Consider the following 144,179-nt stretch of genomic DNA (forward strand, 5'->3'; position numbering starts at 1 on the left):
TGTATTTACTTAGTACATATCTGACATTAACGATTAAACATGTGTGCATTCTTTATAAATGCAAACCGAGTCGAGCCGACTCCGGAGTTGGCGGTATGCACCTTAAAGTTGTTTGCAATCCGCCAAAAAACCAAGAGAAGAAGAAGAAGAAGAAAAGAAGAAGAAGAAGAAGAAGAAGAAAAAGAAGCCGACTCCGAGCTGTCCGACTTCAGGCGAGCTTTTTAAGACCTCCCCCGGCTGCGATCGGCTATTCTCGTCTACTTTCGAGGCGAACCGCAGCTCGTCTCAAACAAGCCTGTGGCCGTTTCTCAATCGCGAGGATACTGGCTTGGTAGTCGCATACTTCCAAGTCACTTCCTTCAGAAACGAATTAAGTATACTTCCAAGCCACGGCTTCGGCAAACAAAGAAGAATGGAACAGGCTAACAAGTCTGCCACTCTCTCTAACAGTTTCAACATAAACTGTACCGAAAATAAAAACCTCACGATGTCTATCTAATTATGAATTTGCTTTACTTTCACGGAACACATTTTTGGTGATAACAAATGCAACAAAGTAACATATTTACCAACACATGTTCTACACCACTACATACTTACATTTAAATGTGTGCTGTGCTGCGTCGGTTCAGCCATTCTCCGCAAGGGTTTTTGAAATTGGTCCGTGCGCAAAACATTGTAGGGATTTGAAGGACGCGAAGTCTACCCATGTGTAGCCTCGAAATTACCCCCAAACCAAGGACGTAGCCTTGGTGGAATTCCAAGTATGCTGGAGATTGGAACAGTCCTTCGGCGGCACTCAATGACGTAGTATCCTTCAAATATTGGCTTGGAAGCCAGTTTCCTCGCGATTGAGAAACGGCCTGTCACTACCCGATCCGTCCACCTGCCCGATCTGTACTGCGCATGTGCGAGATGGTCCGCCATATTTGAGAACTCCGGACGGCAACCCAGGAAGGACACTTGACACAGTAGCTGTAACTGTCTTCACTCTCTGTTGTTTATTTTGTTCCACGTTGTATTTTTGGTTCCTACCTTTTATGTGCAACATTAATAGGGGCGGAACTAATCTGCGGTGTTTTGTGTTACACCTGTTTGTTTAATCGACGCACTTGATAGTCGCAACTGCAAAGCAACGCAGAATGTAAAGAAAATCTAAGGAAACTAAGGGAAAAATGCAGTTAAAGATATCAGCCCCTCTAGATGACTAGCAGCCTACGAGGTACGTTTTTGTACTGGTTGTTTGTCTAAATGTGTGTGGTTGAGCTGCAGGTTATATGTCTTGAGGGAAGCAGAAAGTTTGATATAGTGTATTTCTGGTATATTCATTTTAATGTCACCTAATATAGAATGTGTGTTAAACTTTGGATTTCTGCATTGAGTGACTTCTGCCTAGCAGATACCAAGAAGAGGCCCCTAGGGTCTCTCTGTTAATTATCAATAGTCCTTGCAATTAACAGGGGAATTCCCATAGACATTTTGCTTAGATATAATGCAGTTAAAGTCTTGTTCAATTAATGATTAATTTCCCGTAGACCCATAAAAGAGGCCTTGGGAATTAGGCCACACAGTTTGATTTGTTCCCATGGCCATGTGTGTGCGTGAAAGGGGATTGCTGCTCAAACTATAACTGTGTGTTTTATTTGATTTCTTTGTTTTTATTATTTCATGTGTGGGTACTGAATGGCTACAAACATTGTGGAGAAATTAGCTTAAACATGTTTAATTACTCTGTATGAATTAGAGGCAGCTTTTTCAGGACATAGAAGAGAGAGCAGAGGGACAGAAACACACACACACACGCACAAGAGATAACAGCTCAAGTCTCTGGAATGCTGCAATGAGACTTAATGTGCGTTAAAACCTGCTGCAAAGTACTACTATTTCACTGCTTGAGAGCAGAGGTAATGTTTTCCTAGTTATTAGTGATATTAAGGTAACTCACATATGATATTTGTATAATCCAACTATATCTTAAAAGATGCCAAAAGTATGTGAAACGAAATGTGCTTTAACAACTGAGGGGGGGAGGATAGGATAGAAACTCTAACAATAAAAACCAGATGGGGCTGTTTTGCTTCAAACTTAAGGGTCGCCTCTGGCTCGGGCTGATTGGGTATGACAGGCCATGTGTTGGTCTCTCCCAATGAGATGACCTCTGGGGGAAGCATCCACACACCTCCTCCTGTGTTTTTAGTATGAAAGCCTGTGTTTTCCTTTGGTTCGCTCTCTTTTTCCTCATGCTGTCCAAGGGGTAATACCTCCCCCAGCGAGAGGAACTGGAGCTGGAGTAATCCGGATTACTCCGTGATTGAGGTTGTATTTGTGTTACCATTAAGGCAGATTATTGTTTAACCCTTATCCTGGTGCTTTGACTTTTCCTTCTTTTAAAACAAACTCATAGAGGAACGCGCGGAGCAGAGGTTCTGCCCCAACAGTATGTATGCTATGCGCTAGCTTGTGCTACATGCTATTGTTAGCTTGTGCTACATGCTGTGTGGGATATGTGTGCCGTTTATTGTTTTATTTAGCAGCAATAACATTGATGACATGCATATATTCCATATTTATTTATTGTTTACCTTTTATATATTTTTTGTCTTACAACCCAGTTCTCACGGGTTGGAATAGGTCCCACAAGAATAAACCCCGTATTTAATCAAGACCTCCGCCTCGTGTCATTTACTGGAGGGAGCTACAGTAGCCTCATCCCAATACCCCTCCTCGACTCCTCTCTTCCCATCCTCCGGGACTTGACCCGGAAATCGATCAAGACACGCCATTTTGAAGGACGTCCCAATAGCTGAAATGCACACGGAGGAGTCGAGGAGGGGTGAGGGAGGAGGGGTGTGGGAGGAGACGAAAGGGAGGATATACGCGAGCAGACTACGCGGAAGTGTTTTCACTACTCGCGTATAAAAGCCCCGCCCCCACCTTCACAGCTGGTCGATTTCAACAGAGGAAAACCGACAACTGGAAGATGAGTGGAAAAGCGTCACATAAATGTATAAATGCTCACAGCTCCGTGGGGATTATTATGTGCAATTAATTTCTAAAAGGCTTTCACATTACTATAATTATATTTGTATTTAAATGTAGGCTACATTTTACACCAAAAAGGAACACAAAAGCAGGACCAACCATCATACATTGAATTCCTTGACTAACAAGAGAAAGATTCATTCATTTAAATAAATATTTAACAACAAATGGGCCGGTTCCAAAGGGTTATTCAGTTAATCCCGATGAGAGGGGATACAGCTGTGCACATGTCATCATTGACAGACGTCGTTTAAAAGTGACGTTTGAGTGAACGAGGACATCCCAATTAATACCTGAGGACTCCTCTGTCCTCGCGTCACCTCCTCGTGTCTCTCGCTCGCATCTTACGGAGGCGGAGCTAAGACGCAAGGAAGGGAAGCGAGTGAGGGAAAGAAGGAGTTGAGGAGGGCCATTGGGATGAGGCTAGTGGCTTTTGGCAAAGCTGAAAAATAAAACGAGAGAGAGATGAGTTATTGTTATTACAACGTGACTTCACTATTATTTAACAACTCTTTTTATGGGGTTCTTTTATTTGGTGTTAAGTACATTGTCAGAATAAATGCGAAATGGATTTAATGCCATACATTTTTGCATACATTCACAGTAAATATGTATTCAGTATGATAGCTGTCTAACAGAAGTTAAATTAATTTCTCACTTATTCTGACAATGTACTTAACCCCAAATAAAAGAACCCAATAAAAAGAGTTGTTAAATAATAGTGAAGCCACGTTGTAATAACAATAACTCATCTCTCTCGAGTTTCCTTTTTGAGCTTTGCTAAAACCCACTGTATCAAGTGTCCATCTTGGGTTGCCGTCCGGAGTTGTCCAATATGGCAGACCATCTCGCCCATGTGCAGTACCGATCGGGCAGGTTGATGGATCGGGTAGTGACAGTCACTGGTACAGCACAGCCATATGCCATACATTTTTGCATACATTCACAGTAAATATTTATTCAGTATGATAGCTGTCTAACAGAAGTTAAATCCATTTCTCACTTATTCTGACAATGTACTTAACCCCAAATAAAAGAACCCCATTACAAGAGTTGTTAAATAATAGTGAAGTCACGCTGTAATAACAATAACTCATCTCTCTCTCGTTTTATTTTTCAGCTTTGCCAAAAGCCACTGTGTCAAGTGTCCTTCCTGGGTTGCCGTCGTGAGTTCTCCAATATGGCGGACCATCTCGCACATGCGCAGTACCGATCGGGCAGGGGGACGGATCGGGTAGTGACAGTGGTGACAACATTGACAAAGCCTACCATGGCCCTTTCTCATTTCATCAAATCCCCCTCCTCGACTCCTCGACTCCTCGGTCCTCCGGTAGTGACCCGGAAATGAATTTCAGCGCGCCATGTTGAAGGACATCTAATTTCTCTAAATGCACTTCGAGGACCGAGGATCGAGCTTCTATGAGGCTCTCTGGAGGAGCTATAACCGAGGATACACTGATGGGTCCTCCACGGTCCTCCACGACTCCTTCGTGGATGCATTTCCGGGAACAGAGATGTTTCAAAGAGTCGTGACGCACGGCCGGACTTATCTCAGCCAATGACAGCTCTGCATCCATCCCCTGGATATTATTTTATTAACTGCTTTCATCGCGACGCGATGTTTACAGTGAGAACAGCTGTGAGGTCCGTGCAGAAAGCTGAGCAGTGTGAATATATCACTCAGTATAACAAGCCTACTCTCTTTATTTGCTTTAGTTTAGTAGATATCTCAAAGAGTCAATATTTTTCTAAAACCATTTAGTGCTTCACATAATAAAATACACAACGGCTGTAGCCTGATTATGCTTTAGGAGCTGTAGGTGCGTGTTGTACAGTGTGTAGGTGTGTGGTACAGTGTGTGCGTAGATGCAGCGGACAGACACGTCTCAGTTGGTTTGGTGTCCTCTGCTCTGCTTACTTGTAATATTTGTAAATACAACTTTTGGCCCATGAGAACTCTTTAGTTCTCATGAACTAAGTACAGATCGCGTTCACACCGGAATCAGTTCCTGGGGGAAGGATTAGGCAAATGAAGCCGCTGACGTCACTTCTTCTTCTTCTGCTTTGGGTTTACTGGCAGGCCGCAAACAACTTCACGCCATATACTGCCACCCGAAGTCCCCGGCCGGAAGTCCCCGGAGTTGGGGACTGGCGAGTAAATCGCCAGAACGCCGACACCTCCTCATCACTTCACCGCTCCCATGTTTTCTTTTGTGTTGCAATAAGTTAGTCTCTCTGTGTTTCTGCGCTGGGCTAATGCTAATAATGCTAATGCGAGGATAATAAAATGGCGGCTTCACAAAACCTTTTGGGAGTTTTACGGGGCATGGTTTGCATTCCGCCCAGCCAATCAGACATAGGAACCTTTTTCTCCCACGAAAGTCCCTCCTCTCTAGCAGGGACGGAAAAGGGGGTAAAAAAGGTTCTGATGAACTAGTTTTAGTTCCGGCTCTTTTTGGTGTGAACGCGACATTTCGGAACTATATCAGAACTAAAGTGGGAAAAGTACAGCGGTGAGGGGGGGGGATATATCCAGTCTCTGATAGTGTTACGTTATTATGAGAGTGCTCTGTTTGATTCTGAAATTGTAGGCCTATATATTTATATACATATATACATATATATATATATATGTGTGTGTGTAAGTGTGTGTGTGTGTCCGCATCTGTAGCCTGTTATTGTCTCATTATACCGCACTGTGAATTAATTAAAGTAAATATATAAGTCGTCATGAACACATCTGTCCAGACAGAGGGCTGCTGTGCCTCCTGTCATCATTAATGGACGTCTCTTTAAAGGCCCTGACACACCAAGCAGTCACCAGAGAACTCCCCGACGCTGATGCCGACTGTTGCGTCGGCGTGTTCTCCTGCCTCTTGGCCATGTGTCGCACTGGAACACACCGCAAAGGCTTTAGCCAAGCATGTACGAACTGCGCATGCGTGAATGGCAATAAATCTCCTTACCAGCAGGCGGCGGTAGTGTGTATTCGTCATTCAAAAGAGGCAACAACCGGAAGACAGAAGAAGAACAGACTACGTGATATAAACAAACAACAAATAGAGTGTGCGTTCCATTTTCGCTCTCGTCCATCGAAAACATGTTTCGTGCGGTACTGGAGCTCTTATTATACATCCATGTACTGGAGCTATCAGCCATTGGAGTGTTGCTTGTGAAAGGCATTCCCAAGCCACCGTTTTGCTTCTCATGCACTGATTCGCTAGCTGAACAGCCAATCAGAGTGATTTCTTTGTCTGACTGCCTGTGGCCGACTCACGGCCGATTCCGTCGGCCATGAAAGGCCAAATAAGGCATGTCACGGCCGACGGTGCGTGACACACCAAATTGAGTTTGGGCGACAGGGCACACTTCGTCGTCCGACTAACGAAAACGGCCGATTTCGGTCTGGTGTGTCAGGGCCTTAAAATGACCGCTCAGAGGAGAGGAGTTCTCATTTCTCTAACCGCCTGCTGCTTCCCCTCCTCTCTCCTCGGTTCCCCTCCTCGGCTCCTCCGCTCACATCTCCTGTGGGCGGGACTAAGTCTCGAGGATAGGAGTCAAGAGCCGCGTTCACACCGGAGTACTTTTCCCACTTTAGTTCCGATATAGTTCCCAAATGTCGCGTTCACACCAAAAAGAGCCGGAACTAAAATTAGTTCATGAGAACCTTTTTACCCCCTTTTCCGTCCCTGCTAGAGAGCAGGGACTCTCATGAGGCTCTCTTGTGAGAAAAGAGCTATATTTCTGATTGGCTGGGCGGATTGCAAACCACGCCCCGTAAAACTCAAAAAAAGTCTTGTGAAGCTACGATTTTATTATCCCCGCATTAGCATTATTAGCATTAGCATTAGCCCAGCGCAGAAACGCAGAGAGACTAATTTATGGCAACACAAAATAAAACATGGGAGCGGTGGAGATGAGGAGGTGTCGGCGTTCTAGCGATTTACCCGGAAAGCTTCAGTAGAAGCTGCTGGGAGTCCCAGCAGCTTCTACTGAAGCCATTCCCAAACTCCGGGGACTTCCGGCCGGGGATTTTGGGCGGCAGTATACTCCGTGAAGTTGTTTGCGGCCTGCCAGTAAACCCAAAGCAGAAGAACAAGAAGTGACGTCAGCGGCTTCATTTGCCTAATCCACCACCAGGGACTTATTCCGGTGTGAACGCGATCTGTACTTAGTTCATCAGAACTAAAGAGTTCTGATGAACTAAGTTCTCATGAGAAAAGTACTGCGGTGTGAAAGCGCCTAAGGAGGGGAGTCGAGGAGGGAAATTAGTGGAATGAGAAAGGGCCCTGGTCTTTGTCACTCCGACTCTCCAGTGGCAGCCATGATAAGTGCCGTTCCAATTCTCTAGTCTAGATGATAGGAAAGGAGGTTTCAAACTTCCTTTATAACCTCCTTTAGCTTAGGGTTAGATAACTGCAAACAAAAGGATATGTTAAAACAAAGAAAAAAGACTTATAGTTTACATGATTACACAAATGATTTGTTTGCAACTAATAGTTTTATTTTTGAAATTAAATTTATTTTCATTGACTGAGTTTGTTTTTCTCTTAAACCCTTAGTTTTGCTTGATTCTGAGAAAGTCTTGCTTTATCTTTATGAAACAAAACTAATCCCATACAACCATGGCTGTATTATCGAACAGGAAGGTGTCCTCTGAAGGCTCCGCGTGTTTCCGCTCCTCAGACAGTACACTTCCTCCCTCCAGTCACAACAAAGAGACGTCACCTACGTCACGTCTTGTTGACGTCTTGTTGATTTTGAGCGGAGGCATTATTTATTTATTAATTGACGCAAGGGCGCTAAATCTAAAATAAACCGTGAATAAAATGTGAAAATACATTAAATATTTTTGGTGAAGCAGCTGCACGCATGAAAGGTTCGATACTTGTTGACTTTACACAATAAACTCGTTACGTTAGCGTCAGATAGCGTTAAGTCGAACATTCTGGGGAAATGACTTGCTAACACTGCCGGTCGGGCTAGCTAAATTTTTTAGCAAGATAGCTAACGTTAGCACAAGGGTAGTCCCTACTCCTGGCGTTACCCTACTACTACCTTTGTCGTAATTTGTTATTTCAGTGCTATATTTATTGATGCGATGTCTGGTGTAAAATGCTAACTTTTAAAGTTTAATTTGATAGTATGGTAAGAAGTAAGCTAATATTAGCTGGCTATGTTAAGTAGCATCACACAGCTAACGGAAGGCTGCTTCGTAAGAACCAAGCTATGACCTGTAAGAACTCGCTTAGCCTTTTAGCCGGCTATGTTAGCATTTATTAAATAGTTTGGCTAATCTTAAACCATTAGCTGGGTTGCTTTCTTTCGAATCATACATAACTGTGTGGTTAACGTTACATTTTAGGATTATGGCGCCCCGTTTACAGTTGGAGAAAGCAGCTTGGCGTTGGGTGGAATCGGTGAAGCCAGAAGATATCAGGCAGGAGCATATCGAGCTAGCATATCGCGTCAGTCTCCTGGCCTGCAAGAGAGGAACCTGCAGGTAACGTTACGATATTAAAACATGTTTAACCGAAGAATGTCTGTTGTGCTAGCAATAGGCCAGGAAACAATACAGGTATTAGTTGTTTAATTACATTTTAAACTTGGAGGCCTAATGGCCAGATTCTCAGAACGATGCTAATGGTCATAATTTGTCTGATTTCCGTGCTTGTGGAGCCCTGTTAAGTTAGTATGAAAGGTCATGGGGATATTCATTTCGGCATACCACAAAATAGTACGAGTTAATCAACACGATGGTAAGCAGTGAGCACTAGTTTGTGCAGTTGAAATGTTACTCATTTGATCTTGATCTGTGCTCTCATTTGTTTATAAAAAAACTAACTTCAATGGACGTGTAGCTTTGATTACAGACAAAACTAAACTTCAAGATTTGAAGAAGTATTTTCCCAACTCATAAGAGTTAGTTACATCTCAGCAGAAATCAAAACGGTAAGGTGGATAACCCTGATTTGCTCTTTCAGGAGGAATTGCAAAGGGAATCCCAACTGTCTTGTGGGTATTGGTGAACAGGCGTGGCTTGGGGATATTGATGAAAATGCTTTCCACAATATCGATGACCCAAATTCAGAGCGTCGCGATAAGGTATTTATTTAATCAGCCACACATTTTGCAAAAGTTTTTCTGTGTTATTTTTTCAGATCCCTCATTTTTAGTCATGAGGTCCTGAGAAATGATCAAAAGGCCAGAGATGGAAGATATCTAAAGAAACAGTTGATTAATCTCTCTGTCTCTGCCCCCTTCCAGAACACATTTGTTGGCCTGACCAACCTGGGTGCAACATGTTACGTCAACACATTCCTGCAAGTGTGGTTCCACAACCTTGAGCTGCGTAGGAGCCTCTATCAGTGCCACAATGCCAGAGCCCAGGAACACAATATTGAGTCTGGTACGTTCACGTTTCTTGTGTATACTTTAAGTAGTGCATTCCCCTTCCAGTTATCAACACACAATGTCTACAAGCTGACACTTTTTACCTTTTTGTATATGATGAAAGCATTTCCTTTTTCAGATTACGAGCCTGAGTCTATATGTGAGCATCTGCAGTATCTGTTTGCACTGCTGCAGAACAGCAACAGGAAATACATCGACCCTTCAGGGCTGGTCAAAGCACTGGGCCTGGATACAGGACAGCAGCAGGTAAGTCCTTAGATGAAGCTGTCAGAAATGTTTGACAATGATTTAGAAATTCAGGACTGATTTCACAGTTTGTTGGAAGATGTTTATAGATATTTTGCCAGAGCTCAAAATGATGTCTTAAAATATGACCAACTGTCAAAAATCTGATTTCAGCTCTGCAACTTAACAATAAAAAAACGATTCATTTCAGTATTACACTGCAGAATGAACGCACATAATTGGATTTCTGGCATGTTTATTAGTTTTATTATTATTGTTTTCGGGGACTTTTCACAGTGCATTAAATCCAACCCCTCTCTTTTTAGGATGCCCAGGAGTTTTCAAAGCTTTTCTTGTCTGTATTGGAGGACACGCTGTCTAAGCAAAAGAACCCCAACCTGCAGAATGTCATCCAGCGGCAGTTCTGTGGACAGTTCTCCTACGTTACTGTGTAAGACCACTCAGCACTCTAATTTGACACATTTGTATTTGAGTAAAAATAGTGTTTGACATCAGAACTCATTACAATGTCACAACTTGTATTTCATTAACTGTGTGACATTCAACTAAAGGCCTGCGTTTGATTAATTATTGTTGGATTAGGTCATTTTATAAAGCACATTTTCAACAAAGAATTGAGAGAAGGAAGCCAGCAGGTCCCTTTTATAGTGCAAGATAAAATGATAACAGCTTATTGTGAAGGGGAGAGACCACACTTGCCACAGTCTGGAAGGATGTGTTTGCCGTCACCTTCCATATTCTTGCCAAGTCTTTTCACTGATGTCCCCACTGTATGACGATGACTTGTGTAGGTGTCATCATCTGTTGCAGATTCAAAACATGTGCTGGCTTTATATAAAACTCTCTTCTTGTTGCACTTCTCTTCTTTTTTTAAAGCATAAAAAACATCACTTTGGTAGCCTTAGAAATAGTTTACCCTCAGTTGTTAGTGAGGTAAAGAAGAAGGTGAAGAGAAGCATGGTCCGCGTCATTTCATCACCAACATCAACCAGCCTGTTCACACTGGATCTGATCTCCAGCAAATAAAACACTGATCATCTACTAAAAAGTATATATTATATCATATGATTGATACAATTATGATCAACAATAACATTTATCCCTGCTTGCCAATGCTTTTGACTCCCCCCACCCACAAATGATCACAGTCAAAATGTATATTATACACCTATTCCGCACATTTTTCAGTTAAGAGCAGTGACGGAGAGTGAACCTCCATGTCTGGTTTTGTTACACTTTTATCAGATGAGGTGCAAGTCAAAGGTTACATTCATTCAAACAGCCATTCATTAAACCTTGTCTGTTGTCGAGGCCTTGTTATTTTTACAGAGCAAGCTAGATACAAGTTATTTTATACCACTTATTCATAATGCTGGGTTTAATAAGGATAATTTTTTTATAAAAGTCATCATTTGGATTTGGACAATACTTATGAAAAAGGCATAGAGTTATTTTGTAGGTTGACTTTCTATTTATAAGAAGAATAGGATTGATTAGATATTGAGCCAAAAAAAAGTGAGTTGAGGACTGGCACCATATTGAATTGGACTCATTCAAATTGCATTATAAGAGTCATCGTTGGTGTTTTAAATTACAAATGAATTTGCCAAAACAAAAATACATTTTCTATCCTGTGCTGGGCCCTTTCTCATTTCTCTATTTCTCCCCTCCTCGACTCCTATCCTCGATACTTAGTCCCGCCCACAGGAGATGCGAGCGGAGGAGTCGAGGAGGGGAACCGAGGAGAGAGGAGGGGAAGCAGCAGGCGGTTAGAGAAATGAGCACTCCTCTCCTCTGAGTCGTCATTTTAAAGAGACGTCCATTAATGATGACAGAAGGCACAGCAGCCGTCTGTCTGATGGACAGATGTGTTCATGATGACTTATATATTTACTTTTAATTCATTCACAATGCGGTATAATGAGACAATAACAGGCTACAGATGCGGGGACACACACACACACACACATATATGTATATATTTATATAAATATATACAATTTCAGAATCAAACAGAGCACTCGGATAATAACGTAACACTATCAGAGACTGGATATATCCCCCTCCCCTCTCTGGTCGCTACAATGAGGAAAATAAATTACGGGCCAAAAGTTTTATTTACAAGTATTAAAAGTAAGCAGAGGACACCAGACCAACTGAGACCTGTATGTCCGCTGCATCTACGCACACACTGTACCACACACACCTACACACTGTACCACACACACCTACACCGCACACACGCACCTACAGCTCCTAAAACAGGCTACAGCCGTTGTGCATTTTATTATGTGAAGCACTAAATGGTTTTAGAAAAATATCGACTCTTTGTTTGTAGATATCTACTAAACTAAAGCAAATAAAGAGAGTAGGCCTGTTATACTGAGTGATATATTCACACTGCTCTGCTTTCTGCACGGACCTCCCAGCTGTTCTAACTGTAAACATCGCGTCGCGATGAAAGCAGTTAATAAAATAATATCCAGGGGATGCATGCAGAGCTGTCATTGGCTGAGATAAGTCTGGCCGTGCGTCACGACTCTTTGAAACATCTCTGTTCCCGGAAATGCATCCACGAAGGAGTCGTGGAGGACCGTGGAGGACCCATCAGTGTATCCTCGGTTATAGCTCCTCCAGAGAGCCTCCTCGACGCTCGATCCTCGGTCCTCGAAGTGCATTTAGAGAAATGAGATGTCCTTCAACATGGCACGCTGAAATTCATTTCCGGGTCACTACCGGAGGACCGAGGAGTCGAGGAGGGGGATTTGATGAAATGAGAAAGGGCCCTGGAATCTGTCCTTTTGTTTTTCAGCTGTAACGAGTGTGGGCGATCATCTGCTCTGCCGTCCCGATTCTACGAGCTGGAGCTGAACATCCAGGGCCATAAGAATCTCACAGAGTGTGTCACAGAGTTCCTGAAGGTAACTTTCATTCCTGACATTCAGACCTCTATGCCAACTTCATTGGACAACAATTCCTATGTTTGTATTCATTTCCCAGGAGATCCTTTGAATCCAAACAAAAGCAAATGTCTTACTCAGCATTCATTTAAGAATTTCATGTAGTTGAGAATGAGATACAAGATGAGTCGAAAGGCTTTCCCTAAGAATGTTTGGTCAGTCAAATGTAAAACACAGATTGTTTGCTGAGCCTCTACACTTTGCAGGAGGAGAAGCTGGATGGAGATAACCGCTACTTCTGTGAGAGCTGTCAGAGTAAACAGAATGCAACTCGAAGGATCAGACTGCACAGCATTCCTCCAACCCTCAACCTGCAGCTAATGCGCTTCGTCTTTGATAGGTGAGCCATTGTAGTTCTGATGAAGAAGCACTTGATCAATTCCTCACATGTTTGGGGAATTGTTGTTTTCCCTATGTTGTTAATCATTACAACATTCATAGGTCTGGAATACAAACAGGCAACCCTCTGTTTCTGTCAGTCAAGTACCCACAGACTGAGCTACTGCCTCCTCTCTACCGTCAGTGTATGTGTTGTACTGGTATGAGGGAAAAAGGTCAACTAAAGCATGTTGTCTTCCCTAGACTAACAGGCCACAAGAAGAAGCTCAACACCTTCATCAGTTTTCCTGAGCAGCTGGATATGGGGCCTTTCTTGGAAGGAAAAGAAGGTATTAGCATTACGACACACTCATTCTGCACTTTCCCTTAACAATCAATGCATACTGACGTGTCAGTTCTACAGAAGAAACAAAATATATTTATTTTATATTCAAAAGACTGAGACCACGTGCTTTGCATTAAAAGAAACAAGAGGGACATTTTCAATAGTCTACAGGGGGAAACATGTTCCACAATGTCAAAGCAGGGTGGCTCTATGTGGTGATGGATTGCCGTCACAATAATTTCACTGCTCTACTCAAATATACAGTATATCAGTATTTAAATTGCAATACTTGCTGACTACATTACATCTTCTCCCCAAGCAGCAGCAGCAGCAGCAGACATTTCTATGCCTCTTTGAAAATGAAGTGTGTTGATTTTTGTACGTCTTCGGACGGACTGTTTTTCCAGACCAGAAGTGTGTTTATGAACTGAGTGCGGTGCTGATCCATCGGGGCATCAGTGCCTACTCTGGCCACTACATCGCCCATGTGAAGGACGCCAGCACCGGTGACTGGTACAAGTTCAATGATGAGGAAATTGAGAAGATGGAAGGCAAGAAGCTGCAGCTTGGCATTGAGGAGGACATTGGTGAGTATTACTAAACACACACTGTATGGTTCTACCTTGGTGACATTCTTAGCTAGTGTAGGCTGTATTAGGTTCTAGCAGTCCTTCTATTATCCAGTGTAAGGTTGAATGTTGAATAACATTCCTTACTGTTAAAAAACATGTTGAAAACCAGGTGAAATAAAAAAGATGCAGCATGATGTTTACTTGTATAAAAGCACAGTCACTTGGGCTGGGTCAATTACATCTCTACATGTGTATACTGAATCAGCAATGTATATCTTTATTTTTAAGTTCAGTAGGTCAAAGCCACAGAGGTCAGATTCCCCTTTTTTAAAACATATCATATGACATCGTAAAGCTATGTTTTGATTAATAAAATGTATCAAAGGTTTACCTTAAAAAGTGCATATCCCGCATGCCCTGGTCACTATGATGGGGCTTGGGTAAAAACAAAAATCACAATGCTCTTACCTTTTTTACCCACCTGATGGTCAGGTCTGCATCTATTCACCTTCTCAAAGTTGTTGCTCTTCCTTTTGGGATTCTTTGTCCCCAGCTGAGACGGTGAAGTCCCAGACACGAAAGCCAAAGTGCAGCAAAGGCTACCACTGCTCCCGAAACGCCTACATGCTGGTGTATAAGGTCCAGGAGGAGGAGAAGTCTGATTCCTCCTGTACCAATGTTGAGGTGCCAGGTGAGAAGAAGAATGTTCACATTAGTTTGTTTATGAGCAACATCTACTTACTTCTTGACACAAACCAAGATGGCAGCCGGAAAAAGAAGCAGCAAGCATTTCTGGTCTGGTTTATTATTATGGTCCATGTGACTTGGTCTGATGGTTTCTTTACCTCTCAATTGCAGCCTTCCTTCAGAGGTTGGTGGACCAAGACAACCATAAATTTGAGGAGTGGTGCACTGAGATGGCGGAAATGAGAAAACAGAGCGTGGATAAGGGCAAGGCGAAGCATGAGGAGGTGAAGGAGCTCTACGAGCTTTTACCCGCAAAAGACGGTCGGTAAAAACATTCCCTAATCACCCACAGAAACAGAAACACACAAAAATGTACATGTTTGCTTTCAGTTAAGACAGGGTAATTAAGGGATGGGCTGAATAATGAATGTAGATTGCTTTACTTGTGCAACACTAACCTGTAACACTGCAAGTACCACCTAAGAATACCTTTATTCGTACAGGACATAACATAACACCCCGATGAACCAATAGGATTAGGAATGTTTGCCAAAAGCAAAAACTGTATCTTGGTTTTGTTTATTATATCTACATTTTCCAGTGTCAGAGTAACGAAAGAAGTCAGGTGTTGATAAAAAACTAGTAGTTATGTTACGATTTCAATATTTGTACATGTCTTTTTAAATATGGATATTTGAGGGATTGTTTACATCAAGACTGTTATCACAGAACAGCCTGGATTTATTCCATTACAACCAGAACTCCTGTGTCTCTTTATGTTTGAAGTGTTTCTTTGCTCGTCCCCCCTCAGGCGAGTTATATGAGTTCATCCCAATGGACTGGTTGAAGAAGTGGCTAGAGGACTCCACTGCAACAAGAGAGATCGACAACGCCAGCTTCCTTTGTTCTCACGGCAAACTGCACCCAGACAAGGTGGGAGACACCAAGAGGGTTTCCATGCAAGCAGCCCAGGTCCTCTACGAGCGCTACAGCGGAGGGCCCAGACTGGACGGTCAGTCAAACAGGCTGTGATCTTTTCTCAAATCATGAGAGTTTTAGTGCTCTCAAATTCAATAGTTACACAGAAGTAGGTATCAATAATCACTATTCTAAAACTATGAACAATTCTGAAATTCTTCAAACTAAATATGTTGGCATGGAATCAACTTTGCGCAGCTCTAAAAAACTTTATAGTAGTAGGAGGGTTGCTTAAGACTTAAAGAGTGAGCCTGAAGTATAGCACTTTGCATGTTTCCAAATGTTAAATACAACAGTAAGCTTGCACTTAAATGTATTCCTGTAAGCCATACACTACATCAGACTGAACCTGGTGAGCACTATTTAAGCTTATCCAGTTTTCTTCTTTTTTTTATTTATAACAAATACAAGTGATAAACGTTAGATGAATAGTTTTTGAAAGAACAGCCACAGCAAACTAAAGAGGTTAGCTGAGAAACAAGTTTGTTGATCTTGATTGATCGCAGACTTACCTGCATCACTGACGAATCATTAACATCACTAGTCGTCTCACGGAAGAAAAGCAGGGGTTGATTTTGCTTGCCGGTATTCCTGTGATGTTTAGTAAACACTTTGTTTTGAAAGCATATCATCCTAAAACCCCAATGTTTGTCTTCTACCTGTTCACGTATCCTAATGTGCGTATGTTCAGGTTCCTCCATGTGCAGAGACTGTGTTAGCCAGCGGTGCAGAGTGCTGCGCCTTAAGAACCAGCTCAATGAAGACTACAAGGAAATCACCAACCTGGTTAAACGCACGCTCAGGTAAACACACTCAAAGAAAGAGTTGTTGGTGCTGTGCAGTAAGTCAAGTTTAGATCAAAATGTATTTGAATTGTCATGAGCTTGAACTATAAACTCCAGCAGCAATATACCTTCCTCTGGCACACACACTTATTGTGCAAGCCAAAAGGAACACCATGTCAAAAATACTTTATTGTTATGTATTCCCTTTCTGAAAAGAGCTAAAGAGAGGTATTTCAGAACCAGTGCAGTTCCTTCATAAGATGGAACCCTCAATGAGCAATCCAGAATTGCATATCTAAATGAATGGTGTGTGTGTGGATGTGTGTCAGTGGTGAGGGCTACTGGACGGGCAAAGCCTCTCTGCGTAGCTGGAGGCAGTTGGCATTAGAGCAGCTGGACGAAGATGAGCAGGAAACCAAACACAGCAATGGCCAGACCAATGGACAGGGACCACACAGCAACAGCAAAGGTGAGAGACATGAATGCCAATTTGTTTCTGTCTTAAAATACAATTGGCCTTGGAAAGGTTTGTCAGAAAACATATAAATAACAGTAATGTATTGTTTGATTGTAGAGTTTGGCTCAGAGCTCTCAGAGGGCAACGAGGATGACATGAAGACTTTCAATGAAGACATTGTCTGCACTCACGGTACCAGCATCCAGAATGATCTTAATGAAATACTTTAACAATGACCTTCAATTCTGTTGTCTGTTACACATTGCTCCCCGGGCGCTGTACGATAGGTGCCCACTGCTCCTGGTACTAGGATGGGTTAAAAGCAGAGAACACATTTCCCTGTGTGCTCTGCATGTGTGACCATTAAAGAGGGCTTCATCCTCCAATTCTATATAACAACCTCCAATCGTTGGTTCCTAATTGTGTATTCCTGCTGTAGGGGGTCTGAGTATTTTGGAGACAGAACGGAAGCTGGTGTCCTCTGAAGTTTGGGCTAAGCTAAGGGAATACTTCCCCAAAGCCCCAGAATTCACCCAAAACCAAGAGCCTTGCCAGCTGTGCCTGGTGAGTGAACTGACGCTACACCCAGTGCTGAAGCACACTGATACCTCACCTGCATCCTTACACGTTTACTTTCTGAAAGTGTTTTCTCTAAGCCTAGCGGTTGCAGGTATAAAGATGGAACTTTATAGAACAACTGCTACACTATATGGACATTTCAGTCATCCATCTTTAATTATTCAGAGTAATGGTGTTTGTCAATTGCTGCTGTTGTATGTCCGTTGATCCAGTTATCAATCAGACAAAGTTTTGCAAGGGAGATGGCTTTGCTATATGTGTAACATCACTAAGATTAGTTTGACGTGTTTCATGTTGTCCTCACTATCAACAATATGGACCAGCATCAGAAAGTTAGGAGAAAACAAGCTGATAGATTTACATTTTGAAGTGTACCTTAGCTACGAAGGCCATGTGCGTAGGCTCTGTTAAAGAACTGTAACCTAAATGTTGAACTTAAAGCCCAAATAAAGACTGTAGATATTCATAAAAAAACACTGTTCTCTTCATCTTAAAATCAGGTCAAGCTGATTTGATATAGCACTTTTCATACACAAAGGTAACTCTAAGTGCTTCACATTTGGAAGCCAAATCCAAAATGTGGGTCTTGAGATTGCTCTTAAGAGTATGCAGGCTCCCTGCCAACCTCAGCTCTTCTGTGAGGCTGTTCCACAATCGTGCGCAATAATACAACGAAGCCTCACCGAAGGTCTTTGTTTTCGCTTTGAATATGATTAAAAGGATAAATAGCCAGGCTAGAGCTTTTTGAAGTATTTTCAAATCTTAAGAGAGTGAAACATTGGGTTAGTTGTAAAAACAAAGCTTTTCCTTCTTGTGTGTCCAGACTCTAGAGCAGGAAGAAAAGGACAACGAGGCGGTAAGTAAGATGATGGCCACGGAGCAGAAGAACCAGCTGCTCAACCTCTTCAATGAGAAGAACCGGCCAATCCTAAACAAGTGGCCTGAGGTAGACACACCGCCAAGCACCTCTTCACACAATACACTTATTGAAAAGAGGACACATGTCTATAAAGAATAGACCAATAGAGGCTCAATGGGCATGATATATTAGACTAAGGTCGCATTCACACCAGCCTTGTACAGTCCGGTTGAATCGGACCCTGGTTTAGGCGTTTAGCCGCTTGGTGCGGTTCATTTGAGTCGGTGTGAACACAATCCGAGACCTCTGAAGTGAACTAAACAACCGAACTCTGGTCCGCTAAAATAGGTGGTCTCGGAGCGCTTGCTAGTGAACTCTGGAGCGGTTAATCGCTGGTGTGAACGCAGTCCGCACCAAAACATAGGAAGCGCAGTATTTACGCGTCACAAGAACGCGGATGTCTTCAAAAATCTTTAGCGAAAGAGTCTTTCGCTAAAGATTTTTGAAGACATCCGCGGTTGTTTGGTTAAAGAGTGAAGCAGAATGAAGTGTTGAACAGTGTTGTGTAAAGTAAAAATTATCCGTCAGCTACATACAAGTCAGAACACCTGTCGTCGGTGAAACGCCCCTCCTTACTGCAGAACGTCTCTCATTATATGTGTTATAATGTTTTTTAACGGACGTTTTCTGATTATATAATCATATGCGCGGGCCGCTAGTGTCTGTGGATCTCCAGATTAACAGCAGCATGAGAATAACCTGCCAAAAGTGCCGATGCTCCATGGCGGAGGCTCCGGTAGAAATTGCCGGGATTTGCGTTTTTACCCTTAATGTCTGACCAATGGTTGAACAGCATTTCCGTGCACATGACTTGTGTTTAAAGTTTATAGTCTGTTTGAGTTTTGCCTGTGTGAACAGCAAACCGAACCTTCTGAAAAATGAAACAATGTAACAAACTGTGGTAGCGGACTATTAGGTGTGAATGCACCCTAAGTGTTAGAAATTGCATGTGTGTAACCCTCCTCCCCCTCAACAAATCCATCTCTGTACTGCACAGTGCCTTTTGTGGACAGGAGGGTTACACACATGCAATTTCTAACACTAAGACATATATTTATAGTGCAGCATGAATTGCCCTTTAATATCATCATGACAATTCAGCAAATGTTATGGTACACTGATTCAGGTGAATACAGCAACTGCTCTCTTGTCTGTCTCTCCAGGACACCGATGTACTTTACATAGTCCCGCTGTTTTTTGTGGAGGAATGGAGAAAATTCATAAGGTATGTTTGTTTCGGGAAATGAATCAAATACAATGAGTGCGTTTGTAATCACAACAAGAATGAATGACTATGCAATCAGGAACAGGTTCATCCTTCCATAACATGAGTTTCTAAAAACAGAAGTTTATGAGTTGTCTGTTTTTAGTAATGACTTGAACCAATTCATTCATTTATTTAGTTTGCATTTAGATTGTCCCTTTCACTTCTGATTTGGCCAGTCACTTATGTTGAAAATGTGTAATTGCAAGTTGAGTTTTGAAGTGGTTCTTTTTCTCTCCTCTGTGTGTGTGTTTTTGTAGGAGGCCCACTAAGTCCTCTCCAGTGTCTAATGTAGGCAACACTCTGCTGCTCTGTCCTCACGGAGGCTTCATGTTCACCTACGACTCCCTCATCAACGGAGATGCACAACAGTGAGTTCTGCTTATTCAACTTAAGAGAACTAGCTTTTCAACTTCCAACCAAACCAGATAACCCGTGTTTCCATGAGAATCATACCTCTGACAAAGACATAGAATACAACTGGAAGAAAAATTCAACTTCAGAGGTGGGGACGGTACTCATATATTGTACTTAAGTAGAAGTACCAGAGTGTAGGAATACTCTGTTGGAAGTCAAATCCCTGCAAACCAAATGTTACTCAAGTCAAAGTAGTCATTGTGCAGATTGGTCCATTCCAGAATAATATATGTGACCTGCTCTATCGAAATGAGTCGCATTGATCCGAAGACACATTTTGAGTTGTATACACTGCTGGAAAGAGGATATTCCTAGCTTTCTAATGATATCAGGATTGTTTTTGTACTCCAAATATTAAGAGAAATATGTCACATTATATAATGACTGTCACCGAGTCATCATTTTGAGAAAAAGGCCTTCAAAGTTTCCTCTTCTCTGGAATCCATCGATCTGATTGATTATTAGCAAATGATCAAAATACTACGGAGGGAAGATATTTTCGTTTGGATTACTGGTCTGGGAGAAGCTTGCAAGTGTGTGTGTGTGTGTGTATACTGTAAGTGTGTGTGTGTGTGTTTGTGTATTTTTGCGTTTGTGTGTATTGTGTTTGTTTCCCGGGGAAAACCCTCACGAGAAACACCGGCTGTTGTTATGCCTGCTGTGACGTTACATTACTCCGTTCTCCACTTGTAATTATGCCGTTACAAGCTTCAAAGTTGTATTTATCTTCTGAATTTGCCGAAACAAGTTTAATATTCTGAAAGCCAAGACTTTGTTTAATTGAAATCAGATGAAAACAAACTGTAACGGACCCTGCCGTGTTATTTATGATTACTCTACGCTTACATTCATAATGTCAGCCGGAAGGAGGGGGGGCGGCGCTGCGGAAGAGCAGATTGCCTGTCATCTTCCCTTTACAAGCTTAAAGAATGCATTTATCGTCTGAGTTTGGAAATAAAAGTTTCATATTCTGAAAGCCAAGACTTTGTTTGTTTAAAATCAAACAAAACACCCGAACCCCGAAAAAATAGTTTTTTACGCAAATCCACGTTTATTTTGAAATGAGCCGTTGCGACTTCCGACTGATTTGGATAGAGCGGGTCACATATATGATATGTTTTATAATGATTTATCATGATAGTGTTCTCAAAGCCGGCAAAGGTACAGCTAGTTTGAATGACTTTGTATACTGCAGGGTAACTTGTGGATTTATTCCAGGTGGAACTAAAGTCTGATTTAACACTTGATTATATTTCACATCATTCATCCACATCTGTGAAGTAACTAAAGGGATTAAATACATGTAGTGGAGTCAAAGTACACCATTTACCTCTGAACTGTATTGGAGTAGAAGTACAAAGTAGCAAACAATTTAAATACTCAATTAGTACTTCAAAATTTGACTTGATTACATTACTTGAGCAAATCTACTTAGTTACTTGACATCACTGCAGTCCATCAAGATGAACTTGTATTAATCCAGGTTTCACTTTGGTGTTATTTTATAGTTATACACATAAGCCCAAAATACACACACACACACACACACACACACACACATGCACTAATGAAGAGAGAGAGATCTCTGTGTTCCGACTCCAACCGGCGACCCTTGGATTCCCTAAAGGCTGAGCTACTGCCGCCCCGGCGCTCATACTGATAATAAGGGGTGTAGCATATAGTCATACACTTGAGTAACATCATTTCATATTTTGGGATGCTGTATTTATTGTGAAGCACTTAGCCTTTATTCAAATGTTTAAATGCAAAGGTTTTGGGTAGTCATAGGCTTAGATGGCACATTGTATTATTAGTATGATGCTGGATGTTACAGGGACTGTGATTAATGAATGGATATATTTGTATCTGTATAATTGTGAAGTGATGTATCAGCAACTGACTCTGCTGTGGTCTCATGTCGTGCTGTTTGTCCTGCACAGTGTAGCCCTGCTCTGGCCCAGCGAGTGGGAAGTGATCAGCCGGCTTTTCATTGTGGACCAGCCCATCTCCATCCACTGCTTCAAACAGACCACACCCAGTGGCGCCACCACCACGCAGTACACCACTCAGCCTGGTAAGGGTGCACAGTCAGGGGAAAGGCTTCTCCTCCCGTGTGCATGGCTCAGCTTTACAATGTTTATTCTAATGCTTTTCTGTTCACTTAGACTGATACTCCAAATGTATTATTAAATAGCAAACACTCATTGCCTGTGGGAAAAAGTGTGCTTGGTGAATACCTTTCTGCTTTAGTGGGAGTGTTGCTTTAAAGTGTTTGGCTCATGGTCCTTTATGTGTGTGATTGTTTGAGTTCAGATCTCTGTTGGGAGTGCAGAGAGAGCTTCCTGTTCCAGCAGCAGAGGGACCTCAGAGAGTATACCCAAGCAACCATCTACATCCGCAAAGTCATGGAGGACCAGAGGGTATGACAAAAGGACATTTTAGGACTCCCAAACAGTAACAATAGTTTTTTTTTACATAATGATTAGAATGTGATGCCCACCATATTAATATTTGTCCTCTGCATAGATAATAAAGGAGGGTGCTCCGGAGCTGACTGCCAGCAGCTCTGAGGCAGAGGAGGAGAAGGAGGAGAGGGAGGAGAGGGAGGAGAAGGAGGAGCCTCCAAAGGTGGATGGAGAGAAAGACTCAGACTTCAGCCAGGTGAGTCCATTACTCTGACTAGCAACAGTAGCAGTAGTAAAAGTATATATATTCCACATCAGAGCATTGATGTAGCTCCAAACAACTGTTTTCATTGTAAAGATATAGTGTGCTGAAGTCTCGGCTGAGTTTTGTTTACGCAGCTCACACAGCGCTCACTGCTGATAACACAGTCCTGAGTTGTTAACAGTAGCGTCTTGTCCTCCCTCTGGTTCCCCTCGTAGCTGGTAGTAAGCACTGTTAGCTGCTAGTCTCCGAATCAGCAGGCGCCATGTTGAAAGCCGTGTGGAGACTAACCCTCAATCCTAATCCTTATCTTTCAATGTGACAGCTGATTATAAATAAATAAACAAGAAATAACAATTTTCAGACAAGTGATCTATAAATCAAATGCTTGGCAAAAAGGGAAAACAAATCCAGTATACAATACAATATAATACAAAATGAAATGATTTTATTCTTCCCAAATGCAATAATTTGAATGCCAACCTGCCAGTCTGCACTCTGCTCTCTGACTGTTGCAAGCTGCTAGCTTGACAGCTGTGTGCTAACAATAGCCATGTCCACTGGTTACATTTACTATGACATGTGTTTGTTCATAATGAGGGGAGGGACGGGCTGTCAGTGTTGCCAACTCAGCTATTTTTTTCACTAAAATTAAGAGTGACCTGTGATCACAGGTACTTTCAGTTGAAAAGAGTTGGCAACATTGGGCTAGGTTTTTCAGTTGGACCATTACAAAAAATGTAACTAACTGTTGCTGGATTTTGACCTACCCAAGCTTTAAGCATTTGTTTGTGCTGGCAAAGATGAGAAATGAACACATGGTTACACCTAGCAGCTAGTAATCAGTACTTTCTTTCAGTCTCAAGATGGTGCAAAGCGGCTAAAGTTGGATGACGGCAGCTCAGCATCAGCAGCTACAGCCCCTGTGACCAAAATGACCAGACTAGGTGGAATTAGGAGGAGCACCCGGCACAGGAAACTCAGAGGAGAGAAAGCGCTGATTGTTTCCGCTAATCAGACACTTAAAGAGCTAAAAATACAGGTGAGGGCTCCACATGAGTGGATACAAGCCTGACGCATTCAGATGAATGTAGAATGAAATCTAGAGGGTGAATAGAGGGAAGTAGGTTCACATAAACCCATTCTGTCCTTCTACTCAGGTATTTGAAAGCGCTAACCAGAACAGTTTCTAAAAAGCATTTTGATTACTGTGCTCCACAGTAATCAATGAATGTTCTTTGTTCACAGAACTAACATTGCTGTGCTCCTCACCCTGTAGATTATGCATGCCTTCTCCGTGGCTCCGTTTGACCAGAACCTCTCCATCAATGGTGAAAGTCTGACGGACGACTCAGCAACTCTGGGTAGTCTGGGCGTCATCCCAGAGAGCATCATCTGTCTAAAGGTACCTCTTACTATAGAAATCCCAACCCCTACAGATCCTTTCCTTTGGTCCACAACATTCATTCATTGTTTCCTTTCAGGCTGATGAGCCAATAGCAGACTATGCTGCAATGGATGATGTCTATCAGGGTATGTCATTATCTTCTCCTAAAATATATGGCATTAATAAAAGATAATATATAATAATACTGTGTCTCATCTCTTTCCTTCACAGTGAGAATGCCTGAAGAGGGATTTAAAGGTAAACATGCTTTCTCTTCATTTGATATGTTTGTTTTCTTCTACGGTTTTCCCCTTGTTTGCCAATTGTGAACCCGGAAATGTTGATTACACCAAAGTGTTGTGTTAGAAATGTAGAGTATGGGTCCCTGTTACGTCCTCACTAGGGATGAGGAATTGCAACACACACCAGTTGGAAATGGTATAATTATAAGCTAATGACGTCAGGGCAACCTCACAGCTCATTTACATATAACACAGGTTAACACACTTAAAAGGACCAGGAAGCAGCAGCCGTAACACTCCCCCCCCTTAAGACACAAACCCACAGGTTTTGTGAACCTAAGCACACTAACAAAACTCCTAATAACACACATTAACATCACAAAACAAACCTACACTAACATCACAAACTCAACCTGGACAAAGCATCGGCCAACACATTCTCTGAGCCCTTTAATGACTGGTGTCTAATGTTGTAGTCCCGAACAATCAGAGCCCATTGCATGAGACGCTGATTGTGCTTGGACACGCTAGGGCAGAATATGGAGGGATTTTAACAGGTAAACACCACAATCTTAAAATGTTGTAGAGCTAAAACCAACACTAGGATCCGATAAACGAGCTGACACTCTCGGGTTACCGGGAGAGTCGAAAAGTCAGGAGGCTTGTCTGGGCCGGCGTGTGGCGCTGTTCTCACGACATCCTCACGAGGGGAAGCCACAATTTCTGGCTTCTCCTCGAACACAGCTTTATCTGAAGGCACCGGCACAATCACAGGATCAGACAATGGGACATCAGAAACACTTTTACTCGCCTGTACACGTGTATGGGTGATCAGGCCAAGACCTTTTGGCGGGGACATATTCTGCTGCTGTTCTTTACGCTTCAGAGCTGCACAGTTGGCGATGACATGTCCAGGTTTGAGACAGTAAAAGCACTCTCTCTCCTCTCTTGTTACATCATACACAGTTGATGGCTGAGTAAATGGTGCGGCTGACACACGGCGGGATCTCTCACAGACTGAAGAAAACACAGATTTATGAGTGAGCACATACTCATCAGCTAACACAGCAGCAGCCGATAGGGAATTTACTTTTTGTTCATTTAAGTAAACAACAATGTGCACAGGCAAACATTTCTTAAACTCCTCCAACATGATCAACTCCCTCAGAGAAGAATAATCAGTAGCATTACATGAGGCAATCCACTTAGCGAACAACATTCCATTTTTCCTGGCGAACTCGGCATGAGTTTGATCAGGACCCTTCCTATGGTGTCTAAACTTTTGCCGGTAAGCTTCAGAAACTAACTCATACACCCTGAGAATGGCAACCTTCACTGAGTCATACTGTAGGCTGTCATCCAACGTGAGAGCCGCAACTGCTTCCAGAGCTTTTCCATATAATTTGCACGTTACCATCAGAGCCCAAACTTCAGCCGGCCACCGCAACGCTGTAGCAATGCGCTCGAAGGCACCAAAATAGGCATCCACCTCAGTCTCACGGAAGGTTGGCACTAGCGAAATGTTTTTACTCACGTCAAAGGCAGGTGAATGAGAAGGAGATGATAGGCTTCCTCCGGCATGGTCAAAAGCACCGGATGCGCGCAGTTGTGAGTCTGACGCATCCTGACTTCCTTGTCGATTTCCAGCTTTCTTATTTTCAACTGAAACTGATACTGCCTGTCTTGCTCCTTGTCTTTTGCCTCTAACTGAAGCCGTACGAGACGGACTTTGAGTCTACTCCCTTCCCGGGAATCTGGACTACCAGGAGACGGTGGACTATAGCGAGGCGGCGCGGACGGTGCTTTACACTGCTCGCTCCCCTCGCCGTCACTACCCTCTCCTTTAGCAAGGACATTAGGCACAGTGAGCTCAGCTTGTGCAGGCATCACTAAAAAACCCCTTTCCACCAACTCATCCACCACCAGAGCCTTTAACTCTTTTTTTTTAATAATTGTTCTGCCACTGGGAGACTGAAATGTTGTGCGATCTCAAATAAGTTGTCTTTACGACACTGATCTAGCTGCTTACGAGAAGGACAGACCAAAAAGGACTCAAAATCAAAGGTTGCCATACTCAGGTGAACTACTCACAAACCTTAAAAATTGTTCCCAGCTATATAAAAAACCACCTATAACCCCAGGAATTATGTATTTTATCCCGGACTAGTCCCCATGTATGTTACGTCCTCACTAGGGATGAGGAATTGCAACACATACCAGTTGGAATTGGTATAATTATAAAGGGTTTATTTTAAATAGCCGGGTAAACAAAATGGCAGGCATGCAGCCGGAACAACAAAAAGGCCAAAAGAGCACAGGAACCAAACAAAGGAGGACTCTAACAAAAGGTGTCTATTTGCATACAAGGAAATAACACTATCACACTAAATAAGAAACTAAACAAAACCTCACTTTAAAAGTGGTACAACTAACACAAAGACTCTATACAAAAACACAGCTAAACTAAAGGCAACAGTCACAAAATCCTAAGCTACTCTAAACACTAACTAAACTACTCTAGACACTACTAGCACACAATATCACACGGAGATGGGCACACAAGTTTAACCACAGTTCTAAGGACCAAGTAGCGAGAGGCGTCTGTCCCACATCACAGAGCCTCCAGAGTAATGATTGTCCCCAGGCTTTGAAGTCATCTCCAGCAGGAGCAAAGTTAGTCTTCAGGGGGCAAACCAGGAGATGGCAGCCAATGACGTCAGGGCAACCGCACAGCTCATTTACATATAACACAGGTTAACACACTTAAAAGGACCAGGAAGGCAACAGCCGTAACACTCCCCAACACAAAGAAACTGCTGGATGCTAACATGATTGTTGGGCAATTTTCAAAATGAGCATATGTTGCGTTAGTTAGCATGTATTAGTATTATAGCCTCTGTAAACAATAGTTTTAAAAAGGCTGAATTCTGGAGTGCCTTTGGGGGTTATTGAGGATACTGAATCCATATCTGACATTTCCCGATCAATAATAGCAGTTTTAAACAGAAAGAGGCAATATTTGTAGACACTATGGGATGATTTTGATGAATTTTGGGTCACTTTGGGAGATTTAGGGGATTCTGGATCATTTGGATTGGTCAGATTGCTTATTTTAGTGAAGAACAATTGTCCACAGGAGAGATGATCATTTGAATCTTGTGCTCTCTATATCCAATGGTCGCAGCACTACTCATTGCAGTCAGAATCAGAGAGTACACATATTGCCATCTTCTGGTTAAAACTGCTGTTATTGATCCTGACAAGAAATGGCAGAAATCGTCAATAACTCCCTTTCCACTCCAAAATGTTCCAAATCTGCCAAGACCATTTGGGGACCCCTGCTATACATGAAACGTTGGAGTGCTCAACATTTCAGAGTTCACTATGCTGGCAACTTGACTCGTATCAAGTAGTAAGCTAGCATCTCTGTTCTCTTCATCGTGCATTCCAATGTAAAGGGATATTCGTATCATATAGTTGAGTTCATCTAATTTCTGAACAAAGTGAGATGCAGGCATTGATCCAGAGGAATGGAAAGTGACGTCCCCAACACTACATCTTTATCTTAGTATTGTATCAAGCCTGTTTTGACACCTTACCATTGAAGCCACTTTCTGAATACCCACCACATGTAGCACAACTGGAACACGGACAGTTGACCAAATGTTTGTATTTGTGATCATACTTTTTGGTTGAATCAATTGGTCGTGTTAACTCTTTACTGTATTGTTATGTAATATGTTTGAATGATTTGGTTTTATTTTTGGTGAAAGTTAGTTTTTGCTTTAATCTCCAAGTTTCTGTGTTCCTGCAGGCACTGGGCTTCTCGGACACTGAGGACAGCGCTGACGTAGCTATGCTTGAATTGGACGGATGAAAATGTAAAAGGAAACAAAGTTTACATTTGTCAAGGGTCCATATATAAATAAGTGCTTTCATTTGTTTTTTTTTACGTCTTGAGTAGGCTTTCTTTAATAAAACTGTGACTATGTTGCAAAGCCACTGCTTTTCTCTATATAGGGTAGGCTTGACTTTGTTATTTAAAATTCGTAATGATTCTGAAGGACGTGGTAGCGCTGCTACCTGACTAATAGAATCTGAATGAAGCTAAATGGATCTGTTTTATTCTGAGGCTTCAGTAAACTTCTACTTTTACTCCAAAATGGGCTTTGTTTTGGACTCTTTTAAATGATGGCAGACAAAATCAATCCAACGTTCTCTTTCCTTTGCGTGGAAGCTTGTGTTCTCTCTGCAGAGTTTTCAGGTTTGTCAAAAAAGAATGCACGAGTAACTGTTAAGTATTACAAATATAACTGCTCCTAAATGTTAGAACATTAATTACCTCTACAGCAAATCTATATCCATATACTCCATGTGGCATTTGGAATGACATAATTACACGGTGAGAGTTGGGAGTGAGAAACAGAATGCAAGCAGTGATATGTCCTGTTCTTTTCACTGTTATTTCTTATGGACAATAAAGTTATTTTCAAAGCACCCTGTCCTCACATACTTGTAATTATGTGTTTCAGCAAGTTGCCAAATATTTTCATTGGTGCGGGGCGGTATAGTGTTTATTAGACTAACTGTCCCGTGGAAGCCAATACCTTATGTAACATCCTAACCCTTTTTGTAATGAAATGTTCACTGTGCGAACAGTTAGTTTTTTTTAATTGTTGAACCTGATTTCCATCTCTTATGTCCTCTAAATGACTTGGTAAAGGACTGGAAAGATGCTTCTGTTGTATGACGGAGTCACACCAAAATGACTGAAAGATGCACTGCTTTGCTCTTGGAATGATGTTGTTACCAAGTGCCCAATTCTAGTGAACAAAAGTAAACATTTGAACTTTTGAAAGTTTGGCTCAAGAAATGGTGTTGTCTATAGATGCTGTTATGCACAGAGAACATGTTGACTTTAGCTTTAGAGAAAAAGCTTCTCCTTTCTCAAACTTGTCCTGACACAGCAGGGTTCCCCAGCTCCACTCGGACTGGAACATTCCATCCCCAGAAGGTCTGTTAACCCTTAAATGGACCTTCCTTATATTGGGAAATGTATTGATTGCTATTTCTAAATATAACGGGATTACATAATCAGGATACAAAAGAAAGGTAACTGTATTCCCTTACAGTTAAATCAAAACCGATGTAATCAGATTGCTGTTAATCTGTAAATATTGGAATTACTAGCATGGTTACAATGTTACATAACATTTCAAAATAAAGATATATACTCTTTATTATAGGCAGGCATACTGCCTGAATTTTTTTTTTCATTTTGGCTACTTTCGTTCTTTTTTTTATATTTTGATTTTCAATGCCGCATATGGACACCGGATTTATTTAACAAAAATACTGTGTGTTCTTTTAATTAAAGTTTTTAACCAACCAGCTTTTGTAAACGATGGTATTGTGCCCTAATTTAAGATGACGCATTGTTCTGTTGTCTTAAATAATACACTTAGTTAAAAACATCTTATTGATATTCTTTACTTTTTTTTTTGATTTGCATTGCATTTAATATTGAGTTCATCCAAAAGTAACGGAAAATAATCAGATTACATGACTTATATATTGTGTTTCTTGGATTACATTACTGATTACATAATTCTTTGCATGTAACTAGTAATTATAACCAAATACATTCTTATAGTGACCATCCCAACCCTGCCTATGACCCTCTTCATACACCCTGTGCAGCTACTCACCAACAAGTGTTCAAATAATATAAGGCAAGGCAAGTTTATTTATATAGCACCTTTCAACACAAGGCAATTCAAAGTGCTTTACAAAAATGAAAGACATTAACAAAAAGGCATTTAAAAGCAGTCATTAAAAAGCAAAGATAATCAAATAAACATTAAAGGAAAAAATACATGGATAAAAGTTACAGTGCAGTTTAAGATGTGAATAGTTCAATTAAAAGCAGCGACAAAAAGAAAACTCTTTAGTCTGGATTTAAAAGTAATCAGAGTTGCAGCGGACCTGCAGGTTTCTGGGAGTTTGTTCCAGATATTTGGAGCATAATAACTAAACGCTGCTTTACCATGTTTAGTTCTGACTCTGGGGACAGAAAGCTGACCAGTCCCTGAAGACCTGAGAGTTCTGGATCATGGTTCATAATTTAGCAGTAGGTCAGAAATGTATTTTGGGCCTAAATCACTCAAAGCTTTATAAACCAGCAGCAGTATTTTGAAATCTATTCTTTGACACACAGGAAGCCAGTGTAAAGACTTCAGTGATGTGATCCACTTTCTTAGTGTTAGTGAGGACTCGAGCAGCAGCGTTCTGAATTAGCTGCAGCTTTCTAATAGATGTTTTATTGAGAGCTGTAAAGACACCATTACAGTAGTCCAGTCTACTGAAGATAAAAGCATGGACAAGTTTTTCCAAATCCTGCTGTGACATTAGTCTTTTCTTTTTTTTGAAACTCAGGTCAGAGTCCATAGAGGTTTCTCAATTCTTAAATGTCCCCTCCTCAACTCCCCTCCTCGACTCCTATCCTCGATACTTAGTCCCGCCCACAGGAGATGCGAGCGGAGGACTGAGGAGGGGGAGAGAGGAGGGGAAGCAGCAGGCGGTTAGGGAAATGAGAACTCCTCTCCTCTGAGCGGTCATTTTAAAGAGACGTCCATTAATGATGATAGGAGGCACAGCAGCCCTCTGTCTGATGGACAGATGTGTTCATGATATATATACTATTTCAGAATCAAACAAGTATGAGAGCACTCTCATAATAACGTAACACAATCAGAGATTGGATATATCCCCCCCCCCCCCCCCCTCTCTCTGGTCGCTGAAATGGGGAATTGAAATTACGGGCCAAAAGTTGTATTTACAAGTATTAAAAGTAAGCAGAGGACATCAAACACACTGAGACCCGTCTGTCCGCCGTATCTACGCACTGTACCACACACGCACCTACACACTGTACCACACACACACCTACACACTGAACCACACACTGTGGTACAGTGTGTAGGTGTGTGCATGGTACAGTGTGTAGGTGTGTGGGATATATCCAGTCTCTGATTGCGTTATTATGAGAGGATATGGATCACTACACACAAGATGCATAATGAGAAAAAGACTGAGAACAGGTAATAGGCTCTGATTTAGCACCCCCATCAGGCATTTCCATTTCCGTTTTGTTGTCCGTTTACACTTTAATACCCGCTTATTTTGTAGTTGGTATGTATATTTAATTAAAAAACCTGCTACTTATGTTATTTTTTTGTTATAGCATTTTATAAATGATAATCCATCCATCCATCTTCTCCCGCTTATCCGTGGTCGGGTCGCGGGGGTAGCAGTTCCAGCAGAGAGCCCTAAACTTTCTTTTCCCTGGCCACATCAACCAGCTCTGACTGGGGGATCCCAAGGCGCTCCCAGGCCAGCAAAGATATATAATCCCTCCACCTGGTCCTAGGTCTACCCCTTGGTCTCTTCCCAGCTGGACGTGCCTGGAACACCTCCCTAGGGAGGCGCCCAGGTGGCATCCTTACTAGGTGCCCGAACCACCTCAACTGGCTCCTTTCGACGCGAAGGAGGAGAGGTTCAACTCCGAGTCCCTCCCGGATGGCTGAACTTCTCACCTTATCCCTAAGGGAGACGCCAGCCACCCTGCGGAGAAAACCCATCTCGGCCGCTTGTACCCGCGATCTCGTTCTTTCGGTCATGACCCATCCTTCATGACCATAGGTGAGGGAACGAAAATGGCCCGGAAGACAGAGAGCTTTGCCTTCTGGCTCATCTCTCTTTTCGTCACAACGGTGCGGTAAAGCGACTGCAGTACCGCTCCCGCTGCTCCGATTCTCCGACCCATCTCACGCTCCATTGTTCCCTCACTCGAGAACAAGACCCCGAGATACTTGAACTCCTTCACTTGGGGTAAGGACTCATTCCCTACTTGGAGTGGACAGTCCATTGGTTTCCTGCTGAGAACCATGGCCTCAGATTTGGAGGTGCTGATCCTCATCCCAGCCGCTTCACACTCGGTTGCGAACCGATCCAGTGAGTGCTGAAGGTCGCAGACCGATGAAGCCATCAGAACCACATCATCTGCAAAAAGCAGTGGTGCAATCCTTAGTCCACCGAACTGCAGACCCCCTCCCCCACGACTACACCTCGAAATCCGATCCATGTATCCACCGGAAAATGGGTCCGACTTACTGCCGAGGACCCGGACACAGCTCTCGCTTTGGGAGTACAGAGATTGGATGGCCCTGAGTAGAGACCCCCTCACCCCGTACTCCCGCAGCACCTCCCACAGTAACTCCCTGGGAACTCGGTCATACGCCTTCTCCAAGTCTACAAAACACATGTAGACTGGATAAGCGTACTTCCAGGCCCCCTCCAGGATCCTTGCGAGAGTAAAAAGCTGATCCGTCGTTCCACGACCTGGACGGAATCCGCATTGTTCCTCCTCAATCTGAGGTTCGACAATCGGCCGGACCCTCCTTTCGAGTACCTTAGAGTAAACTTTCCCGGGGAGGCTGACTAGTGTGATGCCTCTGTAATTGGCACACACCCTCTGATCCCCCTTTTTGAAAAGGGGAACCACCACCCCGGTTTGCCACTCCTTCGGTACTGTTTCCGACTTCCACGCAACGTTGATGAGACGTGTCAACCATGACAGTCCCTCAACATCCAGAGCCTTCAGCATTTCTGGGCGGATCTCATCCACCCCCGGGGCTTTGCCACTGTGAAGTTGTTTGACAACCTCAGTGACCTCCCCCCGGGAGATTGGTGTTGATCCCTGTCATACTCCAGCTCTGCCTCTAACATAGAGGGCGGAGTTGTCGGGTTCAGGAGTTCCTCAAAGTGTTCCTTCCAACGCCCTAACACTCCATCAGTTGAGGTCAACAACGTCCCATCCTTACTGTACACAGCTTGGATGGTTCCCTGCTTCCCCCTCCTGAGGTGTCGGACAGTTTTCCAGAACAACTTTGGTGCCGCCCGAAAGTCCTTTTCCATGTCTTCTCCGAACTTCTCCGACACCCGCTGCTTTGCCTTGGCCACGGGTGAGGCTGCTGCCCTTTGGGCCTGTCGGTACCTTGCAACTGCCTCGGGAGTCCCCCGGGATAACAAACCCTTGAAGGCCTCCTTCTTCAGTCGGACGGCTTCCCTGACCACCGGTGTCCACCAGGAGGTTCGAGGGTTACCGCCCCTTGAGGCACCTGAGACCTTGAGACCACAGCTCCCCGCCGCGGCTTCGGCAATAGAGGCTTTGAACAACGACCACTCTGGTTCAATGTCCCCAACCTCCACAGGAATGCCCGAAAAGCTCCGCCGGAGGTGTGAGTTGAAGGCCTCCTGAACTTGGGCTTCCTCCAGACGTTCCCAGTTCACCCGAACTACACGTTTGGGCTTACCAGGACTATCCAGAGGCTTCCCCCGCCACTCGACCCAACTCACCACCAGATGGTGATCAGTTGACAACTCCGCCCCTCTCTTTACCCGAGTGTTCAAAACATACGGCCTCAGGTCCGATGATACGATAACGAAATCGATCATGGACCTTCTGCCTAGGGTGCTCTGGTACCACGTACACTTATGAGCATCCTTATGTTCGAACATGGTGTTTGTTATGGCCAATCCATGACTAGCACAGAAGTCCAGTAACAAACCACCACTCCGGTTCAGATCAGGGGGGCCGTTCCTCCCAATCACACCCCTCCAAGTGTCTCCATCATTGCCCACATGTGCGTTGAAGTCTCCCAGCAAGATTAAAGAGTCCCCTTCAGGAGCTCCATACAGGACTCTTTCCAGGGTCTCCAAGAAGGCCGTATACTCTGAACTGCTGTTTGGTGCATAAGCACACACAACAGTCAGAGTTTTCCCCACCATAACCCGCAGGCGTAGGGAGGCGACCCTCTCGTCCACTGGGGTAAACTCCAACAACGAAGCACCCAACCGGGGACTTGTGAGTATCCCCACACCCGCCCGGCGCCTCACACCTTGAGCAACTCCGGATCAACCAGATCCAACTGGTAACGCTCCACCTCCCGCACAAGATGCGGCTCCTTCCCCCCCAGAGTCCCAAAGCCAGCTTCTGTTGCCCGGGTCTGGTCCGTCAAGACCCTCTGCTTTCACTGCCACCCTTCTGGCAGCGCACCCGACCCCATCGCTGTTTCCCGTAGGTGGTGGGCCCGCGGGACGGAGAAGCTGAGGTGTTGCCCACGTTGCCTTTTCGGGCACCAGACGCTTGCCGACGAGTCCTCCTTCTGGGCCTGGCTCCAGAAGGGGACCCCGGGCTTCCTCCGGGCCAGGTATCCTCACTTCGTGTGTCGTCTTTCATGAGGTCTTTTGAACCAATCTTAGATGATAATATTCGTGTTAATGTTCACTTAATTTTAATTTAAGAGTTCATGTATATTTAAGTTATATTTATTTAGATTTTTGAATGGAACATTCAAAAATGTTATTAAAAAGGCATGTACACCATAACAAATGACTATTGAGGTCTATTGTCAGGAATGTTAGTGTTATATCAAATAGTGAATTCTACTGCAGCAGAATGTTGCACGTCTGCACAGTGTTATATGTTCACCGCTCAGTGTCAGTAAATATTTTGCAGTTACTATTGGACTACAAGCCTGTACAGGTAGAGTTATTTAAAGCATAAATGAGTCGGTTGGGTTCTGGATGTGTGGTTACAGCAATTGTGCTTGGTTGGCGTGGCCTAGGCCTGGTGGTGGGGCCCAATGTGATATATTTTCATGGGGCCCAAAATCCCTGGCGGCGCCCCTGCACACACCTACAGCTCCTAAAGCATAATCAGGCTGCAGCCGTTGTGTATTTATTATGTGAAGCACTAAATGGTCTTAGAAAAATATCGATTCTTTGTTTGTATATATAATATAATAAACTACAGCATACAAATACAGTGAGTAATGTAGGCCTGTTATACTGAGTGATATATATTTTACACACTGCTCTGCTTTCTGCACAGACCTCACAGCTGTTCTCACTGTAAACATCGCGTTGCAGTTACTAAAATAATATCCAGGGGATGCATGCAGAGCTGTCCTTGGCTGAGATAAATCCGGCCGTGCGTCACGCCTCCACCGTTCCCGGAAATAAAAGATATCATAAACCTGTTAATGTACGCATTCAAACACTTTTTCTTTTACCAGCTGTAATCACCTTGCAGGTGCAGCTATGTGGCTTTTATCCTGGATAAAGTGTTTAAGTCATGGATGTTTAACTTCTTCATATTTGTCTAATATTATAGTTGACTTTTTATTCAGGAAGTATGACGCTGCGCTGTCTGTACGCTTCTCCATGTTTGTATTTGGTGGAATGCTCCAGATACCACCCCTTTCATGTGAACGCGCACCTAACTAGATAGGACATGGCTGGCTTGAGCGAACGAGTTGATAGCCAGCGTTGTAGGACAGTTTAGCGAGAGCAGCTTTGTTTTGGATTAAGTCAACCGGATAACTCAAAACATATCCAGGATAGGTTGAACTAGATTCGTAGTATACCCCCCTGGTTAGCCGCACAGCATAAGTTACCATGGAGATCTTGCCTGCTAAAAAGAGAACCAGTTTCGTAGGACCGGAAACCCCGAGTTTTCCCTGAAGTTAGCCGGCTCAGCGAAAATCCTGCTTCGTAGTATACCCCCCTGAGCTTGCACTATTTGTATCTTCATTGTTGTTTTTTATATGTAGATTTGTTTGTGTCTTTCACATCAGCAAATGCTTCTTTTGTACAGCCAACTCGAAATATTTGAGTGATATTTTTCAAGTCAAAATAGATCGAACAACACTTATTATTCAATTATTAAAATAAGGTTTGCTTACTCTTAACTCAGTTAATCTTGGTTCAAGTTCGGGGGTTCACATACAGTACTTTTGCCAACCTACACTGTGAATGTTCGGATAGGACTGTACAAGGGCGTGGGCAGGTGGAGATGGTCACTGTCAGACAAAAGCTTCTACAAACCGGGGGAGACGGAGTTCAGACGATGGTGGCATGGAGGACCAAATCACGTTTTGTGGGAACGATGCGCAGTTTTTTATTCTGGTAATGGACATTGGGAGGATGTGGATATACGGACCATTAAAGGGCTGCCTGCATTGATGTCAGTGGTAAGAATATTAATTTAAGATGAATATTATTCATTTAAAATACAATGAAATACAATATCTATATAAAACAGGTAGTTCTCAACCTTTTTTGTTTGGGACCTCTCACAAAAAGATGTTTCTTCTTGTCATTTTTTCATCCAATTCACACATGGTTTCATTTCAATGTTTTTTCTTTTTTTTCCAAGGAGTTAAAATTACCCATAACAAATGCAAAAATAATTATGTATATACCATTTTTTGGTTCGGTATGTTTTACATCTTATACATCTGTACTAAACATATTGAGAATAATATAGAATAACTAGAGAAAGCAATTCCTGAAGAAATTGTAATGGGAATGCTTTATGCTGAAAAGCTGACGCTGAACTGCTATGCTGGCTTCAATGTGTACGAAGGAAGTGAAGAAGCAGGAATATTTGGATAACACGGAATATGAATGAACGTTATAGTAAAGTTGAGTAATACAAATTATGTTAAACGTTTAATGAAACTCCATATGTATGAAACATTTTAAATATTTAAGGTGTCAATACATCGAGGAATACAGATGTGGCTCAATTAAACATTTCTATTAAATATGAAAAAGTTGGAAAAAGTTCACAATACACGTTCGGTGTGTAAGATGTGGGATTTTTAAATTCATATTTTAAAAGCTGACACTAGTGCATTTCTGGATTTAAAAGTGACTTTTAACAATGTTTAAAAGAAGTTCAATAGTTTAATTATAGCTGATAAATATCCATGTGTTATACTGCAATAATTAGCTGATGATTAGCTGTAGTAAGGTATAAATAAATTGACACGATGACCAACCTTCTGATTGAGAGACCAATGCAGTACCACAGAGCCACGGTTGCACCTGGTAAAAGGTGGTGTGTACTTTAACTAAAGATCTGAATACTTCTTCCACCACTGATGAGACCTAAAGTTTCTTGGCAACGTGTTGAAAAACCTCAAAACTGTATGTCATTTTTCTGTGTGATTATTAAGGATATTTTTTATTCATGGGGAGAGACTGTTAAAAAATACTCAATTTTTTTTTTAAAGAGTATGTTACATGTTTATTTTATACATGTATTCATTTATTGATGTAATTCATTATATCTCAGGGAATGTAAATGTTATATTGTTGTACATTTTTAGGGTTGAACGTGAGATTTGTCTTCATTAACAAAAGCATGATGTGGACCGGTGCCCAGAGCTACTGCAGAGCACACCACACGGACCTGGCCCAGAGCTACTGCAGAGCACACCACACGGACCTGGCCCAAAGCTACTGCAGAGCACACCACACAGACCTGGCCCAGAGCTACTGCAGAGCACACCACACGGACCTGGCCAGTGCGAGAACCCTGAAAGACAATCAGAAGATACAGGATGGGTTACCTAAAAGTTATTATTATTTGTACGGCCTTTACAAAGACTCCTGGTGGTGGTCCGATGGAGGTTTCTACTCCTTCAGGTACTGGGCAGGACCTTGTAGGTTCTAAGGTTTGTGTGGCTGCAGCTTTCGACAACTCTGGAAAATGGGAGGCCGCGGACTGTGGGTTGAAGAAGCCTTTCATTTGCTACAGACGTGAGTAAAATGCACAGCTACGATGAAACAAGTGATAAGACTGCTGAAACATAAGCAACCACTAATGTTGTGACTGATAAAGTCTGTTTTATTTTTCAAAGCTGTGACTGCTACACAGCAAGTGATAAAACTGAGGGTGCTGAAAGAAAACTCTGATGTGGATCTGAACGATCCGGCGGTGCAGGAAGACATCTTGGTGCAGGTAAATCATGTTTTCTACTTTTAATGCAAAAACAGAAAACAACCAGATTACTTTTCACAACAGAAATGTACGTGCCACCAAATGAACCAGGAAAATCCCATCTCCGTATTTGAATGATAATGATAAGGAGTTTTGTATCTCAGATAAAAGAGAACCTGAGGGACCAGGGACTGGATGACAACATCCAACTGAGCTGGAGGAAGCAGCCGGATGGACAAGTCTTCAAGAAGGAGAAGAGGGATGAGCTTGAATTGAATTGCTTTGTCATCTTCCATCAGAGAAAAGTGTATTTGTTTCCTCTAAGTCCTTGGGTTACAGAATATAGCTGCAAAAGAGCTGATCCATTCATTAGTTACAATTTTAAATAGAAGATAGAAAATGTAATGCTTTTCCTTGTTATATAGGGTTATGAAGTTCATGTTTTTGTGCTTTCCTTTGTTGTAATGATCGGCTTGGCCTGTGGGAAATAATAACACATTGCATTCTAAAAATGTATTTTTGTCTCACTGTTATGTCTCAGAATATCATCAAATAACTTATAAAACAATCATTCTTATTCCCATTTTCAGGAATGCAAAATGAGGGAATCAGCCTCCAAAATATGAAGATGTGATGCTTTACTCCATCAGATATGGTCATAAACTTGATTTTTTTTGGGATCAGACAAAGTTTTTCCCTGTATGTAAGAATATATTCAAATGATTTCCTTAGAAAATAATTATATATATATTCACCTTATGACCTTAATGGGGATAAAAGCTTGAATGCTCTACAGTTTTCCTTAAATTAGTTATGACTATTTTACTGAAACATTTTCTGGAGAAAAATGTTTAATGTTTACTGTTTCTATCGTCCTAAATATGGTGATTTGGTGCTTTTTTTGTCAGGTATGGTAATGGACTTCATTTCTTGTGGTGTTCAAAATAAAAATGTCCTCACGAAATATAAACTATATCCAATAAAGTAATGTTATTGAGTTGGAGTGTTTTTTAAATCAATTATTTCTCACCTGGTTTGTTCATTTGTATGTTTCACTCAAATTACTATTTCTTTATTTTATTTTATTGTAATGTTCTTCATATTGAAAACTTTTGTCAATGGTATAGCTTCAATATAACAGAATGGTATTCTCCTAACTGTTAAATAATTGTCGGCCTCGTGCTCTACAATGTTTTTATAATGTTTAATTTTCTCTTTTCCCCCCTTTATTCAAGAAAATCTATATGAACATCAAAACATTATATAGCCTACACATAACATTGACATCATGAGTAGGCTACAAAGACATGTACAGAGTAAACTAAAGAAAAGAAAGAAATGTAAAGAAAATAGTGATTTAAAAAAACGGTAACATTTCAAGTAAAATATGCATTACATTACATGACATGTCCTTTATTAGACGCTTTTATCCAAGGCGACTTAAAGGCATTCGCCACAGCAGCAATTTGGCACATCCTTATCAAATGATTTGGGTTCTGCTCGTTCTTCGGTTCTGCTGCGAGCTGTGCCTGTCGATAAGGGACTAAAGGTAACTCCTCTAACCGATGAACATCTACTGTATGCGACAACTTCACTAGACGGAGTGATACTGTCTGGAGGCAGCAGACAGCTATATTTTCCTAAACCGGAAACGGACCCGTGTCGTTGCTGCACCGCTTGACGCCATTTTCAAAACGGCTAACCTTTATTGCGCAGAGCAAAGTTGTTCAGCAAAGGAGTTTAAATAAAGAAACGGATCGTTTGAATGGGTTAAGGTAAAGACTACACTGACTGCCGGCTGCGTGTTGGAGGCGCTCAGCCTTTATTTGGAGAATGCTGCTCATGCATCCCTATGTATTTCACTAACCTTACATTCATAAGATTTTCGAGTTCGACATTACATTAGCATCCGGAGCTAAAGCTAGGGACGGATAGCCTGCTAAATCTTAAGTAGCTAATCTGGTAAACATTGACCGGAAAGCCATGTGAACATCAGGCTCAGAAACTGGAGCCTGGTTAGCAAATGTTCACCACTCTTTAAGTATTCAAAGGCTCAGCAATTTATATATAATATATATTTTTTTTTCATACACCAACATCTATTCAAATGTCAAATCATTATGGGATAAATACCGAAAAGTGAATATTTGTTTATTTATACTTTGTATACTACTTTATACTTCTACTGTAGGCCTACTACATTTTGGAAGCCAATTTAATAATTTTTACTTTTAATTTTTTAATTTTACAGATTTATTTTCTGGTTACTTTATAAATTCAGATTTTGACGCACAACGCTTTTAAATATGATTTTTTTGGTATAGATTAATCCATCCAACATTAGATTGAATAAACTCAGACCATGAGAGGGTTAACAGATAATTAATTTGCAGCAAATTGTTTGTTCAAAAATATTTCACAGTTCTTGCTTCTTAAACATGAAGAGCTTTTGCTTGAAACTATTAAAATATTTTTCCTGCAATAAGTACTTATACTCCTAATATTTTAAGTACATTTTACTCATCGTACTCAAATACTTTTACTTTATTACCATTCTCAATGCAGTTCTTTCAGTTGAAATTTAAGTTTTTTACAGTGTTATATTAGTACTTTTACTCAAGTAAAGCATCTAAATATTTCCCCACCAATGTATTTGGGACTTGTTATGAATATAGTAGTCATTGTTGTTCTAATTCCGCATACATCCAAAACACATAACATGCAAAGTACTTACTCGATACACTGTACAGTTTAAGTGTGTGCCATTTCACCAGTAGATGCAAATTATATTCTCATTATTCTGGCTTCAAATACTGAGTGTTTTGAAGTATTTTGCTAAAAATAATAATAATAATAAGTTGAATTTCTGAATTGTTCTCTCTTCATAGAAAAGAGAGCGGAACATCAGCAAAATGATGGAGCTTCCCAACTACAGCAGCCAGCTGATGCAGCAGCTGTGGGCCCTGAGGAGGGAGGGCCACCTGTGTGACTGCACCATCCTGGTGGGGGACAGCCCCCACCGCGCCCATAAACTGGTACTGGCCGCCTCCAGCATGCTCTTCAGGTAGTGTGAGCATGGGCTTTGAAAAATGATCTGCAGAGAGTGGTTAGCAGGTGTTTAGTGGCTCGGAATTCATATTCATTTTTCAAGTCCAAACATAGTCTCAAGCTTATACGCACATAGATCTTTCTAGATTATTCATAAAATGGTAGTTTGACAAAATAAATGATTATATTGTCAAAGTGACAAGCCAGTCCTTAATTGCTAAGTGCACAATTAACTGAACAATATGCCGGTCTCTCAGGATTTACAATGTTAACACTCATCACTGGCCGCATTAAATACCATGGGCCCACAGATGTCTCACATATTTGTGTTTTCTGAAAAGGTAACTACTAAGGCGCAATGTTTGTAAGAAAAAAGGTTTATTATGATGAGAAAAAAGTCTCATCAACGTTGCGTGGAAGTCGGAAACAGTACCGAAGGAGTGGCAGACCGGGGTAGTGGTTCCCCTTTTCAAAAAGGGGGATCAGATGCAGGGTTTCCGCTAGGATTGCTTTTCGCCGGTCAAATGTTCGGACAGATTTTATTTTACCGGACAAATTCGAAACTTACAGGTCATGTTTCAATAATAAGAATTGTGTAGTAGAGTTTCCGTTAGCAGATAATTACCGGACTATGACTGGATAAAGCTGATGTTTAAAACTCAGTTAATGGGAGTCATTTTTATATTGCTTCAGTTTATAATCGTAACAGATCGAAAAGTTCAGATTCATTTTTCAATAAATGATTCCACAAACAACAAACAACATAATTATTACATGAAAACAAACTGCTTGTAGTAGATGAAGTACATTCTTCAAAAGTTTACATTAACTTTGAATAATATCACGGGAGAAACGGATCCTCTCTTTTCCCCTCTCCCTCCCTCTCTCTCCTGACAGCCCGTCAGTTTCTCATGCAGCGCGCTAAACAGTGGACGGGGCTTCAGGTGATTATGGAGCAGCTGATCTGATCCCTCTCTCGCATCCGGTTACACTTCACTCGCGTTTATGTCCATATCAATCAGATCCAGCTCTCCTGATCGGCCTTTATAGAGAGCACCGATCAAACTATTAAGAGTGAATATCGGCCGATAATGAACGGCGGCCGATCGATCGGAGCATCGGACATTTTGACCGGCAGGTTTTGAATTTAACGGAAACCCTGATCAGAGGGTGTATGCCAATTATAGAGGCATCACACTACTCAGCCTCCCCGGGAAAGTTTACTCTAAGGTACTCGAAAGGAGGGTCAGGCCGATTGTTGAACCTCAGATTGAGGAGGAACAATGCGGATTCCGTCCTGGTCGTGGAACGACGGATCAGCTTTTTACTCTCGCAAGGATGCTGGAGGGGGCCTGGGAGTACGCTTATCCGGTCTACATGTGTTTTGTAGACTTGGAGAAGGCGTATGACCGGGTTCCCAGGGAGTTACTGTGGGAGGTGCTGCGGGAGTATGGGGTGAGGGAGTCTCTACTCAGGGCCATCCTATCTCTGTACTCCCAAAGCGAGAGCTGTGTCCGGGTCCTCGGCAGTAAGTCGGACCCATTTCCGGTGAGGGTTGGCCTCCGCCAGGGCTGCGCTTTGTCACCAATCCTGTTTGTAATATACACAGTGCTTGAATTGGGCCGGTACTCACCGGTACGCAGTACCGGCACTTCTGATTTTTACCCATGTGGTACCGGCACTTCTGACTGAGTACCGGCACCTTGCCGGTACTCAGTCAGAAGTGCCGGCAATATACGTATATATTGTAAACGCAACGCAGCGCAAATGTGGGTCTGACTGCCTCACAGAGGGTGACTGGCTGTCTACATGACGTGGCCTGCCGACATTGCCACTTTCATACAGATCATACTAATGCCTCGATTGGTCTCTGTGTGTCATTCAAGCTCGGGAGGGTGTGTGTTGGTGTATGTGTGGCGCGAGCGAGCGAGAAAGCGCGCGCACCGGTTACGTGTATTGTTGTTAGCATCTGGTGCTAGCTAGCTGCGCTAACGGATATAAGGAACTTTTTCAACAACAAGGTGGAGGGAGAGTCCTTTGCTGTCAGACTGAGAGGCTGATAACTACAGCTCTGGTGAGGTAAATTACTCTCTGAGTCTTTAGATAGTTAACTTAGTTTAAGTTATCTCAGTGGGTCTCAAACGGTTCGGTCACCATTTATGTAAACACATATTTCCATTTGAGGGGGTAGCGATTAGTAAAATATGCATGAATAATACAAACAAAATGTTAACTAGGTGAAAAAAGGTAAGATAAACTTGTTGAGAGCTAAAACTAGTCTTTGCTGTTGCCTCAAAGAGGAGCAGGCGGGAGAGGAGGGAGACAGGAGAGGCCGATTCAGGAGCCCAGACACACTCACAACTATAAATGAACCAAAAACAAATAAATAAACAAGTTTCAATGTTTTTTCATATTGGATATTGTATGTTATTGGTTATGGCCATGTACTTATGATTTTATGATTATTTAAATGTATACATTTTTGTTTCATATGGGTGTAGTCTCTTTATTTCCCCCTCAAAATGCACCAGATTGATGCATTTAAGTCCAACATTTAAAAAAAAATCTTACCGGGGGAGCATACCCCCGGACCCCCCTTTAGGATTTGAGGCCCGGCTCCACTGTTCCCAAATAGATTTGCAATTTTTTTTAAATAGTAACCCATCTCCATATATTTCTTTTTGGGTAGTACATTTAAACTAGAGGGCTATCACTTTGTGCAGCAACGCTATTGACAAATAAATCCAGCAAAATGGCACAAAAAACTGGTAGTGGCCTCAGGGACGAGGAGTCATTTAACCAGCAAGTAGGAGTCAAGCTTTACTTTCTTTTATATCCATAAAGAAAAAGTAAATCTGTTTACAGTTGTTTCATTATGGATGTTGAGAGGTATCCATATATCTCTTCATTTTTCTCTCAAATTGCACCAGATTGATGCATCTAACTTCAATATTTTAAAAAAAATGTTCCCGGGGGAGCATTCCCCCGGACCCCCCTAGACTAGAGGGTGTCAGGTCCACTCCCCACTTATAAAAATAGCACTTTACCACTGCACCCCCTCTAATCTCAGATGCACCCTGAGTCATTTTGTTTAAGTACAGTGAGCCTTTCTAAAATATACAGTAAAGAGACAAACCCACCAGCATTATAGGATATACTATGACTTTGTGCCAAATACTTGTTGCTGATTTAGAGTACTGGCACCTTTTTTATTCCAATTCAAGCACTGAATATACATGGATCGGATTTCGATTCGTGAGGGAGGGGGTCTGCAGTTCGGTGAACTAAGGATTGCACCACTGCTTTTTGCAGATAATGTGGTTCTAATGACTTCATCAGTCTGCGACCTTCAGCACTCACTGGATCGGTTCGCAACCGAGCGTGAAGCGGCCATGGCCATGGTTCTCAGCAGGAAACCGATGGACTGTCCACTCCAAGTAGGGAATGAGTCCTTACCCCAAGTGAAGGAGTTCAAGTATCTCGGGGTCTTGTTCTCGAGTGAGGGAACAATGGAGCGTGAGATGGACCGGAGAATCGGAGCAGCGGGAGCGGTACTGCAGTCGCTTTACCGCACCGTTGTGACGAAAAGAGAGCTGAGCCAGAAGGCAAAGCTCTCTATCTACCGGGCCATTTTCGTTCCTACCCTCACCTATGGTCATGAAGTTCAGTCATCCGAGAGGGACTCAGAGTTGAACCGCTCCTCCTTCGCGTCGAAAGGAGCCAGTTGAGGTGGTTCGGGCCCCTAGTAAGGATGCCACCTGGGCGCCTCCCTAGGGAGGTGTTCCAGGCACGTCCAGCTGGGAGGACACCGAGGGGTAGACCTAGGACCAGGTGGAGGGATTATATCTCTTCGCTGGCCTGGGAGCGCCTTGATCCCCCAGTCAGAGCTGGTTGATGTGGCCAGGGAAAGGAACGTTTGGGGATCTCTGCTGGAACTGCTACTTCCGAGACCCGACCACGGATAAGCAGGAGAAGATGGATGGATGGATAGTCAGAAGATGTCATGCAGAATATCACTGCTCTCAGATCAAAAAGGTGGATTCATGTGCAGCCAAATGGGATTTATTCAATACTTCTACTCAAGAATGATATGATAATCTCCGCGCTACGGGTGCTCCGTGCATGCATGCAGTGACATGTAATATCCAAGGATTAGAGACTGTTGGATGCTGCTGTTTTGAGCATTGCAATATTTTTACTTTCATTATGTTTTTTATTTATGATTATTTTTAGGATCAGCAAAGATTTGTTGTAAGCTTGTATAGGTGTTGCTACTATCTGCTTTTTTTAAGCGTGGTTCTACAGTCAGAGAGTTACAAGGGTCTGTAAATGCAATGAAAACAATTGGCCACAGCAAATCATTGATATACAGGTCGACTGCGAGGGAGTCTTTCAACCAGAAGGTTGTGGGTTCGACCCCAGCCCATGCAGTCAACATGTCGATGTGTCCTTGGGCAAGATACTTAACCCTGAGTTGCTCCCGATGGCATGGCCAACGGTGTGTGAATGTGTGTGAATGTTAGGTCCTAGAGTAAGATACACTGCTCTGTATGAATGGGGGTGAATGACATGTAGTATGTAAAGCGCTTTGAGGGGTCGTAAAGACTGGATAAAGCGCTATATAAGTACATTACCATTTACCATTTATATTAAAAATGTAATTTTTACTTTTGAATACTTCATTACAAAGGATTTATTGAATAATTGAATTGGGGCTACATTTGATTGAATTATAAAAGGTATATTTTGCAGATAAACCTATTAACCCCGCCCCCCAAAAAACGGCTCTTTTGAACGGCTCTCCAAAGGAACGGAGCCATAAGATCTGGCTCCCTTCAAAGAGCCATAATTCCCATCACTACCTGTCACACGTACTAGAGGGGACCCAGAATCAGACTCGGAATCAGCTGGTGAGCGTAACATTTGTTTTATTAGCAAAGGGGAGCTGGGAGTGGAGGTTGGTTATGGCGGCAGTGGGAAACCGTTGTTCCAGGGTGGGTTGAGAGGCCTGGCTGGTCTTAAGGTTCATCCCAATTGATTATTTAGCCTCCTCCTTTCCCTCACTCGCGTCCCTTCCTTTCGTCTTACCTCCGTCCCCGTAAGACGCGAGCGAGACACACAAGGAAGAGACGCGAGGACAGAGGAGTCCTCAGGTATGAGTTGGGATGTCCTCGTTCACTCCAGCGTCACCATAAACAACGCCCTTTACTTCTTAGGCCTGTACTACGAAGCCGGATTTTCGCTTAGCGAGCTAACTTCAGGGAAAACTCTGGGTTTCCGGTCCTACGACGCCGGTTCTCTTCTTAGCGGGCTAGATCTCCATGGTAATTTATGCTGAACAGCTAGCCTGGTCCAGAGCAGGTTAGCACCGCCTGCTGACCAATCAGAGCTCAGTGTGCAGAGTTTAAAGCGATCAAGTCATATTACAGGATAAAGGAAATACAGAAAAACTGCCGTTGCAGGAAAGACGGCCGGCAAAAATCGACTGACTGTGTGAATGTGAAAATGAATAGAATATCACCTCCCATCTTCAGAGCAATCTGACTATTGTAACATTAGCGTTAAGAAAGCTTACTTAAATATCTGCCACAACATAAGTAACCGGATCAGAGTAACATTAAGTACAGTCCGCGGCACTGTGAGTGCAGACGTCTATGTGTGTCCCATTATCATTCATATCACATCACATCTACGTCTTCCGCGTAGTCTACACTGATGTATCCTCACTCTTGTCTCCTCTGGAAGCGTCCTCCCTCCTCTTTCCTCGGCTGCAGTCAAGAGAAAGAGAGAGAGAGACACACAGAAGAAACAAACACTAACGGGGGTTTCAGGGACGGGCAGTGACAGTTCCATGTTTCTCTGGTCATTTACCATATCCATAATAAATATAGCATTTTAAGTCAAAGGGGTGATGAAGGCAAGATGACTTGTAGAGGGATGTTGTGGGCCTAAATTAGTTTGTAGTGTAGTTTCCAGCATTGTGAACCCTGAAATGTTGAGTGCCCTAAAGTTTTATGTTATAAATGTATAGTACGGGTCCCCAGACGTAGCAACTGTTGGATACTAACCTGCATATGTTGGGTCATTTGAACAATTAGCATAAATTACTTTAATGAAAATGAATGGCATTATAGCCTATGTAAACAATAGTAAAAAAATGGCTTGGCTGATTTGGACAATCTTTGAGTGATTTTGGAGGTTATTGATGATGCTGATTCCATTTCTGAGCATAACAGTTTTAACCTGAAAGTGGCCATATTTGTACTCTTGTGGACTGATTTTGACTACCATCTCTAGTGTTGCCACCATTGGATATAGAGAGCACGAGATGACAATTATTTTCTCTACTGTGGACAATTTGTACTTAAACAAATAGGCAATCTGTCCAATCCAACTGATCCAGAGCCAGAAATGGATTCAGCATCCTCAATAAGCCCCAAAATCACAAAAAAATGGTCTGTTTTCCACATAGGCTACAATGGTAATTCATGCTAATAAACACAACTTATTCTAATTGTGCAAATTGCCCAACATATGCAGGCAAGCAAAACCGGCAGTTTCTTTGTGCTGGAGACCTGTACTATACATTCTAGCATAAAACTTTGGGGTACTCAACATTTCCGGGTTCACAATAAGTGAGTCTAGGATCTGGCATATAGACTATTGTGGGATTTTCAACATAAATAAAGTTATCTTCTCCGTCAGGTCTCTCCTGGAAGGCTCCGACACCATCTCCATCGACACGGCCATGGTGTCCTCACAGGAATTCGGCTGCCTGCTGGACATGGTCTACACTGGCAAGCTGCCTCTGGGCAAACACAACGTGAGCCGCATCGTGGCGGCCGCTGACAGCTTGCAGATGTTCGACGTGGCTGTCGGCTTCAAAAACATCCTCACTAGTCTGGTAAACCAGCAAACTCCGGTCCATTCTACACACACCCCCAGTCTCCCGGTGATAAACCAAGTCCAGAGCATGAACACTGATGGTTCTGCTTCACCCAGCAAGGAGGACACGACTTCAGACAAGACGGGGAGAGAGAGTGAGAGTGAAGCTGCAGAGGAGCCGGCGTGTAAAAGAAGCTGTGTGCAGAACTCAGGTCCGTGTACGGCATGAATATACTGAGATACTTATTCATAATATCATATCAGTCCAATACAACTACTGTCAGAGCCATTTTACTTTAAAGGTGACCTATCATGCAAAATGCACTTTTGTACGTCTTGTATACATGAATATGTGTCCCCGGTGTTCCAGGGAACTCACCAAGTGTCAGAAAACACAACCCTCTCTATTTTCCTCCATACCCAAATCTCTTAAAAAGGTGCTGCAACGGATCTGATACAGACTGATCCAGATTTGAACACTTCTGTGACGTCACAGAAGTGGCGCTACGGCTATTGGGCCAACTCCACCAATCAGGAGGAGACAGCCACGGACATTGCCGTTCGAGAGCGCTGGAGACGCTGTAGTACATATGCCAGGCCTGTAGATGGTGCTGTTCTCACAGAATCAGCCCATGAAAAGACAGTGTTAAATTGAGCGAAATGAGGAATGGCTAAAATGCATGATCTGTTTGATATTTTGAAAAATAAATAGTATAAATATGCCTTATATAGGTATGGTCCTACACTATATTATTCAAATATAGCATGATAGGTCCACTTTAAGATTATTATTGTTTGAATATCTGCAAATTAGAGGTGGGATGTTGTGAAGTACAAATACTTTGTTACTGAACTGAAGTAGATTTGACTGATATCAGTACTTCACTCCACTATTCCGTTTTTTTTTTTTACTCCTTACATTTTTATCACAAATACCTGTACTTTCTACTTCTTACATTTTAAAAACAGGCTTTAATTTAAATCTGCATTTGGTGACGTAATCATTATTATTTAGAATCATTGCGTACCTATTTCAACCTAAGATCACAGAAAAAATACAATCGGTGTATCCAGTATTTCCTGGTCTTCTCTCAAGAAGAAGGACCAATAAGAACTCAGCTCGAGGTATTTCCCATCATCCTTTGAGCTGTGCCGACGGCGGTAGGCAGCAGGAAGCAGCTAACCTTATCCCAAACCGTGCCAGTAGCCTACCAGGCTATTTCAACGGAGCAAGGCAAGAAAAATGGCTAACATTAGGGAAGAGGAAGAGGCAGGGGAAGTTTTTGATTTAGACATTCCTAATCAGGGCCGGCCCTAGACTTTTGGGGGCCCTAAGCAAGCTTTGGCTTGGGGGCCCCCTCACTCTAGCGCATTCTCACTACACACAACACGGAACCAACTTTTGTCTTATGATGTTTGCATAAGCACACATATTGTCAGTGGCGGCTGGTGGAAAATATTTTTGGTGGGGCTGTTGATATAGTGAGTAAAAAAAAATTTGGGGGGAGAAATGACCCCTTAAATTGGGACTTCTGGTGATGTAATGGCCCCATAAAATCGTGGTTCTAGGGCCAGGAACAACCAGGCTGAGTCGGGCTGAGTATGCTAAACTAGAGAGAGAATCGCTGTCAAGGGGGCTACAACTACAACAAGATGAACATATTTGACCGTGATTTAATTGTAATACACGTTTCAAAATGATGCCGAAGTAACAACATACTGATACCGGATAGTAAAAACCATGAATTAAGGCTTTGACAAGTCTGCAGACAGACGGCAGGCGAAAAACCTTTTAAAATGCGTGTTTTCTAATGGAGATTTGGCTAAGCTAACGTTGTAAATGCTCCGACCGTCCACACTCACAACAACGGCCTATACAGACATAAATAAACCAGCGACTGTATTCGCCATGACACAGACAGTATGTGGTTTGTACTTGTTTAACTTTTGTCTAGTTTCTGAACAGATATAAAGAGCTGTGAGCTCTGAGTGCTAAGAGCTAACAGCTGTGTTGTTTTTCTGGCGAGCTCATTGAAGATGACGTCACGGCTCCGCCTACACTGCGTTACTATAGATACTACCCCAGTTCCTCATGACTCTAAAAAACAACTCACGTCAACGCACGTAAGCAACGTGGGCGCCAACGTGAGCGCCCTCGTGACCAAAATATTTGACAGCGCTGATTGGCTGAAATTATGTTTCGGCGGCACAATTTACTATTGAGACTTTTGCAACGTGCTGGTTGCTGCTGTTTGGCTCGGGGGCAGCGCCCCGTAATGATAAACTAATGCCAAGGGCAAGGCCAGGCAGGAAACATGTGACTTATCAGTAACTTTAGACATCGTAACACAATTTTAAACAATATTTTATTGTAGATTATACATTTTACTGATACCAATTGTATGATATTTACCTTGTTCATTAAAAATAAAAAATAAATATATTTTTGAAATATATATTTTTTGAAATATATATTTAATTTTTTTTTTTGTATGTGGGAAGAGGTGGGGCGGCGCCCCTATGGGCTGGCCGCCACTGCATATTGTATAAATAAGCATGTAAACACCGTGGACCTAACCTCCTCTAGGGGGGTCCTCACCTCCTCTAGGGGGCTCCGGGGGCATGCTCCCCCGGGAAGATTTTTTTTTTAATATTGAAGTTAAAAGCATCAATCTGGTGCACTTTTACCTCATTCACACCAGCGCATTTCCGGTTCAAGCTCCGTGCTAGAGCTTTTCAGGTTCAGAACTGGTTCTTCGGTTTAGCTCCGGCTCTTTTCACACTGCCCAGAGTCCGACTGGTGCTGCGTCATTGCTTCATCGTTTGCGTCATGACGTAACCGTTTGCGTGCCTGCTTCATAAAGCCAAACCGCGCGGAAACCCCTCACAGCTGACACCGACAACAACAACAATGGCCGATTGTGCTCCAGCTTCCTCCGTACCTCTTCAGAAAACCAGATTCCCAGTAGGTAGCTGGTCTCTTCAGTGGACCACTGCTGCTTGTTAAGTTTCTCCATCGTTGTGTACAAACTGGATAAAACACGGGCTTTTTGTTGTTGTTCAGGAGTTGATCCCGCCCCTGCCCCTGCCCCCGCCTCGACTTAAGCGTGACGTATGCGGTGCTTTTGCTCTAGTGCTTGAAACAAACCGGATTCCTGAGCTAAGAGGCTGCTCCGCTGCGGTGTGAACAGGAAAACCTGGTGCTTTTCAAGCTCCAGCTCCGAACCGGCCCTGAAACACCATTGATGTGAATGAGGTATTTGAGAGCAAAATTAAGAGATCTATGGATACATCTCTCAACACCCATATAAAACAGAACTGTAAACAGATTTTTCTTTATGGATATTTTACAAATCACTTAAACTGTATTCTTGTTTTGTCATATAGTATTGTTTTACATTTATTCTCTCTGGCTGTCCATTTCATAATGTTCACATAGAAACTAGCTGTCAATAGGAATATTATTCAGAAGAATTATAATTTCTTGCAAAAATCTATCACAAAAAGAGGTTGCACATTTAAATGCAGGTGTTGTTATGGCAACGTCAGTGGCCAAACAGCCACATTTACTGCTGCAAATACGTTCAAACATGCTGTTGACACGTAAAGCAGTGGCAACTATGCCACCATTTCAGCTGACTTTTTCTCAGAAATACTGTCACATAACATCCATATATTTCAGTGCTAGGTTGATGCTTAGCTAAGCTAACTATGAAACACTTTAACTGACAGGACTCAGGATCAACTGTGTACTGTAAGGTAGCTTCTAGCTTCATGTCGAATAGTAAGTCATCATTTCCCAGAGAGCTTTCTTTGAAATCACCAGGTAACGCTAAAAAACATTACATTTAGATTGTATGACAAAGTGTTTATTTAATATATCTGGCTAGCTATAGCTACTTGCTAACGGTTTAGCTTACCCCGGTGATTCAAAGTAACGTCAACGTAGCTGTAATTTATGGTTTGCTTACATGTTCGCATAACTTGGAAGTTTACTGACATTTACATACCTTGTTTACCTGGCTCAAGTGGTGGCTCTGGGGTTGTTGTTTGAGCCACCACTTTAGAATTGTCGTATTTTTTAAGATTTTTTTTTCTTACAGATGTAGCGATTCATTTCAGACAGTTTGAAACGCGAGGGCCGTGATTGGTACGTGATCTGCCCTCGCTCAAGGGAAAACCTCCAGCTTGACTTGAGACCGCCCCCGTGATAGATAAATGTAATTATAATGAAGCCAGCTGCAATGGATCATTGATCCACCAGGGGGTGCAGTGGGGTTCCACACTGGAGCTCATGTGAAATAAATTGAGATACAGTATGCTGGATGTACAGCGGAACTTTGTTAAGATCCATATGTCACAGATATCATACTACTGTGCTAAATAAGAGACATGTAATCATTTACAAAACATCACCATGTTGTTATTTAACAAAATAATTTTGTTATTCGAAAAAAACGAACGGGAGGAAATGCAGCCCGGCTCTCGATTTTTAATCCTAATTTAATCATCATCTTCACCACGATCATTTATGTTTATGTTCGCCGAATTGACATGAAATCACTGACACATATGAATATACTGTATTCAACTTCATTAAAACGTTATTAACGTGCCTAAACTCAGTAATTCACCAAAAATATGTATATTTTAAATGGAGTTTCGTCGGTCGATCAGGATCCCAAAGTGTAGCGGAGGGATCCTCATCTGGATGAAGGGTGTTATTTTCCCCATAAAGAACAAGTCGCTGCAAATTATCCCGCTTATTACATGGCCACATTCTCAACAAAGTAACGACATGACTCCCAATATTAATGGAAATGCTTTTATGGATTTAGAAAATGTTTTTATTGGTTTAAAAAATAGTTGTATGTATTGATTTAAATTCACATGCATCCGCTAAGAAAAATAGTCCGTTGTTACAGTTTTTTAAACAGTCTGAATGAAACGGCAGCTCTCAGCTGTGTATTTACACAACTAATGGCCCATCAACCACAGCTCTCTCCCCCCCTCCCCCCCTGATCTTCTTCTCCAGCAGCTAAATTAACAGTAGGTTACTCTGAGTGACCATAGACTGTATGTGACAAGCTTACAGTTAGTGACGTAACAACACCATAAAAGCTGGTGGGTTGAAAGCAATACGGGAGGTAAACATAACTACAATAATTGTGACTTATTTATTGTGGCTTTTATGTTTTTAGGTATAACATTTTATGTAATTCAGGCTTATAGTTCACCCTTCTCTAAAAGCCTTCAACAATGACAATATTCATTGTAATTTAATAAATCCTTCCAACACACATTGTAAAAAATAGCCTACTGTAAGTTAAGAAATCATTTCAATTTGTACATCTTCTGATGTAACAACGATAACATTATAAATAGTAACATAGCTGAACATGGTATTGCACATTTAGCTTTGAGTGTTACTGACCTGAGATGTTTTTATTACATGAATTAAGGTGACTGAGGCTTTTTAACATATAGGGATGCAAACTCATCAGGTATGAAAAAGGTGACAAGGATCCGAGCCCCCGGCTCCCCCACCCCACGGAATGACAGAGGATTTTAGCAGTCAGAACAACTAAAGCAGCAGTGTTAATAATAACAGAAACGCCAAAGAGTCACATAATAGAAATATATAAAAGCATTTATTTCAAATTGTGGAGCAGTCAGTTTATAATTTTGGCAGCACTGTTGATCATTTTGAAAATGTATTTTCAGGCCTCTGTGCAAGGCTTAAGTCTTTTTATCTTTATAGCCACATGGTGTAAAGTAACTAAGTTCATAAACTCAACAAGTACTATACTTGGGCACAATTTTGAGATACTTGTACTTTATTTAAGTATTTCAATGTTTTGCTACTTTGTTCTTCTACTCCACTACAGTTCAGAGGTACATGGTGTACTTTGACTCCACTACATGTATTTAATACCTTTAGTTACTTCACAGATCTGGATTAATTAAGTGAAATATAATCAAGTGTTAAATCAGACTTTAGTTCCACCTGGAGTAAATCCACAAGCTACCCTGCAGTATACAAAGTCATTCAAACTAGCTGCACCTTTAGCAGCTTTGAGAACACTTTCATGATCAATCATTATAAAACATATCATATCTATTATTCTGAAATGGACCAATCTGCACAATGACTACTTTTACTGTCGCTACTTTCACTATATTTTGATGATAATACTTTTCTACTTTTACTTGAGGAACATTTTGAATGCAGGACTTTTACTGTAACAGAGTATTCCTACACTCTGGGACTATTACTTTTAGTCAAGTACAAGATCTGAGTACTTCTACTTTTACTCAAGTACAAGACCTGAGTACTTCTACTTTTACTCTAGTACAAGATCTGTGTGCTTCTACTTTTACTTAAGTACAAGACCTGAGTGCTTCTACTTTTACTCAAGTACAAGATTTGAGTACTTCTACTTTTACTCTAGTACAAGATCTGTGTGCTTCTACTTTTACTCAAGTACAAGATTTGAGTACTTCTACTTTTACTCTAGTACAAGATCTGTGTGCTTCTACTTTTACTCAAGTACAAGATCTGAGTACTTCTACTTTTACTCAAGTACAAGACCTGAGTACTTCTACTTTTACTCAAGTACAAGATCTGAGTACTTCTAATTTTACTCAAGTACAATATATATACTTATACCACCTCTGTTTATAGCCTATGAAAAAAACTATTAGAAATAGAAGGCTAAAGCTAACGTTAGCAGATAGTGACAATGTATGCTAGCTAGCTAGCTCAACGATTCCTTAAATAATATTGCCACAGAAAAACTTTTCAGTTCACATCACGCTCTGCCGCTCCGACAGGGAGCTCTGCTCTGAACACCTGAACAGCCCGTTCTAACAGCTGTTCACCAGCGGTCCAGTCTGTGCCACAGTGACTCCGGACGCACAGTTAATATTAACGAACGCACCCGTAGGTAATGTAGCTGCTGAAGCTAGACCATCATCTCGGAGCAGCAGAGCCTTATTATACATCCATGAGCAGAGCCGACAGGCAGGAAGACTCGAGCACACAGCTCGTACTTCATTATAATATATAAAAAAAGAACACCATGCGTGTCATGATGGCACATAACAGCTCACGGCCGCAGATTACTCCGGGTCCCAGCCCCCCCCATACCCCAAAAATATTTGTATTGAAGATCTACATGAATCACACAAACGACTTATTTTCGATTCAAAACGGCGAATTTCGCCGAAAGGTGACAAGTTTGCATCACTGAACATAGACAGAGCACAACTGAAACATAACATCTGAAACGATGTAACAACATAATACACTTGTGGGGATGCTTGGGATGTGAGGAGTGAGGGACACGGCTTAGAACGGGCGTGTCGCCTGGCAGGACAGGAGAGTGTGTGCACCAGTCTGCCTTGATCTATGAATTCATGTCCGTGACACTCACTGCTGCCCACAGCTGTTTTATAGAAGGAAATTCCTTCACTTCATGAAAGTGTTTTAACCACACACACCTCTACACACACATGACGGGTGTTATTTTCCCCATAAGGAACAAGTCGCTGCAAATTATCCCGCTTATTACACGGCCAAATTCTCAACAAAGTAACGACATGACTCCCAATATTAATTGAAATGCTTTTATGGATTTAGAAAATGTATTTTATTGATTTAAAAAATATTTGTATTTATTGATTTAAAAAATAGTTGTATGTATTGATTTAAATTGACATGCATCCGCTAAGAAAAATAGTCCGTTGTTACAGTTTTTTAAACAGTCTGAATGAAACAGCAGCTCTCAGCTGTGTATTTACACAACTAATGGCCCATCAACCACAGCTCTCTCCCCCCCTCCCCCCTTGATCTTTCTTCTCCAGCAGCTCAATTAACAGTAGGTTACTCTGAGTGACAAGCTTACAGTTAGACACAACACTGTCATTGCAAGTGACCCTCAGTTAGTTGACTTTTATGTTCAACTGCTAAATTCGTTACTGATAAAAAAGGGCTTCTACTGTACCTAATTACCTTAACACTAGAACCGCCAGAGGTTTTTGTATAGGCCTACCTAAACCTGTAAAATCCCACTATTAGAATGCAATTTTTAACAACATAGGGTGCTACATAACACACTTTCAGGAAAAGTCAGGGACTGGGAGACTTTAATATTTTATTGAAAAAAAGTTACATTGCACACACACAACACACATCACACAAATTGACCCGATTGGCGGTTCTAGTATTAAATAAACTCACAAATTAATTAAACCAGTTCAATACGCATTATTCTTATTCTTATCATTCTTTATGAGCGCAGAAATAATCTTAAAATCAGATCTGTTTTTTAAATGAAATCTGACGGTAGGCAGTTAGCTCTGATCACCTATGACAAATGCGCCGCACCTAATCGCTGGCCATTCAGCCACAGACACTGTTCGAAATGGGGGGGAGCTAGGAGGAGCTTGGCTCCCCCGAAGAGGGAGGGAGCTCCCGTGAAGGCTGACTTTGAGATAAATAGGGGGAGCCCAAAACAATCGTGCATATTTGTGTCACACAGATTAGAAATGTTGAGTTTCTGTAAATAACAGTTCTTGAAATAAATAATAGTTATTGTTCATTACAGTTTCTGAATATTTGTTTTATATTTGTGAATATGTCTGGGTGTTGCCATCTGTATGTGGCGGCGCTGCATTCTTACTTACGTTGCTATGATTATGGCGGTGATGCCGGCGCGGTATTTGAAATGTTCATATTGATATTTTTTTAACTCTGGCTGTGTAATAAAAAAATATGGCAAAACGAAAACAGCCAAGCGTCACAGCTTTTGGATTCACAAGCAAAGAAGCGAAGGAGTCTAAAAATGACAACGTGAACGGAAAACAACTTTTAGTTGGCCGGCTGTAAGCGGCGTTAGGGTCGAGTTTGACAGCTCCACACCGAGGGAGAGGCCTGCCGATGCGGAGCCTGAAGAGGCTTCAACAACGGCCACATCCGCCGGCATAGGGACACCGTCTGTATTAGTAGAAGAGTTTTTTTATAGCAATTGATCGCATCCGCGCTGCTGCGCCAGTCAACAGAGCGTGCGTGTGACATATTTAGTAGCAGGATGTGCTCTGAAAAATAGGGCTCCCCGAAAGCAAATGGGTAATTCGAAAACTGACAGAGCTCCCTCTATACAAATCAAAGTGTAGAAGGTGTGAAAGCACCTATTGTTTTAAATAATGGTCAGAATGTGACCTGTGAGCCTTTTGAATTACCGTGGGACAGCGCATTCTAAACTAAAATGTTCGATCAATAAAGTAACATCTTATCTTATCTTAATAATATCTTCATATTAATAATAATAATAAATCATACAGTATGTGTCCGAAAGGGAGCAGGAGGAAGCAAACACAAAAATATACTGCATATTAAAGCAAACGATTGTAAAGGTTAAAGTATGAGCATAACAAGTAAAGAAGTGTAATGTAAACATTTACATTATAATTATGATTATTTAATATATAAAGACTATATATTATTGAATTACAAGATTAGATATACTTTAGTTGATCTAAAATATTGATGTGTTCAAATGCTCTTCAAAACACAACTGAAAGTCCATGAAACTTGTCTTTCTGTATTTGTGAATGAAGCGCCATCTCCTGGTTAAAACCTGAAATTGAAAATCTGATAACGCCCTCTTGGGAAATAGTGGGAGGGCTTAACATTCCTCTATACTGGTCTTTGGCAGGCCGTAGGCAGGAAGCTGTAAGCTGGAGTCCGAAATTCAGTGCTACATCTGTATGTCCATCTTCAAAAACTCTGAGTCCGACTGACAGTTTATTTTAAACATTGTCACAGTTCACAGGATAGGTACCTGTCAGCCAATAAGACAGATGTTTATTTCCATTCAACTCTCTGGTTGGTCTGGTGTCTTGCCTCTGTTGCATTCACTGAACACGGGAAATTACAATCCTGCCGTCCTCTCTTGTGTCATGATGAGGTTCAGGTAAAACACAGTTAATGTATTATATTATTGACTCAATAATATAATACATGACTTTGAGAGTAGGCAATCTAGGCATATTAACACAATTAATTAAACATACTTATCACGGCGACGGTGTACTGAGATTTTTTTTGTTTTGCTAGGGGGCCCCTTAGTGGCTGCGGGGCCCTAAGCGGCCGCTTATGTCACTTAATGGGTCGGGCCGACTCTGTTCCTAATCACCCATAGCCATATAAGAGGGAAATGTTCTATAAAGCAGTTGGTAGTTATAGCTACTTTTGACTTAAGTACATCTCAAAGCCCATACTTCTTTGCCTGTACTTGAGTAAAGAAGTTTACTCAGTACTTTACCGGAGTATTTTCAAACACGAGTACTTCTACTTGAGTGTATGATGTCTGTACTTTTGCCATCCCTGCTGCAAATATCTTAAGAATAAATAACTTACTTCATTATTTGTTTTGGTGAATAACACTTGGATTTAAAGAATGCTAATTTGCTTAAGTACATTTAAGTCTCTTTTTTGCTGTCAATAAATATCCGCTGTAAGGCAGGATATGACATGCGTGTGTGTGTGGTAGAACAACGGGACACAGCGGAGGATGGTTAGACAGGGACGCGGTAAAGTCTTCTGACCGCAATCTTTTTGTTTGATTGTATTGTCCAGAGAACTCCTTTCTGTTACCTTTAAATGAAGGTAGTTTATCTTGATCGTTTATGTTTATATGCCACTTGGATTGCTTATTAAATATGATCTGATGCAACGCTACAACGATCTCCGAGTCAGAACCCACAACCGTAACAAAGGACAGTATTTTTTTATTTTAGAAACTGACTAAAACTCCACAACAACTTCCCTGAAATAAACAACAATGCTTATGACTTGTCATTTCTGTGTACACAGAGCCTGAAGAAACCAAACCCTCAGTAGTGGAAGAAAACAACCCGACAGCAGCGCAGCAGTCTAACGGGCCTGCAGCTGGAGTTCTGGAACATTCCTCTGAGCTGGTGGAGCTCCTCAGCAACATGCCGTCTGTCCTGGAGCTGCTGAGCCAGGCAGCACAGGGAGGCCTGGCTGAGCAGGAGAGACAGGTAACCATGTTCACTGTTTATCACCAAAACACTGTGTGGATCCTTGAGGTCCAACCAATGTCTGTGAATACATCCTGTCTGTGTTACTAGACATCAGAAACTCTACAGAGAACCTTAAAGGTCACCTGTGAAAAATGCACTTTTTGATTTATTTTATACATAAATGTGTCCCCGGTGTGTCCGGAGACTAAAAAAGTGTCAGGAAATACAACCTGTTGGAGATTTGGTTGATGTTTAAAACCAACCTCGTCTCCGCGTGTCGTTTGGTAAGCTGGGTAAATTCGTAAAAAGGAAGGGATTAAGAAACACCAGAATGCAAGTTAAACAATAATCTTGTTTTAATGACACAAAGTAACAATACAAATACAAAGGAAGTACTTCCTGCTCTTTCTCCTGTCTTACTCTCTGGTCAGCCTGAGGAAAAAGAGATCGAACCAAAGGAAAACACAGGCTTTCATACTAAAAACACAGGAGGAGGTGTGTGCGTGCTTTCCCCCAGAGGTCATCTTATTGGGAGAGACCAACACATGGCCTGTCGCACCCAATCAGTGCGACACAGCAGAAGAAACCCGGAAACAAAAAGTCTCTTTCAGTTTGACGAAAACCAGATACTTTTTGGTGTCTGGTACGAACCTGCTCTAAACAACAAGTTTCCTTATCTTATTTCACATCTTGCAGCCAGCACACACACATCCCCTTTATGACTTTTTGTCCCTGTGTCCATCTTCCCCTCCTCAGGTTACCACACACAAGGTAAAAGTATGTTTTAAGATATAGTTGTTATAGTTGGCTAAATATACGTAATACATGTAAATTACTTTCATATCAATAATAATGAGGAACACATTATCTATGCTCTTAAGTAGTATTAGAGATGCTTTTCAAATAGTCAAACTTCACACAAGCCCAATATAGAGAACACACTCATTTGTCCTGCAGCCTTTCCAGCCATTTGAGCTATCTTTACTTCAAATAAAAGGTTTCACATTGCATATTTCCAGCTTCCTTTACACATACTGTTATTATTAACACAAAGTAATTAACCACACACATCTATTTAAAACAAGTAGATTTCCCTGATAATTGACATGCTGAAAATCTTAAGAAGAATGTCCCCTCCCCCAGCTCTCTCGTCCCTGTCATAAAAGCTGCTTCATTTTCATATAGAGTAATAAAACATGTTTAAGCTAATTTCTCCACAATGTTTGTAGCCATTTAGTACCCACACATGAAAGAATAAAAACAGAGGTATATGGTTGAACAGTAATCACGCAGCACATATATTTACTACAATGAAAACACACACATTTGCCCTAAGCATGTGTAACGCACCCTCTTCTTTTATGAGGGAAACATTCCAGAGTTTTGGAGCTATCCCCAAATAAGGATGTCCCCTGCTCACAGCCCACTCTAAACACAAAGACTTCACCTCAATATATTGGGGAGGGAAAATATACTTTGTCCCTTCAAATTTAACACACATGAATATATATAAGGTGACTTTAAAATGAATATACTAGATTTAACTTTCCTGCCATAACACGGTACTTTAATACTTAAAATAATTCAAATAATCCTTCAAACCCCCTCTCTTTTCCTCCTTACCCACATCTCTAAAAACAGTGGTATGACAGAGCTGATCCAGATTTGCGGCGGTCATGACGACATTACTCAAATGCGGGTTGGCTCTATGTTGAACTCCCTTGGCGTAGGCAGTATAGGCGAATGCTAAGGCAACATCAACCTATGGGGGGCATCGAACATTTTTATTTAAACAATAAATTAAAATATATATTTTATTTAAATTTCATAACAAAACAATTTCCCGATTTTGGATCAACAAAGCACATCCTATTATCTTATCTTAACAGAACTACGCCTATATTGCATACAGCGCCCATAAATTGTGGCGCAAACCCCCCCCCTCCCCCTCCCCCTCAAATCAGGTAAGTTGAACTGCCCCAGCCCCGCTGCCCCCGGAGCCGGGGCTGCGGGGGGAGGAGCGAGGGGGCGGGTCAAGTTTAATTTTTAATGAGGAAGTAGATTACAGCCCTCTCTTCACTTGATTAGGACAGCTCCCTCTGCTGTAATTAATGTAAATTAGAGTAAAAACCAGAGGTTTATGTGAAATTGTTCTTTTTTTTTAAATGTTTTTTTGTGTGCAATTATAGGTTTTAATTTTGTATTTGTGTTAATTTAAAATAGGGGGGGGGGGGCAGCTAAAATCTTTCAGCAGGATGTCTACGAGAGGAACTTAGAGTGAAGTTGTTAGCAAGCATTGCTAACACTCAGAGCTAACGCTGTACTGGAGAGGATATATGTAAAGAAGCAGGATATAAAAAGGTACTATCCTCGTGGTAAACCTGCGAGAGAGAAAGCGTTTGAGCTCAATACTGTTTCAGAAATAATGCTTGATGTGGTTTGGAATATAATATGGCGTTAAATCACGGCAGCGTTCAGCTGAGTTTCTGTTGGTACACAGCCTTCTCTTCACAGAGCTCACTGCTTGCATGTGGACGCTCCAAAGGGGCGTGGCCAGCAGCAGCTCCAGAGGGGCGTAGCCACCAACAGCTCCAAAGAGGCGTGGCCAGCAGCAGCTGCACTGTGAAAAGCGACTAATACTGTTTCATGTACATATACTTCCTATTTTCAAATTAAAAGGCTATCAGGGAAGGGGGTTTGTCCTGCTTGAGCTCATTGAAGCCTTTATTTTAAACAATCTGTGCATGAAGCAATAGCCGCTTTCACACCAAGTACTTTGCCGTACTTAGTTCCCAGCACTTAGTTCCCAGCACTTAGTTCCCCCATGGAACTAAAGAGCAGATCGCGTTCACACCAGAATAAGTCCCTGTGGGAAGCAAATGAAGCATGGATGTATAATAAGAACTGGATACAGCGTGGGAGGCGGGGTCTCGTTCTTTCCTGTGAGAGCTGCTCATTGGCGCAGGAAGACAAAATGGCCCAACTTTTGAGAGAGCGAAACGTCACAGATTACCCATCATGCCTGGCTGTCAGAGCAGAAGAACCCGTATGTGTGCTCACAGAGCATGCGGCCCTTAAGCCCCGCCCCCCGAGCTCCCACTCTCGGCTGAGTACAATGAATGGAGAGAGAAAATAAATCTATATTCGGCATTTAGTGCATTTTACAACTTTAAGGACCGAATGATTCTAATAAGGGATATAAAATAGTTCATACTGGGTAGTTTATTTTGTTAAAAAAAAAAATATCCACCGATTTACAGACGTCTCTTATCCCATGAAAAGTTCTCATGAACTAAGTTCTCTTTTTGGTGTGAACGCAAAATTCCAGGAACTATCGGAACTAAAAGGGAAGAGTACGGGGAAAAGTACTCCGGTGTGAAAGCGCCTATTGGTGTTTATTTTAGAATCTTGACAAAGAATAAAAATAAAAATAGGAGCATTTAAAAAGTATTTGTTGATGTAAACGGTTCTTTTTCTGTTGGAGGAGAGAAAGTGTTCTCAGCAGACTGAATATGACACGCCTCTGATGTTGTACTGATGCAATTAGTGTCAATTAACAAGGCAGGGTACACCAATGTTATTTTATTGATATATATATAACACCAGTGGTGTAAACAAGCACACAGTACAGTAACTAAGTACATTTACTCAAGTACTGTACTTAAGTACTACAATTCAGAGGTAAATAGTGTACTTCTACTCCACTACATGTATTTAACACCTTTAGTTACTTTACAGATGTGGATGAATGATGTGAAATCTAATCAAGTGTTAAATCAGACTTTAGTTCCACCTGGAGTAAATTCACAAGCTACCCTGCAGTATACAAAGTCATTCAAACTAGCTGCACCTTTACCAGCTTTGAGAACACTTTCATGATAAATCATGATAAAACATATCATATCTATTATTCTGAAATGGACCAATCTGCACAATGACTACTTTTACTGTCGCCACTTTCACTATATTTTGATGATAATACTTTTCTACTTTTACTTGAGGAACATTTTGAATGCAGGACTTTTACTGTAACAGAGTATTCCTACACTCTGGGACTATTACTTTTACTCAAGTACAAGATCTGAGTACTTCTACTTTTACTCAAGTACAAGATCTGAGTACTTCTACTTTTACTCAAGTACAAGATCTGTGTACTTCTCCCACCTTTATCAACACAGAACTAATATAAACTTTGTTTCTATGGAGAGAACATTTAAACATGAAAACAGGGCACCTTCTCACTAGAACATGATCACATTCTGGAGTGAGCAGTCAGACTCCGCTCTGCAGCACTGCTTTGAAACTACAAAGTGGTGTGTGTTTGAGGACGACAACATCAACACACACGGAGGCGGGCATTAGCTACATCGGTAAATGCATTGATGACTTAGTACCGAAGATTACACCTTAGTTTTGTATATGTCAGGACAATAAACCTTATGATCTTTACATCTTATTAAACAACTCTACTAAAGAGTGAAGGCCTGTGTGTGTTTCTGAGGGAATAATGGAGTGTGTGCTCCTGCAGCTGGTGTGTGAGTGCTGTGAGGAGGCAGACCCCTACCCGGCGCTGGAGAAGCTGCTGAGCCTAGTGAGGGAGGAGCAGCTGAGCGAGGCGGCGCTCCTCACCCTGCTCCTCACCCTGCAGCAACAAGCCCCCTCCTCCTTCCCCTCCCCCCTGCTCCCCCTGCTGGAGGAGGCTCAGAGCAGGCTCACTGCAGGCGGACAACTGTGTGAGTGGATATCGTTGTCAATAAAATATATGGGCTGTACAAATAAAAAAATATATATATATATCTAATTGGGATTGTTGTGAATGTTTTTGCAATTGCAATATGATTTGCGTGATCATTTTTCATAATTATTGTTACAATCATTGTGATGTAGTTTCTACAGGGATATGTTTTGTTTAATCTCTGCGACACAACACTGTTTAATTCAACATTGATTTCTCAACCCTTTTTCCATCTTCTACAGTTGACTCAGGAAAGCAGAACGGCAGCGGAAGTGAAGAAAAGCGGGAGGACGAGGACAAAAAAGAAGAGTCAGAAGAGGATGAGAAGGTCATTGATGCTCCAACAGACTCCTCCTCCCCCTCCAAGCCCTACTCCTGCCGCTGGTGTAAGAGGGGCTTTGCCTTCAAGTGTAGGATGCTGGCCCATGTGAAGCGTTGCCCCTCCTCTCAGGAGGGGGAGCAGCAGTGCCCGCAGTGCCCCAAGAAGCTGGCCAACCAGAGGGCCCTGCAGCAGCACCGCGCCGAGGCCCACCGCAGCACCACCCGCCTCAAGAAGAAGGTGTCATGTGACCTCTGCGGGAGAAACTTCGCCCACCCTTCAGGTGAGCATTGTCTCTTTTAATATTTTTTGTTTTTATTAAGGTGATACAATACCAAAACATTTAGGACAAAACATAATAAAACCCCAAAAAACAAAAACAGGCGAGGAGAAAATAAAAACTAAAACAGCAGTGTGTGTGTTTACACATTACTTTTTTTTAAAGTAACTAGTAATGTGTAATGCATTACTTTTGTATACTTTCCCAACAATGGCATTGTGACAAGTGACAACTGTGACAAGTGACTATGGGGTGGGGGGCCTAGTGGAGCAATCCCATCCATCATCACTGTCAGCTGAGACGTGACTCATCCTGCCTGTCAGTTATCTAACAGAAGAAACAAAGGCCTCACTCATGAGATCCTTGGCGTTTGATATACTGTAGAGGGTTGCCTTTGCTCTTTTTAATCAAGGTTTATTTCGTATTTCATATCAGCAAAACAATGAATTTGCCTGGATATCAAGCCATCATCGCTTTTCAAGCAGCTGTTTTTGGAAAACGACTTGTTGATATAAGCAATGCCTTTTGACTGAGCTCTTCAAAAAGTTTCTCACAGATACTGTATTCTAAAGACAGTTCTCATTCTTGAACCTTTTCTCTTTTGAAGGGAACAGGAAATGCAAGTTTCAGCAGCAAAGACTGGAGGAGGTACTCTTGTTAGAAACCCATCTCTTCCAAAACCATTTCCATGTGCAGACTCAAAGGAAATCCATAGCCTATCAATATTAAGTGCACAACAAACCCATAATATAACACTTTCTGTGTAATGAAACATTTAAATGGAACACAAACAGTACAAGCTCCGTCCATGAGAATATCTGCTGTTGTCAGGTAGCTTGATTTCAATACAACCTCCACTTATGTCATTTTCAGAAAAGAACAGTCATGAAGGTGGGCTTATACAGTAATAATGGTAAATTAGTCTTTACTTCAAAATAAATGAATGTCTAACTTTACAAACTGATTTTGAATAAGTTTAGGGTCATGGGTTTGGCTTTAGCGGGTCTTACAGTTTTTAGATTAGGAGAGGACTTCTCATGTGTTGGTTCTGTATACTGGGAAGTTGATCTATCTGAAAATGATCAGCTGATTAACAGACATGCTACAAAACAATTAGAATGAAGTGAAAACAGACTGTGAAAGCTGTAAATCAACCTCATGCTGTGATGAAGTAGACTTGAAACTAGAGATTGAGACCATAAACTCGTTACAAAATGTTTATGGAGGTTATAAATGTTGCTGTTCTGGTCCACAAGTTGTTCACTCATCATATTGTTTTGTTGTTTTTTTCTTCTTTATGTACTTGATCGTAATGTTTCTGCTGCCATCCAGGCATGCTTTACCACAAGCGCACCGAGCACTTTGAAGAGAAACCGTTTGCTTGTGAGGACTGCGGCGCAAAGTTTGGCGCCAACTCTTCTCTGAAGAATCACATGAGGCTGCACACAGGAGAGAAACCGTACTGCTGCAAACACTGCCACATGAGCTTCAGTGTGGCTGCTGCACTCGCATACCACACCAAGAAGAAACACTCTGAGGGTAACACACACACACACACAGTCAAAAAGAAAACACTAATATTTTATCTGACCAGTTTTTAGTTTTTTATTGCCATTCAAAACTTGTATTTATTTTTCCTTTGAGTTGAATACTAACTTTATATGACCATATATTTTTACATTATTCCACTCAAAGTCCATACATTATCCTTTTGTAACACGTTCTGACTGCAAGCCACCATCTCCATTATTGAAATATAATATATATATATATATATATATAAATGTATTTAACAGAATACAAATCTGAATGTTTCCAGATCTTGTAGAAAATGTTAAGTGTGTCACAGCTTGAAAAGTCAGTCTTGTTATTAGGCGCTTTCACACCGGAGTACTTTTACCCGTACTTTTCCCGTTTAGTTCCGATAGTTCCTGGAATTTTGCGTTCACACAAAAAAGAGTACTTAGTTCAGAGAACTTTTACAGCCCGTCCACACGGCGGCGTGCATTGAAGCTTCAACGCTTCTGCCCATTCACTTTAAATGGGGTGACGTCACACTTTGCCGAACTGCATTGTGGGAGCGTCGCTTCGCTTTGCTCGCGTTGCTCGCTTCAAAAGTTGAGCAATGTTCAACTTTTGAAGCTTCGATGGAAGCGTCAGCCAATCAAATGATATGCAAGTAAAAGCTCTAGCCAATGAAACCGTATGCTTGTGTGTCCGGGGCGGGAGATTCAAGCGATTGGTTGGCGATTTACTCGGAAGGCTTCAGTAGAAGCTGCTGCCAGTCCCCAACTCCGGGGACTTCCGGCCGGGGACTTCGGGTGGCAGTATACGCCGTGAATTTGTTTGTGGCCTGCCAGTAAACCCAAAGTAGAAGAAGAAGAAGTGACGTCAGCGGCTTCATTTGTGTAATCTTCCCTCAGGGAACTTATTCGGGTGTGAACGTGATCTGTACTTAGTTCCATGGGGGCACTAAGTGCTGGGAACTAAGTGCTGGGCACTAACGGCTCGTCCACACAGCGGCGTGCTTAGTCGCTTGCCGGCGGGCATGTCTGAAGCTAGACCAACAACCAATCACCTGAATCTCCCGCCCCGGACACAAGGGCACGCGGTTTGATTGGCTAGAGCTTGTACTGGCATATGATTCGATTAGCTGACGCTTCCGTCGAAGCTTCAAAAGTTGAACATTGCTCAACTTTTGCAGCGAGCACCGTGAGAAAAGCTACGCTTTGCACAATGCAGTTCAGCGAAGCGTGACGTCACCCCATTCAAAGTGAATGGGCAGAAGCGTTGAAGCTGCTGTGTGGACGGGCCGTAAGTGCTGGGCGCAAAGTACTTGGTGTGAAAGCGACTATTGATTATTTTTCTTCAGTGACATCATTTTTTTTTAAAAAGTGTTTTGTTTCTTCTTTGTGTTCAGGAAAGATGTATGTGTGTCAGTACTGTAAGGCTGTCTTCGCCCAGTCCATTGAGCTGACTCGTCACGTGCGCACACACACCGGGGATCGGCCGTATGTGTGCAGAGAGTGTGGCAAAGGTTACAGCCAGGCCAGCGGACTCACAGTGCATCTGCACACCTTCCACAGTGAGAACACACACTCTCACGCACTGAGCAAAACACTGCAGGAACGTTTTTAAAATATATAATTGAATGATCATCTTTGATAGTTTCCTTAAATCCTTTCTTGATGGCTTGATGGCTTGATGGCGTGTCGGCGATTCAGCTTCTCTAAGCCGGCGCAGATGCCACGCGCCATGCTGGGCGGTGAAGTGATGCACAATGATATAAACAATCGCCCAGAGAAAAGTGAACTTTTAGCAAGGGTTTGAAAAGTTGCAAACTTTAAACAATTGCTCTCCGCTATACTCACCGGTCCACTCACAGTGAGAGAGAGAGAGAGAGAGAGAGAGAGAGAGAGAGAGAGAGAGAGAGAGAGAGAGAGAGAGAGAGAGAGAGAGAGAGAGAGAGAGAGAGAGAGAGAGAGAGAGAGAGAGAGAGAGAGAGACTCACACTCACACTCACACTCACACTCACACTCACACTCACACTCACACTCACACTCACACTCACACTCACACTCACACTCACACTCACACTCACAGACCCCGGTGCCAGCAGCAGGGACAGGACCGTGTTGTTAGCATCTGGTTAGCTAACTGCACTAACGGACATACGGAGCTGTTTGTTCCACAACAAGCTGGAGGAGAGCTCTCCTCTCAGACTGAGAGGCTCAGGTGAGCTAAAGGACTCTCTGAGTGTTTAGATAGTTAACTTTAGTCGAAGTTATCTCAGTGGGTCTCAAACGGTTTGGTCACAAATTATTCAAAAGATTATTTCCGCAGCACACATTCATATGATCATTATAGTTATAAAAAAAATAAGAGAATAAAGGAAAAACAGTTATGAAATACTATATGGCAGTAAAACAAGAATACAGTTTGAAAGGGGAGTGATTTGTAAAATATCCATAAAGAAAAAGAACATCTGCTTACAGTTCTGTTTCATATGGGTGTTCCCGCCTGGAACACCACCACTAGTGTGCCCTTGAGTAAGGCCCTTAGTTTACTTCAGGGAGAATGTCCCTCTAATTGGTCATTGTAAGTCGCTTTGGATAAAAGCATCAGCTAAAATGAAATGTAATGTAATGTGTTGAGAGGTATCCATAGATCTCTCCATGTTGCTCTCAAAGTGCACCAGATTGATGCTTTTAACTTCAATATTTTAAAAAAAATCTTCCCGGGGTCCAGGCGACGCCCCTGGTCATCACGCCCAACATTAGCCGCCTTTAGCTTAGCGGTGATGAAGCACAGCCATGTGTGATGTAGTTTGTTTATAGCCTAACGTTAGCTTTTTACTGCCGATTTTATTTACACTTCAAAAAACACAAAAGTGGTTAATATGGGGAAATTGTCCTTAGTGTGTGAGTATCATCAACGTGTTTGTGCCAAAGATCTCTTTTTCCGCAACATTCTATAATCCAATGAGGAAATCCCATTGCTCAATGGTGCACTTGCGAAGTCCGGGTCGGCCCACAAAAAAACTTCATCACTGCACCTCTCTGGAGTTACACATTTGCATAAAAAAGGATTTACCGAATGCAATCACTTGTTGAATACTGTAATGTATTAACTATGATCTGCTCCCCCCGTCAGATCTGTTGGAACCTCATGACTGTCAGAAGTGCTGCCTCAGCTTTTCCTCCCTGGAGGAGCACCGGCAGCACATCCACGAGCTCCATCCCAAGGAGTTCCACAAGTGCCCCACATGCGACAAGGTGTTCACCAGCGCCGCCCTGCTGGACAAACACAAGGGCACACACACAGGAAGCAAGCCCTTCAGCTGCGAGCTCTGCAACAAGTCCTACCAGGTCTGAGGTCATGTCTTTAACCCTTCTTTTGCGTTTCGGGTCAAATCTAACAGAGTGATTTAGTTTTTTCGATCATAAATATTGTGTTTTTCATTCAATTGCCTCAAGACCTTATGTTATCCTCCACACTAGGCCTCTGAACATATGCAATTGATGATCACCACTTGCATTGATTTTTTAGTGATTTATTCAACAGTGAAACACCCTTGATGTTTTCGGTCAGAATTGACCGCCATAGGAAATGAATGGGTATGATTGTATTATGTCTATCCTGCCGAGGGGAAACATCTACACACACACACACACACACACACACACACACACACACACACACACACACACACACACACACACACACACACACACACACACACACACACACACACACACTCTCTCACAAACACACATACAGTTCTTGTGCTTGTGTCCCCCCACACAGACAAAACAATTTACTCTAAGTTACGGGAACCTCTCACTTTCTCGCAATGTACACACAAACACAAACACACACACACACACATACATACATACATATACACACATACACATGCACACACACTTCTTGTGCTTATGTCCCCCCACACCTTCCAGACGAAACAATTGACTCTAAGTTACGGGAACCTCTCACTTTCTTGCGCTGTATGATAAAATGTATCATACCATCTCACAGGTACGAGCTCTGTGCCCCTCGAGAAAGAAAAACCTCTCACTTTCTCGCGCTAAATGCCCCTCCCTTACTGCCTCTCATGCAGTTATATTTGTGCCTTGCTCAAATTTGACTCAGTGACACAATGAGTAGGCGACCGATTAGGCGATTTTCTGTCTAAAGTATTAGCATCTAAATATAGTGAAAGTACCAATAGTAAAAGTAGTCATTGTGAAGATTGGTCCATTTCAGCATAATATATATGATATGTGTTATAATGATTGATCATTAAAGTGTTATCAAAGCTGGTAAAGGTGCAGCTAGTTTGAATGACTTTGCACACAGGTGAGCAGACTGTATGCAGCTCGAATCATTTCTCCAGACTCGGTGTTTGCAAAAGGATATGGAAATATTTAGAGATGAAAGTCTGTTGGAAAAAAAATTCCATTCAAATATATTTTCAATACCTTCACTTGCATAGTTTGTGCAAACAATTAAACCATAATAGAGTTGTTATTTATATTGATAAGCTAATAGTTTCAACAGAAATGTTTATTTCCAAAGGTTACATGACATTATATTTTAATGTCCCACATAGTACAAACACACTCTTTGTCCCAAATGTGACTTAGTCAGCCTATTGTTTATTGCCTCCATCAAAATGTTTACATCCTGTATTAGTAGGAATGCTCGATTATAGCAAAAATTATCATCACAATTATTTTGGTCAATAATTGATATCACAATTATTAAAAACGATTATCCATTTACTTTGAAAACATCCATTTATTGAAAAAAAACAGATTACCCTGAACTTTAAGTATAATTTAAACTGAAAACAAAATGAAAAATGTTTTACTTTTTGTTTTTTTAATAAAAAATAATGATCGTTTTATTTAGATTACGTTGTTTTCGTAATCGTTGCAAGCCAAAATCATAATCGAGATTAAAATATGATTAATTGCACAGCCCTAATGGAGAGCATGGTGTCCTGTGTATTTAATGTATGTGTCCCTCTCGGTTTCCGTAGCAACTGTCAGGCCTCTGGTACCACAACAGGACCAACCACCCTGACATGTTTGCTAACCACACCCGGCAGCTCAAGACTCTGTGCCAGTGTGACGTCTGCTTCAAGTTCTTCCCCAGCGCTGCCAGTGTGGCCAAACACCAGGCAGCAGAGCACCAGGGTGAACACACACACACACACACACACACACACACACACACACACACACACACACACACACACACACACACACACACACACACACACACACACACACACACACACACACACACACACCACACACACAACACAGGCTCACATTATAATACACAAGATGCATCAAAGCTATTAAGCCTCAAGAAGAATCTGAGACATATTTTTCTACATCTCAATTTCTTTTATGTTTCACAAGTGCATCGTAGATGTTATCATAAACAGTCTGGTTCCTATTCACTGTGGTCATCATGGCATCAAGGAGGGATGAAGAACAGAGGAAACAACATCATACATTTAGTAGATATGAAATCTCAAATCTGTGAGAAAAGGAGACCCAAGAGGTCGTGAAAGTGATAGATGCTACCGTAAAAAAAAAGCTTTTGGTGGAAATCCATTGATCAGACTTTTTAGCCTGATACAGATCCTTGATCCAATATGATAAATGATTCAAGTTTCCCCAATTTGAATTTCATTTGTCTGTGTGTAATGTGTAGGTGGAAAGAAAAAGGTTTGGTTCTTCAAATGATCTTCAGTTTTTGTATTATTCTCAGTTTGATCCTCTTGTAGATGTTGGATCACAGCATGGTCAAACCACATGGGTTTTTCTAGTGTCAGCTATGCAAATTCTCCTCACTATTGGATCCATCATCATGCTCTAACTGGAGAGAAGACAGCACATCACGTGTTGTGTTTGACAGCCTGTTTAGCGGCTAACAGCAGCTCCTTGTCTCCTCTCCTCCCTGACCCTGTGTTCTCCTCTCCTCCCTGACCCTGTGTTCTCCTCTCCTCCCTGACCCTGTGTTCTCCTCTCCTCCCTGACCCCGTGTTCTCCTCTCCTCCCTGACCCCATGTTCTCCCCCCTGACCCCGTGTTCTCCCCCCTGACCCCGTGTTCTCCCCCCTGACCCCGTGTTCTCCCCCCTGACCCCGTGTTCTCCTCCCTGACCCCGTGTTCTGACCCCGTGTTCTCCCCCCTGACCCCGTGTTCCCCCCCCTGACCCCGTGTTCTCCTCCCTGACCCTGTCTTCTCTTCCCCCCTGACCCTGTGTTCTCCTCCCCCCTGACCCTGTGTTCTCCTCCCCCCTGACCCCGTGTTCTCCTCCCTGACCTCGTGTTCTCCCCCCTGACCCCGTGTTCTCCTCCCTGACCTCGTGTTCTCCCCCCTGACCCCGTGTCCTCCTCCCCCCTGACCCCGTGTTCTCCTCCCTGACCCCGTGTTCTCCTCCCCCCTGACCCCGTGTTCTCCCCCCTGACCCCGTGTTCTCCCCCCTGACCCCGTGTTCCCCCCCCTGACCCCGTGTTCTCCTCCCTGACCCTGTCTTCTCCTCCTCCCTGACCCCGTGTTCTCCTCCCTGACCCCGTGTTCTCCTCTCCTCCCTGACCCTGTGTTCTCCTCTCCTCCCTGACCCCGTGTTCTCCTCTCCTCCCTGACCCCATGTTCTCCCCCCTGACCCCGTGTTCTCCCCCCTGACCCCGTGTTCTCCCCCCTGACCCCGTGTTCTCCTCCCTGACCCCGTGTTCTCCTCCCTGACCCCGTGTTCTCCCCCCTGACCCCGTGTTCTCCTCCCTGACCCCGTGTTCTCCTCCCCCCTGACCCCGTGTTCTCCCCCCTGACCCCGTGTTCTCCTCCCTGACCCCGTGTTCTGACCCCGTGTTCTCCCCCCTGACCCCGTGTTCCCCCCCCTGACCCCGTGTTCTCCTCCCTGACCCTGTCTTCTCCTCCCCCCTGACCCTGTGTTCTCCTCCCCCCTGACCCCGTGTTCTCCTCCCTGACCTCGTGTTCTCCCCCCTGACCCCGTGTTCTCCCCCCTGACCCTGGGTTCTCCTCCCCCCTGACCCCGTGTCCTCCTCCCCCCTGACCCCGTGTTCTCCTCCCTGACCCCGTGTTCTCCTCCCCCCTGACCCCGTGTTCTCCCCCCTGACCCCGTGTTCTCCTCCCCCCTGACCCCGTGTTCTCCCCCCTGACCCCGTGTTCTCCCCCCTGACCCCGTGTTCTCCCCCCTGACCCCGTGTTCTCCTCCCCCCTGACCACGTGTTCTCCCCCCTGACCCCGTGTTCTCCTCCCTGACCCTGTGTTCTCCTCCCCCCTGACCCTGTGTTCTCCTCTCCTCCCTGACCCTGTGTTCTCCTCCCCCCTGACCCTGTGTTCTCCTCCCCCCTGACCCCGTGTTCTCCTCCCTGACCCCGTGTTCTCCCCCCTGACCCCGTGTTCTCCCCCCTGACCCCGTGTTCTCTTCCCTGACCCCGTGTTCTCCTCCCCGCTAACCCCGTGTTCTCCTCCCCCCTGACCCCGTGTTCTCCTCCCTGACCCCGTGTTCTCCCCCCTGACCCCGTGTTCTCCCCCCTGACCCCGTGTTCTCCTCCCTGACCCTGTGTTCTCCTCCCCCCTGACCCTGTGTTCTCCTCCCCCCTGACCCTGTGTTCTCCTCTCCCCCCTGACCCCGTGTTCTCCCCCCTGACCCTGTGTTCTCCTCCCTGACCCTGTGTTCTCCTCCCTGACCCCGTGTTCTCCTCCCCCCTGACCCCGTGTTCTCCCCCCTGACCCCGTGTTCTCCCCCCTGACCCCGTGTTCTCCTCCCTGACCCCGTGTTCTCCTCCCTGACCCTGTGTTCTCCTCCCCCCTGACCCTGTGTTCTCCTCTCCTCCCTGACCCCGTGTTCTCCTCCCTGACCCTGTGTTCTCCTCCCTGACCCTGTGTTCTCCTCCCCCCTGACCCCGTGTTCTCCCCCCTGACCCCTTGTTCTCCCCCCTGACCCCGTGTTCTCCCCCCTGACCCCGTGTTCTCCTCCCTAACCCCGTGTTCTCTTCCCTGACCCCGTGTTCTCCCCCCTGACCCCGTGTTCTCCTCCCTGACCCCGTGTTCTCCTCCCCCCTGACCCCGTGTTCTCCCCCCTGACCCCGTGTTCCCCCCCCTGACCCCGTGTTCTCCTCCCTGACCCCGTGTTCTCCTCCCCCCTGACCCTGTGTTCTCCTCCCCCCTGACCCCGTGTTCTTCTCCCCCCTGACCCCGTGTTCTCCTCCCCCCTGACCCCGTGTTCTCCTCCCTGACCCGGTGTTCTCCTCCCCCCTGACCCGGTGTTCTCCTCCCCCCTGACCCCGTGTTCTCCTCCCCCCTGACCCCGTGTTCTCCTCCCCCCTGACCCCGTGTTCTCCCCCCTGACCCCGTGTTCCCCCCCCTGACCCCTTGTTCTCCTCCCTGACCCTGTGTTCTCCTCCCCCCTGACCCCGTGTTCTCCCCCCTGACCCTGTGTTCTCCTCCCTGACCCCGTGTTCTCCCCCCTGACCCCGTGTTCTCCCCCCTGACCCCATGTTCTCCCCCCTGACCCCGGGTTCTCCTCCCCCCTGACCCTGTGTTCTCCTCCCTAACCCTGTGTTCTCTTCCCTGACCCCGTGTTCTCCCCCCTGACCCCGTGTTCTCCTCCCTGACCCCGTGTTCTCCTCCCCCCTGACCCCGTGTTCTCCCCCCTGACCCCGTGTTCCCCCCCCTGACCCCGTGTTCTCCTCCCTGACCCTGTGTTCTCCTCCCCCCTGACCCTGTGTTCTCCTCCCCCCTGACCCCGTGTTCTCCTCCCCCCTGACCCCGTGTTCTCCTCCCTGACCCCATGTTCTCCCCCCTGAACCCGTGTTCTCCTCCCTGACCCCGTGTTCTCCCCCCTGACCCCGTGTTCTCCCCCCTGACCCTGGGTTCTCCTCCCCCCTGACCCCGTGTTCTCCTCCCCCCTGACCCCGTGTCCTCCTCCCCCCTGACCCCGTGTTCTCCTCCCTGACCCCGTGTTTTCCCCCCTGACCCCGTGTTCTCCTCCCTGACCCCGTGTTCTCCCCCCTGACCCCGTGTTCTCCTCCCTGACCTCGTGTTCTCCTCCCTGACCCCGTGTTCTCCCCCCTGACCCCGTGTTCTCCTCCCTGAACCCGTGTTCTCCTCCCTGACCCTGTGTTCTCCTCTCCTCTCTGACCCCGTGTTCTCCTCCCTGACCCCGTGTTCTCCTCCCCCCTGACCCCTTGTCCTCCTCCCCCCTGACCCCGTGTTCTCCTCCCTGACCCCGTGTTTTCCCCCCTGACCCCGTGTTCTCCCCCCTGACCCCGTGTTCTCCCCCCTGACCCCGTGTTCTCCTCCCTGACCCCGTGTTCTCCTCCCTGACCCCGTGTTCTCCCCCCTGACCCCGTGTTCTCCTCCCTGAACCCGTGTTCTCCTCCCTGACCCTGTGTTCTCCTCCCCCCTGACCCTGTGTTCTCCTCCCCCCTGACCCTGTGTTCTCCTCTCCTCCCTGACCCCGTGTTCTCCTCCCTGACCCTGTGTTCTCCTCCCCCCTGACCCTGTGTTCTCCTCCCCCCTGACCCCGTGTTCTCCTTCCCCCTGACCCCGTGTTCTCCTCCCCCCTGAACCTGTGTTCTCCTCCCCCCTGACCCTGTGTTCTCCCCCCTGACCCTGTGTTCTCCTCCCTGCCCCCGTGTTCTCCTCAGGCTCCACGGCTGCAATGCTCACCTGTCCCTACTGCCCTGCTGTGCTGGGGGGAGAGGAGGAGCTGCAGGAGCACCTCAGCAGCCAGCACTTGGAGGCCTCCAGCTGCCCCTTCTGCTCCCTGCTCTGCTGCTCCCAGCTGGAGCTGCAGGAGCATCTGCTCTCCTGCCACATGGAGGCTCAGGAGGAGCAGGGGGGGGAGGAGGAGCAGGAGTCCAGCTCCCACACTGTAAGCATCATTACATCAACAAAAGGACTTTTGAATATCAGGTCATGAGTTAAGTCATTTATAGATAGGGTTGGGAACCGATAAGAAAAAGCCGGGTTCCGGGTACCCATTCAAAATCAGGGCTCGACATTAAGGGCTGCCCGATGGCCCGGGGCCATCTAGTATTTAGCTCGGGCAATGAAGCCTCACCTGCTGGTTGCCCGATCGGGTAATCTATTATGCCAGTGTCATGCAGCTTGCGGATCCAGTAATGAGTGACCCGACAGTGAAACTAAACATATATATAACTAGTTACGGTAGTTTGAGAGGTAATTAAAATAGCTACGTGTGATATTCTAACCTGAAGTGTGTGTTTTGTCCGCTCACCGCTGCATGTGATCATGCAGAGCTGCGTGTCGACTCGTCAGCAGCAGCTGACTCTCTCTTCCGTCAGATTAGACTTCACTCGCGTTTATGTCCATATCGATCAGATCCAGCTAGTTCTAGCTAATGATATGACTACCTGCTTATTAAAAGACACCTAAACAATAAGCGTCGCTATGCAACTGGGTGAGGCCACACAGTATAGCGCAGCATTATGCATTTGTTTACATGCCTACCGGAACCCCGAGGCATTATCAACAGATCAACGCACAATCAACCCATACAGCACATCTCTTTCTCCACATTAAGTGTTAGACATTAGAATTGACTATTCTTGTCTGTCACATAAGTGGCGCAACTGAAGCGGTATTGCGCTAAAGGGAAATTATTTTGACCGAAGAGATTTAGATTTGCCGGCTAACGGGAACTCTGACGTCGCCATTTTGTATGCTTCGCGGATGCGCTCGGCTCCTCTCGACTACTGCTCGGGTCTGCTCGGTCAGCTTCCGGATGAGGAAGCATTCGTTCCACCAACTTACAGTAGATAACATTACAAACATTTTTAACAGGGGCCATAATAGTGTAAATAATGTTTGTTTTGGCAGTTACAACTGAATGTAACGTTTTCTACTTTTTTACATCTGGGAAGGCATTTGCCTTCATCAGATGGAAAGTGTCTTGACCAACAACTTAAGTATTTCTTATAGCTATGCAGGACATGCAAGAGAGCAAACACAAACAAGAACAAACAAACAAGTGAAATGAAGAATAACATTGAAATTGTACAATATAATATTGTGGTGGTTCATCTTATAATTCAGTCTAGAGAATGCACCAGACAGCATCTAAGGCCTGCAAAAATCTAAATGTTCTAGGGGGAGGCCCCCCAAAACCTTCGTGTGTCATTTAGTCCGCGCGCATCTTTCAGGGCAATCTCTATTGGGCTCAGGGCAGGGGCGGAGCTTCAGGGGGGGCTGTAGGGGCAGGGCTCACCGGGCCCGGGACGGTCGGGACCCAATGGGGGCCCGTCGCCGAGGCAGCAGGCTCCGCCCCCGAGATATTCGCCGGCGGGCCCTGCTGCCTCGCGCCACTGAGTGCACTGACGTTCCTGGTCTTATTAGGTATAAAGCATTGTAGCCTATAATATGAGTTGAACTTGTGCTGCTATTTTCACACTCACATTTAACATTAAAACATGAAAAATTGCAAGTGAATCCCTTCTATTGTCTCCAAATATATTTTGGGTAAAATCGTCATCAACAGCCGTCCATCAACATCATACGTAAATGAACGTCAACGTCATCATCAATCACTTGTCATTCAACAGAGCACTGTCTAGGCATGAGCAGTTATAAACACAAAAGTGGAGCTACAAAACGCAAAGAAAAAGATAAAAAGGACCAAGGAAAAGCCAAATTGTCCAAGCTAGATGGATATTTTTTTCGCCCTACTCCTCCTCCTGCGGGAGATGAACCTGAAGTTGTTGCCACTGCCAGCCGTGTTTCATCCCCGAGCCCCAGCCCGCCAACAACGTTAGTGGGGGTTAGCCAGATTTACAGGTAGGCTACAATCACGGACACACACTGTCAACAAGAAAATGTGAGTTTGTGGTAAATGTTGATATCATGGTTGTTGTTACTTCGTGTAGCTCAACCGCCTAGCTTATTTCGTTTTCTGTCTCTCGGCTGTAGTGATGATGATAATAATAATAATAATAATAATAATAATAATAATAATAATAGGGACGACTCAGCAGCTGCTAGCTGCTCGTCTAGAGGAGAGCCAGGCCTGACGCTTGACCAGCCGCACCCCTCCCCCTCCGACTCCTTACCTGCTACCGCAAAGTGAAGAAGTACCAGACACTGGGAATGAAAGCAGCAACAGGTCTCCTCCTCACGCTACTCCTACGGGTGAAACTCAGACCACGGATCATGATGTGTCCTGCAATTATCCTCTGGAGCGTTTTCCGACTGATCGGGCAAACTATTTTTGAAAACATTGAGGACGCCAATATCAAAAGATATATCCTAAAAATGGGCCCATGCAAACCCAAAGGTCCATTTCCCAAAGACAAGGATAACTGTTGCTTTTCAGAAAGCTATTACACCTCCACCACTAAAGTTGGGATGAAATTTCCACGCAGCTGGATGTGATATTCCCCAAAATTGGACTGCTGCTACTGTGAGCCTTGCTGGCTTTTTGCCAACCGAAAGGCACCGTTCTACAACAATGCATGGGTAAACGGAATAAAAGACTGGAAACATCTTTCTACTAAAATTGAGAGGCATGAATCCACTCAAATACACCTTGGTGCATGCGTAGTATATGAGCAGTGGAAAACCAACGGCACAATAGACGCTGACATGGAGAGGAATGTGCGTAATGCCGCCCAATTTTGGAGACAGGTCGTGGAGCGCATTGTTAATGTAACTCTCACTCTAGCTTCAAGCAACTTGGCATTCAGGGGCCATCGAGAGGTTCTAGGTCAGGGAAAAGCTGGCAACTTTTTGTCAATAATAGAATTATTGGCTCGCTACGACCCTGTTTTGAAAGAGCTAATCAACCGAACAGAAGGGTCAGTGAAATACCTCAGTCACCAGATTCAAGATGAGATTATTTACATATTATCTCAACGTGTGAAAGCTGACATCATTGATGAAATAAACGAAGCCCCATTTTATTCCGTCATCATGGACACAACGCAAGATGTGTCAAAGATAGACCAGTTGAGTCAGGTTTACCGCTACATAACTGTTGTTAAGAACGACATGGATATTGCAACAGATATACAGATCAATGAAGTCTTTTTGGGTTTTGAAGTGACTAAAGGTTCATCAGCTTCAGAGCTTGAAAACAACATCCTTGGTTCTATAGAGAAAAACGGATTAGATCTGTTTAAATGTCGCGGACAGGGCTATGAAGGGGCGGCTAATATGAGTGGTGTGTATTCAGGCGTGCAAGCAAGAATAGCCGAGAAGGAGCCCCTTGCCCACTATGTTCATTGCGCTGCTCATAATCTCAACCTAGCACTCAACGACTCTGTTAAAAATGTCCCTGGAGTGAAGCAGTTCTATGACACTGTAGAGACGCTCTACAACTTTTTGGGTCACAGTATCAAACGATGGGCATTGCTCAGTGAGTTAATCACGCCAGAGAGCAGAACTATCACATTAAAACGCTTATGTCCCACTCGCTGGTCATCTCGCCATGATGCGCTTGTTGCGTTAAGGCACAGATATGGAGACATTATAAAAGCCCTCGTCAAAATATCCCTTACCAGTGACAAAAAGGATGAGCGCAATGAAGCAAGTGTACTCAAGAATGCCATAAGCAAATGTAGCTTTCTATTTTTGGTCAACATGCAGACCAAGATTTTGGAAAGCATAAATTGTGCTTCACAGTTAATGCAAGCAAAAGACGCGGATATTCTCAAAGCATCTACTCTACTGCAAAATGCCATCAGTGTTTTGGTGGAGTATAGGGGACAATTTGATGAGGCGAAGTCCGCCACTCTTACCCTGGCTACTAAATGGGGAAGTCAAACACAGTTTGAAACAACCAGGGCCAGGAAAGTTAAGAGACACTTTGATGAACTTTCTGAAGACAGCCGCCTCACTGACGCAGAGAGCAACTTTCGGGTGACCGTTTTCAATGCATGTCTCGATATAATCATCCAGCAACTGTCCCAAAGATTCACCATCTTAAATGCAACTGTGAACATGTTTGAGGCAATTCACCCCAACACACTACTACAAGCAAAGGATGAGGATTTACACCAAGCTGCCCAGCGGCTTAGAGAGCACTACAGTCGGGACATCGCCGCCAGCTTCCCTGGCCAGCTGCTTTCTTTCAGAACCTGTTTCAGGGACAAAATACAAAAACTAAAAACTGTCGCGGATCTGGTAAAAATGCTCATTGTTTACAACCCAGCAGTAACATCTACATTCAGTGAGGTTTGCACAGCCTTCATCTTATTTCTGACTCTTCCTGTCACCGTGGCAACCGCCGAGCGCTCTTTCTCCAAATTAAAACTCATCAAAAACTATTTGAGGAGCACGATGGGACAGGAGAGACTGAGTGGACTGGCCTTGCTGTCCATCGAAAGTGACCGAGCCAAGAAATTGGACATACAGCGGATTGTGGACGAGTTCGCGGAGCGCAAGGCTCGCCGAGTGCCCTTCAAGTAGTGGGGAGTACACTTCAAATTTAATTTGTACAGTAGCCTACTTGTACGTGAATGTATGGGCCGCCGTGCCAATTTTACACTGCTGTGCTCTCATGGTGGCGGCTGGCTGTCCATGGTGAATGGTGTGTCAGAAATGTAGTCATTTTATTAGGCTATGTTTTCGTTGTCCTTGTGGTTTGTTGGACTTTATGTCATGTTATATCATTATTATCTCTGATATATATTTCGTTTCTATACCCTTTGCAGAAACGAAATATTAAATATTACACCTTTTCTTTTGTTACTTTTCTTTCAAACATTGTTTTAAATTGTAATCTTACTGATTGAGCGACTTTTTACGCACGAGCGTCAGATTACCATACCCCGGACTCCCGATATTTTTGTCAAGCTTTATTGGGTTTAAAGGGCCCGGTCATGTGGCCCCGCCCCCCGGCCCGGGTTTGATATGTGCCGCCAGTGGCTCAGGGCCATCTGTAAATTAGCTTAGATGGCTCACAGGGCCATCTCCCAAAATCCTTAATGTCATGCACTGAAAATACACAATTTTGGTTCTGCTTAACGGTTCCTAAACGCGGTAGACCCTTTATTCCAGTGGGTCCGTCTGTGCCGCGCTGACCCGGTGGAATACAGGGGCGGACTGGCCATCTGTGTGTTCTGGAGAATCACAGAGCGGCCGATCGGCTCGGTACGCTGACGGCCGGCACCGCCCTTAATTCTTTTAAACGGCATCAAGTAAGTTGCGCTGACAGGCGACAGAGGTCCACAGTTGCCCCGCAGCGAGGTTCCCCCCGCCCTCCAGTAGACAGTTCACGAGCTCAGTCACTTCATAACACCAAAGATGGGTCGCGGTAAACGCTCTGAAATGAGGCTCCACTACACTAAAAAAGACAAAGACAAGGCACAGTGTAATGCCTGTTAATAGCTTGCCACAGGCATAGCTCAGTTAAAATAAAGCACAGCTATTGTGCAATACATTTGTATTGCATGTATATTTTTTATTTGTAAAAATTTCAGTTAAAGCTTAAAAGAATAAAGATATGTTTGTTATCTAAACGTTTGACCTCTTTTACAATTTTGGAAACGAAACGGGGAATCGATAAGCAGAACCGGAATCGGAATCGATACATTTCAAACGATACCCATCCCTTGGTAACAATGTCAAAAATGAGTGGTTTTTTTTGCTTGTTTTACCTCATTTACCTACTATCCCTTTAGCACATGCTGAATGAGCAAGAGACAAATCAAACATTTGACTCAACTTATTCATTTACAGATGCTTTTAAACATTAGCCTGATGTGGTAGCTGGACATTTCTTACTTCTTTTAAATACTGAACAGCGCAGAAGTGAAACCAAGATGTATTTGTAGGTGCAACACTGAGGGGGGGCGGGGCACAGTGCAGAAACAGTGAACGTTTCCACCAACAGAACAGAGCAGCTTCACCCTTTATAAATAAATACAAATCTTGAACATATGACTTCTCTCTCCAATCAGGAGACTTCAGCACATCCAGCAGGAAATGAAGGGGCGGAGTCAGAGGCCCAGCAGGTGTTTGTGGCTCTGGCAGGAGGCGGAGAGGTCAACATGTACGAGCTGCTCAACAGCTCCGTCACCATCATCTGTGAGGACAAGGCGGCAGCTGCGGACTCCTGACCCGACCTCTGACCCCTGGAGGATCAGAGGTATGTCTCAGCTACAACACACACAACCCAGGCCATGGACTCAGTGTGATGAAGCTTCACGTGTACTCCAGCTGTATGGCCGTTTTCAGACCAGTGATGGTTCCTGACTTTGGAAATAGTTCTCATTAATTTAAGTCCAGCTCTGCAAACTCCAATCCCTGATGAAGACTTTACGTGTTTGTTTATTGAAGGAGTTTTTTCTGTGTCACCAAATTCCATAAAAAAGACTAAAACCCACTGTGTGTGTGTGTTCCTTTCATTGCTCTCCAACATCACTCTTTCATCTGTGGTTCTCTGACAAGTTGTCCTAAAGTCTTTCAAAACGTTTCAGAAATGTAGTTTTTTTTTTTTTTTAAAAAGGTTCCTCTCAAATATCTGGTTGCTTTTTAGTATCGAGCCAACAGAACATAGTGTGTTAGTTGATGACAGCTCCTCGGACGTGCACTTTTTCTCATTTAAAATAAAATACAATACCAATTCAAATTCTGTGTTTATTACAGATAGTGCTGAAAAGGACTGGAGAAACAACTTCCACTGTGATCTCCTCATACAGCACAGCCCATACCCATAGAGTGAGTTGTTCTCAGTAGCATCTCAAAAGTAAAGAAGTAACACAATTTTCACTATTTGGATTTGAATGCCTCTTTTTCATCAAGGAAACATCATTATTGCAGAACATGATCATCAAACTGATTCAAACATGGCAACAAACCCAGCAAAGAAGAGCGGCCGGTTAAACCCAGTCTGGAGATGAAAAGGTGGAGCATTTCCTGGTTCCAGACTACTTCCTGGCGCTACCTATAAAGTCTATGAGCGTTAGAGAACGTTGAATGTTGAATTATCTTCCATTATTATTTTTAATTACACACACATTCCATGACCATCAAATGGTATTATGTCCAAAAAGTATTTACATAAGCTGCCTGTGTGTGCTGCATAACATCCAAAAGGTCTTAGTGCATCAGCTTTACAAATGAGGGCTCTGGCTGAGTGCTGGATACATCCTTTTGCTGTGAAAAACCTCCTGCTTGGACTTTGATAGGCCATGAATACAGCCTGTCAGGCAGTCTCTGCTGTGTGGCCTTCTCAGCTAGTTCTGTAGACAGTTCACCCACATGTTTACTATTTTCAAAATGCCTCTATAAGAAAGTAATTAGCTCAAAGCGCCCTCCAGCAATACGTGATATTCTATAGTATCATTCATGACTCTACATGATGGTGGCCATGCTCTATTAAAGCTGCATTGATTGGTTTGTGTGGCCACGGAGGAACAGAAGCCCTCCTCCCTGCTTATTTGTACATTCTGCAGACACTGAGCAACGTTAGCATTTATTTAGTGGTGTTAGTGTCCTCATGCTGAACCTCAGTCCAATATCTGCTCCCCTTCAGCTATGTTTGGTCTCCTTATTTAAATATCCAAACATATTACTGACTGATGGAACTTGCTTTAAATGTGGCTAATTTAAGCAGCCAAGACAGACAAATGTATCACAAAAGAATACATATATAGAATTTGCATGCTGGTCTCAAATCATCCACAGCACCTTCATCATTTTCACTGTATACGGAGTGCAAATATTCCTTGCAGATGTGTCAGGACGACCACGACCTGCTGGGTCTTCATACATGTGTTCTACGTAGGGCATGGTTACCCACACTGTGCATACACTCCTCCTGTCCTCAGCAGGAGTCTGAGCTTGAAGGCCTTTTGTTCTCTTGCTGGAGTTAGTGAGTCAGGAGGTATCAGGGTTCATATATGAGCAAACAACCTGGTAATGCATACCGTCCAATTTCTGCCCAAAATGTATATTCTGTACTTCTTTCAATTCATTCATCCATTCATTTATCAAATGGAATCACACAAAAAAAAACAGCCTGCTGCAACCCTCTGGTCTTTGCACTTGGTATAAGAAACTAAAACTGTTATAATAATTTCAGCATTCATTTGAGCAGAGAAATTAGAAAGCACAAATGAATTGTTTAATTTAAGGTTGAAAGTGTTCTTCAGTAACTAACAACAATTGAGCACAGTAATTCTAAAGTTCTCTACAGACAGCGGCGCTGTAAGACAGACATGTTTTTATGTTGTGATACTTGTTTAACTTCCAAAGGCTGCTTTAGCTCCTGCTCCGGTCTGATCGAGTACAAGGTCAATCCAAAATGGCCCCAGAGGGATTGAGGGGGATCTCCTGTGCTTTCTAGCTGGTGATCTTCTTGCGTGGCAGGTAGGCGTTAGTGATCTGGTTCATCACCACCAGGGCAGGGAAGAGGGGCAGCAGGAGGAAGGCCCACCAGGCAAGGCCTTTCACTGTGGCCTGGAACCAGTCAGAAAACATGGCCGACACCACGGTGACGGTGGCCAGCAGGTAGACCACCAGGCCACAGGTGGCGTGGTACAGCTTCAGCCTCAGCGGGGGGGAAGACAGGCGCAGCAGCTTAGGAAAGAGGAGGCCGACGCCGCAGGCCGCCTGCAGCGCAGTTGCAGCCAGAGTGCAGACCCCCAGCACGCTGTGCCAGGTCAGCAGGTGGGGGAGCTCCGACACGTTCTTACTGGCCACCATGAAGCCCAGGCCGGTGGCCGCGGCTATCAGGACCAGAGCCTGGCAGAACCAGTGCAGACGGACTTTACCTTTCCGGGACACGAAACAGAAGGGGGATCCTTCAGCCGAGAAGAGGAGGACGCCTTCAGTCATACACAGGCAGTACTGCAGGGGGGGGGGACACGGGAGGGGCATGTGTTATTGAGGGTATGTAGAAAGACAAAACAAGGTGTTCTGGTGTTGGAAAATAAAAGGACGAGCTGGAGGCCCAGATGAGTTATTTTATAAAACCAGAACTCATCCTGTGCATTACGCTGATATATTAAAGAAAGAAAAGGCTGTGTTTTAGCTATTTGTTTACGGTTGTTTGTGGATACTTTGGCTAATATTGAGGTTTATCTAATTAACAGATCTGTTTATGACAACTTGGGTCTTCTTTTTTTGCCATCATTGCTATTGGTTGAGATAACACTTTATTAACCAAAGTTATTAATGATCTGGGAACACAGAGACGTTGTTGTTAAAGAATGTGACAATGCGGACCACTATGTCACAATGAGTGTGTGAAGGCATTGTACACATATAAATATCCTTCTTCTGCCTGTGCTCTGCTCATGTCTGTGGAAGAAGAGCTCCCATCGCTGATAGGTGTGCAGCTCACAGTGTTTCTGACTGTAGAGGCAGGATGTTTATACAGGAAGTTATCATGGCTGAAACTGGTGAAGCACCATCCCGCTCTTCCTCCATTAACCATGACAGAGAAGCCTAACATCCCCCTGTTAGCTGACATATTCCAGGTGAGCTTGTAACACAATATCTGAGGGAGTGAGGCAACACCGAGCTTTGTAAAGCTTTCCCTCCATCTATTATTCACCGTGGAAAGAGACCGGAGACATCCACGTTATCAGATGTATACACACAACAATGAAAGACCTGCCTGCAGTCGTATAGAAAACACTGAAGAATTAACATTCCAACTGATGATTCATCGAAATAACAAAATGCCATCAATACGTACTGATGCTTCAAATAAAGAGGAAATAAAAGCCACCAACTCATGTCAGTAATGGTTGCTTCTTCTCTGATGGTAACAATATTTTCTTCTTGTATTTGTGGGTTGTGATGAATGTGTGCGCTTGAGAGAGAGAAGATGAAGTCAGGTGCAAACTTACTGCGACAGACATACACACAGGATGCCAAGAGAACAGACCTGAAACAGAGGAGCAGAATCACCTTACAGTTCAAAAGTATCCAAAAGAACATTTCAGATGTCTGGAGGCATAGGCTCAAATACATGTATTTACATTTATATTCATTTGAACGATTGAATGTTACAGGCTACTGTTTGATACTAGTTTAATGTTCTAACGGCAACCACTTTGCAGATTTATAATGTCTAGTATGTAATATTGTTAGTACTATATTGTTCTTTTATAGAGTATTCTACTTTTTATTGTGTATATGTTCTACTGTGCATGCTTTAGATACTCCTTTAGATATTCATCTTTCTACCTTTGCAAGAGTCCTGTAATTTTCATCCTAGGTAAACTTCAACTATGAGAGACAGGATGGGGGGAAAGGATCCAGGAAATCACATTGTAGGATTTTTAATGAATTAATTGTTAAATTCCTCTGTAAAATAAGTATTTGGTCACCTACAAACAAACAAGATTTCTGGCTATCACAGACCTGTAACTTCTTCTTTAAAAGCCTCCTCTGTCCTCCACTTGTTAACTGTATTAATGGCACCTGTTTGAACTCGTCATCAGTTTAAAAGACACCTGTCCACAACCTCAAACAGTCACACTCCAAATTCCACTATGGCCAAGACCAAAGAGCTGTCAAAGGACACCAGAAACAAAATGGTAGACCTGCACCAGGCTGGGAAGACTGAATCTGCAGTGGGTAAGCAGCTTGGTGTGAAGAAATCAACTGTGGGAGCAATTATTAGAAAATGGAAGAAATACAAGACCACTGATAATCTCCCTCGATCTGGGGCTCCACGCAAGATCTCATCCCGTGGGGTCAAAATGATCACAAGAACGGTGAGCAAAAATCCCAGAACCACACGGGGGGACCTAGTCAATGACCTGCAGAGAGCTGGGACCAAAGTAACAAAGGCTACCATCAGTAACACACTACGCCGCCAGGGACTCAAATCCTGCAGTGCCAGACGTGTCCCCCTGCTTAAGCCAGTACATGTCCAGGCCCGTCTGAAGTTTGCTAGAGAGCATTTAGATGATCCAGAAGAGGATTGGGAGAATGTCATATGGTCAGATGAAACCAAAATAGAACTTTTTGGTAAAAACTCAACTAGACGTGTTTGGGGGAGAAAGAATGCTGAGTTGCATCCAAAGAACACCATACCTACTGTGAAACATGGGGGTGGAAACATCATGCTTTTGGGCTGTTTTTCTGCAAAGGGACCAGGACGACTGATCCGTGTAAAGGAAAGAATGAATGGGGCCATGTATCGAGAGATTTTGAGTGACAACCTCCTTCCATCAGCAAGGGCTTTGAAGATGAAACGTGGCTGGGTCTTTCAGCATGACAATGATCCCAAACACACCGCCCGGGCAACGGAGGAGTGGCTTCGTAAGAAGCATTTCAAGGTCCTGGAGTGGCCTAGCCACCTCTCCAGATCTCAACCCCATAGAAAATCTTTGGAGGGAGTTGAAAGTCTGTGTTGCCCAGCGACAGCCCCAAAACATCACTGCTCTAGAGGAGATCTGCATGGAGGAATCGGCCAAAATACCAGCAACAGTGTGTGAAAACCTTGTGAAGACTTACAGAAAACGTTTGACCTCTGTCATTGCCAACAAAGGGTATATAACAAAGTATTGAGATTAACTTTTGTTATTGACCAAATACTTATTTTCCACCATAATTTGCAAATACATTCTTTAAAAATCAAACAATGTGATTTTCTGGATTTTTTTTTTTTTTCTCATTTTGTCTCTCATAGTTGAGTTATACCTAGGAAGAAAATTACAGGCCTCTCTCGTCTTTTTAAGTGGGAGAACTTGCACAATTGGTGGCTGACTAACTACTTTTTTGCCCCACTGTATGTAGGCTATTTGCTGTTTATTTGTAGTCTATTTTTTTAACTCATGTGCAATTCCTTGTTATTATGTGACAAAACAATTTTCCATTTTGGGATCAATCAGGAATATAATCCAATGCCCAAATGTAGGTTATAACAGAGTGCAGTTTGGTCCTGTCTCTCTCCACTCACTGGTCCCGGGTCTGGACAGCAGGCAGATGGAGAGGGTCAGGCCCATGCCGGTGACATGAGCTGTGATCACCGCCGCCCTGCGCAGCCACACATACAGCCAGAAGTCCCGCATCCCCAGCCCCTCTCCCACCGGGCTGTACTCCACGTCGGACGGCATGCTGCTGAGCTCCTGCCCGGCTACCTGCCCACTGCTGTCGTGGAGAGAACCGCGCCGAAACTGAATGACACGGCACGTGAGCTGCAGGAACACTTCACGAGCTCCATACTCACTTTAGAGTTAAGAAGGATGAACGGGGCAGCAGATAGGAACACAGCGAGGTCAAGATACACACGGCACTTAGCACTTCCGGTATGTCATTTTTAAAAGTCCGTGTCCAGGTAAATGATGCGGTTATAACAATCTTCCAATCGGCATTATCCTATGACTCCGACATACTCAGTCACGCGCACACTGCATATGGGACCTCTGGCTCGCGGTGTAAATAAAGAGCTGCTCTGTCGCAATCTCTTTGTGAATGAAGTGCACATTAGTTTCTGCGGTCCAGTAGCACCAGTTACCAGCTGGTGAGTTCTTCCTCTCCCGTGCGCCCTCTTCTGAAAGTCCGCCCGTGTGATGAAGGCGCGGACTGAAGACTGGAACCTCCGACTCTGTGCTGATGGACCGCAGTCAGGATCAGGATGATGGTGTTATTGGTTTCACTTCCTGGTTTGCATCTTCGCCGAAGAGTAGAGGGGGTTGAGATGACTCCCTTCCATATTCACTTTGTCAATGTTGGCTGGTCCTTCTGTGTTCAATCAGCTGGCGACCACAACGCTGGAAACTGCCCGTACTGCTACGTGAGGATCTCTCAACTATTTTCAACATGGACAAGATTTTAAGTTTGATCTAAAGATATAATGTCATACAGTATTAAGGACAATGAAAAAATGGCACTCATTCATTTTCCTTCACTTTTTTGCAATTTTCTATTGTTTTACAGACTTAAACTGTATTTCATCTCTATGGTTAAGTAATAATATATGATGTTTCAATTGCCTTGACAACATTGATGTTTAACATATTCCTATAGTGCACTGGTTTCTGTATTTTAATGTTCATCATAACCGTAACATGCAGCTCTATCAGAGAATATTTTATTTTTTTAAATGCCAATTTGTATTTTCCCCATCTTTATTAAAATGACAATCATCAAACCATGGAGTCAAATACTCCAAGCTCTCTTGTACCCTGAAGAGTGTTTCTAAATTCGACTAGGGATTAAAAAATGATCAGTTACCCTATGTCATGTGAATGAGAGTAGTATGAATTGAAACAATGCCCAAGACATTTCCATCGATGTGAGTATCACGTGAATGAAAGGCAAACCGAACAACAGACACAGAACATTAGTGGGTTACTGCCATACTCTTAATAACGAGAACATGTCAAGTTTATGAGAACAATAATTACCACCTCAGTTTATGACTGCACCAACCAGTCAAGTAGCAATTTCTTTCACATGGACATGTCTATCCTGACTCATGTTATTCTGTATTTAGCAAAGAATTTGAAGGAAAGAAATGTGTTATTTGTATTTTTTTCTAGATGAAATGTATCAATGTATTTCCATGTATGATTGGGAATCATTTGCAGGGAGAAATAGGCCTTCCCCACTTTGAGACTTGTTTACAGAGAAGTACAGAGCACTGAGATGTTCATCACATGGAGCGACCAGAAGTATCTGAAGCTCGGTGTTGCTTCCGAGTGGTGTTGTACAGTATGGTTCAAATTGATTTCACTTTTAAATCTATTTAATCTTGGTTTATTGTGAGAAGTTAAGTGACAAAAAACAAACAACGAATTCCTTCCTTGTACGTGTTCACATGCTTGGCAAATAAAGCTGATTATGAAAGAACACAAAGTTGAACCCTGACACTCGACAGTGTTTAAATGATGATGTTGCTTCAAGTTGTGAGCGGGAGAGGCTCCACACACATCTTCCACTCTGCAGCTCAGATCAGATGGTCTTAAACATCAGTGCTGCTCGAGGTGGGAGACGAGTGTCACTGATACAGTATCTGAAATGTACTCACCATCTTGCCTTCTATACCTGAAATATTTTTGCATTACATTGTGATGTCACACTAGAGCAGTGGCTCTCAACTGGTGGGTCGCGACCCAAAAGTGGGTAGCGGACCCGTTTCGAGTGGGTTGCAGATGTGTCAGTGAAGGAAAAAAAAAATTGGAATTATTTTTTTCTTTTTTTGCGGGGGGGGGGGGGGGGGGGGGGGGAGTCAAACTTTTATTTTGAAGGCCTGATTTTCTAACGCTGTGCATGCAGTCGGCTTTGGACTGGAAGTACCGGAGACCATAAACGGTTTTGAAAACTTCTGTCACGTAGTGATCATCTTCTCAATAAAACATCTTTGCTGATGTTTTCTCGAGTCTTCTGGCCAATCAGAATCAAGATTGTTGCCGGAAGTCCCCACGGAGAATAACTTTGCGGTAGAACTATTCTTTATACATCCATGGATACAACTTCAGATACAAATGAACACATAATGAAATATGACCCCCGGGTTGATGATTGACAGGTCACAGAACAATGGGGGCTATCTACCCTTATCCACAATTTAAACTATTTCACATCTCCTCTTTACTCTTCTCGCAGCAAGATGTCAGAACAAAGTGAAAAACAAACAATGGCATAACATATTATTAATATGTCGGGTAGTAATAGATGTATTTATTCTCTTCTAAAAGTGTACCAGAATGCATAGTTTATGTTAGTATTTCAAAAAATCTCCTGGGGGAGAATGCCCCCAGACCCCCCTGCTGGGGTTGGGTTTTCAGCATGTATGCCTTTTTATACAGTTCAGCTTTGATTCCATCATCTCATCAAACCTTTTTTAAAAGCATTCTTTAGTTCTGTGAAGGGATATATGCACTGTACTTCACTTGTATTAATATTGTATGCTGAAAAGCGTATATATTACAGCACGTTTTTTTGTTGAATAGATCCGAGTGCTTAAAAATGTTGGGTCGCGATGTATTGACCAAGTAAAAAGTGGGTCCCGAGGCCTGACCAGTTGAGAACCACTGCACTAGAGGTAGACTTTAAGATATAAATGTATTCACTTCATAACGTATCCTTGCACCTATCATGCAAAATCCACTTCTTCATGTCTCCTCTACATCAACATGTCTCCCCTCTTCTTCATGTCTCTTCTACATCAACATGTGTCCCCTCTTCTTCATCAACATGTGTCCCCTCTTCTCCATGTCTCTTCTACATCAACATGTGTCCCCTCTTCTCCATGTCTCTTCTACATCAACATGTGTCCCCTCTTCTCCATGTCTCTTCTACATCAACATGTGTCCCCTCTTCTTCATGTCTCTTCTACATCAACATGTGTCCCCTCTTCTTCATGTCTCTTCTACATCAACATGTCCCCTCTTCTTCATGTCCCTTCTACATCAACATATCTCCCCTCTTCTTCATGTCTCTTCTACATCAACATGTGTCCCCTCTTCTTCATGTCTTTTCTACATCCACATGTGTCCCCTCTTTTTCATGTCTCTTCTACATCAACATGTGTCCCCTCTTCATGTCTCTTCTACATCAACATGTGTCCCCTCTTCTCCATCAACATGTGTCCCCTCTTCTTCATGTCTCTTCTACATCAACATGTGTCCCCTCTTCTTCTTGTCTTTTCTACATCCACATGTGTCCCCTCTTTTTCATGTCTCTTCTACATCAACATGTGTCCCCTCTTCTTCCTGTCTCTTCTACATCAACATGTGTCCCCTCTTCCTCATGTCTCTTCTCCATCAACATGTGTCCCCTCTTCTCCATGTCTCTTCTACATCAACATGTGTCCCCTCTTCTTCATGTCTCTTCTACATCAACATGTGTCCCCTCTTCTCCATGTCTCTTCTACATCAACATGTGTCCCCTCTTCTTCATGTCTCTTCTACATCAACATGTGTCCCCTCTTCTCCATGTCTCTTCTACATCAACATGTGTCCCCTCTTCTTCATGTCTCTTCTACATCAACATGTGTCCCCTCTTCTTCATGTCTCTTCTACATCAACTTGTGTCCCCTCTTCTTCATGTCTCTTCTACATCAACATGTGTCCCCTCTTCTTCATGTCTCTTCTACATAAACTTGTGTCCCCTCTGTGGAAAGAGACTCTGAAAGTTTCAGGAACAAAGATTCTCTCTCTTTTTGTCCTGAGCCATTTCTATAAAAACCTGTCTGGAAATGAGCTGATCAGATTTTGGCCACTTTATGATGTCATAACGATGTTTTGTCTTGTGTAACCATTAGCCAATCAGCAACCAAGGTACCCCCCACCTTATCACCTGAATCTCCTCCTAGAGCACCATTGAGTTCTTTGTAACCAAATCTCTCTCAGAGGGGCGTGGGGAGGGGCTCCTTATTTTCATCTAAAGTAACAGACAGAGAATCAGCACTGGAAACAGGGCTGAAACAGAGGGGATTATGGGATGCTGCAATGATCTGTTTGGTGTTTGGAGCCAAACACTTCAGAGACATGTTTTGTATATACAGTATCTGAGAGCTATAATATATTAATGAAAAACAGTATAATAGGGGTCCTTTAAAATATTTGTGTATCATCTTCTTATGTGTGTTTTAATCCTTTAGTTACAGCCAAAAACGTGTTTTGTGAGGTCACATTAACTTTGACCTTTAAACTCCAGATTGTGATCAGTTCATCCTTCAGTCTAAGCGGACCTTTGTGCCAAATTTGAAACGTTTTTCCTCCAGGCGTTCTGAGATATCACGTCCACGAGAATGGACGGAAGCATGGACAGAAAAGCTGAAAATATGACGGCTGCGCCCTGAGGGTCTTCAGATTTGTGACGTGACATTACAAAACAGGTCATAGAAAACAAGTGTAAAGGACATTTTTAATCCATTTTGATAAACAAACATATTTAATTTAGCAGCATAACCGGATGGTCTTGAGGTATTTTTAAATCCATACTCTGAATTTTTACACACACACACACACACACACACACACACACACACACACACACACACACACACACACACACACACACACACACACACACACACACACACACACACACACACACACACACACACACACACACACACACACACACACACACACACACACACACACACACACACACACACACACACACACACACACACACACACACACACACACACACACACACACACACACACACACACACACACACACACACACACACACACACACACACACACACACACAATTGCCCCAGTCTTGGACTGAGCAGAGCTGGCTCCCTCTTGTAAGGCAGGCACACTTAATGGTGCAGTTTTGGCTGTGGGACAGAAGAGAGATTGAGATTGTTACATTTTGACAAGAGTCTGTATATTCACTTCAGAACTGATTCAGACCTTTATGTTCAATTGATGTCTTAAACTCATTTAGGTTTTTGGGAGAGCTGCAGTAAGGCAGTGGGGAGGCACTGCACTCAAATCAGCTTGTTTAAATAGGACCAAGTCTCTCTGTATTCTGGGTAGCATGCCATTTGAAAAACATACCTGATTGGCTTTAGCATTGAGCTGCTCACCTCACAGCTACTGTTAACAGACTAATGGAACACTTACTAAGCCTTTTTACAGCACTATTGTGCAAATCCTTTCCTAAAGAATAACAGCTGCAGAACCACACTGACTTAGAATCAAAAAGAATGCTGCATCTGTCCCACACCGCGCCACAACTGCCTCTCCTGCACTGCCTAACATGGTGACATGGACAATCTTCCCAAAGAAGCACATAAGGCTTTGCAGCATTACGTTGATTTAGGTGAAACTGGATCCTATTATCATTAGGTCATGTTATAATGGTGCTGCAAATGAAGCTGGGTTAGTGATATTACATATCTGACGTTAAACGTCATTAATGTGTTAATGTGTTATAAATCTGTGTTAGCAATATTATGGACTTATTTAGGTATAGGTTATATAAAATAGGTTATTGCAGTTTCTATTATGTGGTGCTGATTGTCGCCATGGAAACACAGCTCTTAAAAGTTCAAGTTGTGAAAACCACCCCACAGAACACAGGGCGACATATGTTCAGTAGTGGCTGAATTTCACATTTTTTAATGATTCAGGTTTTCTTTGCATTGTGTTAATTAGTTACAGCAGGTTTTGTTTCCACTAAAACAGTTTTTAGTGTCTAAGACCTGTTTTGAAAAGGTAGTTATGAATAGTGAGGACAACAGCTGTATCCGACCTACAGAGAATTCAAGCAGTGACCCAGTGTCACATCAAAGACGTTCCTAACAGTCAGTAGAAACATCAGACACCACTACTGCTGACATTTGAGATGTGTCGTATGGGAATGGACAGCAGCTAGCTCAGTGTTTCTTTAACACGGTGAAGGGAGCTGCCACAGATCAGGAAGTGATGGTAAGAAAGAACAACAATAATGATCAGTGTGTGCTTGTCAGATTGGCAGTGATTTAGTTTTCTTTATTCAGCTCATTGGCTGTCTACAGACCATCCTGCTGACTGTTGGGGGGGGGGGGGGGTATTTTACCTCAGGAATATTATACAAGCTTGACATCAGCCAGGATGTCAGTGCAACTAACTGCAACATAACCCCTCCCTGTCACCCTGTGTGTTGATCAGCCTTTTTGTGTCCTTCAAACTCACCTTCTGTGTGCCCAGTTTCTTCTCCACACCCCCAGCCAGCCCCCCCCCTTTGCTTTCCTTCCAGGGATAAAAGTTGGAGCGCGGAGAGGAGGAGGAAGGGGCGGAGCTGGAGGAGGGGGGGCGGTGCACTGAGGGTTTGGAGGGTGAATGCTCCTCCATTCCGCCCCCCTTTCGTTTCTTCACAAGCCCCTGGTGCTCACAGCCCCTTCCGCCACCGTGCAAGTGAAGTCCTGAGTCCCCCCCGCCGGCCCGGCTGTGAGAGTTGTGGTTGGTGGACGACGGGTCTGGGGGGGAGGAATGGCCCAGAGGAGTGTGTGTCCGTCTGTAGGTCCAGACCGACTTGGCGGCTGGTGAATGGGGTTCTGAGGGGGAGGGCTGGGGGCGGGGCTTGCTGCTGGGGGAAAGTGTGCCATTGGTCTGTCCATGTGTGAGCGGTGAGGAAATGGGGGTTTTAGAAGAAGAGGATGAAGAGGAGGAGGCCGCAGAAGGTGGGCGGCCTCGGTCCTGGAGCAGTATACAGTTCCTGTCGGGACCTGAGTGCTCCCCCTCCTGGGAGGGGGCTTTGCGTTTGCGCTGGGCAGCAGCGGTGGCAGCCTCCTCCCGCAGCTTCATCATCTGCTTGCTGGGGCGTCCAACAGGGTTCTTAAGATGCCCAGAGCCCCCCGAACGCACCGTCACAGGCTTAGCTGGAGAGAGCAGGTGACCCCCAGCGAGGCTGCCCCCGCTGACCCCCGAGTTCTCCGTCTGTATGGCTGTCGGGGGTCTTCCTGGACCTCGACTGGAGGAGGAGGTAGAGGAGGCCGTTTTGATTGAGGAGTTTATATGACTTCCTGTGCGGACCTTAGAATGTAACGAAGAGGAAGAGGAGGAAGAGGAAGAGGAGGAAGAAGAGGACGAGGAGGAGGATGAGGAGGAGGACGAGGAGGAGGACGACGAGGAGATGGTCCGGGCCGAGGGAGGTGAAGAGTGAAGATCTGTGGCTTGAGGTATTTTCCTGTTTTCAAAGAAAATGAATTAGGCGAGAATTAGACTTGCTAACATGTTCTATATCAGGGGTGTCAAACTCAAATACAGTAGGCCAAAATAAAAAAATGGGTACTAGTGGAGGGCCGGACTGGTTCAATGTTTATTGCAGAACTTATTGAAACGTATTATATATATATATATATATATATATATATATATATATATATATATATATATATATATATATATATTAGTGGTGGGCCGTTATCGGCGTTAACGTGCTGCGTTAACGTGAGACTCTTGTCGGCGATAAAAAAATATATCGCCGTTAATCTATTCTCAAAGTTGGGTTGGGAGCTGGGTCTATACTACGCAAGCTATGATGACTTTCACCTTGATAATTTAGCGCGGATGTATACCTAGCCGAATTGCACTGTAGGGGCCGAGATCGAGTCTTTGACCTGTGTTTCTTCTACGGTCTATGGATCTGACCCCGGTCAAATCAGCCACATTAAACGTGACATGCTAACATGGATACAGCAGGTATGAAGCCGCCGGGTTTGCTTCAGGGGAAATTTATTTTTAAGAAGCTTCCCGATGGAAACCTCGACAAAAATAAGGTTGTTTGCACCTTGTGCAATGCGGAATTAGTTTACTGTAGGAGTTCATCCAGTCTCAAGTACCACCTAAACGCAAAGCATCCCTTAGCTAATGCGGAAGATGCCGGATGCCGGGCCAAGCACTGATGTAGCGCGGGGGAAGACTCGTCGTCAAACAACTATGTTTGAGTGCAACCGAGGCAAGCCCGTCAGCACAGCTTTATCAGCCAAGCTAACTAGTCTCCTCGCTCAGTGGATTGCCACCAGCTGCAGGCCCATTAGCGTGGTTGAAGATGACGGGCTTGAGCTTGTTCTCCAGGCGGCCACAGGTGACCCATCTTACAAACTACCTGCGAGGCGAACTATCATGAGGAGAATACATGACCAGCACGCAGAAGAGAAAGCTACGAAAGTTGAGAAGATGGTAGAGGCGAGGTCTGTAGCACTGACTGGGGACCATTGGACGTCCGTTAACAACGACAACTACATCGGCGTTACAGTACACCTCATCGATGCTAGCTGGGAACTTCACTCCTTCGCTTTAGGTATGCTACTGTTAGAAATTAAAATCAATGTTTTAATGGGGAAATGTAGTTTAAACATGCCGTCAGTTTTAATGCTCTTTTATACTGAAAAACCAGAAATTCTTGTGCACAAGCAGTTAAGCTTTTATTCTGAAAATCCTTCATCTACGGTTAGCATTTAGCATGTGGCTAATATACAATTTCCTGAAGAGGTGAATTTAGTAGCGAAATGATATAGAGTGGTGCAAACTGAAGCCTACTGACTTAACACTACAACTATAGATGTCGAGATACTACCATGCTGAATATTAAATGAAGGTACAGTTTATTTGAATACATTATTGTTTACAGACGAGAGTAGCATGTGACAACATCCGGAATGACCGGAAATCAAACGAGCCGAGAAGTATTGTTTAGAGTATTGATTACAGCGTTTAGAATGTGTTAAATGAAAAGTGATGAAAGAGAATATGAGGAGAAATGGCGTGTTAAGCATATAGTGAATGTGAAAAGAACCTATCCTCTGTTTAAATGCAATAACGGACATTGGAGACGAGGCGAGCCGGCTGGCGGGGAGGAGCCAGCAGAGGAGATATAACAGCACCGGAGGAGAGATCCATTCTCTTCTCTTCCCTATCGAGAGCCAGATCACAGCTGTTTGTCTGACTGAACAATATCATGCTTGTGACCAACCCGCGCCTTTTTTAATTAAAGTACCCAATTGAACTTTCACAGAGACTCCATTTAGTCTCCTTTTAAAGCTTCTCTCCTGGACGGGAGAATAACGAACACAGTTAACACTACGTTATGTCATTTTAAATTACATAATTTAATTTCGTAGCCTTTTAATTACCACCACGTTATGTTTGGAATTAATCTAGATTAATTCCAAGAATACAGTGAGATTAATCTAGATTAAAAAAATGAATCTATGCCCACCACTAATATATATATATTATATATTGAACGTATTACACATATTATACCTGGAACCAACAAAGCTTCAATGATTGCCTATAAAAACAACATTAAACATGAAATAATCAGTTGCATTAATTTCTTATGGCTCTATCTGCAGCTTTTCCAAAGTCATTTCTTATGATTACATTTTTCCACAGGCCAACAGCAGCTTCAAAAAAACGATTTCCCTCAAGAACAAACAAAACATGCCCTGTTGTCGTGAGAGAAAAATTGCAGAAGGAAACATCCATTAAACTCAGTGTGCTGCTCTGTGATGCTAGTTCAGATACCTGGCATCTCATCTTGGTTGCAAGGTCATCAATGTTTGGGCTCAGGCTCTGAGCTTGAGTGAAGGTGTGCGTGCAATATACCGGCAGGTCAGATCTAATAGTAATTAGAAATGATCCTGTGGCCTCGAGTTTGACATAATGTGTTCTATAGGACATTCTGACGCATAAGAATGGAGCATCGGAAGCTTTTTGACTACAGACTCAACTGAGCAGCAAGCAGTGTGCGGACTTGTTAGGTTATTATTTGATCAGATACTGTATTTCTAGAATTATATATGGATATTTGTATATCACAAGATGTTAAATTGCACAATTAGATGTGATTAATTGGTTTCTCACTCTGTCGTTTTTTGTGCTTTATTATATCTTGCGGCTTGTTTTGATCCACATGTTATTATCTTTTACTAAATGTGTGATCAAACTTCACAAAAGTGTTCTGCATCTAAAACCAGCAGAATGATTTTCACCGACATGCTATCTGTAGTTAAAATACACAGGACAGTTTGTGAACAGCAATGTGCGCTCACCCAAGTCACTGCTTGGAAATATTTGGAAGAGGTCAAGGGTTTGAAACCCCTAGATTGCCAAGTCATATAAATAATGGAACACAATTAACCAAATGACTGGACAACATACAAAGCAAAGCAGCAAAGCAGATGTGATAACTTTAATACAATTAAGATGCGGTATGCCAATCATACTTGAATAATTTAGTATTTGGGTAGAAAGATGCAATAAGATAAAAGGACCAGCTACACTAAGGCATGGTTTTGCTAGTTACTCTGGTAACTGCAGGGCTCTGACAATCTGAGTTATTGCTCAACAATCAACCTACATTTGAGTGAGATCAAAAAATATCCTACAGCCAAATTACAGGAAGAGCAATATTTATAAAAAGACAAAATATAAATCAAATCCCATTCTAAATGGAAGAATTGTAGCTCGATACAGATCCAAATGAAAATGGGAATTATGTAAAAGATATCCCTGCTGTTGCTGAAAAGTGTTTAGTCCTTATATGACCCATTTTATGTGCTTGTAAACGAGTCAGTCCCCATCTTAATGCAGACTTCACTCAGTGTTCAGCACTGTTATTCTGGCAGCAGAGAACACCATCTGCTTCATCTATTAGTGACTAAGCAGTGGGTTTACACTCAGGTTCATCTGCAAGTGTTACCAAAAAGCATTCTGATGTAACAAGCACTCATCCATGTACAGTGGGTGGGAGTCTCAAAGAAACAGAAATGGGATGGAGGTTGAGGCTGAGGCTGATTTGCACAATTTATACTAGTGATCAGGTTAGTCTCAAAATGTATGTCATTAAAATAGCAGTGCTTTTCATGAATGGGCTGAACACTTGTAGTATAGGCTATCTACTATCAGAGACTTGGTTGGATGCTGAGCAAATTCTAGCCCATTGAGAACCTTTGGCAACTCTGGGGCATTACTTGCTGATTTTTTGGTTCATTCTGTAAAATATTCTGTGTATGAAAATATATTTTTCTTATATCATTCTTGTCAAAAAACATTTTACATTCACTTAAAGGTGGGGTAGGTAATTTTGGAGAAACCAGCTTAAGTGCGCTAGAATTTGAAAATACACAGCCGGGAAAAATCTGCCCACTTCCTTGCAGAGCCCCTCCTCCAACACACACGAACGCGCACATGACCAATGAGGGCACGAGATAAGTCTGTGCATAGATCAGGGTATATGCAGGAATCCTGAAGTCAAATTTAATACCTTTTAAGACCTTTTTTAAGACCCTTTCCATACATTTTAAGACCTCATCGCAACTTTGAGTTCTAACCGGTCACATTGGCAACACACTTTACCTCACATTTACTATATTGATTGTAAGATAGCAAAACTAAACAGAGTGCAGACAGACTACTGAAGCCTCCTTTCCACATGAACTTCAACCTCTCTGTGAAGGTCAGGTTTAATGCAGTATGCTGCTTTTTTGCTTCTGTAGACTCTGTGCTCTTTAATTCCAGTAAAACTCCTCAGAAACCATTAGAAACCAGTATTTGACCAATAAACAAAACAATTGACAAAACTTTGAACTATGAAATATATTAAACTTTGGTGAGCTTCAGCGGGGTAATGCCATATAGGAGCTCCCTCACAAATACCCAGGGGTTAAATTGGGCTGGGGCTGTCCGGGGCTAAGCCCTGGCACATAAGACGATGCTCTGACGTCATCACCCTCACACATTTGTCATATGTTTACAAAAAAGGATATATATGTTAAGACTTTTCTCGTTCTTAATATAGACTATATTTAGGGTCGATATGTGTTGACTTTACTTTAAAATAGCAGATCTTTGTGACCGGATATAGTTTGGCTTAGACCCCGGCCCCACACGGTAAAACGCATACGCAAGCGCAAAAAAGGCTTCCGTTCACACACGCATTCGATTCATTAACGTTTCCAGAAGTTCACACTAGACCGCTGGAAATGCTGGAAACGATGTAGTACATATGTCAGGCCTGTAAGTGGCGCTGCTGCCGCCCGAAATACACCAAAAGCAGCGAAGAAGACCCCGGAGCATGGTTGCCCTTCTGTTTATTTTCCGCGGTGGACGGCGTGTTCTCCTGCTGTATCTCTCAGGTAGTCCACCAGCAGAGGAAAAACATCCACCTCTCCGCCTCTTCCAAGGGACGAGGGGACCGTGCGGCAGTTTCCGTAAAAAAAATGTTCCGCCGGTCAACATGTCCGTTAAAGTTTAAATCTTCCGTGCAAAATTAGGAAAGTGCCGGTCAGAGGTCTTCTTTGTTATTTATTGAGCTTTAAAACAAATTGATAACGACTCTGTTCTCTGTATAATAATATAATAATATTTTATAAACGGTGACTGCCTCTCTTTTTCTCCCCCTATTCTGACAGTCCAGCAGCAGCAGGAGACGTGGGGAGAGGGAGTCGGGCTCTTTCATCGTTATCAGAAAATGATCATATGGCACACACGGAGCCGTTGGACCTCCAGAGCGTTGCGTATGCCGGTCTACCCACCTTGGGACCCGTTACCGTAGTCGTTTATTCCCCCCCACACACACAGAGCGGAGCAAGGCAACGAAACTTAAAATAATAAGCAGCATTTTACGGCGCGCTATGCATGGGGCCGCCTTGTGGGGTTTCCCGACATGTCGTTTCAGTAAATTAAAGGGTGTTTCATTTTGTCGTTGCTGTGAACCTTCTTAATACCTTGGAAAATGCCGTTTAATACTTTTTAATAGCCTTAATTTTCGCTAAATTGATTTATCAACTTGTAATACTTTTTAAGACCCCGCGGACACCCTGATAGATGGAAGGCTGACAGGCAGGTTGGCCATCAAGTTGTTGTAGCCGGGCCGGCTCAGATCATTGGTCGTGCTTTTTACAGTACTACGGCTTCCATAGATGACATTTTTTTATGGATTTTTTGTCAGAGCACTTAAGATATTCATTGCTATTGGGATGCTAAGAGTATTCCATGGAATATAAAAACAAGTGTATCTCGAGCCGGTTTCTCAAACTTACCTACCCCACCTTTAAAGAAAAGCATTTAGATGAGAAAATATGTTTGTACTTTTAGCATACAGTATAAATGCCAGTGACAAAAAGATACCAAAGTTATCTTTCCAAGAAATGTTGACAGTGAGCAGAATAAAAGCAGAGCGAAGTCAAAAGGGCCACTAAGAATGTGAGTGTCTTACTTCCAGAGGTGTGCGCTGATGTGCTGCTCCAGCATGCTGCTGAGAGCCGACCTCAGGTGGTGGAGTCTGCGGTCAAACGTGTAGATGCCGTGACCCAAAGCATGGCTGCCAAATGAACATACCTGCAGAGAGAAGGCTGGTTGTAAATCTGTTACAGGCAGGTGAGTTAACCTCCAAGAGAACTCCTTGAAGATGAAATAGCGTTGCACAATCACCCTCTATCCACCTAATAAATCAATGTGGTATCTGCTTGTCTTTAATATTGTTAAACCCAAGTAGAAACGGCTCACCGCTAGAGGTCTGGGATGTGCAGCAGAAGATGGGAACTCAACGGGCTCCTCGGGTCCTTCTGCCTCACTTTCATCACTGGAAATTTTTCCATGGACCAGAGGTGAGGGGGCTCGGACCCCCCCCTCGTCCTGCTGCTCATCCTCTGTGTTGCTCTCCGACACAGAAGAAGGCTGACTGTAAAACACACATTCGACTTTTTGCTTCATCCTTTTTTCGTTTTGTTTGGCTCCACAAAATTACATTTGACTATATTCAACAACATCATTTTTCTAACTGACTAAGTGCTCTCACTTAGCACCACCTCTAAGCCCCCTTCCCAAAGGACTCGGTGTGATTTTATTGGCTGGTGAGAAAAATTGCAAGTAGCTGCACAATATGTGTATATGTGCGTGTGCAGAAAAGTGTTGCAATTGTAAATGCCGAGTTAAATGTGTGTTAGTTTTGATCAAATTCATAATATGAATTGTGCTAAACTAAACACCACTCTCTCTGACAGAACACCTCACTGAGTGATTTCACTCATATGTCTAACTTTGAGGTTTCTCTTTTCAGCCGCAGACCCCATGTCTCCTCTTTATGTGCGTCGCTAAGCTCCTCGTACTACTTGTGTACTTTAAAGCGGCTCGGCATTGTTTACAATTTGAGAGCGATTTTTCAAGTTGATCGTCTTTCTTGAAAATCCGAAGTGTTGCCAAACGTTTGATTTGTAGGTATTTGTCGGTGCGCTGTGTTTCTCTTTTTCCTCGACTTCCATGTGTGTTGATAACTGAGACTCTCGGCCTCCGTAGAGCGAAGCAAAGATCAAAGATCGTCTCTGCTGATTGCTGACAGGATATTATATGAATGAATCTTTTTTTTACCGATGCAAAGACGCTACAATCGGTGCATCGCGAGTTGAACCCAAACTGTAGCCGATGTGCACTCTTTCAACCGGTGCACTCGCATCTTGAACGTTTATGCCGGTGCACCGATGCGAATCGGTGAATCTTAACATCCCTACTCCATACACACATCTTTATCCGAGCTGGCGTCAGTAAACTTCACTAACCTGAACGCAGGGAGGCTGGCCAGGGGTCTCCTGCATTGTGGGGCCCCCGTCTGTTCCACGGGGGCCTCTGGGCTGGGGGAGTTTCCATCCAGGGATTGGGCCCCTTTTTCACGGACCTTGGTCTTCAGTTCTGCCACTAGCTGGTCAAAGTTCTTGCTGCGCCCCATCACTTTCCTCCGCTGGTGGATGGAGTGAATCTGAGGACAGAGGAACAGCAGGTCAGTCACTGCTGCATTTCAAATAAATGGACACAACTTGTATTTGGTGAAGGACCCAAAATGATGGATTTCTAGACTCTTTGGGTAATTGCTGTTGTGTATCCTTCTAATAATGATAATGCATTTTAGTTATAGAGCGCTTTTTTTGAAACTCAATTGAGTTTTGATTTTTCTGATTTGAGATCAGGGGGATTCACAGGTGTGTTTGGGGAGTGAGTTCCAGAGGGAGGGGGCAGCGACGGAGAAGGGTATGTCCCCCCAGGTTCGGTGCTTGGTCCTATGAGGGAAAGGGCGGAGGCTGTGGGTAGGAGTGTGGTGATTAGGGTTGCAAAGGGGCGGAACACTTCCAGTACATTTCCATGGGAAGTTAAGCTGGGGAATTTTGGAAATATTGGAAACTTTCCATGGGAATAATGGGATTTATGGGAACTAACTGGGAATTGAGGGTAATGTAATCGAATTGTATCATTTTATTGAGCCATTGCGACTTCCGACTGATTTTGATAGAGCGGGTAACATATGAGCACAGCCCTCTGTGGATGTCAGCATGAGCAAGAGAAAGGTATCTGAGGGAAATCTTGTTTTCCAAGAAAAGTGGGAGAAAGAATATATTTTCACTGAATTCAGGGGTAAACCACAACGTTGAGTATGTTTGCAGACCGTTGCTGTAATGAAAGTAAGCAACTTGAGCTGCCACTACTACTCATTTGTGTGTGTGTGTGTGTGTGTGTGTGTGTGTGTGTGTGTGTGTGTGTGTGTGTGTGTGTGTGTGTGTGTGTGTGTGTGTGTGTGTGTGTGTGTGTGTGTGTGTGTGTGTGTGTGTGTGTGTGTGTGTGTGTGTGTGTGTGTGTGTGTGTGTGTGTGTGTGTGTGTGTGTGTGTTCCAAGTGAATCTGCAGCCCCCTGGTGGCCAGTACTTAAATTATGTGGCCCCCACCACCATCCAAGTTGCCCATCCCTGCTGTAGGGGGTGTGGTCTCAATAGCCATGCAGTAAGCAGTGTGCATGTGATTGAGGAATGGCATGGATATTCAAGTGTACTTGAATGGCATCTGTTTGTTTTATTCAAGATTATGCTAAAATATACTTTAAGTTCCCTATGAAGAGCCAACCTTCAATTTAGAAAATTCCCAGTTTATTACCATGGAAAGTTTCCATCTTTGAAAATTCCCGGAATGTTGCAACCCTAGTGGTGATGGAGCAGGTCAGTGAGGGAGGAGGGGGCCTGGTGATGGAGCAGGTCAGTGAGGGAGGAAGGGGCCTGGTGATGGAGCAGGTCAGTGAGGGAGGAGGGGGCCTGGTGATGGAGCAGGTCAGTGAGGGAGGAAGGGGCCTGGTGATGGAGCAGGTCAGTGAGGGAGGAGGGGAACTGGTGATGGAGCAGGTCAGTGAGGGAGGAAGGGGCCTGGTGATGGAGCAGGTCAGTGAGGGAGGAGGGGAACTGGTGATGGAGCAGGTCGGTGAGGTAGGGGGGGCCTGGTGATGGAGCAGGTCAGTGAGGTAGGAGGGGGCCTGGTGATGGAGCAGGTCGGTGAAGTAGGAGGGGGCCTGGTGATGGAGCAGGTCAGTGAGGTAGGGGGGAACTGGTGTTGGAGCAGGTCGGTGAGGTAGGGGGGAGCTGGTGATGGAGCAGGTCGGTGAGGTAGGGGGGGCCTGGTGATGGAGCAGGTCGGTGAGGTAGGGGGGGCATGGTGATGGAGCAGGTCGGTGAGGTAGGGGGGGCCTGGTGATGGAGCAGCTCGGGGAGGTAGGGGGGGCCTGGTGATGGAGCAGGTCGGTGAGGTAGGGGGGGCCTGGTGATGGAGGGCTTTGTAGGTAAGGAGAAGGATCTTGAAATGGATGCGTTGTGGGACGGGGAGCCAGTGGAGGTCTGCAGGACGGGGGGATGTGGTCACGGAGCGGGAGAGGAGTCGAGCGGCAGAGTTCTGAATATACTGGAGTTTATTGAGGAGTCAGGATGTGTACCAGAGGATGCTGTTGCAGTAGTCTAGTCTGGATGAGATGAAGACATGGATGAGCAGAGAAGGAGAGTGATGGGCGGTGACGGGATATATTTTTGAGATGGGAAGAAGGCAGTTTTGGTGATGTGCTGTCGAAAATGACTGAGGTTGCGGATGTGAGGGGAGGGGTCAGAGTGGAATGTCAATGGTGAGGGAGATGTCGTTATTATTTTTTTGTGAGGGATTTGGTACCGATGATGACCATTTCAGATTTATCACAGTTCAGTTTGAGGAAGTTGTTTTGCATTCAGGATTATATTTCAGTGAGACAGTTGGTGAAAGTTGAAAGAGTTGAAGTGGTTATGGATTTTGTTGAGATGTTAAGTTGGACATCGTTCTGAATAATTACTACCCATATCATAAGCTTCAATAAAAGTGGTGGCAGCTTTTTATTCAGACACAGCTGTGTGATGTTTTCAGAGAAATTAAGCTATTCCAGATTTGACAAACAGGAGTAGATATGAGTAAGTCTTGACAATTGAACATCAATTAGACTATCTATTAATTTCAAAAAAACTGATTGAAAGTGTATTCTGTTAAATGACAACATAAATGTGACCATCACACATTACGAGAATTACAGCTGATGTATTTTAGCTGCTCATTTCCCAAACACACCTAAAGTTTGAAATGTATTTTTTAAAGATTTCATGTGTCTGACAACTGGTCCTTTGGTTGCTTTGGAAAGAGTCTCAGGTACTTTGCTATAGAAATTATTCGTTTTGGATTGCAGTACACTCATATAGGTTTATCATGCAGCACTGTCCATTAGTAACTTTTGCTGTTATTTTTAAATGAGTCAGTTTCATTTCAATAATTGTAGATGAATAGTTTTAAGGATTACATGACATATGTTCTTCCTAGCAGGTGGAAGAGTCCACCTTCAGAGCAGGTAGAGATGCAGGTTGTTCTCCTGCGTATCTTTCCCGTCACTCCTGTCACTTCCTATTTGTCGGATCGTCCTGTCTGGATGTGGCCTCTCACACTCACTTCCTCCCTCACCATATAAGGACTCTTCCTGAGCTGGGAGCCATTTTCACCATTCAGTATCAGTCAGTGCTCACTAGTAACAGAGAGGTGACTGCAGTGTAATTCATTTGAAAGAATCCACTCTTTTTGTCACTGTAAATGGCGAATTTCTTAAATTCAGAACTTGATAATTTGTCAATTGTTAAAGATATCTTACAATGACCTCACACTGCTTGATGTGCAATTGGATACACACGTTCTGTGATTCTCTGACAGGTTATCAACTCCGATGTGATATCAAAATACACCAATACACTTGTTCCCTGTGCAAAACACTGTTACACTTGCCAAAGCAGCTATTGTTGAATACTATATTTGGTTATTGATAGGACAACAAACGTCCACCTTAAAGTAAGTCACTTAGTGGATTTATTACTGCATCATCATGAAAACACAAATCTTGTCACAAGGTCACATTTCTTACAATAGGGTTAATTAGGGGTATTTCTGATCAAATTCCAATATTGCTTGTATATGATCTGCATATTATACATTTGCAGATTGAATTACTTTAAATACCGTTTGAATGCCTCAAACATTTATTAATAATAATAATAATAATAATGAAATGACTTTGGCAAGACCTCGACAAACTACAATGGCACAAGTGGATAGATCCAGTCCCATGGAGAACAATGCCCCTCCATTTACCATCAGATGAACACAAGAGTGCACTATAAAGACAACTTCGGTGCAAACCGACCAGATACCATGTAAAATGCACCATGTTTTGATTAATTTGAGATTCAATAGTAATGTTAAAGCTTTACTTAACCCGGCAAGCCCAGTAACAGTGCACATACATCAACACTTTACAGTTTCCACTTCAATAAGAAGGTTCCAGACTTGCAAACATAGGGAGGAATTAATGGGAAACTTGAATGAGTGCACACAAGATCGCTGAATGAATACTTAGATGAGCAGAAGTGATGTGTAATTATGCTATAGGAGAATTAGCAGCCACGTGTGAAACGGTACCACCCTCCTCCTAACACCAAATAATGGAATGCAATCAGAAAACACTGATCATCCCATACTCATCAAGTAGAGTTCACCACATTAGAAGCATCTCTGACCAGAAGCACTGTCGCTCTTCTGCAACACCTCCATACTAACAAGTCATGTCTCTTTGGACAGTCATTATTCACACATTCGTTTATCACCCTGTTCGTCTAAGAAAAAGAGTAAACTAAAAATGTTGGTCTTCTATAAAGAAAAACATACTATTACACAATAGTCATACAATAAAATCCTATTAGCTGATATGAGACAATATGAAACAAATATATCAGTGTATCCTTTGACTGGGACCTAACAAGCATGACTAACAAAAACAAAGACATGTAAATAAAGTGACACCCTACTTAGAAAGATCACACCCAGAAGGGGTCCAAATACCATGGAGCTGCCATCAATGCTGCTGTACTGCTGTCTGTCTGACGTCCTGCTATTGAAGTCAACTACTTTTCAGTCATAAAGAATCTGCATTGCATTTCGCATTGTATGTGCCTCCATCTATCACATCATCTCTACCATAGAATTGATAAAGGTACAGTTCCAACATATTATCCAACTTGTTGGCTGTTGTCTGAGCACTGAAGAGACCACAAACTCACAACCTACTTTTCCACTGTCATGTGTACGGACTGGGTCAAAATCAAAGGTGAAAGGACTGGATCCTGAAATTAATCCTCTCAACCTTCTACTGAACTACACAGAGAAAATAGAGAAAAACAGATAAACAATTTAAAACAAGAAAAAGAGAGGAATGAGACAGAAAAATGAATGTGAGGCACATGAAGTAGTGCATTGGTGTGGTGAGGCACACTGTGTTTGGAGCTCACATTGCATGTCAGGAGGCGGGTGCAGACCTTCTTCCTGTCAGGGTCAAGGACGCCGCAGTGTTTGTCCAGGTCACACTCCCTCTCTGAGGAAACACACAGCATCTCAGATACAGCACCACGTCCAAATCTCTGCAGCTTACATAGTGACAAAAAACCGATGTCCACAGATTGTATACATATTCACCAGAATGTGTTCTTCAAGCTGGAATTCCAGTGTTTTCAACCAATTGACAGACTGTATATTCTGGAAGCATTTCCGTGCTTTTTAGTGGACCGTCAGCAAAGATGCAGTTTTAGTTTAATTGAATACATTGATATAAGACAAGCCGCGTCATGGTGTGCATTTCAGGCACGCTTTACACACATGAGCAAAATCTGAGTTGTCTTTTTAGAGGCAGTTCTGTTTTCTTCTGTATTATGTGCATTTCGACAGTATGAATAGGCTCTGAGGGCCAAACATGAGTGCATACTGTCCCTGAGAAAACCCCAGAAAACTGAAGCTGCTGTAATTAAGTGATGCTTTGAGCTGCAATGATTAGTCTATCAACAAATAAACTATTTTGATAATAGATTAGACATTAAATATTTTTTCATGCAAAATTAGGAGATTTCCTGCTTTTCTCAGTTTTTTTCTTTATCAAAATTATCTGAATATCTTTGGGTTTTGCACTGCCAAAAACACTTAAAGACATCACCATGAACTTTGAGAAACTGGGATTTAAAAAAGTAACATAGAAAAATTGATAATGAAAATAGTTGTTAGTTGAAGCTCCATCATAATTTCCCATACACATCATGGGTATACTAGTATAATGTGTGTTCTGACAGACGATAACAAGTTGGGAAAACATACACTCTGCATGGTACAGGCAAGCACCCATTCCTGGTATATTACCTGTAAACATGGACAGCATCATTTAATTGTGAACTGCTTTAAAGTTATTATACCAACTTCCTTCCCCTTAAAGATTTTCTGTGTGTTTCTAAGAAATAGAACTTTGATTGTTTAGCAGGTAAAAATCATCAGTAGTTCAAACTGAAGGAGAAGCATAAATCCTTCAACTGTTACTCCGCCCACATCACCAAAACGGCTCCACCTGTACTCACTGGAGGCCACTTTGTTGTAGGGTCTGGGGACCCGGTGGTTTGGAATTCCCGAGTTCTGGGGGGAGTCCTTCTTCTGGTTCTGGGTGGGGGACCTATCACTGGGTGGAGGCCTACCAGGCGGGGGGGTGCCTCCATGCGGCCAGGGCGGATCTCTGAGTGATGGCGGGGGGGAGCTTATAGGAGGTTCCAGAGGCGGAGGCTGCTTGAACACTGGGGAATCTGTGCTGTGGGAGGGCTTCTCCATCGGGGAATGTCTGCGTCAGGGAGGGGAAGTCCAAAGTTAGTTTTTTAAGCTGAACTTTTACCATCACTGGCAAACATTTTTACTAAAATCTACTTTTAAGAGTAAATGTTATCCCAATCATTTTCTGTAAGGTGGTGTTGAAGAATAAATACTTCAATGTTTGAATCTAAAGCGGAAAAAGCACCTGCCTGTCTAAAGACAATGAATACATGTCTGAAGCTTCCATGTTTCACAAAAACGGGGAGTTTTAAACAACATTTTAATAAAGAAAAAAACGTTATCACGCTGAACATTAGCCACCTTAATATTGTCGGTGTTGATGCGCAACCACGTGACCGCAGTGTTGAGTGTTTTGAGCTTTTTAGTTCTGGCAATTGTACTGTATGCTTCAAAAATCATAAATTGGTGTTAATATGATTGATATGATTATCCTGCTAAACTAAATGTGTAGGTATCGTAAACGTGTCTAACACAAATGTTATTTTCAGCAAAATTCCAAAACCCATTGCAGATACTCTATTGCTTCCTGTGAAGGAACTACAATAATGTCATCACTTCACTGCTCTATATTTCATATTTTAGTGGGAATGCTGATACATGCGACGCACAAAGTTCTTTATTATTCCACCGGGTTATTTTGGCCCTCTTCTGCTCCCACATTCCACATCGCAGAAACTCAATTCAAACATCAAAACGTTCAGCTCGGTCGGGAATCGATGGCTATTACTTTTCTCATTCATAACTTTCATAATTGCAGAGATACATCCCATAATTAATCCTATTTTTAACATGGAAGTCAATGGAGAAATTCTTCAGACTTGAACAATCTTCATGCTACTTCAACTGCTAACTGTTCCTTCATACTTTCACTCAGAAACCTCATTCCAACTTTAAAATGTTACACATCTTTCTAACATTATTCGTGTAACACAACTTTTTAATCTGATACCTACTTTTAGAGATATTAAACATTGTTCATACCTTGGTAAAGAGGCCTTCTTCAGATTTTAGAGTGCGTGATGTCACAGCTAGAGTGGAGGACAGATTTCATTTTGCCTTCATATTTTCTTTTAAACCTGCTATAATTCCCAAACCCTACATTCCTGAGACATACTTTTTCATGAGAAACATAGGAAAACATCTCGTAGCTTGAAAAAATTAAACAAAATAATTAAACAAAATGCCTCTTGAGTGCATGAAGTGACAACAACTTTCAACATGTCTCCATTAAACCCCATTGTAAAATCAGCCTTAATCTGCCAAAAAGGCCACATTATTAACCCGAAAGTACATTTCAGATGCTCAAGTTCCTTGACATGCTTCACGCTTTGAAATCTGTTATGGTTCTTCAACAAAACGTTCACATGCAAGAGGTTTATCTCATTCAGAACAATAAAAATGCTCTCCTCTCACTGATCACCATGGAAACCTTTGATCTCTGGACACCTCCTCAATAAACACCTGTGTCATGGAACACAATGATGTCACAACTCCAACTGACATGCTCAGAGCAGCAGACTTCAGATAATGGTTAACACAGCTCTAAATCAAATCTGATTTTACGTAATGTGGTGTTACTATGGCAACGCATCGCTCGCCATAAAACAGCAGCAGACTTCAGATAATGGTTAATGGCCCTGCCCTCAACAGATCTACGTCAATTATGGGATGTCTTCATATGCCGTTTCCATGGAAATGTATCCCTCGCCATAAAACAAGATGTCGCTGTAACTCCAATGGACACGGTCCAATCGTCCCCCAAACTTCGCTTATATATCACAGGTCCATGCCTCAACAGCTTTACGCCAAATTTGAGATCTCACCATAGGCTGTTGCCATGGAAACGCATCCCTCGCCATAAAACACGATGTCGCTGTAGCTCCAATGGACACGGTCCGGTCGTCCCACAATCTTCACCTGTATATCACCTCCCCCTGCCTCAACAGCTCTACGTCAAATCGGACATCTCACCATATGCCGTTTCCCTTGCCATAAAACACGATGTTGTTGTAACGCCTTTGAAAAGGGTCAAAACAGCACCAGACTTCAGATAATGGTTAACGGTCCAGGCCTCAACAGCTCTACGTCAATTATGGGGTGTTATATGCCGTTTCCATGGAAATGCATCCCTCGCCATAAAAGACGATGTCGCTATAACTCCTATAAAAATGTTCAAAAAGTGCTCAAAATTGTGCCAATAGTCCAGCCGTGAAGACATATACGGGACAGTTTTGAGATTTCTTCAATTCAGTGATGCAAACACAGGTATGGTGAAAAGAGAGAGAACTATTTGAAGCAGAAAAAAAACAGTGTAATATACCGTCTGACAAAGGCCTGTGCTATAATGCTTCAATTAACTGGCTATTCTTTATAATATACTCAGATCAGTAGGAGACAGAGATGTTAAGTTATAAATCAAGGGTTTTTATTATTATTTACAGCAATTCAATTCTGTTCTGTTCAATTCAATTTTTACAACATCCTCCGAGGGCCGTACAAATTATTGAACTCAACCTCCTCTAGGGGGGGTCCGGGGGGCATGCTCCCCCGGAAAGATTTTTTTTAAATATTGAAGTTAAAAGCATCATCTTTGAGAGCAACATTAGGAGATCTATGGATACATCAACACCCATTTGAAACAGAACTGTAAGCAGATTTTTCTTTTTGGATATTTTACAAATCACTCCCCTTTTAAACTGTATTTTTGTTTATTAATAACAACTTTGTTTTACTGTCATATAGCAGGGCTGCCAACATTTGAGTTCAGATTTTTTTTTTGTGAACCGAAAAAAGAAACGTTCATGTGTCCAGTGTTACAAATGTATTGAACATGTACAAACTAGGGTTTCCCATTAATGTACTGGGCACTACAGTGGAATACGCACATACACAGTGTACCCGCAACTCTTACAATGAAGGCTCGATAATCAGCTCACAGCATATAAAATGGCATATAGGCCTATAGGTGTAAGCAGAGGTAAAGTGCTATTTTATAAGTGTGGGGTGGGGGGGGGGAGATTTGTTTTTAAATATTGAAGTTAAATGCATCAATCTGGTGCATTTTGAGAGCAACATTAAGAGATCTATGGATACATCTCTCAACATCCATATGAAACAGAACTGGAAACAGATTTACTTTTTCTTGATGGATATTTTACAAATCACTCACCTTTTAAACTGTATTCTTGTTTTACTGTCATATAGTATTTCATAACTGTTTTTCATGTATTCTCATATATGGTGACCAAACCGTTTGAGACCCACTGAGATAACTAGACTAAAGTGAACTATCTAAACAGAGAGTCCCTTACCTCACTGAGCTGTAGTTATCTCTCTCAGTCTGACAGGAGAGATTTCCCCCTCTCCTTGTTTTAGAAACAGCTTCTAATATCTGTTAGCGCAGCTAGCTAAGCAGATTGTATAACACAACAATGCAAATAGTGAGTTTGGTAGAAATATACTGTATAATAGTAAAGTTATTTAAGATGATGCCATATTTATTGAAGATTTACATTATAAATATTCCCCAAAATTATTCAAAAGCATATTCTTCCAAACTCCTTGCTGTAGTATGACACACAGGAGACTATTGATGTGTGTGGTGAGTTTGGTGGTAATAAGCTGTATAATAGTGATTGAATATTATTGTATTCTCTTTTTTCTGAGTTGCACTTTGCAGACGGTCCCTGAGCACTCGTTTCTTCTCCGGCTGCGGATAGAGACCAATGTAATGTGTCCAGCTCGGAGGACGGCGCGTATTGGCTTTTTTTTAATCAAAATGTGATTGTAGTTCGTTGTCAACCTTACCACGGTACTTAGGAGAGGTAATTTGTGTCTGAATAACGTTTTGTTCATGAGTTATTGATCCGTGAAATCCGAATCTCCCAATATTGTTCCAACTTTACTGAACTAAGCCAGAAGACTGTCCCATTTCGTAGACCACTCGGTTTGCTGTTCCTTCACTTTATTTTTATATTTATATACATTTATTTTGGACGAAAACTTAGCGTGAGGAAAGGCATGTGTGGCGTGAGTGCGTGAGATATGGGTTAATTGCGTGACTCTCACGCTCAATGCGTGAGTGTTGGCAGCACTGCATATAGTATTTTATACCTGTTTTTCATTTAGTCTCTAATGTCTCATTAATAATTATAATGATCATATCAAGGTGTGCCTTAACCTCACTGAGCTGAGGTTATTTGAGCCTCTTAGAAGAGAGCTCTCTTCCACCTGGTCGTAGAAAAGCTCTTTAAATTCGTTAGCATAGCTAGCTAACCAGATGCTAATAACAACAGATCGCCACTGTGCTTACAACTAAAGACACAGCCACGCAAACACTGTGGCATGTGTACGGCTCCTTATGGGCACTGTAATATTTGAAGAGCTGGAGCGGCGTTCCGGTGCTCTCCGTCAGCACTCCTTTCAGACGAGACATATACCACGTGAAGACACGTTACGCTCGTGTTGTGTTCAAGGAACCTGTCCTCGGTCAGGAAAAACAGTCACTCGCTTGTTTAATAATTTTAGGATCTAGATTTCTTCTTCTTTTTTGAAGTGAGAAGTTGTCCGTCCGTCCGTCCGTCGGATGGACGGACGGACACCCCCCCCCCCTCTCTTCAGTTCTCCAAGAATTACACAAGTCACCCAAATCAGCGTTAAAAAAGTGGGAGGCGCCGAAAAGCGACTAATTTGCATCACTAGTCAATTGCCGTTGCCATGGCAACACAATGCTCACCATGAAACACGGTTTTCTCATAACTTCATTGAAAATGCTCCAAACGGCCCAAAACTTCACAGGTTTAGTAACGATGCAGCCATCGACGCATCTAAGCGTATTATGGGATGTCATCAAATGCCGTTGGCATGGCGACAGATCATTTGCCATCAAGTTAGTTCAAAAGTTTGCAGTTCAAATATTCTGCTGCTTTTCCAAGCCTTTTTACTTTCTTTTCTTCTCTCATCACACATTCAAGCCCCCAGTGTATAATTTCAATCTAAATTCTTCACTTTCTTCTTACACATTACATTTCAGCATAAAGCATTCTCTAGTTTATCTTGTTTTTCAAAAAAATGACTAGTTAGTGTTTGAGATTCATTTGCAATTACTACATTCTTTACTTTGTGCAATACAACTGGCTAGACTGGAATTCCAATGCAAATCAGTTTTAATTGCAAACTAATCGTGCTATAGAATCAAAATGTTGGTGGTGTATTGATAGCCTCAGTTGCAGACCATTACATTTGAACAAACTTAAATGACACGCAGCCACATTTGGCTGTAATGATCCCAAATTGGCTTGGATAACAAACCGAAGAGTAAAAAACTGGTTGTGGTTTCACTGCGGTTGTGTGCAGGTCTTCCTGATGGAGGTTCCTGTTTCTGACACATACTCCCCCAAAAACGACACCTTGTTCTTACATTTGGTTTTAGGGTGAAAATGACGTGTTCTCTATTTTGTGTGAAGGTCTAGTCTGTGAACCCTGAAGTTAAGTTATCCCTGACCCCCCAACTTGCCCCACTCTGTTCTTACCGTACTCCATCCTTGGGGTTCTTGGCGTGTCTGTGTTGTGGTGGAGTGGAAGGTGAGGGGGGGGCTGGCTTTGGCTGCCCGGCCCCCTGGCCACAACTCTCCCAGGATGAAGCGGAAGCAGCGTTGGTCCCATGAGAAGGAGAATGGCCGTGGTGGGGCCTCTGCTGGGGTGGGGGAGCAGGGGTGGGGGAGCACAGCCGGGCATAAAGCTTGGCCAGGGGGCCGTGTCGTCGCTCACAGTGCTTCTCGAACGCCTGCGGCTTCACTACTTGGCCACAATGGCTGCACAGCACCAGGTAGAAGTCATCACGGCCGGGGTATAGGCCGAAGATGGACATGTCTTAAAGAGAGGAGAGAGACATACTTATTTCACTGCCAAGTGTCACATAGCAATGTCACAAAGCAGCCCAGTATCATCCTGCATTATGAAAAGGTGTTAGATCTTCTCACTTATAAGCACTGTCAGAGTTAAACTAGACTGGTTGAATATAGCATAGAAAATCAGCATTCTGATTGTAAACGCCATTTGGTAACAATAGTGCCTCCAACTTCTTGGATTCTGACATCAACTTGGACTTACTTCTAGACATCTACAATAATTTATATTTTTACCTTTTAATAAATAAATAGAACTGAAACATTTGTTATAACATGCCATTTACTAGTTAAATGTATTGGCTGGAAACAGATCTACACTGGATTGTGTTTTTGTTCTTGCGGAGAGGGTTTTCTCAACATCCTAAATTTACTTCACTTAATCTAAGCACCTTCAGGCCTTGTCAATAGGTGACTAATTTGCCTGCAACTGTGAATGTTTGCCTGTGTATATATTGGTCGGCATGTGATAGACCAGCGACCTATCTAGGATGCAACCCACCTCTTGTCCATGTGTTAAAAGAACATCTTAGATTATCTCTTAAATTGGGTTGTCAGATTCTAAACAAAGAAAACACTTCAAACAGATGTTGATTCTTTTATGTGGGCTTTTCTTTAGTTGACTAAATTACATTTAGCTGCTGCAGCAGTTAATTGCTTAGCCTCCATGAGCGGGATGTCAGAACTCCGAGTCCTTTCTGCCTTTCAAAAAAAAGGAGCGCTCCGACCGTCTTTTCCACAGACTCTAGATAAGTACCTCTACAATACAATCCCACTTTATAAAACACATAGCTATACTGTATCGGAAGAAGCAGGTTAAAGCTATTATAAAGTGTATGGAGATGATATTGCATAGTATGCATTTCCCGAAGAAACATGAACTAAACAAATCACTAAAAATAAGTACATTTAGTCAGGGAAAAAAAGTTAAAAGAAAAAAGCATTAAATTATAAATGTATAATTTAAGCAAATGTTTGGCTCAAACATCATCACCTTGTTTTGGCTTGTATTTCCGTGTGATGTAAATGCAAAGTTTGTGAAAAGGTGCAAACGGCTTAAACTTACTATCAAGTAACTTGTTTTTGTCATGCTCCGAGATGAACACACACAAAGTGTCTGTCGGAGGTTCTGTAGGACAGCTGTTTAACACACAACCCGGCAAGCTTTTTAGCTCGCCCTGGTCCTGCAAACCAGAACCTCTTCTGCCTCTAGGCAGGGGTGGAGACCACTTAATGGAGACCAAAGAGAGGCTGAGGCACAGTTCATTGAGGCATCCAAGGTCACTGTACATGCACATTAATGCAAGCACATTCACAACTAGTCCAGGGGGGTATACTACGAAGCAGGATTTTCGCTTAGCCGGCTAACATCAGGGAAAACTCGGGGTTTCCAGTCCTACGAAGCTGGCTCTCGTTTTAGCAGGCTAGATCTCCATGGTAACTTATGCTGTGCGGCTAACCTGCCCCGGAGCAGGTTAGGTTGCAGGCTAAGAGCTCAACTCAGTGAAAGCACTGCCTGCTGACCAATCAGAGCTCAGTGTGCGGAGTTTAAAGCGATCAAGTCATACTGCAGGAGAAAGGAAATACAGAAAAGCTGCCGTTGCAGGAAAGACGCCCGGCAAAAATCACCGACTGTGTGAACGTGAACATTAATAGAATATCACCTCCCATCTTCAGAGCAATCTGACTATTATAACATTAGCGTTAAGAAAACGAGTTAAATATCTGCCACAACATAAGTAACCGGATCAGAGTAACATTAAGTACAGTCCGCGGCATATCACATCATAATGTATCATATATATTTCCTTATCTGAGTCAGCTGAGCCGTATCTGGCCGTGCAACGCTTACAGTGTCACATACTGTATGCAGAACTATTATTTTAAGCAACACATTAAGTTGACGAAACACTCGAGACAAATGTAATTAAAGACAGATCCACTCGTGTCTTAGACGGGGCAGTGATATCATAAACCTGTTAATGTACGCACTCAAACACTTTTTCTTTTACCAGCTGTATTCACCTTGCAGGTGCAGCTATGTGGCTTTTATCCTGGATAAAGTGTTTGAGTCATGGATTTTTAAAGTTTAACTTCTTTATATGTCTAATATTATAGTTGACTTTTCATTCAGGAAGTATGACGCTGCGCTGTCAGTACGCTTCTCCATGTTTGTGATTGGTCGAATGCTCCAAATACCACCCCTTTCATGTGAACGCGAACCTAACTAGATAGGGCACTGCTGGCTTGAGCGATCCACTTGACAACCCGCGTCGTAGTACCGTTTAGCGAGAGCGCGTATGTTTTGGATTAGGCCAACCGGCTAACTCAAACATATCCAGGTTAGGTTGAACCAGCTTCGTAGTACAGGCCTCTGGAGTTATTGTTTTCAGATGTCCCAAATAACAACAGCGTAATGTGCGGTAGATTAAAGTGTGCAGACTTACCCTCCTTACTGAGTGACATGGCCTCTGCAGCTTTTTTGCCATTCTTGCTGCAGTCACCTACATCAGTGCCTGAAACATCACACGTAAAAAGAGACAGATGTTTTCCAAAAGTTGTATGACAGGGTCATCAGCAAGACAAACCTAACAGCACACATTCTGCACATAACAGGCCCCTTACACTGGGTTACATAAAGGAACAATGTGCAGGTAAACTGCTTCCCTGCTGACCCTTCTCTTGGTTTCATTTTTAAACAGCAATCAGTAGCTTCAAGTGTTTTGGGATGGAGGGAGACTTTATTTGAGTTCTGAACAAAGTAACACTTTGAGGGATGCCAGGCAATGAATGAGCGTACACACTCCAATATGGGGAGAGCAGGAGCCCCTTTAGGGCAGAAGTCAAAACATACGATAGTTCGTGTCGCATACACACAATTAACAAGAGTTAAATTGAGGCTGGGGGGGCTGGCAATCACAGGAGAACACTGTTCTGAAACGAAAGAACACAGAGTAACGTTAGCTCATATCAAATGCAGGGCCAGCATTTACATCAGACCCCTCCTCCGTCACCGGTGTCTACTCTCAACCCTGCTGCTGCTAGCATTAGCAGGCTAACGCTAACTGCCTTGTCGCGAGCTAGCTAGCTCTCCACGGGAAGAAGTTGTTCGCCCAACCATCTACTCTAGCCTCCTTCCGCTGTGATGCCACTGCTGCCGGGCTGCTTTCACTAACATGAAAAACCCAATGAAGGCTGGCAGCTTGTGTCATGGGGACCCCTTTAAAGCACACACTATAATGGCTCTACCTTAATAAGCCTCACTTGTTTTTTCTTGAAGACAACGAATGCAGTGGGACCAGGAGAGCAACATGTTACCCACCCAGCGCTAGGACCCGGCAGGGTCTTTGTTTGGGTAACATGGTTAGCTCTGTGCTCCGTTTCAACGAAAATAAAGCCCGGTGCTTTGGTTACATGGCTCACTAGCTGCCAGTGTTTGCGTCGATGTTCTTCCTTACCCTCTGCCGCTGTCACACCGGCCCACTCGGCCCAGGCAGTCCAGCTTTGACCCACGAAATCATCGAGGCTAGGCACCCGCCGATCTAGAGCAGCCATTACTTTTACTGCGCGTTCACGCACCGCCATCATCACTGCGCGGCAAGCAACTTACGTCATATCTCGCGCTCTCAACATGATAGGAACTTCCTGCGTGCACGTTCACAGAGAGAGAGAGAGTTTGTTTTATCTTACAAAGTTACATAATGACATAATTAAACGTACACAAACATCAAGAGCGCAGGTAAGGATAACATGTTTCTCTCAGTAGCATGGAGTGAGATATGGATGATATGGATGTCCGACTAATCAATATCTGTATTAATGAATTGGCCACATCCCAGAGACATCCACATCACCTGCCTCACTCGACACCAGATCCAACTCCTGCCCTTCAGAGGACCTGGTCCTGCTGTCTCCTGCAGAACCTTGACCTGCTGCAGCACTGGAAAGCACACAGGGCATTTTGTGAAATAAAAGGTCAATTTTACATTCAAATCTGGAATCTATAATATAACCGATTCTTCGCGGTGGCACTGAGGTTTCTCTCTAGAGAAAAAATCAAACATAACAGGAAGTTTGGATAAGCCAACTTCATTATTCCAATATTGAAATCAAACAGATGTAGGCTACTTTAAAATGCAATGTGAATATAGACACAAAACAGCTTTTATAAAATACACAAATATATAGGGAAATGTGACCACGGTAATAGACACATTAAAGGAGGATGCAGAATCTGAGCACAAACAAAGGTTATGGTCTTAAAACTATACAGGGTCCTTATATAGGCGATAGCATCAACATTAGCTACAAATATAATTAAGTCATTTCACAGATAGCTCTGCCCTCTGAACTTGGAGGTTGCACATGATTCCCTTTGCTCACATTCTTCATGCTAAGGTTTTCTTCCAGTGATGTTCTGTGCGACTATACAAAATGGAAATGTTTCTAACAATTTTTCCTTGTATGTCTATAACAGTCTAAAAAATAAAATAAAAACCTCTACAATCAGAATGGCAGATTACATCACTACCACCAACCCGAGCCCTAAATTAGCATAAAGACCTGACACTGACATAAATGTATGTGACGTGAATAGAGATTTCTTCTGACTGCCAATGACCCCGTCATAAATGTACAGGAGCTCAGCTGCATCCTCCTCTGAGGACCTGGGTCTATATTTAACAGCAGTGCAAGTGAACTTTAAATGCTCAAACACAGTGTAAACTTCTCCTGCTTCAGACAGAATGTTTACTGTTATTAATCATCATTGGTATTATTGGCCCACTTAAATGTCGATATATTTTCTGCACAGAAAAAACACTATACAGTTAACTGTTGGAGAAAACAAAACGGAGAGCATCTTTTTAAAGGTCCCATGTCATGGCCATTTCAACTGATCATAATTCCATTGTTGAGGTCTAGAATAGATTTAAATTGTTCAATGTTCCAAACTCACATTGGTTTCTCATACAGCATCTCTGTATAGTATGTGTTTTCACTCTCTCTCCTAAACGGCTTGTTGGAGCTCCTGTCCCCCCCCCCCCATCCCTAAGCCCAGTGGCCGTCTGCGAGACAGCGCTAAACCCAGCCCGAACACACACACACACACAACCGCAGCCTGGCTGGGAGTTTGTGTGTGTGCTCAGTGCTCACACTCAGGCCGTTTCTCAATCGCGAGGAAACTGGCTTCCAAGCCAATTTCAAGGATACTACGTCATCGAGTGCCGCCGAAGGACTGTTCCAATCTCCAGCATACTTGGAATTCCACCGAGGCCGCGTCCTTGGTTTGGGGGTAATTTCGAGGCTGCACATGGGTAGACTTCGCGTCCTTCAAATCCCCACAATGCTTTGCGCACGGATCAATTTCCCCAAATCTGTGGCGGAAAATGTAAGGCGGGGCCTCTCATATGACGCACACCTGCACACTTGCTAGCCTGTTCCACTGTTTGTTTTCCAAATGTCAGGAAGGATTCTTGCCTAGCTTCTGGAGGAAGTGACTCGGAAGACATGTGCTACCAAGCAAGCATCCTCACGATTGAGAAACGGCCACAGACTCACAGCCTCGCCGCGTCCCGCCGTCTCAGGTAGGAGAAATCGGCGGAGCTGCAGCTGAGAAAAGATTGTGGCCGTTTCTCAATCGCGAGGATGCTTGCTTGGTAGCACATGTCTTCCGAGTTGGAGAACAACTGGAACTCAACTGGAAGCACCATATAAATTATGTACAAACTAAACTGTCAAAAACAATAGGTATTTTGTATCGTACTAAGAACATTCTCGAGGAAAAAATACTCAGAACTCTTGCAGTCTATTTCTCCCTTACCTTTATTATTGCTCCGAAATATGGTGAAACACATAATCAACAAATCTACAAAAAAAAATAACATCTAAAAAAAAAGTATTACGAATCGTCTGTGGTGTTGGTAAATATGATCACACAACTTCCATATTTAAAAAACTCAATCTATTCAAATTTGTTGATATAGTTAAGCTTAAAAAAGTACTGATTATGCACAACATTTTCCAAAATAAAATGCCTACTAACATTCAAAATCAGTTCCAAACCACAGTCATGAAATACCCAACCAGGCATCCTAACTGGTTGTATAGCAAGCCGTGTAGAACAACCATCAAATCACACAGGTTATCCATAATCAGAGTTAGAACGTGGAATGGACTTCACCCAGACCTTTCAAGTACTACAAGTCATCAACAATTCAAAACTAAATTAAAAACAATTATATTTGCAGATTACTCCAGCTAACAGGTATTGGATATTCCCAGTATTGCTTATATATGCATTTGCTTTTTTCTTGCCCTAATTTTTGTTTTATTTATTAGTTTTTTTTCCAGTTTTCATTGGTTGTCTTTGTTTCTTTGTACTCCTTAATTTCTATACGTTTTTTCTATACGGGGGGTCCGGGGGCATGCTCCCCCAGGAAGATCTTTTTTTTTTTAATATTTAAGTTAAATGCATCAACCTGGTGCACTTTGAGAGCAAAATGAATTTAAGGATACAGCTCTCAACACCCATATGAAACAGAACTGTAAACAGATTTTCTTTTTCTTAATGGATATTTTACAAATAACTCATTTAAACTTTATTCTTGTTTTACTGTCATAGTATTTCATAACTGTTTTTCATTTATTCTCATAAATGGTGACCAAAACGTTTGAGAACCACTGAGATAACTAGACTAAAGTTAACTATCTAAACAGAGTCCCTTACCTCACTGAGCTGTTATCTCTCTCAGTCTGACAGGAGAGAACTCTCCCTCTCATTGTTTGAGAAACAGCTTCTAATATCCGTTAGCGCAGCTAGCTACCCAGATGCTAACAACAACAATGCAAATAGTGAGTTTGGTAGAAATATACTGTATAATAGTAAAGTTATTTAAGATGATGCCATATTTATTGAAGATTTACATTATAAATATTCCCCCAAATTATTCAAAAGCATATTCTTCAAAACTCTCTGCTGTAGTATGACCAACAGAAGACTATTGATGTGTGTGTAGTGAGTTTGGCAGTAATAAGCTGTATAATAGTGATTGAATATTATTGTATTCTCTTTTTTCGGAATTGCACTTTGCAGACGTTCCCTGAGCACTCGTTTCTTCTCCGGCTGCAGATAGAGACCAATGTAATGTGTCCAGCTCGGAGGGCGGCGCGTATTGGCTTTTTTTTGGATCAAAATGTGATTGTAGTTCGTTTTCAACCTCACCACGGTACTTAGGAGAGGTAATTTGTGTCTGAATAACGTTTTGTTAATGAGTTATTGATCCGTGAAATCAGAATCTTCCAATATCGTTCCAACTTTACTGAAGCCAGAAGACCGTCTCATTTCGTAGACCGCTCGGTTTGCTGTTCCTTCACTTTATTTTTATATTTATATACATTTATTTTGGACGAAAACTTAGCGTGAGAAAAGGCAAGTGTGGCGTGAGTCCGTGAGATATGGGTTAATTGCGTGACTCTCACGCTCAATGCCTGAGTGTTGGCAGGCAGCCCTGTGCTAATGATGATGCACGGGAGGGCTACTCCCCATAAACTATGCTTCAGCCCGCTTCTACACATTTTGTTCATTTGTGTGTATGAATTATACGTTTTTGTTTTTGTATGATTTTAGTAGAATAACAAAATAAAAAAGATCCAGTAGGAGGGGGAGAGATGGGGAACCAGTGTCAGCCGCAATCAGCATGTCGTTTGTGACCCTGACCAGGGGCCTCATAACGCTGTGCGTAGGATTGACGTGGAAAGGTTGTTTACGTAGTAGAAATCCGAAAAATAGGTCCATACATTTTCCGCCACTTTCCGATTCCCCAAACATTGCGTACCGGCGAGGAAAGTGCGTATGGCACTTCCTACGCCGGTTTCCCTTTATACACAAGTTATTGAGCCGTTTCCGCTCTACATCCTGAACTCCTCCCTTCGATGCAATGCACTTCCGTTTTGGCGGACTGGGTTTGTTTTGCTAGCTACGTTGTGCCGACAAAGCACTGATATCGCAGAGACAAAGAGGATATAACAAATACAACATGAAGAAAAGTGGTTCGGGAACTACGTGTGCGGTAGTTGGTTGCAATCACTCGAGAAAGCACCTGAACGAGTGGTTAGATAGAGAGTGCTACGACCACAAACCAGCACCCAGCACCCAGCCATGTTGTTCATTAAATACAGATAAACACAACAAATACTGCATGCATTGTATTTTTTAATATTATATATGAATATTTTCATAGTGATGTAATTGTGTGGGCTGCTTTTATATTTTAATTTGTAATACCTGTTAGGATTAAACATGTGATCTTTCTTGTTGAAGCCATTTCTTTAGTTTCCTCTAAACAATTAATTCATTCAGTGTTATTTATGTACAGTATGAGCTTAATATGAATGATGAACTGTGTTAAAAGAAATTGTAGCACTCTAAGGAACATATGAAATGCAATAATGCAATAACAGTGCAATAATGAAATGAAATTACATCAAACTTTATTTTCACTCAAACAGTACAGGCACATATGATATATTGCACAGCATAAAGAGATCATGTAAATTGTGCATTATGTAAACAACAGACAACTGTTGGCTCCTGTGGGCATGACCTAAATAAGGCAGTTTATTTTGGTTTTATGCTGGGCCACGTCGTCATGTTATCCTCCCAGTTTTGCACTGAATTCGGGTGGGGGAGAGTAACGCCATCTCCAGTCAAAGAAGTAGAATCGTGTTCCCAAGCTAGCATCACTGTTAGCATCGAAATCGCTGTGTTTACACCAGTGCCCGTCTGACTGTTTACATCGGTTTACACCGACAGACGCTGTGCAAAAGACTTCCGGCGGAAATGAAGTGCATTTGTGTAGGGTTATGGCGCTACCCGTGTTTTGGCGCGTAAACTTGTCTATAAATCACAACCGACTCGAAATGCGGTGCAGCTTTTGCGGGCTTCACGTAACGCCCATATTTGTCTATAAATAGTCAAAGAAACGCCCTTTCATTCATTTATTTTTGACTGACTGCATGCAGATCGCAGGAAATTACGACAGAACAGCTAAAAAAAACATCTCACACCCTGTCAGATTTTGGTTATTTTGGGGAGGTCGAGATAAATCATATTGTTTGGTCGATGCAGTCTGAACCAGAGTAGCAGCATGGAGGTCGGATCGTCACCAAAATAAATAAATAAGTGGTCCGTAAAAGGTTAATGACAACAAAAATACACATAGCCTTCCTCAGGCAGTGTGTTTGTACCGGGGACAGGAGACACCCCCTTGATGAGAAACTGTAAGAAATGATCGGGGAATCCCTCCGGAGTGGAGTCATGACGACTGGATCTGAATTATGTTTTTGTATTTGGTGATTTGTGTCCCATCTGTCGATCAGCTGTGCGCAGCGTCTCCACTGCAGCCTGTGCATCTCTTTAAATAACATATCCGTATTTATTTATTTCTCCAAGTTATGTTTTTGTGTGCACTGAGGAGTCTCAAACAGGCGTTTGTTAAATCATTTTAAGATTTGCTTTAATCAATGTTTGAAAATGAATTCTTCATATATGATAAATGAGAGGTAACATTTTATTTATGGTGTTGTTTCCACATATTTCTCTCCATTCTTCCTTCTGCCAACGGTGTCGCAGTTTCTCGTCTCTCCCGTTTTTGTGCTTAGTGCGTACGCATGGGTTAGAGCAGGGGTACTCAAATACAAATGTTAAAGGTCCAAAAAAATGTTTTTAATAAGACAAAGGTCCGATGATTACGGTCATTCAACATTTTAAACAATTGCAACAAGATTCTTAACACGAGGTTGCAAAAACAAAAATAATCTGTGTGCAGCAGTTTTCATTGTTATTGCGTCTGTGCTTGATCCCTCAGAGTCGCAGAGCTGCGCAGTTATGAATAAAGGCAGCCGCACCCTCTTTCATTCAGCATTCCCATCATTGCTTTATAAATGTCTTGCCCCCTTGTGTGTCCACTGAGGTTCGTCAGGCCCAACACATCTTCAACAAACTCCCCCTTTGCCTCATCATAAAAACTCACAAACACCAGCAACTGAGCATTGTCAGTGGTGCCAGTGGTCTCATCCACAGCTAAGGAAATGCACTGTGCATTTTGTATTCCATCACAAAGCTGATTAATCAAATCACCAGCCAGTATTTATGTTCTTCTGGTTGCTGTGGAATCTGAGAGGGGGATTTGCTTTATTTGACCTGTTATTTCCTCTTTTTGTTTGCCTTCAAACATGGTCTCCATCACTTCAGTCATGCATTATTTTATACTTCAGTTATTATCCAGTGGAAAGTCCTTACCTACTGGCCTAGTTAAAAAAAAGTGGTTACTTTTTTTTGGCTGGGCAGTGTAGTTTTACACACCGTCTTATTTGACTTTCTCAGGACTTAGAACAGTTTTTTGGGGGCAGACCCCCACAAAGAAAAAACACGTAAGGTCATCATCTTAACAGTTTTGTATGCTCATCCCGTGAGCAGAGCATCATGTCTATTACAGCTGAATGCCGCGATTACCATTTTGTTCAGCAAAACGCCTCACCAAATTAGTAAGATCCAAAGCTTTAGTGCGTTTTGATTCAATGAACAGCCATTGATTCAATGTACAGCCAAACTTGACAGTCTCTTCTCTGTCATTGTAGACCGCAAATACCTCATTCCTTCAGTACTTAGGTCCGAATCAGTCTATGGTCCGAATGCTTCTCGTTTTGCGCCGTACCGTTCAAATGAAATCGCCGCCAATCATATTTCAACGCTCGCGCCATGGGTTGACGTGCGTTACAAGACGTGTGTCTTGTGCTGCATTCACTTGCACTCGGACATTAGAGACGTTCTCTCATAAATGTCCGATGAGCCACAACTTTTCTTTCAAAACAAAGCTGCCAACTGGGGTGGCAGCGCCTATTTTTAGGGTGGCAGTTGCCACCCCATGCCGCCCCGGGGTCCCCGGTAGGTGAAACTAGGCTGCTAGCTACAGTACAGATGCAACTAGATGAGCTGTTAACTCTCGCTCTGACTTTTTTTTTTTTAAAACACACATTTTTCCCACCCGCATTCCGCGAAGACCCGCCCTACTGTGCCTCTGATTCGCAGAGTGTTGGTGGGGGGGAAAAAACGCTGACGGGATGCTGAATGTGATTGGACCAATGCATTGACAGACACACACAGACACACACAGACAGACAGACAGATAGAGCGCTGTTTGTACACAGCGGAGAATTTTGACTCGTTGCGTTGTCTCAAAAATAACACAGATAATACAGATAATACATATGAAAAGTATAATTTCGCTCAGAGTCCAGAGACAGTTGTCGTTCGGTCCGGATCCGGACCGGAGTCCGGACTTTGAGGATGCCTGGGTTAGAGTTTGCGTGGAGGACCGCACGTTTTCATTTGCAATAGAACTGTACCAGATATTTCCATACAACTACTGGTTAGTGTTCAATAGCACCCTAGACAATTCAGTAATGGTATATTTTTTAGCGATTTCTGTTTTTCTGGTAAATGAGAGAAAAGTGATTGAGTCCTATGTTCCTATCACCAAAAAGTACAATTTCCGTCTAAACTAAAGCTAAGTTTACAGGACTATATATTTCAGTATTTTTTTAGTTAAATAATTGTCTGACTATTTAGTGATGTAGGACAGCCACTTGGTTCATACCTCAGCAAATCTGAAGAGGAAAAGAGTTGTCATTCTCAAGTTATGGGCTTTTTTGTCACCTTTCCCACATTCGGCCTGGTCTAATTGGCTCTTTTTCAGGGACTGGGGTAGTTCTAAAGAAAACCCCCAAAAAAATGTTTCCCCCAAAATAACATTTGACAACAATCAATTTCATTAATGGGAGACCCTAAAGATAAGAAAAATCATTGTTGTCATTTGTTCTACCTCGGGTAGGGGTATCTCGAAAACTAAAGCCTTTTTTGAGGACTTGCTGCTGGACTAACTCCTCTGTGGACTGTTTTGTATAGTACCATCCAGTTGTAAACAGTGCTCCCTGCTGGTGGGAGAGAGGAATGCTGCTGAGGCAGAGCTCTGGGATGAGTCAGCCACCGCGTCTTTCTAATATGCTAACCACTGACCCAGAGTAGTGCTGACATCGGATTTAAAATCCAGGAAAGTGAAATCACTACTGATTACATTTTTGAATGTGGCGCCCCAGCATTATTTGACGAAGACACTTTTTTACCTACATAATCTGAATGAATCCGCTCACTTTGAATCACATCTGTTTAAGCAGGATGGTAGTTTCTACAAAAACGTATAGCAGACTAACTGTAAATATGCTATAATGTCTGTAAAGCATGAGGGTGGGTGTACAAATTCATCAAATCATTTTTGCAAAGTCATTAAGAAAAGGAGACAGAGTCCAGAAGTTACAGCTCTCATGTTTTACACTTGTAAATACAGATTGCTTCCTTTTGCACAACAAGTTATAAAATACATGAAGTCTCAATGTAATAATCCATTACGTAAGCATTCAACATATTACTGTGCTCTAATTAAACTAAAATGATCAAACATTTCACTAATGTGTCAAATTTCAATATGATGTGGAAGATATATGACTTGCTGCACAGGTTGCCCAGTATCAGTGACTTCATAGAGATCACTACATTCTCTTAGTGCAATGCCATGTCATCCACTGCAGCAGGTCACTACAGCAGCCTGTAGTGGAAGGCATTGGTGGTAAAGCTACATGTAGAGAAGCAATATGGGCACTGGTCATTAGAATTACACACTATTTACCATCACACGATTAAGCCAAAGCTACTCAGTGGTAGAATATGTTTAACAACAAATCCGACATTACAAAATAAATCAAGGGGAAGCTTTAAACTGACACTTTTTCATTGGAGAATACGAAAAGGAAACCCAACATTGGTTCTAAAATATGCCACGGAACCAATACATGTAGTTTAAAATACATATGAAGCCTATAAATAATGTCTCTGCAAGTCGGTTTTGCAAAAGATGGTTCAAAAAGAGCATTGGTGTTATGGAGTAGTGTAAATGTAACACGTTGATCAAACAAGAAATGAAACAGGTCCCTTCACTGGGAAGGCATGTACAGCTGCAGCAGTAAACATGCAGAGAACCTGACTTGTTCTGAAAAAATAAAACATAGCTGTCGCAAATGCTGTCACAACCAACATGAAACTCAAACTGACACTTTCATAATAAAAGTGCAGTAGACTGTAGTGTTATTTATTTTACTTAGTGTATTCTTTTAAGGCACAAGAGAATCAGAGTGTGTTGAAACTTGAACGTACGTGTGTGTGTGTGCGCGTGTGCGTGTGCGTGTGTGTGTGTGTGTGTGTGTGTGTGTGTGTGTGTGTGTGTAGATCAGAACATTAGTGGGAATTTTGCAAAGAGTTTAATTTAGCTGTAAGCAGAGTTCAGAAGAGAGAAAAGAGGACATGCTCTGGTATCAATCCCGTCTTTAACTGGAGGAAAACAAGAGTATTCACTTAATTGACCTTCAATCAAGTGATGTCAAGTGATTGACTTGTTTAGAATTACAGTACTTGGAATCTGTACTGTACTTCCAGATTACATAATGAAACTCTTACCTACTCTGGACTCTTGCTCAGAACAACAACAGGTGTGCATTAGCTTCTCTGCTGATCTGAACACCAAAATATACACAGTGAGGACCGATTAATAAAAGAAATTAGTACATTGACTCGTGTTGGGATGTCGAGGGGGGTATTTGGGACAATTGCCTTCCTTTTGTATCCATTTGTGCATGTTTCCATCAGAGACCAGTGTTGGGCACAAAGCTGTGGGCACAGGGCTATGATTAAGGACCCTCAGTGATGTGGCTAAGGCCCGGGGGCCCCTTCTTCCTCCATGGTTGCTGGTGGGTTGGGATCCTTGTGGAAAGGAGTCTCCTTGTAAATGAACCAGCAGTTACCTGCCCACAGGATCAAGTTCAAAAAGCCAAATATCTGCGGAAACACAGGAAACAGATGAGTGACAACTCCTAAAACTCACCCTCTCTAATAAAACGCATCATTGATTTGGAGAAAAAAACAATGAAATATGAATACTGGGGACTTTAAAGTAAGGCTTAAAATATGTTTCACTTAAACATCAACACTTACATTATATGTAACCAATGTAAATAAGTATTGCATTCACAGATTAATTTAAATATTGCATTACTTTTGTAAACTGTTCATTCTACACTGCTGCAGCAATGAAAGGTTTATTTTAAACATCAGGTAGCACTAGGCCCTCGATCACTGATATACAACATAATACCTTGTTAGACACCCTCAGAAGTATGTGGAATACTTTGGTTTTTTTAAATCGATAGACTAAGTAGTGGCGCTAGGGTTGATATTAGGCGCTCATCTTTAACAAAATGCAAATTGTGATCTTCGAGACAGTCCACAGCTGGGGAACGCACTCAGTGTGGAGTAGGTTCCTACAGAGTTTTACAGCTGTAGTTAAAACACAATGCAAATATGGCAAAATGCCAACACTCCATCATCAGCTAGGCCTGCTTTTGGACAAAAACAATGTTTAGACAGATGTACTGTATACTCTCAGGTATGGGCGTTGCAGGGGTTTTATGAAGCATCCTACCAGCACCATCAGAAAGGAACATCTTAGAAATAACGCCACTATGTTTTAGTGTAAAACAGTTAAATTAATGATATCCTTTATTATTCTTTCAATTGTAACGCTAGAGATTCAAAATACTAAAAGGCTGATAGGCAGATCTATACAATACATTTCAGGGAAAAAAAGGAGATATAAAAAAAAGGATATATGGATATAAGCATCACATTCGGTATAAAGGACAATTATTTTTCTTTTTTTAAAAATGGCTTTCACCAGAAGGTTGTCTTGTATGTCACATTCAAAACAAGTGGCCTGGATGTGTATTCTGGATTAATATGGCTTTTAATTTGGGTTAACTTTCAATATTTTACTGTATTTTTCCTGTTTTACTTTTATTTTACATTTTTTAATTTTCTTTTTAAAATTGTTGTATTTTACCTATTTTAATTTCTTGTCAGCTTTAATTCAAGGGAATTTCATTAGGATCACTGTAGATGCTTTATCTTGTTCTGTATCTATTTTTACATTATTTTAATATGGTTGTTGTGTTTTTCTGTAAAGGACTTTGGGCTTCCTTGTACATGAAAGGTGCTATACATGCGTAACACTATACCATAAAACATTCTCCCTTATAGGACCAATATGCACTACTGGACCATGACTTACCACAGAGGCATTGAGGCGGCCCATGGAAGGAAACTCCCCTGCTTTGCAGGTGCTATTGCATTGATCATTCATCACTAGGTGACCTGGGTTAGTGGCCCATTTCACATCTGTCAGGCCTTTGCCCCAGGCTGAGGAGGACACGAGCCAGAGGAAGGCGAAGGCCGCGGTCACCACAAGGTCCTGATGAGAGTAGACACTGTGTGAACATACTAGTATTCAGACTGTTCCCGAGAACACTTTGTCTACTTGACAATGAGTAAGCTCTCATTCCAAGAACAAAATCCAGGACTTTCGGTACCGTTTTCATCCTTGTTTATAATGTATTTCATATTTACACAATCTCTATATAATGTTCCGTTAATGGCTACTTTGCCTATTGATGTGGAAGTTTACAAGCTCCTCAAGAAAAAAACTGAACAGTGTTATGATAAATAAATCTGTTGCTGTCTTTCTGTTTGACAATAAGATTAAGGCTATACCCTAGTTCTGGTGACAAAATACTAGGGATATTTAATAACTTGAATGTCATTAAAACAGCCCCAATCAAATTGTCCAACGGTTGGCATTTAAAATAATAATTCTGCATGTTATCTTTGAGGTAACATCCTGATTCACATGTTTGACGCTCTTCAAGAATACACATTATGCTTATTCACATATTTGTATTTTAGGGAGTGTGCAGGAGAGAAAAGTCCCTCTGGGGGGGACGCAGGGATTTGAGCCTGTGCAGACCATTAACATGCACACACACCAATAGAACACACTATAGGAAAGGGAAACTCCAAAAAGCAGAATGTGGCCTTTTTAAGGCAGTCTTACTGCTTACTGTGTGATGTCAACTCAGGTATTTTATTAGTTGTTCTGATTCACTGGGAATCTTTGACAAATTGTCTTTTTTTCCCTCTAGCTGTTCATTTTGGTACTTATTTGAATATGGCCCCAGATTAGTACTCACTATGGTGGGACCCCGGGAAGTCTGGCGGTAGACGTGTTGGAAGCCCAGGTAAAGGACCAGTGTGGCGGTGCAATACAGGAACCCAAACACACCAACACACACAAAGAACTCTGCAGAGGAGGAGAAGTCGCCCTGCAGGTAGGTATCATCTGGTTTGCTGCCGTTACATGGCGGTATCTGGTATGGGCTTTTGGGCAACCTGCAGGGGTACGGAGAAAGGAGAACACTTTCTAACAGCCACTCAGATGAGTCTGGTTATTACTCAGTGACTTCAGAGAAAACAAGTCCTCACCTGGGTTACTCTTCTATCCGAGGGATGCAAGTAGAGAGAATATAAAAGGGTTAGGCGAGACTTTTTTTTACAAGACTGTGTGTTAATCAAACAGAACCTTCAACTCATCTGCGTGGCCATAGATCAGCTTCATCAGAAAAGAGAAGAACCTCAACAGAATACCATAATGACCAATCTACTATAATTTTGGTATATTGGTTGACGGGGACACAACACGGATGGGTTATTCACACACATTACATTACATGTAACTTTTTAAGCTTTTTAAGCGACTAACATACATTCAGTACTGTGGGCAGTCCCCACAGGAGCAATCTGGGGTGAAGTGTCTTTCCCAGGGAACCAACGACATGCTGACAGCAGTTGCTCCTCTGATCAACTCACTAGGCCACTGAGCCACAGCCTCCCATATACACACAATTCTATGATTATCAGTAAGGGAAAATAATAAGAGCTTACGTAATAAGTATCACATTAATCAAATTGCACTGTGACTCCTTATTACAGACACATGCATTTCCAAACATTTGGTCGACCTATGCTGTAAAATGTATTATCTCTTCCATTTACACACGGCATCTATTGCACGTCTGTCCGTCCTGGGAGAGGGATCCCTCCTCTGTTGCTCTCCCTGAGGTTTCTCCCATTTTTCCCTTTAAACTATGGGGTTTTCTCTGGAAGTGTTACCTTGTACGATGTGAGGGTCTAAGGACAGAGGGTGTCGTGTTGTCATACTGATATTCTGTACAAACTGTGAAGTCCACTGAGACAAATGTAACATTTGTGATATTGGGCTATATAAATAAACATTGATTGGTTGACTGCTCTGAGCAACCAATATCAGAAAATGATATGCTCAAGCCGGCTAAAAACCAAGGGGGACAGAAAGGATAATTATGTTGTCCATCGCTACGGTTGTGAACAGTGATTTAATGGAAAGTAAGATGAAAATGTATCTGCAAGATTTGTAAAATAAATCTAATTGCGATTATTTTGACTGGTATTGCGATCACGATATAGGAGCGGTTCATAATTTTTGCATCATTATTCCCATTATCATTGAAGAATATATAAAAATAACTGTGGTGGGATTCGTTTAGGACTGTACCAACATATGTGTTTGGTTAAGTCTGTAGAATGATATTTGCAGGACGTGATATCTGAAGCTCCACAATACTTCATTCAAAATGATATTTTAACACATTCAGTCTCTGTCTCTCTTTGAAATCTCCTAGTAGTATTGGCAGTCATGTGGAGACACCTTCAATAAGAGGTAAACCGCAAAAGCTCTATGGCTGGTAGCAGTGCAGCGTTGTACAGTACCTGAATGGGTAGGCAAACACAGGATTCACATCCTTCGGTTCAGCTCCATTGCAATTGACAGTAAAGTGGGATGACCCAGAGTAACCTCCAGTGGTGGCAAAGGCAAAGATGGTGAAGACCTGTAGAGGCAGAGAAACATAAGGAGAAGAGGTTTTTAATAAGAGGTATTTTTAAGTTGTGAGGCTTTTGCTTTTATGGGGATCTTACCTGATACTGCAGCTGTAGTTGTAATAGATAAAAAAAATGTTTTATGATAAACAAATTAAAGCCAATTGCTGACCAGCCTCCCATATTTAAGTCAATATAGTATTGATACAATGATGCTTTTTCCCTTCCCATAAGTAACAGATGTGATTTTCAACAAACACCCCACTTCAACATCTCTCCCCCCCGGTTATGGCTAGAAAGGATCCGTCTAATGTAAATATGACGTCACGTTCTCGTTCTAACTCTCGTTGTAATCGGAGCGGCTCGGCTGTAATCGAAAAGGGTCGGGGTGGGCGGGACGCGGGAAGAGACGTCGTTCTAACTCTCGTTGTAATCAGAGCAGTGGTAACCACTCAAAGTCCTCAAGAGATAGGAAACGACAGCAGTGTGGGACCTTGTTGCAGGAAATTACTGAGCACACATACCACCTACAGGATGAGACGTTCATGTGTAGAGTGATATCAAGACTAAATGATCTTTTGGAGGACGTAAAGCAACACACCCCACATGACAGTAGTCTTCCTCTCACCTTCACGCCCCCCAAACACAAAAGGCAGAAGAGGACCATAACACCTCTCAGTACCAGCCATCGTAGACACCCTTTTTCAGGCCGGGTGGGTCATAAAGCTGAGGTCATGAGATCCAACTACAGAGTGGACAGCTTGAACAAGATTTTAAAAGCTAAGTCCCCAGAGTCTAATGCGGGAGGAGCAGGCAGGGGTACGAAGAGGAGGATAGATGCTTTAGGTAAGAACAAAGTATTTACTTTTGCCATCTCCTCTATATTCACAAAACACAGCCAATCCTATGTGACATGGCACAGTTCATTTCACTCCAATAGAAACTGATATAAAAGAGACCATTAGTCTTCTCATTGTGCTTATTGCTGTGGATAGGTGTTAACTATTGTTGTTGTATTGTATCATATCAAAAGTTGTTTTCATCCAAGGCACCACCGCCAGGTGAATGTTGGAAGCTTGGAGATGAATGGAGCTGTAAAGAGGTGGTAAGTAAAACAACGTTTTTAATCCGTTGCATGTGATTTATGTAGTTATAAAAAGTATATCATAAGCTGTCATTACAGTCTAAATATCTAACAGCAAAAGGAGGAGAGTCTGAGGAGGAGAGGAGATGAGGAGAACAGAGGAGAGGAGACAGCAAAAGGAGGAGAGTATGAGGAGAGGAGAACAGGAGAGGAGAGGATACAGCAAAACGAGGATAGTCTGAGGAGAAGATGAGGAGAGGAGAACAGAGGAAACAGGGAAAGCAGAGTAAAGAGCAGAGTTGAAAGAGAAGTTGAAAGCAGAGCAAACAGTAGCAGGAGAAGTAGAGCAAATGTAAAAGTAACTTTGAAAAGTATCAGCAAGAAGATCAGAGTTGCATAATGTTATTTTGTTTTATTCGTTACTGTTATATTAATGTTGTATGTTAATCTTTGTACATAGGATAATAAAGATGATCTTAACCTTGAACTCGATTCATGACCTCATTTCATTATTAAAACCTTAATATCAAATTACAGACTCGATTCAAATTAGGATCTCCAAATGTGTTGATGTAATGTTTGTGATAAACTGAAGGATAAAGTGTTCCTTTATGTGTTGAGAAAATTCCCCTCCCTCTTAAGCCAAGTAAGGTGTTTAAAAAGCCTCTTGGATCAGCTGGAAAATACATCATCACAAAGCTGAAAACAGCTGTTTCACTTTACTTTTGAAAGATACGACAGAGACAAAGCTACACATATATGATGATATTATAGAATATGGTGCATTGCTGCAGATTAAACTACCCAACGGGATATAAAAGAGGTAAACACATCTACAGCAGTAACATGCAACATACATTTTATTGCACCAGGAGCTATCTTGGGACTTTTACTGCAACAACGTTGACTTGCCTGTGAATACAAAATAAACCATAGTGTTGCTGATCTACAGTGTTGTCATTCTTCTTTCAACAGCAAGACCGCTAACAAGTATTTACATACTTAATATAGTTTAGTTTCTCGCCATCCCAAACGTAAACATTCAGCCACGTGACTGCGCTTCCGAGCCGCTCCGATTACAACTGAGCCGCTCCGATTACAACGAGAGTTAGAACGAGAACGTGACGTCATATTTACATTAGAAGGATCCTTTCTAGCCATAACCCTCCCCCCCCCCCCATTCTTACATCCTTTTCCACACAGGAAACTCCCTCCCTGCTCACTGAGCTGAAAACAAAAATGGCTAACCCTTTGATATAAAGCTGACACACCAAACTGAGCTTCAACTAGTGTAGCTCTTACAAAAAGCATATATCTATATTCTATTTGAATGAAAAGTGGTTACTGTACTGTAGTCTAACAGACTGACCTGTCCAGGAGACCGAGAACACCAGCCTTATCCTTTAAAGTGACAACACTTTGGAGTAACTGCCCATTTAGCTACATTACATCTCATTTCATGTTTTTCACTTTTAAATGTTGAAATTAGATGAAAAATAATTAGTATTGGAAAACAGCAAGTATTAGAAACACCGTTATACATTTAGCTCAAAAAGAGATCTGATCAAGCAAAGGAAACAACTAAGGAGAACTATTTACACCGGGTAAAGAACTGTCCAACGCATTATGAAAACCAAATTAATGAATCCAGATTTACCCTGTTCCAGAGTGATGGGCGCATCATTGTAGGAAGAGAGGCGAATGAAGTGATGTACCCATCACGCCTAGTGCTTACCGTACAAGCCTGTGGGAGCAGTGTTGGGATCTGGGGGTGCTGCAGTTTGTCAGGTCTATCTTCAGCAACATTATGTTCCCAAAGAATGGCCGACTCAGCTGACTACCTGAATATACTGAGTCTTTCCATCAACAGAGTTTTTCTTCCCTTATAGCAAAGGCATATTCCAAGATGACAATGCCAGGGGGCTCACATTGTGAATGAGGGGTTCAGGAAGCAGGAGACACCCTTTCCTCACATGGACTGGCCCCATTGAGAATCTTTGGGATTTGCTGGAGAAGAGTCTGCGCAGCGGTGCGACTCTCCCATCATTAATAAAAGATCTTGGCGGAAAATGAATCCAACTCTGGACAGAAATACATTTTGTGACATTGCAACAGCCTATCAAAATGATGCCACGGCAACTGAGTGTCTTACTCGGAGCTAAAGGCTGTCCAACAAGATATAAGGGTGTGCACCTATTTGCTTTGGACGGGCAGTGCAGCATTGAGAAAAACACTGACATTTTCCTAAAAGGAGAGAAACAAGTTGTTTTCATCTTCAACTATGCTGACACAAAGCAGACCCCAGCAGGAAGAATGGAAAGCAGAGAGGAACCCACACCATTTCCTCTGAGCCTCAACATGGACTGACTGAGCAGAAAAACTGGGATGCCACTCCAGGGTCACCAGAGAATCAGCTGCAGTGCTGCACAGACTGCAGTCTGGTGTTAAAAACGTCCAGTAGGCGACTATGCATCTACTATGCATCTATCTCTAGCGTCTTTGAGCATCTGTAAAAGCGCTAACAAATTAAACCTATTATTATTATTATTATTACTTCAGCCAACTGTCCAGAGAGGGCGATAAATTGTGTAGCAAGATTTAGACAATTTGAACAGCTTATCTTCATTGAAGCATGAGAGTAACCCACGCTGAAAGTTGGGACAGGCTGAACAATGTTGTTGGCTGTAGGACCTGGACAGGGTTTAGCTCAGGACACATTTTCAGGCCTGTACAGTATTTTACCGAGCACCACGTTGAACATAAACATTTGTTAGCCTTACTGCCAAATACAATCCTAATGACACTATATCCATCCCAAAGACCTATTACACCCTTGGGCAGCACTGAGCCAGGAAAAACCTGTTATGCTACTATATCTGTAAACAGGATATAAGTTTACTATAATGCTGTTGAGCTCCTGACTGATGCCGTTTCATCCTATTTTTAAAGGCAGGACACTATGTGTTCAAATAGAGACATGTGTTGCAACAGAGCAGAGGGAGCCGCTCTCTGTCAGAGAGTCAACACTCACATCATGCCACATATAAAACTAATATGTATTACTAATAAGTAGCGAGGGAATATTTTATGTTTTTTATATGGCTGGAATACCTATGTTTACTTTGGGGGGAATTGTAGTGGTCTTACTGACGTAGCTTTCTCAACAGCTTTATACTGCTTATAAAAGTAGTATTACATGTTTCTCAGTTTAGTACAGTATGTTGGCCTACAGTGGCTGTAAGACAGGTTACACATATCACTATAACCTTGTCGCACTTGCAAGATGGTCTCATAAACCTGGGTTGCAATCTTTGTTATTATAGAGGACTGTTCACACATAAAAGGTTCCAAAAAGTACTTCACAGAAAATGTAATTACCGTAAATAAAAAAGAATGATACCAATTTCCCCTCCAAAGCGATAGACAAAGTAACATTACGTTGTGATTAACACAACACTCAATATCAACTGAATACGATGAACAAATGACTGAATAAACCACAACTAAATGAATTAATAGCCCAACTAAAAAGTTAGGTTTTGAATTGACCTTTAAAAGTATGAACATCCTCAGGTGGGTGTTTGTTTTCACAGTAGGTATGAGTAAAAGTCCAGTAGAAGAAGACCTGAGTGTATATGGAAAATGACCTTGATGTAATATGGTCTGAAGGAAAGTGTCCTTCAATACTAATCAAATGGTGTTGTTGCAGTTGTTTTGTCAAGGCCTACGGTAGCTTATAGCCCCCCAGCCCCCCCTCCCACAACTCTCCTCTACCCATTCCCAGAACATCCATCCTCCAATGAAAAAGCTCCTGATTAGAGCATGTGTTTCTTGGTTCCGTACTTTCTCTTAAGAATAATGTCCTTTGTTTGAACACATCCAGGGGAGGCAGTGGAATAGTGCGCAGGTGTTGGGATCAGGGGGGCACAGGTTCAAACCCCACTGCACTCAGCATGTCGTTGTGTCCCTGAGACAATTCACCCAAAATTGCTCCTGTGGGGATTGCCTACAGTATTGAGTATGTAAGTCGCTTTGGATAAAAGCGTTTAACAAGTAACATGTCATGTAATCCACATCTACTGAAGCACATTCCCAGATCACCAGGGTCCTTTTCAGAGCTATGACTTCTGTATAGAAAAGCACAGCGCCAGGCACAGAGTTGAACAGCCTGCCTGGTGCAGCAGAGGAAAGACAGCCGTATAAACAGAAACACACACAGAGAACTGTTGTGCAGTATTTAGTAACCTTCAAGTCACTCAGGATTTCCAGGAATGGGTTTCATGTTTCAGGTGTCTATGGATCGCCACAACATTTCTCAGCTTACATCTCAGCTCTGTTTGAGCCACCCAATCTGACAGAACCCCAAATAAACCCCTCCTATAGGGGGTCAGGAAGGGTTCCCTGTCCAGAGTCCAATGACTCAGCCTCCCACAGACTGGCTGAAGCATTCCTCACAAGTTCTCCTGATCAGGGAGTGGCAGGAGTGGTCAGAGACAGATCAGCAAATCAAAAGGTTCTGACATCGGCTATTTAACATTTCAGAAAAAACAACCGTTACTAGCACATCATATGAACATGAAATAATAGTGACTAAACTAGAGCCAGGTTGTGATTACAAAAACAACCAGAGACAGCACCTACCTTCCATCTGACGTCTGAACCCTACTGGCCAATGTCCATGTATACAAAACAGTCTGACATTCAGTAATGTCCATTCTAAGCATACTTCCACATCATTACAGTAGAGAAAGTTAGGCAGCACTGAAATACTAAGGATGCCTCTCCCTGACAGAATTCTGTTTTTTTCAGCCTTGAGACTGTAGCAGACCGAAAACAACTAATGGAACTTGATGAACTGCCTGGAGAAATTGGAAAAAGTAAAGTAGAAAAACTACGAACAACAATGTGTAGGATGCTGAAAATGTTAAAAGAGCAACATTTCTCAAATGAAAAATTAGAGCCAACGAATTGATGGCCACATTTTTTTTTAACATTGAAAGCAACAGCCTTATTAGGTCACAAACAATTGTTGGAACATAGAGGGAAATGATGAACTAGAAATTAACATGAGAAGAAAATAAACACATTCTTATTTGCTTTTGACATAATATAAATGGCAGTGGCGAACCGTGTCTATCACAACTGCACCTTCTGTAGACACATACACCCCCCCCCCCCCCCCCCCGCTGTCTTAGTACAGAAAGCTGGCATGAAAGACTTTGGTTGACTTCATAATCTTCTTACATTTAAACCAGTGCAGCAGGTTTATTCTAGAAAAATATAGTATGAGGGCACTAGCGTGACTTTCTGCCAAAATTACGGCGAAAATAATGCATTAGAGCGAAGCGTAAAATAATGTCTTCTTCATGTCTTAAAAGCTGCTGAATCATATATTGCACCTCAAACAAAAAATAAATCCAGAGTTACGGTTTCTTTAATTCCTATACAGAAAAAAGGACCGTAAAAGAAACGATTCAGAAATCTCAGTTTCAGTGTAAGCCTACTGCCTGCCACTCGTTCACAGGCAGACCGACCGGACATTGATCCCCTATTTATTTGGAGCTCCGTAAAAACAAAGCTGTCCATACAGTCGGATAGTCTATTTGACAAGTTTTTGTTAACAAACAGAAGTATTGTTTTCTGGCATCACTTTACAATTTTACATGGAAGATCTGCATTTCGGTATGAGGGCGCACGCCGAGAGTAAGAGGGCGCAGCGCCCCTGTTACCCAGTTTAGACAAAACATTGTATGTTATGGTTAGGGTTATCTTACTAAGGCCTGGTTTTTGCATGGCTGATGGAGTCAGATGGCATTCATCTTTTGAAAAGTATATTATGTTTATTGTGTGTAAGGAAATAAGTGGGTTGTATGAAACATTTTTTTTTTTTTTTTTTTTAAAGGTGTTGTTTTTCCATTCTTGTAGTGCTCAAATATATTGATTTTAGAAATCAATATATTGTAACACCACTACAAGAAACCAAAACATTTTTAAAAATCCCCTGGCTATGATTAAGACCAGGGCTATTCAATTACACATTCAGTTGGGCCAGATTTTATAACTACAAAATTCAGCTGGGCCAGACATTCAGCGGCCTGTAAAAAGCGGGTAGTGACACATTTTAAACCAACACATATTACTGCGATGCAAAACATGCAATTTTTATTCATTGTTCATCTAACAAAGGTAGGTGAAAAAGTGCATAAAAACACAACAAATTAGCATTAATTTAACAGAATCTGAAAAAAAGTGCACAGTTGTAGCATTACATTACGAAATCTGTCATCACATTCGTGATTTGTGCCGAAGATGTGATGTGTTTGGGGAGCGTCGGAAAATGCAGAATCCGACCGTGCTCAAGTCGGTCGCGAAAAGGTCCAGCTTGACTTGGATCTGCTACACAAGATCAATGACCGTTTTGTCTCTGTTTACGTTTCAGAGTTGAGAGAGACATGTTTTAGAGTTGCCATCATAGGACCACCGTTACTAGCACCACTAGATGCACTTTCAGAAAACGTGCTGCGTTGTGGTTGGGTGGTTTCTATGCAACGCGGAGTGTTGCGTTCATGGTCTGTACTAGTGTAGGAATTTGGCTACGGGATGCTGGGCCACTCGGGAGTTGGTTCTGGGCCGCATCTGGCCCGCGGGCCGCCAGTTGAATAGGCCTGATTTAGACAGTACAGATTTACATTAAGCCTGTGTGAAAAAGCTTGGCCCGTGACAAGCCACAAATTGAGTTGAACATTGCCATCAGTTATATCTGGTCGGTGTTTCCCACACATAAGCTTTACTTTACCAAGTCATTTCAGGACAGTTGCAGTTTCTTGACACCAGTTTGTAAACTTGATCATTCAGCCATAAGTGTTTACTTGTTCCTCAATAAGGCTGCAACTAATGATTACTTTCATTATTATGATTCCGTCTTTATTTGGTAAAATGTGAGAAAACAGTGACAAATGCCCATGCCAGTTTCTCAAAGTCTAAGGTACCGGTTTTTAAATGTCTTCCAAAGACGCTCAGGGAGTCATTATGTTATTACCTTTGAGAGGATGAGAAGAAGAATCTTCTGACATTTTTGGACAAAAAATGACTTCAATTTGTTGTGTTGATCTACTAATCATTGCCTCTCTGTTCCTCAATATCTCAAGTGTTACCAGCTTCAAACCAATATCGTGTTTTGTATGGTTTTGGTTTTCTTCTCTTAAACAACCTGCAGAAGTAAGAAAACAAAACACTTTGCTCTAGCGATATTTATGTGTATTGAGGTTTGAAATAGTGACTGATTGTGCACTGTGCAGTAAACTTCAGTAGAATCAAAAGCCAGGCAGGAGTGATAATCACAGCAGAGAGGCAGATAAGATCTGCTGTACACCGTATGTTAATTACCAACAGAACATGGCTGAACCACAAGTATACGCCTTAAATACACACAGCTCTGCCTGCTGTTTACAGAGCACTGTGAATATTAACATTAGAGGGGACGTTCCCCAAATGTTTCTTTTTTTTAGTATAAAGGTGCATTCAAACGACTCTTTATGAAGTCTATCACTAGACTCACAGGGTAGAGATATTTAGAGCATGCTCCACCGAGCAGCAGAATAGATTTACTGAACAAATATACTAGGGGTGCACCGAATGGGAAATTCTTGGCCGAAACCGATACCGAAAATAGGAAACAGTTGGCCGAAAACCGAATGCCCGAAAATGATTAATAGAAATATATATATATATAATGTATACATTTTTTACCAATGTTGTTCAGCTGCCTGATTATGGAAAAAGACATGATTATGGCAAAACTTAACTTAAATAATAATCACTATTATGGGTCCATAAAACATTTATTCAGCACTTTTGAATGCATACAGTACATTAATTCCAAGTCAAGTGCATTTTCTTTTCTCTGTTGGATAACTACAAAAGTGCATTCAGAACAAAGCCAAGGTGCTTTAAAACTACATAAACATCTAGGCCAGTAGGCCTACAACAAAATAGTGTAAATAAAGACTGTAACAGCCAGGCCTTCAACAACAACAAATGCACCTATAAGTGCATGCATACAAATGTGCAAACTGTATAAATCCACATGAATGTAACTATTTACAAATGAAATTACAATTCAATTTCAAGAATCTGTAAATAAGGCTGTCTGTCCTCATAAGCAAAGTAGTAAACATTGTATAAAGATACATAAAGTGAAAACCGGATACAAAATCCACAATCAATTACAAATTAAATTACAATTTCAAGAATCTGCAAATAAGGTGGTCTGTCCTCATGAGCAATGTAAACAACATGGTATCATTTAGATACCGAAAGTACAATATATTGAACACTGTGCTGGCTGCTGTCATTTCCCACTAATGATAACCTGAGATGGTGAATTATAACTCACAATGAAAATTGTTCAGGAAAGTGGGTATAGAGTAGACATGTAGAACTAGATAAGCTTATGATAAGCCAGCCTTGTCTACTTATTAAGGAAAAGTGGGAGGGTATTTTTAATGAACAGTAGCTTCTCTGCTTTATCAGCCATAAGTATGTTCCTCTTCTCATCAAGCACATGAGAGCAGAGTCCTGCACGGGTCTGATTTTCAAGACTCGCTCCCGCCCCGCACCCGCGACGTGCAATACCGAACCCGCCCCGCTACCCGCACATATTACCAATTAGTTCCGCAACCCGACCCGACCCGTCGGCACAGGATCCGCAACCCGACCCGAACCCGCATATATATATATGAGCAGTGAAAACGTGCAATTATTAACACACGCAGTTGCATATTTCTCTCAAAAAGCGTGGGATGTTGGTTATTCTCTCCATCTAGGAGGACACCAAAAGCCTCCCAGACGTTGGATTTCGCTCTTGAAGAAGAGTTATTGAAAATGCTGTATTCTCCGCTAGAGAGCTTCACCTCAGCCATTTCGAATGTGGCGCGCTCAGAAGCAGATTGATGCGCTGCAGAGGTTATGATTATGCACGGTCCCGCGGGGGAGAGGTCTGAGGATTTAAACATTAAACTAAATTATTATTATTTAAATATATTTATTATGCAACACCCGCGACCCGACCCGCATCATCTTTGTTTTACCCAGAACCGAACCCGGAAAAAAGTGTTTGAAAAAATCGGGTCGGGTACCCGCGCAGGACTCTGCATGAGAGGCAGCGCTGAACAGTCTCTTGCTGTATATTTGTCCGGGTGTTTTGATTTCAAGTGGTGGAGTAATCCCGAAGTGGTGAAAGTCTTTGCAGTTACACCCCCTCGAGAAATGTCAGCTGAACACGTTTTACAAATCGCAATCCGTGGCTCTTTCGCTGATATTTTTAAATATCTCCAAGCGCCAGACATGTTGGCTGTGAGCCAGCCGCGAGCATGGTCGCGCGCCGTGCTTGTTGCCGCGTTTTGATTACGTCATCACAACAACACGTTAGCTTACCAACGTAACCCTGTTCCCTGACATTCGGTCGAAAGCCGAAAGGGCCTTTTTAACCATTTTCGGCCGATCATTTTCGGCGGCTGAATATTCGGTGCATCCCTAAAATATACCGGTGACTTTAATTAAATGTACTATGTCAACAGGTTCCACATAATTGTACAAGGTTAGTTGAAAGCAATAGTACCAAGTTGAACCTAGGCCTGTCGCGATAATCGATAAATTGACTTATCGTACGATAAATAAAAATGGACTCGATAACTTTTCTGAGCTCGATAAATTGCCGTTTACATGCGTGTTTGTTTACATAAGGATGTGACCAGCATTTTAGCTAGGAGCGCTGTGGCTGCCAGACGAGCTGTGGCTGCCGTCCATGCGCGCTGTGAGGGGCGGGGCTGACACACAGCCAGGTCAGGACACTCCGCGTGCACGTGCAGCAGCGGAGCAGCCAAATTAATAATATAGC

The 144,179-nt window shown here is 42.8% G+C and overlaps 4 protein-coding genes across 18 annotated transcripts; 2 read left to right on the forward strand and 2 right to left on the reverse strand.

The window, feature by feature from the left end:
* The first annotated feature begins 2,293 nt into the window (after nt 1–2,293).
* Nucleotides 2,294–28,777, forward strand: usp48 (ubiquitin specific peptidase 48). Of its 6 annotated transcripts, none has more exons than XM_079684821.1 (28): nt 2,294–2,316; nt 8,408–8,545; nt 9,027–9,147; nt 9,310–9,451; nt 9,575–9,702; nt 10,008–10,132; nt 12,515–12,623; nt 12,869–13,002; nt 13,245–13,330; nt 13,734–13,913; nt 14,452–14,589; nt 14,757–14,906; nt 15,397–15,597; nt 16,255–16,366; nt 16,678–16,817; nt 16,923–16,997; nt 17,245–17,369; nt 18,208–18,330; nt 19,467–19,528; nt 19,828–19,938; nt 21,925–22,058; nt 22,298–22,404; nt 22,511–22,645; nt 23,511–23,693; nt 23,931–24,056; nt 24,136–24,184; nt 24,270–24,296; nt 28,095–28,777. In XM_079684821.1, the coding sequence occupies exons 2-28, from the start codon at nt 8,412–8,414 to the stop codon at nt 28,115–28,117; spliced, it is 3,180 nt and encodes a 1,059-aa protein (XP_079540947.1). In that variant the 5' UTR covers nt 2,294–2,316; nt 8,408–8,411; the 3' UTR covers nt 28,118–28,777. The 6 variants fall into 6 exon arrangements, 4 of the variants coding, with proteins under 4 accessions (XP_079540947.1, XP_079540949.1, XP_079540946.1 ...); XM_079684820.1 differs by lacking the exon at nt 2,294–2,316 and adding an exon at nt 7,588–7,921; XM_079684822.1 differs by lacking the exon at nt 2,294–2,316 and adding an exon at nt 7,948–8,278.
* A 10,981-nt stretch (nt 28,778–39,758) lies between these two features.
* zbtb40 (zinc finger and BTB domain containing 40) lies at nt 39,759–82,339 on the forward strand. 4 transcript variants are annotated; one of them, XM_079682915.1, is made up of 12 exons: nt 39,759–39,907; nt 41,021–41,196; nt 47,886–48,277; nt 58,945–59,132; nt 63,643–63,847; nt 64,092–64,451; nt 65,781–65,987; nt 67,369–67,533; nt 69,102–69,316; nt 70,993–71,149; nt 75,645–75,871; nt 81,915–82,339. In XM_079682915.1, exons 2-12 carry the CDS (start codon nt 41,045–41,047, stop codon nt 82,071–82,073), a joined length of 2,427 nt encoding a protein of 808 aa, XP_079539041.1. In that variant the 5' UTR covers nt 39,759–39,907; nt 41,021–41,044; the 3' UTR covers nt 82,074–82,339. The 4 variants fall into 4 exon arrangements, with proteins under 4 accessions (XP_079539041.1, XP_079539040.1, XP_079539043.1 ...); XM_079682914.1 differs by lacking the exon at nt 39,759–39,907 and adding an exon at nt 39,951–39,986; XM_079682917.1 differs by lacking the exons at nt 39,759–39,907; nt 75,645–75,871 and adding an exon at nt 39,951–39,986 and having other exon boundaries at nt 81,915–82,082.
* Nucleotides 82,340–84,648: 2,309 nt separating this feature from the next.
* On the reverse strand, nt 84,649–118,949 carry atxn7l2a (ataxin 7-like 2a). Of its 7 annotated transcripts, XM_079682908.1 has the most exons (12): nt 118,745–118,949; nt 117,734–117,802; nt 114,912–115,251; nt 109,137–109,390; nt 108,030–108,112; nt 107,809–107,895; nt 102,940–103,136; nt 101,891–102,065; nt 101,601–101,722; nt 94,568–95,561; nt 85,815–85,852; nt 84,649–84,807 (listed from the first exon to the last, which is right to left on the reverse strand). In XM_079682908.1, the coding sequence occupies exons 1-12, from the start codon at nt 118,872–118,874 to the stop codon at nt 84,792–84,794; spliced, it is 2,505 nt and encodes an 834-aa protein (XP_079539034.1). In that variant the 5' UTR covers nt 118,875–118,949; the 3' UTR covers nt 84,649–84,791. The 7 variants fall into 7 exon arrangements, with proteins under 7 accessions (XP_079539034.1, XP_079539035.1, XP_079539039.1 ...); XM_079682909.1 differs by lacking the exons at nt 84,649–84,807; nt 85,815–85,852 and adding an exon at nt 93,028–93,225 and having other exon boundaries at nt 118,745–118,947; XM_079682913.1 differs by lacking the exons at nt 84,649–84,807; nt 85,815–85,852; nt 107,809–107,895 and adding an exon at nt 93,030–93,225 and having other exon boundaries at nt 118,745–118,944.
* Nucleotides 118,950–127,648: 8,699 nt separating this feature from the next.
* Nucleotides 127,649–136,311, reverse strand: sypl2a (synaptophysin-like 2a). The gene is made up of 5 exons (XM_079683683.1): nt 135,939–136,311; nt 133,090–133,208; nt 131,475–131,673; nt 130,520–130,699; nt 127,649–129,231 (listed from the first exon to the last, which is right to left on the reverse strand). Exons 1-5 carry the CDS (start codon nt 135,963–135,965, stop codon nt 129,106–129,108), a joined length of 651 nt encoding a protein of 216 aa, XP_079539809.1. The 5' UTR covers nt 135,966–136,311; the 3' UTR covers nt 127,649–129,105.
* Nucleotides 136,312–144,179: the final 7,868 nt, after the last annotated feature.

Source organism: Notothenia rossii (genome assembly GCF_949606895.1).
Source record: "Notothenia rossii genome assembly, chromosome: 5".
In the NCBI taxonomy this organism is placed as follows: domain Eukaryota; kingdom Metazoa; phylum Chordata; class Actinopteri; order Perciformes; family Nototheniidae; genus Notothenia; species Notothenia rossii.

Coding starts and splice junctions, on each gene's coding strand:
- usp48 (XM_079684821.1), top strand. CDS start 8,412: ATGGCGCCCCGTTTACAGTTGGAGAAAGCAGCTTGGCGTTGGGTGGAA. Junction 13,003..13,244: donor ATGCGCTTCGTCTTTGATAG/GTGAGCCATTGT, acceptor TGTCTTCCCTAG/ACTAACAGGCCACAAGAAGA. Junction 19,529..19,827: donor GAATGGAGAAAATTCATAAG/GTATGTTTGTTT, acceptor GTGTTTTTGTAG/GAGGCCCACTAAGTCCTCTC.
- zbtb40 (XM_079682914.1), top strand. CDS start 39,966: ATGCTGCTCATGCATCCCTAT. Junction 41,197..47,885: donor GCCTCCAGCATGCTCTTCAG/GTAGTGTGAGCA, acceptor CTTCTCCGTCAG/GTCTCTCCTGGAAGGCTCCG. Junction 69,317..70,992: donor TCTGCAACAAGTCCTACCAG/GTCTGAGGTCAT, acceptor CGGTTTCCGTAG/CAACTGTCAGGCCTCTGGTA.
- atxn7l2a (XM_079682907.1), bottom strand. CDS start 118,874: ATGATGGCGGTGCGTGAACGCGCAGTAAAAGTAATGGCTGCTCTAGAT. Junction 103,137..107,808: donor GTACACATGACAGTGGAAAA/GTAGGTTGTGAG, acceptor CTCTGTCCTCAG/ATTCACTCCATCCACCAGCG. Junction 101,723..101,890: donor CACATCCCAGACCTCTAGCG/GTGAGCCGTTTC, acceptor TTCTCTCTGCAG/GTATGTTCATTTGGCAGCCA.
- sypl2a (XM_079683683.1), bottom strand. CDS start 135,965: ATGATGCGCCCATCACTCTGGAACAGG. Junction 131,674..133,089: donor GTGTTTGCCTACCCATTCAG/GTACTGTACAAC, acceptor GTACCCCTGCAG/GTTGCCCAAAAGCCCATACC. Junction 129,232..130,519: donor GCCGCCTCAATGCCTCTGTG/GTAAGTCATGGT, acceptor GTGTTTCCGCAG/ATATTTGGCTTTTTGAACTT.